Consider the following 138,927-nt stretch of genomic DNA (forward strand, 5'->3'; position numbering starts at 1 on the left):
GAAAATGTTATCAATTTTACAGAATTTCTTTACCTCCTTGATACATAAGCTTTCATGAATTGTCATAACAATCTCTTTGCTTCCGTGCATCATGAACATTGTAGGAAAATAACAACCAAGTAACCTATGAAATAATGTTTCTTATTGCCTTTGAGCAAACTATAAAACTGATTTTGCTATCTCCTTTATTTGTCTTTTCCAAGGAGAATATATGAGCCATTTTCCCATTTAGCTGCAATTTCCTTGTCTTCTGGTTTCCCTTATTGAAAGACGATTACTATTGATGTGGTTTAGTTCTTATAATAATTCATCAGTTTGTTAGTCATTGAATAAAGATCACACATTTGGAGTACAACCTGTTAAATTAATGTTTCTAGATGGTCTAAAAATTGTGATTTTAGCACCCTTTGATCTTCTTTCTACTATTCCACCACTTTCACTATGGAGGTAGAAATAAAGTTATATAGAAAAAAGGACCATTTTTTAAAATTCATTTTTGTTTCAGGGATGCTTTACCAAAGAATCCATCATCTAGGGATAACAACTTATCTGGGATGAATCTGTCCACACTAGTTAAATTAATTCTCAGACAACTTTAGTCTATCACTGAGACCATATTCATAAGACCATCAGATGTAATCAGTGTGTCAGCTAGTTTTACTTTACCATTGTCTTTGTTATAGGGAAAGCCTCAGTGTTTAGACTGCCTTATCTATAAAATGAGGATATTGGATCAAGTAATCCTGGAGGTTTCTTCTAGCTTTAATAGTCTTATATAACTCTTCAGAAGCTCTGAAGTTGAAGTATCTCAACTTCCACTTTTCCAGCCTGCAATCTAATCCTTAAAGTTCTCTAGTATCTCTCTGAACAAGTGTGATTGTCTTCCTCTAATCTATCAGCTTGATACCTCCCCCATTAAAGTGTATTCTCCCCAATTTCAATTATTAGTGATTTGTCTCATACACTCTACATTATTTAACCAATTGACATCCATCAGTTGCTTAAAATAAAAAAGGATATTTGCGAAGAATATCGCAAGACTAGAAACAATGCATTTCCTGAAAATGGGGCACACTGTGCCATTTACCATTTTGGTCCTTGGAGAAAGCAAGCAATCTCTACAAAGTATTTGGCCCACCAAGTTCATTTCCAAAAGCCACTTAGCCAATGAATGAGCAGCTATTGCTCCCTCTTGGCCATATTTGATCCACTTCTATATTGGATTAAGCTCCTTATGGGGCTTGGATGTACATAAAATCTGGCATGGTCCCCAACATCTGGATGTTCACTTTCCCAGCTTTCCAAAGCTCACGAGGTTACAGTCTACTTCAATATTTGTTCCATAAAAGAAGGAAGGAACAGATGGAAAGAAACAAGAGCACAGATGGGTCACATGTTTACAGCCCAGGTGGGCTGATAAAGGCCCAAGGCCTCTGTCTTCACTGAAACTTAGGCAGGGAAAGAAGACCAGATCATCTGGTGAGTTCCTTTCTAAGCATTTTCAATTCCAGCTTAGTAGCTTATCAAAAGGTTCCTCTTCTTCAGATGGTGAACAGAAGGGAAATAGTAACTGCTTCCTTGGCAGGTGATGTGGGAATGGCTTCACATATATGTTACATGTGCTTATGAGAACTGGATCCTCACTGACCAATCCCAGCCTCCCACTATCTATGGGACCTTTCTTTCCTTCTGAGTTCTTTCTTATTCAGGGACTCCAATGATTTCCAACTCCAGTATTCCAATACTCCAGTATTGCAACACAAAGGTCTTACCTCTTACAGGCAGTCAATCTGGAAGGGAAATTTGGGGTTCCCTTGTTTGTTCTTTCATGACTAGGATAAGAGTTTTATCTGCTGGATACTGGAATTGGTTGAAATCAGGAACACTGATTCAGATTCCACCCTGAAACACTTAGTAACTGTTGGATGAAACAATAAATGCTTGACTTGAATCAGGAAACCTTGATCGAATCCTGCCTTAGGGTCTTACTAGCTGTGTGATCTTGGATAAGTTATGGATGACATCAAAGGTCTCTTCCAATACTAAAGAATTTATGATCCCACGATCTTGGATCTATTTCTCTCATATTTTTTATATCTTCTCATCTTCCCTGAAACCTAGGTTTTTCTCACCAGCCTCGGTTTCCCCATCTGCAAAATGGACATAATAATAGTATCTATCCCACAGAATTATTATTAGGATCAAATGAGATAACACATATAAGATACTTTGTATAAAGTGCATATAAATGCTAGTTAGTTATTAATATTCATCTATTTTGATATTTGATCTAATTTGATTAGTCCATTCTAAGGATTAAGCCTGGAATCCAATAGAAGGACAATTAGGCCATACCATAGTTAGAGCGTGCAGCGTCTCAGATCATTGCCAGTTCTTCACCTCTAAAAAGCTTTCCTCCTTGCTACCTCAGGGACATATGCCTACTATCCTGTGGATGAGCTTCCTTCCCCATTCCTGCCATATAGTCAAATTCCAACCCTTCAACAAAGCTTGCTATGTATAAGGCACTATGTTGGGTGCTATTCAAAAGAAATGTTAGACATCTTGTATAATTTATCCCTGCTCTAGTGACATAGAGAAAGAAAGAAATAAGTATTTATTAAACACCTATTATGTGCCAGACCCTGTGCTAAATGTTTTACAAATATTGTCTTATTTGAGCATCACAACAACCCTTTTTTAAAAAAAAAAAATTTAATAGCCTTTTATTACAGGTTATATGTATGGGTAACTTTACAGCATTGACAATTGCCAAACCTCTTGTTCCAATTTTTCCCCTCCTTCCCCCCACCCCCCCAGATGGCAGGATGACCAGTAGATGTTAAATATATTAAAATACAAATTAGATACACAATAAGTATACATGACCAAACCATTATTTTGCTGTACAAAAAGAATCGGACTCTGAAATATTTTATAATTAGCCTGTGAAGGAAATCAAAAATGCAGGTGGGCAAAAATATAGGGATTGGGAATTCAATGTAATGGCACAACAACCCTTAAAGTGAGGTATTATTATTATCTGTTTTGTGGTCAAGGAAACTGAGGCAGAGTTTAAATGATTTGCCCAGGATCATGCAGCTAATAAGTGTTTGAGATCAGATGTGAATTCAGGTTATTCCTGACTCTGGGCTCAGTGCTCTATCCAGTGCAGCCTGACTGCCTATGAGCTATACATGGAAAATTAAGTGACATTAGGGGGTACATAAGCATGAGGGGAGGTTTTGTAGTTAGGTGACAGGGGAAGGCTTCGTGGGGCAGGTGAGACATGATGGGACTTGAGAGTTCTGCACAGATTTAGATAAAGGTGGAACCATATGTAGGGAAAACATGCCAGTCTGTAGGAGCAGGTGTGAATAAGAATGTGGGTTGGAGAATGCCCAGGATATGTTGGAGATGATGCTAAAGATGCCCATTAAGATGCTGCAGATCAAGCAGGGAGGAAGGTTCATCTATGTACACTGGGAAAGTGTGTATATAATGTTGTATCTTATCACTTAATTTTGGCAGAAAAATCAAGTAGAGGAAAGAAGGAAGAGCAGGAGGGTCTGTTGGAAATTAGTACAGGGAGAGAAAGAGAAAGAGCAAGGGAAACAACGTTTAAAAGGAGGAAGTGATATGTATCCAGGAAATGGCATGGAGGCCTGACTTTGAGATTGTAAACATGAAGATTCATTTGGAAACCTGAGCAGAGAAGTTAGAAATTCAGGGTTTACTGGTGGAGGAAGAATGATTCATATTTGAGGTCTTTCTTGTTTTTATGGGTTTTCTTTTCTTTTCTTTTTTCACTTTTCTTTTTTCACTTAATAATTGTGTGACCCTGGGCAAGTCACTTAACTCTTTTTGCCTCCATTTCCTCATCTGTAAAATGAGCTGGAGAAAGAAATTGCGAACTATCTAGTATCTTTGCCAAGAAAACCCCAAATAGGGGCATGGAGATTTGGACACAATTGAGTAATAACAGCAATTTGCTTCCTCAGCAGAGTTAGACCTGGATGGAGCCTTGGAATATAAAATGCCTAAGTGAAAAAGAGCTTGGGGGTCATTGATTCCAATTGGCTCATTTTACAGATGAGAAAGCTGAGGCCCAGGAAAAATAAATCTTCAGGATTTAAACCCAAGCACTCTGATATCAAATCCAATATTTTTTCTTTTAGAACCTGCTACCCTATTTTCCCTGAGTCCCCTGTGCGTGTCCCCCTATCATCTCTTTCACTGCCTCCCTCCTTTGTCGTGGGTCACCAGCATGATCTTAGATTTCCTGGAAGGTAACTTGAGATATCATTTAGTCCAACTCCATCCAAACCCCGTCGTGTTCTAAACACGATCTGCCCCCCATCCCACTACCCATTTCTCAACCTCTTCCACTTAATAAACTGCAGTGACCGTTTTTTGCTGTTAGGATCACATAGAAAAATTACACTGTTTGGTACTGAAAGCTTTCCCCCTGCTAGTTTCAATCTACTTTTCTAGTTGCCTTCTACATTACTCCTTTTCATGAATGCCATGATCCAGCCAGAATACTCTTCTTGTTGTTTCTCACAAAGTGGATTGTATCTCCCATACGGACTATCTCATATATCTCAAAGGCCCTCCCTCCTCCCTTCCACTTCTCTGAATTCCTAGTTTTCGTCAAAGCTTTGCTCAAATACCACCTCCCACGTGAAGCCGTTCCTAATTTCCCTCCAGTTACCATGGCCTCCGTTCTTCCTTACCCCCTCATTATCTTTTGCACACACACACACACACACACACACACACACACACACACACAGACTCCCCTAATATGTTTCTATGTATGTACGTTGTCTCCCCCTAGAAAATGTAAGGTCCTTGAGGAATTGTTTCTTTTTGCCTTTGTTGACCCTGGAAGCTCAGTGCCTAGAACAGAGAAGGTAATTAATAAATGCTTATTGATAGATTAAACTCAGTTATTTTGCATAGGGGGAAACTGAGGCCTGGAGAAAGGAAATGATTTGTCTAGAGCCAGACTCAGAACTGTAACACAGGTTTTCTGACTCCCAATTCAGGGTCCTTTCCATTATACCAGATGCTTTTCCTTTCCTTTAACTCAGACTCTTGGATGGATCTGCGCTCTCAGAGATGTGAGTGAGCATTCTGTCCAAAGAAGCAGTTCACAACTCTTTCATGCTTCTATGCTTTTCCCCAAATCCTCAATGGAGGATTCAGGCAGGAACGTGTGGTACAGTGGAAAGAACGGAATGTGGTACAGTGGGAAAATCTGATGTCACAGGCCATGGATCGAATCTTGGTTTTGTGACCTTACCCTGTGACCTTGGTTTAACAAGTTAGGATTTTTTTGCCCCTATTTTTCCTTATCTCTAAAATTAGGGGGTTAGATTAGGTGACCCCTAAGGTTCCTCCTAGCTCTAAATCTATGATCCTAGAATACCAGAAGGCTCTTCAACTTTTGTTAATATCACAAGGTCATCAGTGTCAAGTCAGAGACATCTGTCTCTTTACGTGATTGACTCCCATCCTTTTCTGGAACTACGCTTCTTTGATGAAGTCTTTTATACTATTTTCTGTAAATATGTCAATGTGGCTAACATGCTACAGTCCGAGTGTTCCCACTTGTCTTTCCTTTGACCTTTGGGTCACCTGCAATTTTGATTTTTCTTTCCTCCTTAATAAAAACCTCAATAATTTGAACTGGTGTTCCTCCAGGGAACAGGCTGAAGTTTGCCTTTGTGCTTATCTCTGAAAAAAGGGTTTGCTAAGCAAGTTAATAGTATGAACAAGATTTCAAGGGGAACGTTTCTAAGAACTAACTGTTTTCAGGCTTTTTAGCTGTACTATTTACACCCAAACAATGCAACTGCTGTGTAAGCAGGCCATCTTCCCCTTCTCCCCACTTCCCCCACCCCAGCTCCGCTCTGGCTGGGGCTTTGATATGCTAATTATAACAATTCTTATCTGTTCATTAAAGTAGGACCTCTGCTTTCCCCCTCTGCAGTCCCATTTCTGACTTATATGTAGTGTATGTAGTTCAAAATGCTAAAATGCCTGTCTATAAAGATACCCTACAATTCAGACTTTTGCTGATGCAAGAGCAGCTAATTAGGAAGGTGATGCTGTATCGAAAGATGGTCCTTAGGGTTCCATTGCCAGGTTGTGAATGTGCTTCGGAGTAGGAGGAAGAAGGAAACTGGCTCCCTTTCTGTCTTTGTCAGCACCTCTGGCACTGACACCGTTCAGGTAAGGCGATCCCACAGGTACACAGAGTGGTGGGTTTAAGCCTGCTTTCTCAGCTCTGCTATTCCACCTGGTTGTCTTGGGAGCAGAAACTACCTAGGTAGATAATAGCTACTAGCACACAGCAGAGCCTACAGAATGGAGCCTGCCCATTTACCTTGGGGCAGAGACAAACGAGCCAACAGATGGAGGTTGCCCCTCCTTCAGTCATGGCTGGTTATTGTTCCCCGGTGGATCTGGCCTCCTCAGCTTTCTGACAGTGTCTAGTGTCTTGACATTGAGCCTAGAATGTGATTGAAGTGGGATGTTTGGCAAGAACAATGACCCAAAGAGTATTGATCTTGCAGTTATAGGTTATTTCTCTCTCCCTTCCTTAATGGATGAGTTTCGTGTGCTCTGTCAGGGGATTTTATTTTATTTAAGAAACAAGGTCTCCCTATCTCACTTAGGCTAGAAATTTGGTGGCCACCAAATTCCACTGCTGATCGGTTCAGATGCTTTTTGAATGAACTGATTTGCCTCAGTCCAGGCAACCTGTTGGTGCCCTCCACCACCCATTCATTTCTGGAGGTTCACTACTGAGTGCCAAATTTAATATGGACAGCTAGTTATCTTTAGCCCTACTACAGCCCAAGGGATCCACCAGATGTACCAGAAATTACAGGCATAGGTCACCTGCCATAATAAAAAGGTCTTGGTCTCCACTGGTCTTCACAAACTGCTGACAGGAGTCCTACAGCACTGCTTGCCTGTGGTGTGCCTTGGTTTACTATTTCTATCTCTTTCACAAAGTAGACTTGTTACTTTGTTTCTATGGTCCAGAGTTTCTCCACTTATAAAATGGAGATGTTAAAATAGATCTCTCTATTAAAGAAGAGAAAGGGACCCACATGTGCAAAAATGTTCGTGGCTGCCCTCTTTGTAGTGGCCAGAAACTGGAAACTGAATGGATGCCCCTCACTTGGAGAATGGCTGAATAAATTGTGGTATATGAATGTTATGGAATATTATTGTTCTATAAGAAATGACCAGTAGGATGAATACAGAGAGGCATGAACTGATGCTGAGTGAAAAGAGCAGGACCAGGAAATCATTATATACTACAACAACAATACTATATGCGGATATATTCTGAGGAAGTGGCTCTCTTCAACAATGAGATGAACCAAATCAGTTCCAGTTGATCTGTAATGAACAGAACTAGCTACACCCAAAGAAAGAACACTGGGAAATGTGTATGGACCACTATAACATTTCCATCTTTCTTTTTGTTATTGTTTGTTTGCATTTTTGTTTTTTTCTTTTCAGGTTATTTTTACCTTCTTTCTAAATCCGATCTTTCCTGTGCAACAAGATAACTGTATAAATATGTATACACATATTATATTTAACATATACGTTAACATATTTAACGTGTGTGGGACTACCTGCCATCTAAGGGATAGGGAAGGAGGGGAAAATTTGGAACAGAAGTTTTTGCAAGGGTCAATGTTGAAAAATTACCCATGCATATGTTTTGTATATAAAAAGCTATACTAAAAAATAAAATTAAAATAATAGATCTCTCTCAGGGCCTCTACAGCTCTACAAGTCAACGATTCTTATCTGAGATAGTCTGAGAATCTGCCCTTTTCTTCTCCCCTATACTTTTACATAAGAATTTGGATTAGGGAAAAGATTGGGGAAATCAGCCATCCACTCCAGTCTCTTCTAGGATGCAGTGTAACTTCAGCATCATACAGTTTAAAGCAGGGGTCCTCAAACTTTTTAAATAGGGGGCCAGTTCCCTGTCCCTCAGACTGTTGGAGGACTGGACTATAGTAAAAACAAAAACTTTGTTTTGTGGACCTTTAAATAAAGAAACCTCATAGCACGTGAGGGGGATAAACGTCCTCAGCTGCTGCATCTGGCCCGCAGCCATAGTTTGAGGACCCCTGGGAATGGTTGTTCTGTTTGGATGGTTTGGGTTCAAATTCTGCCCCTGACATTTCCTCTCTGTGCAAGACTTTGAGAAAGCATACACTCTTTCTAAGCTTTAGTTTCTTCATTTATAAAATGAGGAGGTTAGACTCAATAATATCTAAAGTCCCTTCTAGGCCTAAGTTTATAAGCCCATTGATCCTTGTCCAGGCTGAGGAAAGCAGTCCTCATGGTGAAGTTAGGGGATGTTCTGACACTGATCAAAAGGCCAATCTGCCTGATGTCTCCCCAGGCCCAGCCCCTAGAGCAGCTGACCACCAAGCAGAGGTGCATAACTGAGCATGGGTACCATTATCAGCCCCCTTCAAGCCCACCATGCCATTTTTCTTTAAAACCAGTCAAATAGAAACTCCTGCTAAAGTGCATCAATGATATTTTATAGCTGCAATAAATCTAATCACTTTGTCCCTCCAAAAAGAAAAAAAAAAAGTCTTCTGCTCTCCAGATTGACTGAAACATGAGCTCTCATAATAGAGAGGGGAATTAAAATCTAGTTTTATTGCAGTTCCTGTAACTGGTATCTAAGCTATTAATAATCAATCCATTCTGGCTTAAAAGCTTGCATTTATCACCAAACTTCAGGAGGAGCTGAGTGGCACAAGACATGGGAGTTTTAGCATGAAGGGGGCCAGGAAATACAATTGCTTACTCTGACCAGTGCTCCACAGGGTGCTGACCACTCCGGGCTAGAGATGGGGTTGGGGGTGATACATGAAACCCCCTTCAGTTTTCTATAGATCACCCTCTTCATTGAGCAAATCACGAGGTGCATTTGTGCCCCACAGTAGTCCTGAATGCCCCAGGAACTAGATGGCTGCCTGGTGGTGCCCCATTGGTGGTTGGGAGATTACTTTATCTGGGACAAACAGAGGTCCCTTTAAATAGGGGACTGGCTAAAGAGATACCTTAGGAACCTTGCTGGGCCTGAGTTGACAAAGGTAAGTCAATGAGTTATTCCCATGAAAAGAAGTGATTTGCATACGACTACTCGCCTGGGTCAGCAGTTTGCTGTGTGCTTCCTTTTTGTTGGTGCTAAGAAAGGACCTTGGCTCAGTTCTTGAAGTCTGGTGAGTGCCAGTTCCATAGTCAGCATTAGAATGGGGACTTCTGTAAAGATGTCCATTTTTAGTATTAGTGGGGTCCTGAACAGTCCCTCTCCATGTTTACCTTTCCCCCTTCACCTGCCACAGTGGTAATTTGGAGAGTTATTAAGGTACCATCTGGTCTATAGGAAGGTGACACATCTATATCATTATTAGGGTATATGTTTATCTGTGCCTGCAGTTGTGGGGAGAGCCTGCACAGAGTTATGCACATGCCCTGTCCCCCTTTTGAGTAAGAACATGAATTGAATGCCAGACGTGTACAGGCGAGTCTGTGCTCTAGCTGAAGGACCCCAGACTGGGAAGTCAGCATGTGGCAGGTGACCTGTCCTGGAATCCACCCCTTGGAAAGTATTTGTTCTCTTAACTGAGGAGCAAGGGCTCTGGAAGAAGTTTTCTTTCTACTTTTTTATTCAAAGGAAAACAATTCCTTTCCCTCTCCACCCCGTATGCTCATGGGTCATTTCTGAATTTGCTATTTGAAACAGAAGGATGCAGAGAAGTCATAGAGTCAGGGCTATGAGTGGAGAAGAAAAAACTCACTTTAGTGAGAAAGTATGGGACTGGGTCAGAAAACTGAGCTTCTAGACTTCTCATCACTGTTGTGTCATCATGAGTCAGTCACTTCTTTCTCTGGATTTCATCATATAGTATCAAAGTGTTGGACTCGACTTTGGAGACAGACATTCAGAGACAAAGAGACACAGAAAGAAAGAGAAGGGAGTTGTGGAGAGAGGGAGGGGAAGAAGGTGGAAGGAAGAGAGAAAGAGAGAGACAGGGTGAGACAGAGAGACACACATACAGAGACACAGATACACAGAAAGAGAGGGAAACCGAAAGAGAGAGAGATGAAAGAGAGAGAGAGAGAGACAGAGAGAGACACACACACACAGAGACACAGATACAGAAAGATAGGAGAGAGAGAGAGAGAGAGAGAGAGAGAGAAAGAGAAAGAAAGAGAGTCAGAGAGACAGAGAGAGACACACACACAGAGACACAGAGACACAGAAAGATAGGGAGAGAGGGAGAGAGAGAGAGAGAGAGAGAGAGAGAGAGAGAGAGAGAGAGAGAGAGAGAGAGAGAAAGAAAGAGAGTCAGAGAGACAGAGAGACAGAGACAGGGAGAGAGAAAGAGAGAGACAGAAACAGAGACAGAGAGAGAAAGAGAGAGACAGACAACCAGACAGACAGAGAAATTGGTTCACTAAGAATGGAGGTCAGAAGAAGAAAAGGTGGAGAAATAAAATTAACCTAGATGGTGAAAACTGCCTCTTTTATAGTACCAGCCTGATGTGGAACTAAAGTTGACAGAACTGGTCTATGGAATGCTAATATTTTTCCTCTCCTGATTTTTTCCCCTCTCAGTTCCTAGTCTATGTTCTTTAGTCTAACAATAGCATCTTAAAGGTGGAAGGCAGTCTACTTCAACCTTCTCTGAAGTAAGAACACTTTCTGCAGCAATCTGGTCCTGGTTTAAAAATCTCCAATGAGATGGAATTCACTTATTACCAGTGCAGCCTCTTTTAATTTTTGTATAACTCTAGTTGATAATATTTTTTTCATTATTTTGAATCAAAACTTACACCCCTGTAATTTCTGTCACTGTTCCCTGCTTTGCTCTCTGGAGCCACACAGAACAAGCCTGCTATTTACTGTTATTCTAGTCACGCCTATTACAACTGAAAGAATGGTGGGTTCAAATCTCAGCTCTTTCATTTGGGACCTGAATGACCTTAGGCAAATCATTTATTCTCTCTGGGTCTTACTTTCCTTATCTGCAAAATGGGGGCAGGACCCTGTGGCTTTTAATGTAACTTCTAACTGTAAATCTATAATTCTTTGATCCTTAGTGGAGTCAAGTTAGCAGCCAACCAAGAACAAGGCTCTACTAAAATGGGATGCAGGAAAGGAGCTGAGGACCGGGAAAGGAAAAATGTTAGCATTCCACAGACTAGTTCTACCAACTGTAGTTTCTCACTTTAGTGTCACTCCCTCCCTCCCTCCTTCCATCCATCTCCCTTCTTCTCTGTCTTCCCCCTCCCCCATCTTTGTCTCTCTTTCTCTCTGTCTCTCCGTATGTTTGTGTCTCTGTCTCTCTTCTTTTTTCCTCTCTCCCTCTCTTCCATGAATCCAACTCTGGGCACTGCTCACTTGTTATGTTTTTAACCATGGAGATTTCAGCTGAAAAACTGTTGGCGCCAGTCTGTAAACATCCCCAGATCCCGCTCTGTCAGCGTTTCTTGCCAAAAGCAGCTCATACTTCCAACAGCTTTCTTTGCAGTTGGCTTGCACAAGCTGCTGGGACTGGACTGGCACCCACCATGCTTCCCTGGGAGCCTTGGGAGCTCACTGAAGCCAAGAATAGAGGCTCAGGGACTGGCCCCCCAAGAAGCCACCACAGATAGGAAGTGTGCAGGACCCTGATGGCAAAAGGAAGACCCATTGCCATTGATAAGAACCAACCAATCAATGTCCACCTCTCATCTGCTTCCTGTTGTGTCCTGCACATCCTAATTTGTATCAAATGTACTTTTGAATGTTATCATCTCAGAATTAGTTACCCCTCAAAATTATAGATTCTCAGAGTTAGCAAGGTGATTAGTCACCAGCTAGTCAACTTCCAAACTATGTAGAATCCCTTTTAGTGGACACTAAAGTGGCCATTTAATTTCTTCTTAAATGTTTGTAGCAATAAGCAGCTCACCTCCTCGAAAGGTAGCCATTGTTCAAATCAATACAACAAACATTTAGTGAATACTGTTGAATACCGTTAGACATGCTGGAACTTACAGACAGTCTAATAAGGTAAGAGCTCACATTGACATAGAATTTTATAGTTTATAAAGCCATTTTCTTACCACAGTCTATGAAATAGTCAGCCTAAGCACAATTATCTTCATTTTATTATTTGGATATTGCTTCAGAGCAGTGACTCTGGTAAAGTCACACAGCTAGTCAGAAAAAGAACCAGGACGAAGAATCAGAACTTTTGGCTGGAAATCTAATACTCTTTCAGTCAGCTAACATTGTTAAATAATTTCTTTGGAGGAGCATGGTTACAATATCCACATTCCCAGAGAGAATGGTCCGGTGTCAGAATTGCCGCTTTGGTGTGCTGGATGACCAAATTATCTCACCCTTCTTTCTTGAAGTTGCTGTCTGTGAAATGAACCCATTGGACTTATGATCTCTGAGGTGCTTTCCAGCTGTAACATGCTATATGTCTGAGACCTGAGTTCTAATAGGCAATTCTAATAGGCAACTCACTGTATGACCCTCGTCAGGTCATTTCCTCTCTCAAGGCCTTAGTATCTTCAATTGTAATATGGCTCCTTGCCTTAGCAATTCATAAGATTTTTTTTTTTTTTTTTTTTTTTTTTTTTTGGTGAAGATGACAGGAGAGAATAAATTGGAAAAAACTTTAAGTAGTATGAATCGAAGTACTCTACATATTCAAGGACTTAGAATGATTTCATTTTTGGTGCTGCCCTAGCATCTGAATCACTGTTGTTTCTTCTGAACTAATTCATTTAATCCCTGTAGTAGAAGAGAGCCAATGGTAGATTATCCATGAGAAATATTCTTTCAGCCTGGCTCAGAGAAACCTGGTGGCCTTCATCTCTCTATAAACCATGATCTAGGCTAGATACCATTGTTGCTCCAAGCCTAATTCCATGATGAAAAACTGGAGCTTGAGACACAATGGGTTGGTAGTGAGTTGTCGGTTTGTTTGTCTGCTGATGGAGGGTGATATTTATCAGCTTTATCCCCTAGACTTTTCATGTTGTTGTTGGCTAAACCTTATTTACCATTTTTGTAAAGGGTGTTGATCAAGAAAGTCCCTTGATGATCAATTTGATGAGTTTTCCAAATCAGCTAGATCTGAATGTTTTACCTACTTTCCCAGAAGTTAAACTTTTTCTATCCACACTTAGAAAAACCTTAGATACTGATTTTATGTTAAAGAAAATTATTTTGGAAGGGTCACCTAAGACTCTGAGTTGACACAGACTGGGTCTGATTTCTGGATCTAATCCTCTCCCAATAATTTATATCCTTTAGCTCATTGCTTTCACTGAAGTCACTTAAGAAAATCTCTAAAACAAAAAATTGGTTATAGCTCATGTCCAAATTTCTCCAAATATGAATAAAAGGCACCTCTAGTTTCTATAAAAACAAAACGAAAAAAATCTCATAGTACAAATGCATGTTGGGTATGGAACAATTTCTGTTTCATCCAACACACAAAAAGTAAAACATGCAGAAGATTCACAGGAGCCTATAATTCAAATATGGCCTCATATAGAGCATTCAAATGACCCATCAGTTTCCTTTGGAAGGTACTGAACCTGTGGTTGCTATCAGAGAAATTTTTTGACATTCTAGTGAGCTCCTCCTTCCCATAGAATATTACACAACTCTCCCCAAGACTCATAGTATCATCCTGAGACTTAGACTTTTTTCCAGAGGTAGACATATTTTAAAGACATCGGGGCAAGTAATCCCCTTTCTATTAAATTTATATTATTTTGTAACTTATAGTAATGTCAAGAAGTTGTTTCGTCATTTCAGTCACATTCAAGTCTTCTTGATCCCATTTGGGATTTTCTTAGCAAAAAATATCAGAATGGTTTGACATTTCCTCTCTAGCTCATTTTACAGATGAAGAAATTGAGGCAAATAGGATTAGGAGACTTGCTCAGAGTCACAAAGCTAGTAAGTGTGATTTGATCATTTGATTTCATGAAGACAAGTCTTCCTGATTCCAGGCCTAGGGCTCTGTCCACTGTGTCACCTAACTGCCCTTATGAAGAGGTGGTTAAATCCAGATATTGTAATGCATACTACTCTATGTTATGGTTTCAATCTTTCAGCTCCAGGGACCACATTAGTGATTCCTTCCTTGCTCATTAAATTGTAATCTTTTTTTCCCCCTAAACTTAATACTATTTTTTCCAATTATATGTAAAGATAATTTTCAATATTCATCTTTGTAAGATTTTTGAGCATCAAATTTTTCTCCCTTTCTCCCTTCCCACCTCCCTCCCCATAACAGTTAAGAAATCTGATATAAGGGGCAGCTAAGTGGTGCAGTGGATGGACACCAGCCTGAAGTCAGGAGGACCTGAGTTCAAATGTGATCTCAGACACTAAATACATTCTAGCTGTGTGACCTTGGGCAAGTCATTGAACCCCAATTGCTTCAGGAAAAAAAAAAAAGAAAAAAAAGAAATCTGATATAGGATATACATGTACAATCATGTTAACATATATACATGTACAATCATGTTAAACATATTTCCACATTAGTCATATTGTAAAAGAAGACTCAGAATAAAAGGGAAAAACCATGATAAAGAAAAAAACCCATAAAAATATTATGCTTCAATATGCATTCAGATTCCATAGTTCTTTCTTTGGGGGTCAGCATTTTCCATCATGGGTCCCTTGGAATTGCTGAAAAGAGTTAAGTCTATCAAGGTTGATAGAGTGTAGCCTTCTTGAGAACAGGAATTGTCTTTTACCTCTTTTTATACCTGTAGTGCTTAGTACAGTGCCTGGCACATAGTAGGCATTTAATAAATGTTTATTATTTAATGAATTGGTCCAAGGTACACACTATTGAGGAAATCTCTAGTGTCCTTCTATTGCCTTTAAGATGAATTATAAATGACTCTGTTTAGCTTTTAAAGCCACATACAACTTGGACTCAGCCTATGTTTCTAGCCTCAGTGGACATTATTGCCTTTCTCTCTGTGATCCAGTCAAACTGGCTTTATCTTTATTCACATGAGTGAGGAACATCTCCCAGTCTGTTCCTTTGCAACAGCTCTCACAATCTATCTTGACTGGAATACATTCTCGCCTTACTTTGGAGAGTTCCTCGTTTCCTTTAAGGTGCAGCTGAGGCACTGCTTTTCTGATTCCATTCCCTTCTCCCCCTCACTTCCACTGCCCCACAACTACTACAATCCTCTCAAACTATTTTGTGTATATTTGTATTTATTCACTTTATGCTATATACTTTTTGTATAAGTTTGTATTATGTATTATGTTTATTTATTTTATACTTATGCTGTATGTATTTTATATTGTTGTCTTCTACATTAGAATGGAAGCTTTCTATAAGTAAAAATTGTTTCATTCTTTGTACTTGTATCCTCAGTGCCTGGTAGGGGGTTCGCAAAGCTTAATAAATATGAATAGACACTTGATAAATAAAATATTCTTAGACTGAGTTATCTTTTCCCTCTGGAAGGTCAATGCTTTTGATTGTGGTAAATTTCCAAGTTGGGAAACTAAAATTTAGGATTCAAAATTCTCATTTGAAAGTCAAGACTGTAGCAAACTTTCACTCCTCTGGAGTTTTGGGGTTCATGTAATTGTCTACAACTGTACTCTCAGGCCACTTGCTGGCAGATATTTATGTTTTCCATATGTTTCTACTGCAAATTGCCATCTTCTGGTGGAATCAAAATTTACATGGATAGGGGGGTCTTGCTTTGATCCTATCTCCACCCCCACCTTCACTGGGTACAGATTCACTGGGCTGGGCTTTGTTTTCTCAAATTCCAAGGGAAAGCAACAGTATGAGTGGTTCTGTCAAATCATTTTATAGCCCATGGAGAAGGTATGGTTCTTCTAATAAAACTCAATTTTCCTGAGTCTCAGACAGCTAAATATCTTGGACATAGCCTTCTGCTCTGAAATTAATATTAGTTAGGCAGTAGTAATATCCACACCCTACCTCTAACAAGCTTTCTAGACTTCTCCACTACTAATTCAGTCCTGGAATTCACATCTTAGCCTTTGTCCCTAAGGTTTTTCCCTCTCCTTGGATGGCCTCGTTTGCTCATTTCCTATCAAGCCATACTCCCCAGTGCTGGGTTTCTTCTCTTCCTCCAACCCCCCTTTCAGTTTCTTTTTATGGTCTGTCAAGCTCCTTGCAAGCAAAGGCTGTTTTTCTTTTGGCTTGTATTTGTACTCCCAGCACTTAGCACAGTGCCAGTGTTAGTGTTGATTGACTGACTGACTCTGTGGGAAGTACCTTTTAGATACCTCAAACTCTACTCTAGTATACTTCTATTCTAATCCAGGGCTTCTTAAACTTTTTCTACTTCCAGCCCTTTTATAGGTATGTAAAATAAGTATGCAAATCAAACATTTACTAACAATAACAATTTTGCACCCCCCACATTCAGTTATGAGATCCCATGTGGGGTGGTGAATCAGTTTAAGAAGCTTCAGATTTATTGGGGAAGTTAATCAAATTAATCAAGACAGCTAGGTGGCACAGTGGATAGAGTGTCTGGCTCTGAAGTCGGAGGACCTGAGTTCAAACCTGGTCTCAGACACTTATGACTTTGTACAAGTCACTTAACTCTGCCCCAGTTTCCTCACCTATAAAATGAGCTGAAGAAGGAAATGGCAAAGCATTCCAGTGTCTTTGCCAAGAAAACACCAAATGAAGTCAGACATGACTGGAAAATGACTAAAATCAAATTAATCAGCAATTTTTCTGATCTAGTCCCGTTATATATTCAAATACCTGGCCTATGATTTTTCTGGTAGATTCTGAATAACAAGTCACCTGAGGTCACCCATTCAAGAAAAGGAGATTGTAGATGATAGGGTAACAGTGATTGACCTTGGAATGTAAGTACTGAAGAAGGTGATGGGGGAGGAGTAGAAACAAAGTTCATCACTCTCATAACTAATCCTGAGTTTACACCTTCATTCAGAGCAGGACAGAGGCAAATGAATGTTTATTCAGACCAGTTTTAGGCAGGAGAAATAGGAAGCCCCATCTTGGGGAGAAAGAAGTGTTTTGAGGCTCAGAGTGCTGATTTGGTGACAGCACCTACTCTGTATCAAGCACAAGAGTGAAAATGATAGAATCTGAGAGTTGAAATAAAAAGAGCTCCAGATTTGGAGTATTGGGGTTCATATTTCCAGCTCTACTTTTCAACCCTTGTATGATTTGGAATAAGCAAATTATTTAACTTTTCTAGGCTTCAATTTCCTCATCTGTGAAATGAAGAGCAGAACTAGATTATCTCTAAGGGCCTTTCCAGCTCTAAATCCTGAGATTATCTCCAGGGAAAGGCCCTTAGAGATAATCTAGTTCTGATCTTCCTTTCACAGATCTGTAATTTTAAAATTTTTCAAGGGACAGGGAACTCATTACCCACTGGAGCAAATCCAATACTTTAGATTTTTTTCAGTACTAAAACCCAGGTCTCCTTAATTTAATGACCTCATTTTAAGGGATTTGACAAGACTGAGAATTGGTAACAAGAGGCACCTTATCCTCACTCCAAATCCAGAGGGGTTAGGGTTGAATCTTTCTAGGGATGCATTTGGATTTCATTTGGAAAAAACAAGCAGTTTCGTTTGATTTATTCCTGCTGATGAAGAATCTTCCCATTGATCTAGAGAAGTAGACTCTGATACTGCGATAACTCTCCAGGCTCAAACCTTCAGAATTGGTTTTCGCAATTTAAAATTAATAATTGTTCTGTCTTGTGGCCACATAATTAAGTGTCTGTTCATCCCCATTATTGTCAGCTGCATGATTTGTTGTGCTTTGGGCAATAAAAATCAACCTGGTTAAATAATGGGGCCCGAAATCTGATCAGATGAAGCTGCTGTGGGAAGAAGCTTGGGAAATATTATTCTCAGAGTTTTATCTGGATCAGGGAAAGAGAACATCTCTGAAGCTGGTACTGTGGAGAGGCTTAGGGAGGCTACTTAGGAGCAGAGCCACTGGAGTTCAGGGAAGGAAGGAAGAAAAGAAAGAGACACTTATTAACTGTCTACTAGGTGCCTTACAAATATTTACTCATCTGATCCTCACTATAACCCTGGGAGGTAGATACTGTTTTTATTATCATTACAATTGAAAAAATTGAGGCAGAGTGAAGGGTCACACAGCTAGTAAGTGTTTGAGTCTGGATTTGAACTCGTCACATGCTCCTAGATGCCTTAAGTCAGAAAAAACTCTAAAATATCTCCTTTGGGGCCTTTTTTGTAGTAGTTCAGTATGTGGCTGAAGTTAGACTCCCTCTATACCCAGTGGTTAGTTCTAAGTCTTTGACCACAGGGTCAAGGCTCACTCAGTGGCAAGAGCAGTGATTTAGCCCACTGTCAGGCAAGGTTGTTAGGGCTCAGTTTGTGGCTTTAGTTAGGGTTCAGGACTGAATCTGTAGAGTTAAAAGTTTAATAAGTGCCCAGCATTAGGGGCTCATTCCTTTTAAAATTATTATTATTATTATTGGTGAGATAATCAGGGTTAAGTGTCTTGCCCAGGGTCACACAGCTGGTAAGTGTCAATTTGAACTCATGTTCTCCTGCCTCGAAGGCCAGTGCTCTATCTACTGCACCACCCAGCTGCCCATTGGAGTTCATTCCTTGGCCAAGGTCAGGACTCAGACTGACTAAGGATCATCTCCTAGGCATCGGGCCCATGGCTTTGGTATCATTAACCCCGTGTTTCAAGTGCAAAACTACCCAACTATAAATTGCTTGTGAAATACATCTTGATAATACATGAGGCTTGGATGTCATTTGGGTTGTTCCCACAATGCCCATTAGAGACCTAGAAAGAGTTATTAAGAATACTAGGTGTTTCAGCATTTGTCAGTAGCTAATTTTAAAAACTTAGAGGAAAAAATGTAGAAGTGATTTGCAAGAGGAAGGAGAAAATGTGAAATAATGAGCCAACAAAAGGAATTTGGTCAAACAATCTTCTATTAAGAATTGACTTTAAAATTATGGTTATTAGCCATATTTCTTTACAGGAGCAGTTAAAGAAGCTTTAGAAGGTGATACAATTAATTTTAAAGTTTATATTACACATTATAACACAGTGGGCCATTAACAAGGTGGGGATATTAAATTTAATGTACTTGGCAAATCAAGCTTTGGTCTCTGCCCCCTAAATGGGGGGCTGGAGAGGTATGATACCTGTTGACACAGTGATGTCACTGAGGAGTCCTGGATGCTTTGAAGATAAGAGAGGCTTTCCTTGGGGTAGAAAGCATCCTTCATCTTAAAGTACCCAATAGGAATGCCAACAACTTTAACAATTTCCGGAAAGAATTCTCAAGCCAGTGGGAATGGGAGTGTGATTGATGTTTCAAATGTGTTCAGAATGATTCTGAGGCTGTTGAGGGAAATGGAAGACCAGTTCCAAAGGCGGGGAAGGGTGGATGAATCACCTGAAAGTGTCCAGAGGAAAATATAGACTGCTCTTGTTCATTCATCACGAATACAGCATGAGCTCTCCTGCAGTAGGGATGGGTATGGACACTGACAAAATGATCCTCTTATGAACAGACATCTGAGATTGTTGGTAGGTCTGTGTAGAGGTTCAGGGTTCAACCTTTGGTTAGGTTCAAGGCTTAGCCTGTAGTCAGGTTCAGGGCTCAATCTGTGACCCCAGTGAGGGGTTCAAGTCGTAGCAAGGAATAAGTGAACTTTACTAGTAAATTCCTCATGGGAATGATCCTTACATAATAGGTTGAATCAAGTATTTGACAGACAATACTATTTTTTTTTTTAAACCAACAACATTTGGCAATGGTTTAAACTGTGTACTTGCAAATCCACACTCTAATCACTGTACTAATATGCTGTAAAACCACAATACCAATAACTTTTGAATTTGGACATATAGAAAAATATTTCTCAGAGAAGTTTGGTTTTATTAGCCAATATCTGGAGCCATATACAATTTAACACTTCTTCCTTAACAACTCTTTATTCACTCAAATGAAAGCAGCTTTTCATTTTTCAGGGAAATCTCCAGGTCTGTCTCTTTTTCTAAGTCACTGTTTCCACATGTGGGTACCACTGGTAATGAGGTAAACAGCATGTATCCTTGGCTAGGATTTGCATTTTAAAGGAAGATTACTGGTACAGTGGGTAGAGAGTTGTTCTCAAAATCAGGAACCTGCCTCTACTACTGGCCCTGTAACCTTGGACAAGAAACCTCTCAGGGCCTCTAAGATTATAAATTGTAGAACGTTTGCCTCTCTGCATTAGTGGAGGAAGCTTTCTCTTAGGAAGCTAGGGAAATCCTAGATCTGGACTAAAGAGGGATGTTTAACTCAGAGAAATGAATTTCTCATTGCAGAATTTCAGGCCCAGAGGCAGCTATCTATGTTTTTGGGTTAAGAGGATCCTATTTGGGGATAAGGAGATTCTCCAAATCCCTTCCAATATTACCATGTATTCAACTACCTCCAGGCTGGCTCCCTGGATGTTAACCAGAAAGTATCTTCAAAGAGGGACCCTTTACTTGGGAAGGTGATGCAGCAGAGAGCTCTTCAGGGCTTCCTAGGGCAGGGCAGCAGAATCATTCACTAAGTCATCAGACTCCCTAGTGGCAGGCCGGGATCATCTCACAGCAGCTGCCACAGAATCCACAGAGGCGGAAGATAACCAGGTAGTTCGGAGTGGAACGTTAGTGTAATTCGGGGCATCCTTACGGGAGAGGAAAGAAGCACACAGATCAGAAAACTGGTAATGAAGTAACAGCGTGTGTCCTTCCTTCACGTGGGTGATGGAACACGACTTAGAGAAAGGTGATAGCGTCCTGCAGAGATCCAGAGAGTATGGCTGATTGCTGCAGAGCCTGAAATATCATGACTATCATTAGGACATCTGAGAGGGGAAATGAAAGGGACGGGGGATGCTGCCTCAAACAGAGTCAGGGCAAGCACCTGGAACAGGGTAAGGGTGGGAGAGGGTAGGGGGAGCCCCTCTCCAGAGCAAACGAAAATCAAGTCCAGCTCTCCATCCCAATTATTCTTTGTTTTTCCTCCTGTGCCTGGGGTTCAGGAACTCTGCTAGTGGTAGTTTGGACTAATCAGCTTTATTGAGTTCTTGTGTAACAAAAACAATACCTTTCATTTATAGAAAGTTTTCAGCCTTTAAAGAGGTACTGTGCCAGGCTTCACAGGGGAACTAGGAGAAATAGAAGGCATGACCCTATGCTATCATTTTTGAAACTACATGTCCAGGTCTATGCTGGGCTTTCCTAGAAATACAATATGAATATAACCACTGCTCCCGCCTTGAAGGAGCCCACAGTTTTGTTGGAGAGAGAATGGTACTAACCAATAGGTAATGTTACTTCAATTACTTTGATAGAAATTGTTCTGAATTCTATCTTTCAAGGGGGAGGGGGATTCAGACCTGAGATTTAATTAGCATAAAGAATTATCTACACTTGTTTCAGAGTTACCCAGGGCTCTGAGGGATGGATGACTTGCCCAGGTGTCACACAAGTAGAGTGTGTCAGAATTGAGGATTAAACACAGGCCTTCTGGATTCCAAGATTTTCCCCATTAGTTGGTGTTGCTTCTACATATCGGACTCTTTCTACAATTTAACCTTTTTTTGATGATCCAGGATCACATACAGGTTATCTTTTACTATCCAGTACCATGAAACAGTGCTTGCTGCAACACTGAGTCATAATAATACTGGGTCTGGATTCAGGAAGAGTCATCTTCCTAAGTTCAAATTTGGCTTCAGACACGTAATAGTTGTGTGACCCTGGACAAGTCACTTACTTCAATTTGACTCAGTTTCCTCATCCGTAAAATGAACTAAAAAAAGAAAATGACAAACCACTCTAGTATCTCTACCAAGAAAATTCCAAATAAGGTCATGAAGCATTGGACATGTCTGGAAAAGACTGAAGAAATCTTAATAATAGTTTCCAAGTAATTATATAATATCTAGCACTGATATAACACTTTAAAGTTTGCAAAGCACTTTACATGTATTATCTCATTTAATCTTCCCAGTAAATCTTTGACATTGCTGCTTTTATTATTACTCCCATTTTACAGATGAGGAAATTGAGACTGAAAATTGTTAAATGACTTGCCAAGGATCACACAGCTTGTAAGTGTCTGAGAATTTTAACTCTGGTTTTCTTGACTTCAACATGCTATCCTTAGCACCAATATTTGTAAATTATTTTACTCACATCGAACCTTTGAGATAGGAAGTACAAGTATCATTATCTTCATTTAATGGATGAGGAAACCAGAGACAAGATGGGATTGGTCTGAGCCCACACAACTTAGTCAAGAGCTGGGACTCTCCCCATTGATGTTATTTTATGATTCTTCTATCTCCTCTCTTTGTAGTCAGCTATCACATCTCATTGCTGCTTATATATCCTGTGCTTCTAATATTCCCTTAGTTCAATTCACTTTATATGAGGGTCCATTCATTTCTGAAAACTTTTTAAAAATAATTTTTATTATTCAGAGCTTAAACATAAACTTTTAATAGAAAAAACTGCTATATATGAAACCAGAAATTTATTATATGCAAATAATTTTATTTTTAAAATATACAATAAATTGAACACATTAGTTTCAAAGCTGTCTTTCCTTGTATTTCCTTCTGAACTTCTTTTTGCATTCTTCTGTGCATTTTTAAAATGCTTCAATGATCCTCTTTTTCTTTCTTTTCTTTTTTGGTATCACCATCACTAGCTTTTTTGTTCTCCCCCTTACAAGCTTCTGTCACCTTTTTTTTCTTAAAGATCTTCCCTAACAATTAGCAAAAATCAAGCAAAACAAATCTACACATATTAACCATATTTCAAAATTTTTCTCTCATTTTGCATTTTTAGTCCATTAAGAGGAAACTAGCATATTTCATCATTGGAGTTATATCAAGACATATTTATTAAGAATTTGCTATGTAAAAAAAAAAAAAAGAATTTGCTATGTGCACAGAATGATTTAAGGCCCTAAATATAGTACAAAGTTTAGATAAGACTGAACCTACTCTCACAGAACTTTTAATCTGGTAAGGTGACCCAACCTTCTCTTATACGACTCATTATCTTTCCCCCTACACTCTCCCTGACTCCTAGCCTCCCTCTTTCCCTTTCCTCATGCTCCTTAATTACTGACTGGTCACTGCTTCAGCCAAACTGAGACCTGGCAAAGACCTGAGCTTAAAAAAGCCTAAGTCTCCCACTGCATCTGAGGCCATTGCCAGTTGTCTTGGCCTATGTCTTGCCACTGGATTCCAATGACTTTGCACATCTCTGCTTCACTTAAATTTAATTCACTTGCAAGAGAATATATCACTCTGCTGATATCATTGGTCCTCTTCAAGAAAGAAAAATGAACAATAACAAGCTTACAACCCAGGAGCTATCCTGGATTCCTCATTGTCTCTCACCTCCTATATCCAAGCTATTGCCAAGCCTATTGATTTAACTTTGCAACATCTCTCAGCTATGTTCCCTGCTCTTTTCTCTTCCTCCCTCCCTCTCTCTTTCTCTCCCTCTCTTTCCCTCCTTCACTCTTTCACTCTCTCTCCCAACCTCCTCCCTCTGTTTCTTTGTCTGTCTGTCTCTCAATATACTCCAATGGTTTCCCATTGCCTGCTAGAGTAAATATAGAATTCTCTGTTTAGCATTTAAAGCTCTTTTCAACCTAGCTTTCACCTACCTTCCCAGACTTCTTATGCTTTACTCTAGGACCATATACTTTTCATTCCAGTGATGGGGCCTCCGAGCTGTTCCATAAACAAATGCTCCATGTCTCAGCTCCCTGGTATTTTTTCTGGCTTTCCCCCAATCCTGGAATGTTCTCCCTCCACTACTCTGACTGCTGACCTTTCTGGCTTCCTTTAAGTCCCAACTAAAGTCCCATCTTCCACAGGCAGCCTTCTCCAATCCTTCTTAATTCAGTTTCCCTATCTCCTATTTATACTGTATAGAGCTTGCTTTGTATATACTTGTTTGCTTGCTGTTTTCCTCATTAATACACGACCTCCCTAAAGGGAGGGATTTTTTTTGCCTCTTTTGGTACCCCAATATTTAGTCCAATTAGGCACTTTATAAATGTTTATTGAATTGAATTGAGTGAATGCTTGAATTGCTTTCTATCTTTCTTACTAAGCAAAGTCCCTGAGCTTACCAGAGCTCTTGCTATTCCAAAGTCCTTCATTTACTTCTAGGTTTAGAGTATGTTTTAGATAAATTAGTATAGCCTGGTCTTTTCTGTGTCCAAAGCACTTTACCTAAGGCTAGAAATATATAGTACACACTCTAAAAATGTTATTGTTCAGCCAAGTCCAATTTTTAATAATTCCATTTGGGGTTTTCTTGACTGAGTTCCAGCTCATTTTACAAATGAGGAAACTGAGGCAAATAGGATTATGTGACTTGGCTAGTAAGTATTTGAACTCAGAAAGATGAGTCTTCTTGACTTAAAACCCAGCACTCTATCCACTGCTCTCTCTAAGTAGTAAAGGCTTATTACTTTGAATTGAAATGACTGCCACTTTTTTCCTAGTCTTCCCTTTGAAAACTGGGTAGTAGTACAAGTGACCATGCAGTCATGCTAACTTTAACTCTAGAAAGAATAGTTCTAAGGTCCCACCTCTGGGAGAAGGAGGTATGAGAGAAAGACAACTCCTGAATCTCCTGCATCTCTTGTTTGAGCTTCCACCAACGAGACTCAGATGAATCTAAGGAGAGGCTGGGAAGTCTCATACCTATAACTTTAAATTAAAAAAGCAATGTACTGTTTATTGGTTCTCGAAAGCTTCTGTGGAGCGGCAGGCTCATAAAGATCACATTATAGTACAAGCCATTATGCAAAGAGTTTACTATATATACATTTCTAAATGGTTCAGCAAACAGCAGCCTACTTATGGGCAGAGAAGGATAACTGGTTCATTTGGGGTAACAAATGATCCTTGATTTGATTTTAAATGCAATGACAGCCAAATTTATTTCTTATTTAATCACTTCCCTGAGCTGTTGAGGACAGGATGATATTAAACTACACAATGCAGAATATGACTACTGAATCTGTTGAAATAGGCAAAAGAATATATTATGTTTATAGGAGAGAGAAAGATTGTATGGAGATGCATATAACCAGAATGGGTATTTTTGTCATTTATACAGTAGCTTATATCATTATTTTTTCCCAGTTCCAATTTTTCAGTAATAAAAATACAGGAGATGTGATTTGCTTTGCATTACAGATAAACCATCTTGATTCTTTATTAAATATTTTTATTAATCTGAAGTACTACAAAGCGTTTTAGCAGATAAATCAGACTCTGAGCAGTCGTTTTCCCTCTGCTATAGCTCCATAAAGTGGATTCATTTATGAGTGTGCAATACCAGAAAAGAAGGTTTCCATATTCATTAATATGCTCCCTTATGTCCCTGTTTTTATGGCCATGTGTACTCGGCAGAAGTGGTGCTAACGGGATATTTGTTCTCCAGAATAAAATAGGTTTGGGTAATCTGCTCTGTAATCCCCTGTTTTGTGTTCTATTTAATTAGGAATTACAATACAGATACCACTCAAATAGCTATGGTTTGGAAAATGAGTCTTCTCTGGCCTGGATAGTAGGAAGGGGAAGAAGGGGGCCATCTTCCCTTTCCTTCCCAGTATTACCCACACCTACTGAATGTTTGGAAGAATAAGGAAGAAAAATTGAATTCCAAATGCCTCTTGCCAAAGAGTGCCAGTATTTTTTTTAATGGTTTCCCCACCTAAACTAGGTAGTAACCCATAAATTATCTCAGAAAAAGGGGCATGACTTCCTTAAGTTCACACTGAGAATTAAAAACAGAGATAAGATTAGGCTGGCATTCCCCAAATTTAACAATATCTAGAGTTTCTACTACAGGTGATTCTGACTTTCATTTCTTTAGTCCAGTGGCTTTCAGAGGCTCAGGGTATAAGAGATCCAGGGACAGGAGACATAGGACATATAAAAAAGAAGAAATCCAATCTTGAAATTTAAGCCATCTTGTACAACCCATACTTGAAAAATCATTTCCTCTATAATATACTGGCCAAGGGGTCATCCAGTTTTTGCTTCCAATGGAGAGGACTCAGAATATCTCAAAGTAACCCATTCCATCCTTACATAGTTCTAATTGTTTATACGTAAGAGAAAATCTCAAATCTTTCTTTTCAGCTTCTACCCATCATTTCTAGTTTGGGAGCCAAGCAGAAAAAGTTCTCCACACAACAGCCCATCAATAGCCCAACAATTCATATGCCATATATGCTAAACATGACCAGTTTTTTCCAACTAATCCATATATTGTATGATCTTAATATTCTCCATCATTCTACATGCTCTTCTATAGTCGATCTCTAGTTTATCTTTGTACTTCCTAAAATTCGGTACCTATAACTGAACAGGATCTTGCAGATGAGGTCTGAACAGGACAGAAGATGGCAGGACTTTCACCTAGTCCTGGATACTAGGAACCTCTAAGTGCTGCCCTCGACTTCATTGGTTTCGGATAGGTGAGCTATCATATCATTAATTCACAGAGCCTTGTAGATTGCCAAAACCCCCAGATCTTTTCAAACATATTACTATAAAGTAAAGTTCTAAATAAACTACCATCTGCCTCTAGGAAGAGGACTCAGGAGTTTGTTGTGGTTAAAAATTTATAGGGTTTCAAGAAGTAAGAATTTGGTACAGGAGATAAAAGTGCTAGATTTTGAGTCAGAAATAACTGATTTCAAATACCATTCAGACATTTACTTGCTGTGTGACACTGGACAAGTCACCACTGAGGCAGACAGAAGTAAACACTTCTATAAACTGCAAATTCGTGATCCGTAAACTGAGGATAAAAGTACCTATCTCATAGGGTTGCTGTGAGCATTGAATATTAACATAAGTAAATACTGCAATCTTTAAAATGCTTTGTAAATTCTAGCTATTATTGTAATAAAAGTTTTACACAAAGGCAAAATTTTGTCACAGGAAATTCAAGAACTTATTGGAAAACTCTGAGCTAAAGGCTTCATCCTCCAGCTAACAAGGAATTGATTTCTTTAGTGTCAAACAGTGAGTGATAAGGCATTTATCTCCTTTCTTTCCTCCCTCTCAAAAATATACTCTAAAGAAAATAGAATCAGGAACTTGCATTACTTCTCTGGGACTGGCCATCAACTAGTTCCCTCTGTGTAGGTGTACAAAGGTGTAATTATCTTTTGTGTTTTAAGATGCTTCTTTTTGTATCCTAGCCCACAGCTTCACCAGCATGGTTGAGTCAGAGAGGGCCATGGGATATTTGTAGGTTCAAAAATCACTCTGAGAAGTCAATGCATGGGAATATCTAATACTGAAACAAAAGGGCCAAGCCTCAAGGAGCCTAAATGTGTTAGACCTCTCACCTCCAGGCCCTTTGACCTCTGTCTAAACTTTCCTGCTTCCAAATCCTGCTTGACCCTCAGCATCCTACATCCTTCCCAGTTCCTTGAATTTGGCATCCATGAGAAACTCTGATTTTTAATCTGACCTGAACCCTGATTCACACTGGTACCTTTTACCCTTCTTTTTCTAGGAGGATGTTTTCCTTCAGGCTTCATGAGTGCCCTAATTGCCATATAGTAGTCCTGTTGGGCAATCTGATCCTTCCATGAAATAAGTTATAAGATAGCCAGATAAAATAGGAAGATAGTTGGATGCAATAGTCTGTCAAAGGAAATAGAGGATATTATGGTTTTCAAGGCAGGGAAGACTTTACAATTTTTTATTGATCCCAAGAGAAATTAAGTCCCTTGTTAGAGATATCTCTATACAACTACATGGTGTCGAAGTCAGGATTAGAACCCAGAACTTCTAACTCTCAGACTATTAAACTTTAAATTACACTACATTGCCTTCCAATTTATATATCCTGCTCCATCGTTTCATAAAATATTCTTCAGCTATTTCAGGGTAGACACAGGGCTGACCTAAGTAGTGCTCGGGGAAGACTATAGGCGACAGGATTGTGTTTGATGGGCATTTCAAAACCCAAAATACTTTTTCTCTGACCTACCGTGGTACTGTATGCCAAGAATTCAGTCTTAAAGGTTAGACAACAAAGGTACATTATCTAAGGGAGGTCCCAGTGAAAAGGCACCAGTTTTATTTTAGATCTGGTCTTGTAGCCTTAGACCATTATTATAGTAGAATATTAGGAGGTTAGTAAGCTTTCACCATAGGACCAGCCTAGATGCAGTACAGAATGGAAGGCTTCACTGAGAGGAACCTGACAGGGGTAAAACCTTAGGTGCTAGAAATAGGAGAGGTCAAGGAGACTCGGAATTATTCAAGAGTTTCAGGCAGTGTACTTGAGGAGAATATGAAGTGCCCCTTTCTAATGATCGGGAAATTGTAGTTAAATTATTAATGTCAGAGAATGATTTCATATTTAATCTAAAGACTATTAATTACACTGCAGAAGAGCCATGGGTCCTCCACAGAGCCCTCCTCGACAACTGAATTATTTAGTGTTGCCCAATATTTTAACTCTGTGTCAGCAAAGACAAGGCCACGCCCCTTCATGCATACCCCAGGTAAAGGAGGGGAGTAGGATAGAAAGAAAAGAGATGAATTTCTGTACAATTTTTTTTCAACTATTTACAAAAACAAATCAGCCAATAAATTTCCTCTTCCCCTCCTTTAACTCCATTCCTAATCTGGTGAAATTTCAGAAATCCAATTATTTCTAAAAATTTGTACCCATCAGAAAATTTAACCATTATTTTCTAAACACCTTAAAACTATGCCTGGAATTTTGTTGGATTTTGGTAGTAGAAAGATAGGACAAGATTTAGTCCCTAACCTTAAGAGACTCTCAGTCTACTCGGGGAGATAGGACTTCTATAAATGAAGCAACTTTACAATGATCTGGAGCCAAAGATGATTGATTGACTCAGTGTGTCAAAATAACTGTGTGCCTAGGAAGGCCACTGTGGGCAAGAGATAGCTGAGGAAGGATTCCTCAAGGGACTGAAACTTGAGCTGAGCCTTGAAGGATGAATAGGATTTGATGAGATAGAAGGGAATTTTCAATGATCACTGCTTATTCCAGATGCTCTTGGGATTCATGCCCAGTTATAGGTTAGCCAGAGCAGGGGTCCTCAAACTTTTTAAATAGGGGGCCAGTTCACTGTCCCTCAGACTGTTGAAGGGCCGGACTACAGTAAAAACAAAAACTTTGTTTTGTGGGCCTTTAAATAAAGAAATTTCATAGTCCTTGGTGAGGGGGATAAACGTCCTCAGCTGCCCCATCTGGCCCGCAGACTGTAGTTTGAGGACCCCTGGACAGTGCTTCTTAAACTTTTCCCACTCGTGACTTTTCCTCCAAGAAATTTTTACATATCCTCAGTATAACAAATCAAATATTTGCTGATAATAAATCAAGAAATTTCAATCACCAATTCAGTTATAAGACTCCATATGGGATTGCAGACCACAATTTAAAAAGCTTTAGTCTTAGACTTAGGAAAGAATTTCGTTTATAAAGGAGATAAGAAACCAGTCCCTCAATGGCAAAGTTTGTGTGTATGAAATAAGGTATATGGACCTGTAAGATGATATCAAGGAGAACTATATCCACCCAGTGCTACTAGAAAAAAAAAGAACATCTTTTGGAGATTGGGGGGAAAGTTTGCATTTGATGCAGTAAGGAGTCATTGAGTCACAAACAATGTGAATGTCAGAAACTCAATATGTGCAGAATCTTCTACTTAGTTTTTTGGAATTAATTATATGCAATTAAGCATATACATGATCTTTATGCAGAGGCCTTGTTAATCTTTCCAATGTTACTTCAGTGGGTCTCTAAGATTTATGGAAGATGGCATGAAACTGAGTCACAGTCAGTATTCTAATATTACTATAAATGAATGATTAAATGAGCAAAGTTTATTATTTACAATGTGCAAAAGTTCTGAGGCTAAAAATAGAAAAATAAAATTGTCTTTGATTTGTGGAGCTTACTTTTTAATAAGGAGAGATACTCTATGTGGATTTCAGCTACAAGTCAAGATGGAAAGGCCTCCGTGGTCTTTAGGGTACGGTGGCAAAACAGATGGCAATGGATCTTTTAAAAATGTCATTTCCATTGATAAAAAACAACAAACCCCAAACACCTCTGTTTTAGAAGTCGAATCACCTACAGGCTTTTTCAGAGCTGTGGCTGCTGAGGAGCAGCTGCCAGGTCCCAGGCCCACAGTGGCTGCTTCCCTGGTTTCCAGGACTAAGCTGGAAGTAGGACAGGGGCCAGAGGTGTTGCTATTCCTGGGGCTCATGAGTTCAGGGTCCTGATGCCTTCACCAGGGTCTGAGGTGAGGAAGTGGTTGAGGTAGCAGCAGTGGTTTGACTTACTCAGTAAATGCCTCCCCCTATCATACCCTTAGGGCTAGCAGTAGGAATAATATATAGTAATGGTATTATAATATATAGTCATAGGGAATAACATACAGTAATAGTACCATATAACAATAATATGTAGCAATGGCACTATGATATATAATATAATGGATAAGAAAAATGAATTATGGGAATAACATACAATAATAGTACTATATAACATAGTAACAGAACTATCTAAATAGTAATAACATACAGTAATAGTACTATAGTGGAAAGATTTTTGGGAGGCAGGAAACCTAGAGAATAAGCTCTACCATTTAGTCACTGTGGGTCTGATCGCTTTTGGGGGCCTTCAGCTTCCTCATATGTAAAATGGCAGCATTAGATTAGTTGATCTTTAAAGTCTAAATAAAAAAACCTCTAAAAATCATCCAACTCTAAGAAGTTCAATGCCAAGTTCATTTCTTCTTGGTGTGACAAGGGTTGGGGGTGAAGGGACATGGTACAGAGTAGTTACAAGGAGTTACATTGAAGAAAAAGAGGAAAAAAGAGAGAGCAGGTCACTATGTTGGCAGAGCACCAAGTGAACAGGGTGTTCCAGCCGATTGGAACTGTATTTATATGCAGCCAGCTGCCCCGTCTGAGATTGCACACAGGCCGAATAGATGCTGAGTTGATCATTGGGATGGGAGGGGAGCCTGGAGCCCTGGGAGCTTAGTTCAGCTCTCATCTGTCCTGTGGAAGCAGTGGGATAAAGGCCAAAATAGGCTGGGCATCCGCCATGGTTGGATATAATGATCCCTTGCACATCACAGAGGAAGTCCTGTCTTCCCTTCCCCTCAGAATCCATCCTCAGTCTTGGACTTTCTCATCCTGGAAGTTCTACCTGCTTTGCTTGACATGGTCAGAATTTACAGAGGTTACTTGCCTAAGCTGCTCTTGTAGATTTATGGGCTTGGGGGGATGGGTTGATTTATTCTAGTGATGTGGGGATCATCAGGAAAGAAAGGCATTTGGGCACTAACTGCAGAGCAGTGGATTAGAATAAACACAGAACTGGAATTTAGTATGTGATGAGCTCCCCCTGTGGAAGGTGAATGGAGGCTGGACACTGTCCCTAACACAGCTAGTAATTTACTGGATTACTTTGAATAATCCTTTTTTTTCTCTGAATCTCAGTTTCTCCTTCTATAAAATGAATTGCATTAAATAAGATGCCCTCTCTAAAGTCCTTTGAAGCTCTCGTAGTCCATAGGCTATGATTCTAAGTTTAATCAGGTTCACTGGAATCCACCTAGTACTGCTTCTACTTCTGTGATTCTCCTCTCCCTTATGTCATCCCAGAATCCTAAGGAATCTTCATCTAGCAGGCAAGAATTCCATTCTGCTTCTTCTTTCAGGCTTTCCCTCCTCCCTCCCTCACCATGTTTATTGGATCAACATCAATATTAAGATCCATGAGCACTCTCTCTGAGATTTTGAGGCTGATAATTAAAAAGCATAATGGGTGGTTTAATAATCCCGTGGCCGCAGTGCAGTTTGCTTCACATTATGAGACCATTTCACCATAAGCTCAATTAAGTTTTCCATGGCCTGGATGGGCTGTCCCAGTAGTTCAAACGATTAGGTAAAATCGGGCTCCTTGGGATGCCAGACAGAGCTGGAGTCTGGCACTGTGCTTGCAGCCTGTTTGGTTCCTGAAGCTAAATTAAAATCCTATTGTCCTGGGTGGTTAATATTTCATGCTCTTGTTTCCAGCAATTAAATTGTGTCATTGTGCCAGAATAGGAGAGAAAGAGGGACCCTCCTGGAGGTACTAAAGTCATAGATGCCCTTTCTAGGGGGAGAGGAACAAGAATTCTCTCAGGTTGGGGGCTGTAATTGCAAAGTGCACCAAATAGGAGGATGAAGGAATTGGGATGATTTTGCCCTCCCCTCCAAATTCTGATTCATTCTTCTCTGCTATAGCATCATTCTCAAAGTGATGGGATAAGGAAGAGAAATAGATAAGCATCCCTTAGGTGCTTTCTCTGGGCTTTCTCTCCTGAATATAATGCATGCTCAGGAGACTAGTTCTACTCCCAGCTCTTCCTTAGTCATGTAACAACTTTTTTGAACCTCGTTTTCCTTAAGTATAAAATGGAGATATAATAACAATAATAATTCATTGTAGTATCTCCTTCAAAGGGATTTTGTGAGGAAAACACTTTATAAACTATAAGAAAGCATATAAATATGAGCTATTTTATACACACACACAGATGTGGTACTTTTAAGATTAAAGATTTACAAGGTACTTTCCTTTCTTCAATCTTATGAGGTAGTTAGAGCAAGTATTTTTATCCCTTATCTTACAAATGAGAAAGCTCAGGTTCAGAAAACTCAGAATGCTCAGAGGGGCTTAGTTATGTGCCCAAGGTCATATAGCTACTTAGTGTAGATCCTGGGATTTAAGTCTGGCTGACATGTCACTCAGCTGCTCCCCATTACTGACTGGAGAAAGTTAAAAATCCTAGCATTTGAGGGTCAGCACAGACTGCCCCGACCCTATGCCTCCATTCTTATATCAAATGATACCCAGCATGAACTCAGGATTGTCTTGTAGTGTCTCAGTGACCCTAGCTCTGTGCCTTTATTCATTCTATTTCCTGTCCCTGAAATATTCTCCCCCTTCTACTTATCTAAATCTTCCTCATTCTTGGTGGCTCAGCCCAAGTCCCATCTCCTTCCCACACCTCAGTTACCTTTTAATCCAAATCTCTTGTAGTATTTACTGTTGTCATTGCTTTTTGGGCATTGCAACCCAGTACCATTAGTTGCTTCCTCACCTGAACATATCCTAAGTGCATTTTGAGCTCCCATTAGTCATGTGGCATTTCAGAACCACATAGGAAGGATAGCAACCTATTATAAGAAATCTATCTATACTTTCAGTAAATAATTTCCCAACCAGCATATCACAATCCCAGCATCCTCACTTTTCCTGGTTTGCTAGGTCTGGTATCAGGTATATATCATATGGAAGGGACTTCACATCTAGAACCAGAAAGTAAGAAAGAATCATGTTTACAAACCTGAAATAACTACCTTAGAAACAGATCTTTATCTGTTTAATCTCTGTAAGGTAAGGAAGGTTATGTGCAAGCAATAATGATGATAATAATAACTACCATCTATATAGTTTATATATTATGTATGTATATGTTTATATAGATATATATGTATAGATATACACACATACATAGCTATTTATCTTCTTTTCTGTGTTATCCTCCCATTAGATTGTAAACTCCTTGAGGGCAAGAACTATCTTTTTAAAAATTATGTTCCCAGCAATTAGCATGTTACCTGGAACACAGTAGGTACTTAATAAATGTTTATTGGCTAGATGGATATAGTGCTTTAAAGTTTGCAAAGTACTTTAAAAATAGTACCTCTTTAAATTCTCACAATAACCCTGTGATATAAGTGCTATTATTTCTAATTTACTGATGGAGAAACTGAGGCAGATTAAGGTTAATTGACTTGCCCAGGGTCACAGTTAGTAACTGTTTGAGCCTGGGTTTGAAGTCTGGTCTTTTTAATTTACGTCTAGGACTCTATGTATTGTGCTATCCTATTGTCTCACTAACAGACTGAGCTGTAATCCCAGTCCTAGACTGGATCACCCAAACATTAAATAGATTCTGAGTCCCAAATTCCAAACCCAGACATAATCTCTAAGGCATTTTTCCAGCATTAAGACTCAATGATTCTGTGAATATGGAGAAAGAATAAAAAGCATAAAAACAATTGGATTAAAATGAAGGAAACCAGTAAATCATATATTTGAAGAAACACTGGACTGGGGGCTATGAGACTTGTTTCATTTCTGCCACTTTCTCTGCCTATCATTGAGGGTAAATAACTCTCTATTTATAAAATGTGGGAGAAAACGAACCTTGGAAGTCACAGAATCAGTGAATATTTGATCAGGAAGAGATTTAGACATTATCTAATCCAATCCCTTCATTGGATAGATAAAGAAAATGAAACCCAAAAAGATGAAGGGAACATCAGGTAGCTGGTAGCAATGATGTTGTAGCATGAGGATCAATTGCCAAGACTAGGTCTCGAGTTCAATGTTCCCTCATTCAAGCAAAGACTGATTTACAGGTGAAAATTTAAGCATTAAGCTAAATTAGGTTAAGTTCCCTTCCAATTCTAATGTTCTAATATCTTATGACATTATGAACACATTCCATGGGTGTTGTAGAACCATTCCCTGCCCATATAGGATAGGAGATTGATTAAGAGATAGATGATTTCTAAGACCTCTTCTAGTTCTGACATTCTAGGAATTTGATTGGGCTCAGCTAAGTGCATATTAAATATAAATGAAAAAGATGTGACAATGTTGTATTTGAGGAGAAAGACAAGGGAAATGGAGCCAGAATATGGTGGAGAAATAGTGTTAAACTAAACCATCTTCCCAAGTGACTTCTACCATTTGCATAAGCAGATTTTTCATTGTTTATTTCTTATTAATTCATATATTATTCATCATCACAGCCATCCTTCTGAATTAGTTTTCATTTTTTCCCCTTAAGTCTAATGAAAGCAACCAGATTGGCTCCAAAGACCTAAGTCTATTGCTTGGTTCTTCAAAACCTGATATCTCTGAGATGCCGTCTGTGTCTAACCTGGCCTCTCAGGCTGCTCATCAGTTTACCATATTTATTTATATGCTAAGTCCTGGTTTATTGCACAGTTGCTAATTTCATTTCCTTCTCTTAATTAAAGTTTTCCTCTAATCTGATTCTTGCCTTTGCCGGGGGGGGGGGGGGGGGGGGCTGGGGTTTACAGGCCCTTTTAGCAGTTTGGTGAATATTATGGGTCTCTTCTCAGAATTACATTTTTAAATGCATATACATTGGATTATAAAGGACATTTTTGACAATATAATCATTGAATTAGTTTTAAAAACAGATTCATAAAATACTCTAAGTCACTATTGATCAGAGAAATGCAAATTAAGACAAATCTGAGGTACCATTACACACCTCTCGGATTGGCTAAGGTGACAGGAAAAGATAATGATGAATGTTGGAGGGAATGTGGGAAAACTGGGACACTAATGCATTGCTGCTGGAGTTGTGAACTGATCCAATCATTCTGGAGAGCAATTTGGAACTATGCCCAAAGGCCTATCACACTATGCATACCCTTTGATCCAACAGTATCTATACTGGGCCAGTATCCCAAAGAGATCGTAAAAAGGGAAAAGGACCCACATGTGCAGCCCTTTTTGTAGTGGCAAGGAACTGGAAACTGAGTAGATGTTCATCAGTTGAGGAATGGCTGAATAAGGTATGGTAGATGAATGTTATGGATTATTATTGTTCTGTGAGAAACAACCAACAGGATGATTTCAGAAAGGCCTGGGGAGATTTACATGAACTGATGCTGAGTGAAGTGAGTAGAACCAGGAAATCATTGTGCATAGCAACTACAAGATCATCCGAAGATCAATTCTGATGAACAAGGCTCTTTTCAGCAATGAGGCGATTCAGACCAATTCCAGTAGATTTGTGACATCTGCAGCCAGAAAAAGGACTATGGAAACAAAATGTGGATCAAAATATGTTATTTTCACTTTTTTGATTGTTTGCTTGCTTTTTATCTTCTTTCTCATTTTTTACCCTTATTAATCTTACCAGGTACAACATGATAAATGTGGAAATATGTATAAAAGAATTGTACATATTTAACACTCTGGATTGCTAATTCTCTAGGGGAGGGAGAGTGGGAAAGGAAAGAGAAAAATTTGGAACGCAAGATTTTTCAAGGGTGAATGTTGTCTGCATATATTTTGATAACAAAAAATTATTATTTAAAATTTAAAAAATAAAGGCACCCAAAAAATTAAAATATGATTATGCCATAAAAAGGGAATAGATTTAAAGCTGAAAGTCACTGAGTTGAACCTTATCCTTTTACAGATGAGGAGACTGGGGCACAGAATGGTTACATGACTTGTTCAAGGTCACACAAGTCATAAGTAACAGAGGAATAATTTAAACCAAGGCCCTAATATTCTATTTAATTCTAACTACAATACTCTTTTCACTATATTCTCTGGATTATTAACTCTCTAAGGGCAGAGACCAGTAATATGCAGTTTCCTTTGGTTCTACCCACAGTGTTTAGAGCTTTGTACCTAGTTGGTACTCTGATGTCAATTGATCGATTGTCCTTCCAAATGATAGTTTTCAATAGCCCTAGCTCCTGAGAAAGAGTATTAAGGTACATTTGATGTTTAGGTGCATCTGATGATAATAATAATAGCAAGCATTTATATAGTACTTAGTATAAGCCTGGCACTGTGCTAACCACTCAACAAATATTATTTCATTTGATCCTTACAACAACCATGGGAGGTTGGTGTTCTTATTATACTTATTTAACAAAAGAAGAAACTAAAGCAATCTAAGGCCAAGCTAATTGTCAAAGTTCAAACAGCTAGTAAGTGTCTAAATCAGGATTTGAACTCAGATCTTCCTAATTTCAGGTCCAGTGCTACATCCACTGAAGACAATTAATCCTTATTAGTCATAACTTTTAAAAAGGAGTCAGGGTGAGCTTGAGAGGTGCAGCAGCATCTTTCTTGTTACAGTTTCTCCATCCAGTTAAAACCTATTCATCTTTTTTGCTCATATTAAAGGTGTATGACCATCTACCCTAAATTAAAATTCTAAAACTGGGTTGAAAGAGATCTCAGAGGACATTTGGTCCAATTCTGACATAGTCTGAGCTTGCAGATGGGCCTATCTCTGACAGATATGCTTTTATTGGGAAATTTGCAATCAACCTTAATTTCAAACTTCATTTTACAAGTGGTAAAACCGAGGCTCAGGGAGGAGAGCAGACTAAGCCCAATCTATGATGCTGCTAGATGCTTCTCTCCTATCTCTTCCCTTCCAGTTTAAATAACACAACAAGTCGTCCCCCAAGGGATGCAGTTTATGGTCATTCTTGGAGAGGAGTCCCCTATGGACTTTTTTTGGATCTGGAAGTAGACCTATTAAAAATTTACTTTGTTTATGACTGTCTCCATCACTTACTCAGGGTGCCTAGAATTAGCCCAATTCATGGAAAGATTGACTTGCCGCTTAATGAAAATGATGTTTTTTCTTCCTATAATAGGTGTACAATTTCAAAAGTATTTTTAAACTATTTCAAAACACTTTCTCATCTATTCATTTTCTGCGTTGTCATAGTAGCTGCATGTGGTAAGGAGGGCAAGTATAGTATTTATACCCATTCCACAGATGAGGAAATTTTACCAGAAGTGACTTGCTTAATATCACACTCTAAGTCAGTGGCAGAATCAGGCTGAGATTACAGTGATTCTTACTAGAATTGACCTTGAAGGGCCACTTGCATTTTGCTTTTGTTTCAGTTGGGCCCTCACCAGACAAGGCAGTGAGAGGGAACAAAGAGGGTATGTAAAAATATTTGTATACGTTTGTTAGTATTTGGCATACAATGAAGCAGAACTTAAAAAACAAAACCTTGTTTCTGCTCCTAACCACCCCCTTAAAAGCCTGTGCTTAGAAATTCCATGCATTTTAAAATAAAGACATCATGGAATGAGAACATTCCCTCCACCGCATCCCCCACCAACAGTCTAATGCCATCCCCGCTTTGGAATAGCTCTGCCAGAGGGTGGGGGCTTTGCTGATGGGGCAGTTAAAGAGGAGTTTAGCATCCTTTTTATGAAGGCTGGAAATCGAGGTAGAAGGGCCATCCATAAACAACCCCATTACAGCCATCAGAAGACAGCAAGAGAATTTCATGGAAATATCTGTAAGGGGGCTGTGGATATTTATAGCTGCTGGCAGGATGTTTAGAAGCACGATGGGAGGCCTTCATCTCAATACAGAATGTTAAATATGGGAGGAAAATGTATTTGCTTTGTGACAGAAGGACTTCTGGTAGTCAGCCCATCAGTGAGCACCATCTATTGAATTCCCGGGCTGGTCTCAGCATAAGCAGAGTAGGCCCAAGGGATATGATACAGGAATGCCTTAGGCAGCAACTTTGTCATTTTACAGATAGGGAAACCAAGGCCCAGGCAGGTTAAGGGATTTGGATTTCTTTTTGTCTTGCTTTAAATCATGTGCCAGCTTTTAAACTGTACACATGAGTGATTTGTAATTTTTAATGCATGGTTATTTTATTTATTGTGTTTGTTTGTTTTGCAGGGAAGCACTCAGGGTTAAGGGACTTGCTCAGCTCATACAGCAGTGTCTGAGGTCAAATTTCAGCTCAGGTGCTCCCAACTGCATGGCTGGTCCCCTCTCCATTATGCCATCTAGCTGCTCCTGAATGTCTATTTTAGTAAAGATTTCTATATTTGTCGAGGAAAAATGAGTGGAAAGGTACTCAGTAGTCCCTTGAATTAATTAATCATGCTTATGAGAAGGCCATGATAGTGTGGGGAGGGCTGGCAGCAGAGAAGAGCTTAGGTTCTAGTTCTGCCTCTGAAACACGGTAGCCGTGTGACCACCAGCCGGGAGTTTAACCTTCTAGCGTCCCAGGCAGCTAAGGCATTAAATTACCGATGACTTGCCAACCTGCACTGGTGTATAGAATTTCCATATTGGGATTTCTTACATCATTGAAATCACATGTCATTGGTTCATACATGCAGATAAAAGAGCCCTTAGAAGTCATCTAGTCTAGATTTCTCATTTTACACATGAGAGAAGTTGTGATTTTTGAACCCCAAAATAAGGCTTTTTTTTTTAACTTTTATCTCTATTCAAACTCATACTTTTAGATTAGATCCAACATTCTAGCTTGGCTGGAATAACAACAAAAGATGAAAAAAAATAGGAAGAATAATAGCTCTTTGTGACATGGGGCTTACCAAGATACTACCATCCCACTGGAGATAGAGAGCTTAAGCAAGTTGCAGACGTGGCATCTGGAGAAAATAGAATTAAAGAATGTTAGGGTTGGAAGTCATCTAAAAGTCATCATCTTGCTAACCGCTCCCCATTTTGCATATGGGAAAATGAAGCTGAGAGGGGAAGTGACTTTTATGGTGAATCCGTGACAGAAGAGGAAACCTTCAGGATGTTTGCATGGCAAAAATCAATCCTGTTAGGTAGAGTGCGGAAAAGCAAACACTAACAGAGTCCAGAGACACAAACACAAGTCCCTTCTTTTGCCAAGATAGCTACGTGACCACCTTCATTTTTCTGAGGATAATTTTTTTTTTTTTATTTGTAAACTGAAGGACTTGAAAATTTTCCATCTGTAATGAATCTATTGTGATGTGAATCTATTATGAAACTGAGTGGTGCCTTCCTGGCAAGGCTATATGAATTACCATATATTCCAATGTTTTATTGTCCTGGAAAGCCATGGTCTGAGAGATGCTGGAAAAGCCCCCACTCTAAAATATAATCTCCCATACCCTAAGCTAAGGTTTTTGTTTTTCTGCCATTAGAATTTTATTCTTTTGAATAAAGAACAAAGCATTGCTCTTTATAAGCACTTTTAAAGAATCTTTTCCCCTTTTAAAAGACATATCTTCCTGGGGGTAAGGGTACCAAGACACTAACATGATAATGATAAGCAATTAGTTTAGCTGTGGGGAGGATGCAGGGGTGGGAGGGATTCTATGAATTGCAGTTCAGAGATGTGGACAGGTGTAAAGAAGAGAGGAAGAAATATTTGATATGATGGGTTAAGATCTTGGCACCTGCTTGGGAATGCTAGAGGGCAGGTCCTTGTTTTTAATTTTGAAGGATTCTGGATTACAGTCCAATTTTCTATAGCCAGCACGTGACTTTGTGTGCTAACAGGAAAAATGCTCTAAGAAGCTTATAGATGGAAGCTGACAAGGCTTCTCAGACATTAACTGGTGCTTATTCAGTCATTTTAGCTTAATTGAATCAGAAACATATAGATCAGATTGCATTGCAAATGGATCAGGTTTTTTGAATTAAAAAAAGAATAGTTTCAGGAGAGCACAAGAGTTGTTCGGGTCTCATTAAATCTCATGTAGCTGGAGGATAGTAATGGGAGTTCTATTATGCCCCTTCATACGTCTGGGTTACCCACCTGTGCTAATCTTTCCCATCTTTCCCAACCTCCAGGGAACTCAAACGATAACAATATATTTATATAGTGCTTAACAAAACACTTTTAAGTGTAGTAAGTAGTATTATCTCTACTTTATGGATGAGGAATTAGGTCAGGTAGAAAAGGAAGAGTCTATGTACTGAGCTGCTGCTTTGGGTCCTGGATTCATTGTGGGACATGTGATTCCTAAATTAATCAAATTTCTTATCTTCTACCTATAAGTTGTGGGTGGTCATTCTCTTCTCAGCAGAGAACTCAGGATGATACAGGCTGAGAGGTTTGGGTCCTTCCCCACCCCACCGGTGTTTCTAGTAGGACAGTTTTTGGCTGAGACAAAACAAGGGAACATTGAGTATCTCAGTGCATGGCAAAGGGGGAAAGGGAGTTAGGGAGGGAGCAGGGAAGACAGAGTGGGGATACAAGATCAGAGTGAGTGAGTCTAGTCTGATAGGAGGTGGGGATTTTGAGACACTGTGTTGTGGTAGAAACACTACTGAACTAGGATTCAAGGCTTATATTCTTTTTTTTTTTTTTAAATAACTTTTTATTGACAGTCACGGCTTATATTCTTCTAATCCTGGCTCTGCTACCAAATATGCTATGTGAACTTGGCTGAGCCATTTTCACTTCTTGAGCCTCAGTTTACTCATCTGTAAAATGAAACTATGTAGAGAAGCTCAAAGGTTCGTTCCGATTCTGAAACTCTGTTTTCTAAGGAATTTCTGATAATTATTACTGTGCTCTTTGCTACATCACCAAGATGATCCCCTAAGTTAACACATCATCTTTTAAAATGCAGTTAAGTGAGGCAAATGGGTGGCACAGTGGCTAACACCTTGGACCTAGAGTCAAGAAAACCTGAGTGCAAATATGGCTTCAGACTTTAGGCAAGTCCCTTAGCTTCTATTTGACCCAGTTTTCACAACTGTAAAGTGGGGATAATAATAGCACTTACCTTCCAGGGTTGTTGTAAAGATCAAATAGGTTATATTTTGCAAAGTATTTAGTACTAAGCACATAATAGGGACCGTATATGTGCTAGTTATTATTATTGTTGTTATGTAGATGCCCCTGGAAGGATGATGGTGTTAAATGAGCATTTAATATGGTCATTCTCTCCAGCATGTGCTTGACTGCCAGATCTCTTCCCTATCTGATAGTAAGTAATCTGAGATCTGGGTGCAGTGGGAATTTGTGGGAATGTGAGAGAAGGGAGAGATCCTTAAATTATTTACTTGATCTGTTTAAACCTTGTTTTCCCAAATTATACAAAATCCCAGTTCAGCCTGGGTTATTTAATCCAAAACTCAAAATTTGTGACATTTGCATAACTGGGATTTGTTCCCTGTCTATACTTAATAAGGAAGTTTGTAATAGTTGTAGTTTGTAATAGAAGAGTCCAAAATATTCAAAGTGATGACTGTTCCTCAAAAAAGTGCATATGGTGATGTGTTAATTATAGAGATGGAGATTGGACTAGTGATGGTAGTAATATATGAAGTCCAAGAGCACTGAATGAAATACAGTCTTCTAATTCCCTTGTGCTATTGCCATGGGGGCCTGGTTAACTGGACATTCTCCAAAGTTCTTCTGTGTTATCATGTCATTTCTGTGATCTCACTAATTCATCACAAAGGCAACTGAACTCTCTGATGTTCCCTCCCCTTACCCCAGGTGATTCTGTCTCTATTCCTCAGTGACTTCTAAATTAAATTGTCAAAACATGTTATAGAGAGAAATATCTCCAGAGAGGGAAACACTTCATCCTTTCATCCCATCTTGGCAGCAAGGCCAGTTTGATCTGAGAAAATACTTGCCCAGTCTATTATCTGGCTCTTCGCCTTTCATATGCCTACTTTTCATGACCCATCACAATGAAATCCACCCTGGTGAGTGCTGAGGACTAACAAATGTTTTCAGGGTGATTGGAAAGATCTGGAGCTATGGCTATTTGGGACCTGATAGAATATTTGTGAATTGGGAACAAATGTTTTTACTCTAGAGTTACCAGCAAGCAACTTGCCATTAATGTTCAGTTTGGTGCAAGCTGTATTATTATTGGGACCTCAGTTTCTCCCTCTATAAAATGAGTGTGTTGGACTAAAGTCCTTTCCTGTTTTGCCATCATTGTATGACTCCATGAATAGCTCACAAGCATAGTGTTAATTTAGTTTTACTGCTTTAAAATGCTATGAAAATATACAATAGTCATTTCTTTGTTACTGAGTATTTCTAGAATCACCACATTTTAACCTATCAGAACTTGTACTGTTTTGTTATTAAAAACACCAAGAAAGGCATTAATGTCCATCATGAAATATTCAACAAGGAAATTGCATAAATGCCTTGGGTTCCCAGAAATGGTGCCAAACATTCCCTGCATTAAGAGCTTCCAAATACAGGCTATTTTATAAATCTTCAGAGGCTATTATCATGTGACTGGACAACTCAATACCATTTCAGCATTTATATCATTGTTTATGGGAGAGGGAGAGGGAAATGAGCATAGGGGGACAGAAACAAAAAGAATCCCAGAAAAATAGAGATTTTGTTATTCTCTTTCCATGTTTTTGTAACAATAATCATGTTGGGGATGGAACATTTAGTATTTCACATAGGTAATGCCTGTGTTTTGAACTCTTTTTTCATACTCTCAGCAAGCTGTGAGCTCTGATCATTGTCCCTCCCCAGTAGTGGGGAGGAATTGTGTTGAATTACTTAAATTCCTTCATCTTATCTCCTCTTTTGTCCAACGGCCCCTAAACAGTGTGGAGCTATAGTTACAGGGATCCCAGTGACCAGAGATGCGGATCAAATCCTATGGCCAGTCTATGACAGGTTTAGAGGCTCAATCTGTGGAGAGAACTTTCAAAGTTAGGACTAAGCTTAATTCTGTAGTTATGTTAAGAATCTACTAAGATAGAGCTCTGTGTCCAAAATGGTGAATCAATTGATCTATGATTTTCAGGGTAAAATATTTAGTTTATAGTCATAATTTGGAGAAAATTTATCATCAGAATTAAAGCTCAGTCTCTGACAAGATTTAGAGTTTAGTCTTTTTCTAGTATAAGGGATGCTGTGGTCTTCTTGGAGCTTCTCATATCCCATTATGAAAGCGGTTGCTTATTTTTCCTTTATATTAAGGTATGGTTATAATTAAATCTAAAAGGTTCTCATAGAGGTAAAAAGAAATGAGGGAAGGCAGAGTAAGAGCAAGACCTCTTTAACCTTGCTTACAAAGTTCTTCTGAAGTTTCCATGGACCACCCACTATAACACTGTTTTAAATTTGACTTAATTTGTTGACTCTTATCTTTGTTTATGCACAGATTTCTCTCTTTTATTTTCCTCTAGGAGAGACTGTGTGACCTTGATTAAGTAGCTCTTCCTCACTCTCAGCTCTAGTTTCTAAGATCTCTTGAACTTCAAGATTCTATAACATTCTATAATTCTACAATATTCTTATTTTTAGTAGTAAAGAAAAGATGCTAAAAATAAAGATGTTTCTGTTCTTTGGAGAAGGATATGAGAGAAAGGCACGATATAGGGAGGCTAAATCACTTCAACAAACATTTATTAGTGTCCTGCTATTTACAGAGAAATGTACCAGGTAATGAGGAAGGGAAGTTTAGGTGTGACATAAGTCCTTGCCATCACAGGGTTTACAGTCTGTGAGGGGATGAGACATCAAAAAGAAACCATATCGGAAGGTGTACATTAGACTTGCAAAACAGTGCTACATTAGGATAGGTGGGGAGAATTTTACTGATTGGGGTATCAGGGAAGGATTCATGGATGAACTAGTTTTGATTGGTCTTTGAAGCATGGAATAGGAATTTAGCAGGCAAAGTAGGTTGGGAAGAAGGGCATTCTAGTCATAAAGAACAGTTTAACAAGAGGCTGAATATGGTAGATTGATGCCACATTGTGGAGGATCTTGAATACAAAGTAAATGAACTTTACTTATTTGGTGGATGGTACAGAAACACCATAAGATTTTTGAAAGGAGAAGTTTGACTTAAACCAAAATCTCCTTCAGGAAACTAACGCAGGTGAATTTGGTATGAAAAAGTAGATAACAATGGAGGGCTTCTTGAACTTTTCCTGTTCATGATTCTCTTTCTTCCAAGAAATTTTTACATGACCCCAGATATATAGGTATATAAAATAAATATGCAAATCAAACATTTACTGATAATAAATCATAATTTTGTGATCCCCACATTCAGTTATGAGACCCCCCATGGGGTTGTTAACCACAGTTTAAGAAGCTAGATGCTAGAGTATAAGTCCAAAGCTCATTTGTTCTATCCTTATAGCTATTTTATTGTTTATCCAGTAGGGTTAACGCCTAATGAGATGATTAAGAATTGAGTATACTTCAGAGCTGAGGTGTTAGCTAAATTATATGTGGTTAAATAAGGAAAATGTCACTCTACCACATTGTCCTCACTTGGGCTTAAACATTTGAAACAACTGATTTCTAACAATTGGTTAGAAAAGTGAGGATAATTTAGAAAAACTGAGCACTCTACTGAGACTTTAGTTCCAGATCTACCACTAATTATATGTCATTTTAAACAAGTAAATCATTTCCCTTCTCTGAGTCTTACTTTCCTTATCTGAATAAAGAGGGTTGGAATAGGAAAGAATTAATTTTAATTTAATTAAAAAGCATTTATTACATGTTTATACGTACTAAGTACTGTACTAAGCATGGAGGATAAAAATGCAAAAGCAAAGACAAGCTGTCCTCAAGGACCTTACATTCGAATAGGGAGATATGATACACATAGAGGAGTGGTGGCAGAGAGGATTTTGGGCCAGAAAATTACTGAGCTAGTCAGTAGAATCAAAGGAGAGGAGACTGAAATTATATATTCATTATAGGAACAAAGACAGAATTACTTTGATCAAGATACCAGAAGTAGAGTAGGAAAAGAGGAAGAAATGTTAGAAAGGATACAGGCATGGTGGTGAGGCCATTGGTAAGGCTTTTTAAGGAAAATAGCTGGGGAGTTGGGAAGAAAATGAAGCATGACTGGAACCTTTCTGAAGTAGTGGGTCAAGAGAGGTAGACACCAATCCATAGAGCAGTGGCCCAGGGCAGAAGTTCCAGAGATAAAAGGATTAAAACCTCTGAATCATCATGGTTTCTGGTGTGGGCAGCATGATATGGTGGGCTAATGTTAAGGAAAAAAAGTTAATGTTGGATTCAGAAATGTTGAAGTCATTTGTACAGAGATAATACTTGACCCAATTTATGAAATTGCCTTGGGAAAGGGAAGAAGACTCAAAATTAGAGTCCTAGGAAACATCCTTGCTAAGTGGGATTAGGAGATGGCTGATGGTCTGATAAAAGAGAGACAAAGTAGTCAGATGGGTAGGAAAAGAACCAGAAGCTGTTCAGCAATTACAAGCTACAGAGAAGTCAGGGAGTGAAGGTCATTTTAAGCAGCTGAGATCTTGGAGAGAGAAGTTTCATTCAAGTCCTGAAGTTGGAAGTCAGATTGTAAGAAGCTGAGTGGCAAATGGGTAGCATGGAAGCAGAAATGGCAATGACTTTCTAGGATTTTGAAAGTGACAGAGTGGCTGCACATATTACAATCGTGAGAGACTGGCAGGTTTTAAAGGATGGGTTTTCTCGGATAGAGCCCGAACTGTTATGCCAAAGTTCCCTTTTAATGGGGTGACCAGTTCCTCCAATTGTCCTATTTCATAATTCTGCCTTAGGTTATAACCGTCCCCTCTTAATGTTTGAGATAAAGGTTTTATAGACATTTCTTAATGGTTGACAAGATAAAGGTTTATCCATTTCAGATGTCATTAGAATATCAGTAATGTCATTGTTCTTGTTATTCCATAAAAAAGCTTGCTGCCCCGATACTCTGGGCTAGACTCTTTGAGATAATAGTCTCGTCTAGCCCTGGGATCAACATGGATGCATTGGTCCCAGTATTTCTCTCCATTTAATAAATTATTGAATTGGTCTCTAATCTCTGTCTTGCTCATTTTCTTCGGCATTACAGAACTAAAACTTTGGATCAGGGCTATGCAATGGGCAGTATTCTGGGGATGAGGGAATGGAGAGATGTCTCCTGCTTACTCTGACCTCTATGCCTCTTTGTAGTGACTAACTTCTGAAGCCCTATGTGTGGCCCAGCTGGGGGACCCTTGTAGGAGTGGGATGCTTGAACTGGAGTGGAGAGCAGTGTAATGGACTGACATATTCCACCAGTCATTCATCCTGAGCTCTTAGTCATTTGTAAAGATATACTTAATATTTGCACTTCAAAGGGTGGTTTGAAAGAAAGTGCTTTGCTAAATTTGCACTCTAAATGTGAACTTAATGTGCCATTTCCTCAGTTAGGACTTGGTAACAATATAAGGGTTATTAGCGAAGTTTTATAAGTACGAGTAATGTCTTCATGATTTCCAGATGGACCTCAGGCAATATATCTAACTCTTTTCTTTGAGAGATGAAGAATTTGAGAGGTTGGTGACTTGATTTCTCCAATATCACAAGCTAATTGAGGAACAGAACTTAAGACTTGGGACACATTAGCTTTTAATGATCTTAAGCCCAAATTTATGTCCTTGTGAAGTATTTAACAGAAGCTATCCTTGTCCTTTGGTTGTTTTTGTGCCTGTCATCACCTTTCTAAATTAATTATAAGTAGGAGCAAGATTTTGCATATAATAGATGCTCAATAAACACTTGTTTGATGATCAAATACTGTGCAAATATAATTATTTCTTATAATGTCTGTAGAATCTGAAATAAAGGAAGGAAACAAGCATTTATTAAGCATGCACTCTATGCCAGGCCCTATGCTAAGCACTTCACAGATGTTAACTTATTTGATGCCTCAAACTTTAGGAAAGTACTTTCATTATCTCCATTTTACAATTGAGGAAATTTAAACAATTATGGATTAAGGGATTTGTTCAGGATTATATTCTAGGCAGTATCTGAGATTAGATTTGAACTCAAGTTTTCCTGACTTCAGGCCCAGTAGTCCATCCATTGTGCTGTTTCACAAAGAATCTCATCTTTTCTCAAAAAATTAAAGTTATCAGCAGAGATTAATGTGATAGAGTATAGAATGGAAATTGTGATTCTTTTCTGTGTCTCTTATGCAAATTCTGCGTGGCCTTTTTCATTATTTCCACATCCTCACAGTTGGGCTCATTACCAAGACACTGGGGCTTAGGTACAGAAAATTGTTCTTGAATAATGATGTACAGTGGAGTAGGGGAAAGAATGCAAAGGATCTGGTTAGATCTACTGCTAACTATGACCTTGAACAAGTCTTTTCACCACTCCTCACATCAGTCCCTCACATATGAAATGAGGCCCTGGGACTAGATGAATTATAAGATGACTCCTAGTTCTAAATCTATACCCACATGTCCTTTTAGGAATAGGGACAGGACCTGTAATTTTATTGGTGTAGGAATCTTCCAGTGAGAAGCTGCTTCTGTCAATTCTCTCCAAATTATGTAGTCTTAAAGGGTTGTCCATGGTATTGAGAAATTAAATCATTTATTCAGATAAACTGGTAGCATGTGTCAGAGAAAAGACAGGAACCCCCATCTTCAAGGCCAGTTCTCTACCCACAATTCCATGCCACCAAATGTGCCGTTAAAGGAATGTTTATTTTAATCTATTCAATCTAATCTTCAAATCTATTATTTCATTGTTGAGAGTAGTCAAATCAAATCAAAAAGCATCTATTAATTGCTTATTATGTTCTAGGTACTGTGCTGAGCCCTGGAAATAGAAAAGCAAGCAGAAAGAAAAATGGTCCTTGTCCTCATGAAACTTATATCTAATGGAGGAAGACAACCCATAAAAGGAAGTTGGGAGGGAGAGTGGAGGTGGAGGAAAGGTATCATGTCTAGGTGGCATAATGGACTGCAGACTAGTGAGAAATGATGAGATGGCTGGTCTGGGCATAGTCTTTTTTTTTTTCCTGAGGCAATTGGGGTTAAGTGACTTGTCCAGGCTCACACAACCAGGAAGTGTTAAATGTCTGAAGTCAGATTTGAACTCAGGTCGTCCTGACGTCAGGGTTGGTGCTATATCCACTGGGACACCTAGCTGGGTATAGTCTTTAAATATATATACCTTGTTAGATCATATTTGAGGGTTACTGTGGCCAAATAAAAGCATTTGTAGAACCAACCTGTCAATGAACCTCTCTCCAAGTAATACCAGTTTATACTTAGTAATACTGGTTTATGAACAACAGATACACAGCCCATCACTGGACTGCTACAGTAAAGTACCAAGATCACAGGATCTTCTATTTAGATATGACATTGATCCCAGAAGCCATACGATTCAACCCCTTCATTTTACAGATGAGGAAACTACTCTTATTAGGAAATGGCCCTCAGGAGAGCTTTGCCACCAATGGATGAGCTTTATCAAACACTACCAAACTGGAACTGTTTCAAGTAGGGACCTACTAATGATTAGAAGGAATATTTGATTAAAACTTCCAGACTCTCTAGGATGGATTGGATCCCTAGGATTCATTCAGTCTATCTTCCTAAATCAAAGGAGCATTCAGTTTATACATCCTCTTTCAGAAAAGAGCCAGGATCTTAACTTTAAAGATGTCAAGAGAAGGAGATTGCACATTTTCCTTCCACAGCATTCCCAATGCTATATAACCATCTACAATTCAATGCAGTAGGGGATGCCATTGTATGAGGGGTAGAAAGTAGTGGAGCAATTTTGTTTTTATGTTGACACAGGAACAGGTAAGACTGAGGGAAGAAGGAAAGTATAGTAGTCAGAAAAGAAGGCTGCAAAAAGATTAAACTTTTTCCTCCATGCTCTCCAGGGTCTCTTCCTTCTAAGTTGAGGGGAGATGAGATTTTTAGATTTCTAAGTAAGTCTCCCTCCTCATCAATACAGTAATAGTTACAGACTTTATCTCCACCAAACACCAAATTATTCCTCTCTTTCAAAAGACCCTGCCTTCCCAGTTCCTCAACATCCTCAGCTACCATGACATCTTTTTAAAGTCTGGGATGACCATGAATAGGGATTTTTGTACCTCACCCTTCCCCATTATCCACCCTCTATTTAACTGAATTTTGTTACAAGTACCAAAATTACTAGTTATACTTCTGAGACCTAAATGTCTTTTTAGGTGCAGAGAAAGCAGACTGAAAATGAATGAGAAAGAAGAAATGATCCATGGGACAAACTCCCATATGATTCAGGAAAATTAGTAGCAGAGATAGCACTAGAAGGATTGGCCTCAGTAAAAAAGACCACTTTATTTTTTTTTTTTTATCAGAGTTTGGAGTAAAGAAGGACAGAGTAGAATAAGTAGACAATGCTGAAGCATCTATTAGAGACCATTAATGAATTCACACAGAAGCCTCCCCAGTTTTGTAGTGAAGGTGGAGGTGACATCATTTGCTGAGAGAAAGCCAGTTGGGAGAGCATACTGAGGAGAGGAGAAGGTTTAGAAGAGGTTTGAGGGGATATGGGTTAACAATTCTATTAGGGCAGAAGATAAGATTGCAAGTAGTTAAAATAAATTTGTAGTGACTCCAAGTTTCTTCATCTATGAAATGGGAATAATAGAACTTTCTTTTTTTATTATTATAGCTTTTTATTTACAAGATATATGAATCGGTAATTTTTCAGCATTGACAATTGCAAAACTTTTTATTCCAATTTTTCCCCTCCTTTCCTCCACCCCTTCCCCCAGATGGCAGGTTGACCAATACATGTTAAATATGTTAAAGTATAAGTTAAATACAATATATGTATACATGTCCATACAGTTATTTTGCTGTACAAAAAGAATTGGACTTTGAAATAGTGTACAATTAACCTGTGAAGGAAATAAAAAATGAAGGCGGACAAAAATAGAGGGATTGGAATAATAGAACTTTCACTGACTCCCTCATAAAATTGCTACTAAGATCATGTAGAATGTAGCTAGTATTTCCTCAGTGAAGGACTGACCTTTATGAAACTCCATTCTCTATCCCTTTTGCCACAGAGATGTTTACTGCACATGCACAGGGAGAAAGCCAAAGTTTCTCCCATCAGAACGATTTCATAATGAAGGCTTCTGCTGGAGTTCTGGGCCCCAAGGAGAAGGAGACAAACTGAGCTATCAACATGCAGTCACTCATGAGCGAGAGCGAGAAGACATGGCACCTGAGATAAGGTGAGCCAAGAGTTGCATCAGAGGCTGGGAGTGATCTAGACCCAGTTGGCTTGCACACTAGGATGGAGTGAGATACCTGAGGGAAGCTCACTGATGTCTTTAACTCTAGGAGACATCTAGGAGTAAATTCCACTCATGACAAGAGACCAAATCCATCCCTTCCTTTGTTAAGGCCACAAGTCTTAGAATTTCTCATGAGATTTATTCATGGGCCTGGGTACTGTAGTCATTTGAGAATGGCAGATGTTGTTTTCTGTTGCTTTATTATTTGGTTAAATGTTTTACTTTTCAGGGCTCCTCTTTGGATGGGTCTGTTAACCTGCATGGTGAGCACTAAGTACCTAAGCCTGAAATAATTTCAGAAGTTGCCAATTTTTAACTGCATGGGAGCAAACAAGGGAAAATTGGTAAATATCCATTAAAAATTCCCACAAAATTTATCCAAGTCTATCAGGGTTCAAAGGTGATAACTTTTGAGGGTTAGAGAGAGAACATTTAGGGTTAGGTTAATTATCGTAATTATTGCAAGCAGCTTCCCTTAATGGATATACAGTCAGCCTTGGAGTCAGGAAAATCTAATTTTAAATCCTGTCTCTAAAATGGTAGCTCCATGACCACGTTTAAGTGCCTTACCTTCTTAGGGTCCTCTGTGACTCTGTGACTATAAACTGTACAATAATTGACAGTTCTACAATAGGAGAAGCAGTTTCAGTAGGAATTCCTTATGCCAGTTAATTGACATGTCTGCTTTAAATTTTTTTTTTTAATATTATCTTCAAAATAGAGACTCAGCCTCTTTTGTGTCATGGTCCCCTTTGGCAATCTGATAAATTCTATGGACCTCTTTTCAGATTAAGATTTTTAAATGTATAAAATAAAATACATACAGAGGATCACAAAAGAAAATGATTATGTTGAAATAAAGCTGGGATTTTTTTTCCCATACAAGTTCATAGATCTCCTGGAATCTATCCAAAACCCCCCTGAGGTTTCTGAATTCCAGTTTAAGAATCCCTTATTTAATTTCTTTTTCAATTTTAATTAATGTTTTTTATTTTGAGCAATAATGGAACACCTCATAGTAGAAATGGCTTCTTTCTTTTCTCTTGGATTTCTTAGAGTCAAGACCCCTTCATAGTAATGATCTTTAGATTAGGCTGCTAATTGTTTATTCCTTGATACTACTCCCAAGCATGCTTTAGAGTGACTTAATACGATAACTGTTTCTACAACCCAGTTAATTTAGATTCACTACAAGATGTGACAGAGTTAGCAGCAGAATGGGACATATATTTTTGTATGTTATTGTATATTAACTGGCATAAGGAATTCCTATTGAAACTGCTTCTCTTATTGTAGAACTGGCAATTATTGTACAGTTTATAGTCACAGAGTCACAGAGGACCCTAAGAAGGTAAGGCACTTAAACGTGGTCATGGAGCTACCATTTTAGAGACAGGATTTAAAATTAGATTTTCCTGACTCCAAGTATATTGAAGGAATTCATTTTGTATATATTTGTTCCAAGAAATTTGTTTTCTTTTTTCCTCTAATGAAATGGGGAGGGAGAGAAAATAAATTTTTGTTAACTAATATAGAGAGGTAAGGGAAGTATTACAGATGTGAGTTGTGGCATGCGTTTTCAGATGAGGTCACTATGTTAATAGTTTTACTTAACTTTTACTTTGTTTCAAGAAACCTCTTAAAGTGTGAGCAATCTATAAATGTTTGAAATGTAAAAACAAATTGCATCATTATGAATTTAAAAAGGATTCAGAGTGAAAACACATTTACAAAGCTAAAATTCCTTTTATGCATCCATTCTGTTTACAAAAGGTCTAACTGGGATTAAAACGTTATTAGTTCAGATTTCATAAATTTGGAATTTCTATCAACTCATATTTATCAAATACCTCTGTGTGAAAGACATTGCCAATCAATCCATCAACATTGGTTGAACGCTTACCATGTATAACATTGATAATTCAAACTTTTAAATTTAATTTAACTAAATAACTTTTTAATCTTTTTAAAATATATAATTATACTCAAACAACTGCTGTATTGATTGTAAATTATTCTTATTTATTCATTTAAGCAATTCCCTAATTCTTTGTCAATCACAAAGGTTGTGAGTTTACATCTTATTTTCTTCTTAAAGGCACATTTAACAAATTGTTATAGTTCTTTAGACACTTGGAATTGCCCATAACTGCACTGAGTAAGAAATTTGGATGATATGAAGCTCCCAATACCAAGATAGGACAGACTGGATAGCTCCTTGTGCTGTCATCTAGTTCTAAGATAGAATGATTTTCATGATAACCATTCAGTAGATATAAAAACCTTCAAGCTGGCAATTAGCTTTTACTACTTCTTTCAGACAAACATTTCAGTGTTTGCAATGGGAAAATGAATAAATGGTACAGACCAGCAGTTTTATTTCTGTGCAAGAATTTAAATTCACCCGAAGACCCCAGCTTTGGGGATAAGAACTCACTATTTGAGAAAAATTGCTGGGAAAATGAGAAACTAGGTATTGATCTACATCTAATATCATACACCAAGATGAGGTTGAAATGGGTTCAAGATTTAGACATAGTGATATTATAAGCAAATTAGAACACAGGATAGTTTACCTCTCAGATCTATGGAGAAAGAAGGAAAGAAGACCAAAGAAGAACTGGCACTCATTATTGAACATCAAATAGATAATTTTGATTATATTACATTAAAAAGTTTTTGTATGAACAAAACTAATGTAATCAAGATTAGAAGGGAAGCAATAAATTGGGAAAACATTTTTACATTGAAGGGTTCTAATAAAGGTCTCATTTCTAAAATACATAGAGAATTGACTCAAATTTATATGAATTTAAACCATTCTCTAATTGATAAATGGTCAAAGGATATGAACAGACAATTTTCAGATGAATAAATTAAGCCATTTCTAATCATATGAAAAGATGTTCTAAATCATTATTGATCAGAGAGATGGAAATTGAGACAGCTCTGAGGTACCACTACATACCTCTCAGATTGGCTAAGATGACAGGAAAAGATAATAACGAATGTTGGAGGGGATGTGGGAAAACTGGGACACTGATACATTGTTGGTGGAATTGTGAACAGACCCAGCCATTTTGGAGAGTAGTTTGGAACTATGCTCAAAGGGTTATCAAACTGTGCATACCCTTTGATCAGGTAGTGTTTTTATTGGGCTCGTATCCCAAAGAGATTTTAAAAGAGGCAAAGGGACCCCATGTGCAAAAGTGTTTGTAGTGGCCCTTTTTGTAGTGGCAAGAAACTGAAAACTAAATGGATACCCATAAATTGGAGAATGGCTGAGAAGTTATGGAATATGAATGTTAGGGAATATTGTTGTTCTATAAAAAATGACCAGCTGGATGATTTCAGAGAGGCCTGGAGAGACTTACATGAACTGATGCTAAGTGAAATGAGCAGAACCAGGAGATCATTGTACATGGCAACAGCAAGATTATATGATGATCAATTCTGATGGACGTGGCCCTCTTCAATAATGAGATGATTTAGGCCAGTTCCAATGATCTTGTAATGAAGAGAGCCATCTAGACCTAGAGAGAGGGCTGTGGGAACTGAGTGTGGATTACAACATAGCATTCTCACTTCTTTTTTTTGTTGTTTGCTTGAATTTTATTTTCTTTCTCATTTTTTCCTTTTTGATCTGACTTTTCTTGTGCAGTACGACAATTGTATAAATATGTAGGCCTATATTGGATTTATATGTATTTTTACTATGTTTAACATATATTGGATTACTTGCCATTTAGGGGAGGGAGTGGAGGGAAAAGGGGAAAATTGGAACACAAGGTTTGTAGGGTCAATGTTGAAAAATTATCCTTGCATCTGTTTTGAAAATAAAAAGCTTCAATTAAAAAAAATAAAATCAAAAAAAGAAATAAGAAAAAAATTTAAATTCAATTTAAAAAATCAATCCAAATTTATTATATGAATTCTTATATGCAAAGCCCTGTGATGGGCAATTAAGATAAAAAATTTAGAAAAGACCCTATCTGTCTTCAAGGAGTTTTCAAGTTCCTAATGGAAGGGATATGGCAAAGATGTAGAAGGGACATCTAATCCAAGGTGTACAAATGGTGTACAAGATAGAAGTGATCATGAAAAAGGAGAAATCCAAAGTAATATAAGGAAATCCAAGAAGAGATAGATCATTTTCATCTAGGGAAAGGTAAAAGGCCCTGAATTGAGAATAAAAGTTTGAATTCTGGCTCTGCAGTAGTATCAGAGTGACTTTCTACAAATCTCTTCTTTTCTCTGGGCCTGAAGTGTCTATCTTCTTTGGGACTGCTCTACTTCTAACTCTTTTGCAACTATGATCCTTTGAAATTTAAAAATTTTATTTAGATCCAATGTAGAAAGGTACAACATTCTCCTGCTCCATCATTTATTCATTCATTCAACACTTATTAAACTATATACCATTATATCATGCAGGGTTTGAATTATATCTCTTTTCAGAGATCATGAATGTTCTTTCTTATTCTCATTCATGTAATAGCATTTTTTCAGAGCAAGACAATTTTTAAAAGTGCAAAGGAAGGTGGCCTAATCATACCAGATCTAAAAAATATAATTTAAGGTGGCAATCATCAAAACCATTTGGCACTGGCTAAGAAATTGAATGGTAAATTCATAGTGGTCAAATTAACCCAGATTCCATCTTCTGGGATAAGATTTGACTTATTTTTGACACTATTTGACAAAAATTTCTGGAAAAATTGAAAGATAGTATGGCAGAAACTAGACATAGACCAACATCTCACACTCTTCATGTTTTAGACCTAAAGGGTGATATTATAAGTAAAGATACTATAAGAAATCAAGGATAGTCCACTTCTCAGATCTGTAAAGAAGTAGAAATTTATGAATGAAATGAAATACAAAATGGATCATTTTGATAACATTAATTTTTTTTTCACAAGCAAAACCAATGTAGCCAAGATTAGAAGGGAAGCAGAAAGCTGGGAAAAAATTCTACAGCCAGTGTTTCTGATAAAGCTCTCATTTCTAAAACATATAGGGAGTTAAGTCAAATATATAAGAATACAAGTTACTCCCCAGTTAATAAATTGTCAAAGAATATAAACAATTTTCAGATGAATAAATTAAAACCATCTATAGTCATATGAAAAAATAGTCTAAATCACTATTGCTTAGAGAAATTTAAATTAAAGAAATTCTGAGGTACCAGATTGGTTATCAGATTGGCCAAGATAATAAGAAAAGATAATGATAAATATTGGAGGAGATATGAGGAAAGTTGGAGACTGGTGCATTGTTGGTAGAGTGGTAAACTGATCCAGTCATTCTGAAGAACAATTTGGAATTATACCCAAGGAGCTATAAAACACTGCATACCCTTTGATTCAGTAGTGTTACTACTGGATCTCTATCCCAAAGTGATCATAAAAGAGGGAAAAGGACCCACATTTACAAAAATGTATGTAGCAACTCTTTGTGGTAGCAAGAAATTGGAAATTGACAGTGGACGCCCAATTGGGGAATGGCTAAATAAGTCATGATATATGAATGTAATGGAATATTTTTGTTGTTGAAGAAATGATGATTTCAGAAAAGCCTGGAAAGACTTACATAAACTAATGCTGAGTAAAGTGAGAAGAACAAGGAGAACATTGTGCAGTAACAGCAAGATTATGTGATGGTCAGCTATGATAGATTTAAGTCTTAACAACAATGTGGTGATCCAAAACAATTTCAATAGACTTGGGATAGAAAAATGGTATTTGGATCCAGAGAGACAGCTGAGATTAAATGTGGATCAAAGCATACTATTATCACCTCTTTTTGTTTGTTTTTTGTTTTTCATGATTTTTCACTTTTGTTCTGATTTTTCTCTCTGTCACAGCATGACTAATATAGAAACATGTTTAAAATGGTTGTACATGTATAACCTATATATGATTGCTTGTTCTTTTGGAGAGAGGGAAGGTAAAGAGGGAGGGAGAAAGAAATTTGGAACTCAAAATCTTACAAAAATAAGTGCTAGAAACTATCTTTACATGTAATTAAATTTCAGGAATTTAAAAAAGGAGTAAGACATTATTGAAAATCATTCTTGTATAACTGTAGGTTCAGTGGGATCAAACACTATAGTATCTCCTCTATCATTTGTTATTATTGACATTCTAACTTGGACACCTGTTGGAATCTTTACAAACTGTTAAGCCATTAGAGTTGATAGAGACAATAATTATCTAATTTGGCATGGTTCAGTGATTGATTTGATCTTGGAAGGAGATGTTTTGGACCAGAACTGGAAACAAGGTACTAAGTCCAACTGATAGACAATAATGCTTGTGTTCACACCTCCCTTGAAGTTCTTAGGGCCAGAGAGCACTCTGGGAGATAACCCAGAATCCCATTCTTTCCAGAAAGCGGAGTTAACCTTTGGGAGATCATATATATAGAGAAAGTTCTTAGAGCTTGAGAGAGTTACTTGGGAACATTCCCAGGGGTCGGAGAGGAGCACTCTGGGAGGAAGCCCACAAGCCCTATCTTCAAGGCAGGAGAGATTTATTGCATCTTCCAACTTGGTGCTGGCTGGAGGCTGAAGAAAGCAGAGGCAGAAGCCAAGGACAAAGCTGCAAGAGGTCTTAGAACCAAGCAGAGAGATAAGCCTGAGCTAACCGGGCTATATTGAAGAACACAATAAAAGATCTGAACTTTTAGCACCTGGCTGCATTTGAGGTGATTATTACTTTCAACTGAAACTGAGGCTGCCTCCAGAAAACCTCCCCAAGAAACCCTCTCCCGGAGAGAACCATTATTATTTTAAAGAAGAGAAAAACACCAACAGATACCCAGAAAGTAATTGGAAAAAAATGCTTATTGTATTGAATTGAAAGATTCAATTGATTCCTCTTGGTATATAAGATAGAAATGGAGTCAAGTGGCAGGTATTTCAGAATGTCATATTTCAATTCTACATAAGGAAGTTATGTCTAATAATCACAGCTTTCCAGCAATGAAACAGATTGACTCTTGAGGAAGTGAAGTTTCTGTCAAGTCTGGAAAGAACAATTATCTCTCAGGGATATCATCATGGGGAGTCTTGCACTAGGTGGGAGGTAGACTATATCACTCCACATTCCTAGTATTCTATACCGTCTGATTTCATGAGCTGCCAAATCATCCCTGTACTTGTTCATTGTAATTTAGTAAGTCCCTACCTTTTAAGCCTTCTCTCTTTTTTACACAAACAAGTCTTAGATGAGTTTCAAAGTCAGGTCAAATCTTTCCTTCCTTGACTGCTCCAACCCACATTGGTCTCTTCTTCCTTACCTCCTACAGCATTTGCTGTTTGTATCATTTTTGTACACAAAGGTATAGCATTTTCCCCTTCTAACATTGAAAGCACGGTATATATTTTATTCTTTGTAATTATGACAAAGCAAAATAATTTTGAAAGAAAGAGGGAACTAGAATCACTGTGAAGGGCCTTAAATATCAAGGACTTTGTATCCTATAAATAATGAGTCAACTGAAGTTAGTTGAGCAGAGCAATGACAGACGTACATTATGGGAATAATTTTACAGCTATGTAGAGCATGTTAGAGAGGTAAAAAATGTAGCCAGGAAAACCAGTTAGAAGAGTAGTACAATTGTCCAAGGGCCTGAATGTGTGTGTGTGTGTGTGTGTGTGTGTGTGTGTGTGTGTGTAAGGAGAAATAAATATTGAAAATTTGAATCTAGGTAACTGAAAAAATGATAGTGCACTCAACAACAAAAGTTAAGTTTGGAGTAGGAGCAGATTTTGAGATGGAAGATGATGTTTTTGACATGTTTCATTTGAGATATTGGCAGAATATCCAAGTGCATATGTTTAGCAAACAGGTGAAGGTGTGAGACTTGAGTATGCAAGGGATAAATGAAAATCAGAGATACAATATAGGACTCCTCTGTCAAGAGGCGATATTTAAAAAAATAGAAATTATTGAGATCACTAAGGTGGATTAATATAGAGAGAAGTTTTCAAAGGATGGAGACTGAGGGATGTTCCCACTTGGAGAAAGGAAGAGAAAAATCAATCACTGAAAGAGTACAAAGATATATAGGAAGATAATTTGGGAAGAGTAGCATTAATTAGAATTCAAGGGAGAAGAGACTCAGAAGAATCATAGATTTAGAGTTGGAAGAGATCTTAGGAGCCACTGAGGAACCACTGAATCCAAGTTCCTCATTTTAAATGGAAGAAACCAAAACATAATGCAGTTAAATAATTACCTAGGATCACATAGCTATTAAGTATGTCTGATTGAATTCTGATTTTCTTGATTTCAAATGCAATACTCCTATCAACTATGTCATTTATCTGCTTGATATTGACTATGAGTGATAGTCAATAATGTAAAATACTTTAGAAAGGTTAAGGTCAATGAGACCTGAGTAAAGTCACCAGGTTTGAGTATTTCAATATTATTATAGGGACAGAAACTATAATAAAGAAGATGTGTAGAGAATGGGTGGTAACAAAGTGGAGGCTGCAAGTGTTAGCAGTTAAAGGGAGGAGAGATAAAAGATGTTTTGAAACGGGGTAAAAAGATAAGTGAAAGAGTTTTTTTGCTTGTTTGCATAGGATTATCTGAACATTCTATGGGCTAAGAGGAAGGAACCAGAAGAAATGATGAGATGGAAGATAAAGGGTAGAAGGTTGGAGATAGTGGTAGGTAGTATTGTTGCTGAGCCCATGATTGAAGGGAGAAGTCCTTCTCCAAGTTATTCCAGGTTCTTTTCCCTGTCTTTAATTCTTGTCTATAATAATAATAATGTTATATTTATATCATGCTTTGAGGTTTGCAGTATCCTTTCATTGCACCCTATAAGATAGGAAGTCCCAGTATTATTCTGAGGCATTTCTATAATTTTAAAATATAGTTGATCCTTTCTTCCTCAACTGTATATTGAGGAGCAACTCTGGGGAAAATTACTGTGGCCAAAAAAAAACCTATTATGCAAGGACTAGCTTGATGAAGAACCTCTCCAAAACAACACAAATCCAGTCCATTACTAAAACTATAGCCATGGCATTTCCAACTAATCTTTCATCATGTTGCCTAATCCTTTGAGAATCCCAGATTATCTCCATGCTATGATGTAGCATTGGAGCAATGTTATGCTGGTAAATGTTTAACAACCGACTCCCTGAAAAGGGATGCAGCACCTTTAAGTCTAATCTGTATATTAACATTTTCTGCCATCCTGTTCTTAAGTCTAGACAATAGCACTTTTCTTGCATATTTTCTTTGTTCTTCACAATTGTCCTGGGAGGTTAATATAACTACTAGTCACATTTTACAGAAGAGAAAACTGAGACTTAGAGAAGGTAAATGATTTACCCATGGTAACACTACTGTATCAGAGGTGAATTGTGAATACAAATCTTCCAGACTCTAATAAGGGCTTTTCCCACTGTGCCATGCTCCATCCAAGAAATGTGGTATTGTAATGCAAATTTTATCCCCACTTGTTCAGATTTGACTCATAGGTAACCTCACCTCTTGTGGCAAGATCTCATTCTGTATGTGAGGATAAGTTTGCCCTTATGCCCCATGAGCCCTGAATGTTTGACAGCTTGCACACTGTGTTATTGCTGCCCTGGCTCTTTCATTAACTAAGGTGGGAACATTAATATTCGCCACAGCAAATTTAAAAAACAAAATAATGTCTGTCCTTTGAAAAAACAAATTCAGTCTGAGAATACTCATGAGTCACATGTGACCCCACAGAAAAATGGTAGAGGCACAATGATTATTAGTCCATTTAAATAAACAACAGGAAGAATTTAGGGAAATATGCTTGTCATTCTGGGAAAATGTATGAATTTTGTTAAAAGCACTATGTAATTTCCCAAATGCACTCCAGCCCTTTCTCCTCCTCCTATTCAATTCTGGGTCCAGCTCATTATCCATCTGCAGAGCCAGTCCAAGATATCTATCCTGACAGACTAACTCAATGGGCTGCCCATCCAACAACATGTTGTCATCTGAGCAATATGCATTCATTAATCATTTAGTTTCTCTTGTGCAGAATACTAGACTAAACTCTTTCAAATGGTCATGTGAATAGAATGTTGGACTTGAAGTCAAGAAAAATTTTGGTTCAAATCCACACTTTGACTCTATAAGCCTCACTTTTCATTTGTATTCTTTATAGGACCTGTAATACTTACTTGATTGGATTGTGGTGAAACTCAAATGAAAATCTTGCAAATCTTAAAGTCCCTTATAAATATCAGTTATCAATCTCAGTATTCCTGAGCTTAATGAAATCAAACAGGAGTATTTGGACCACCCCAATCTAGACAGCTCTTGGTAATTTGCTAACAGGGAACAAATGATTCTGCAGGGCTGAAATTTGAAGCAAACTAGAGTAATAAGGATTTATAATCTTCAATCATATAGAAGCATAGAACAAAGGCCTTGTCCCCGATGAGTAAGAAGGGAAAGGTTAAAAGACTTTATACTTATAGCTATTATTTAGTTGATTGTCTATTCTGTTTCAAAAAAATATGGTTTCTGGCTGTGACTTCTCCATCAGGAGAAAAACAAAGATGATGACAGCCAAAATTCAGAGAACTTTCATGGTAGGAGAAAAGCTATTTCCCTGTTCTTATACAGGATGCATGAAGGACCTGCTTCCCTTAAAGAAAAAAAGCTTAAGTCTCTGAGCTTTAAGCTAAAAGAGATCAGATGACAGACCCTACTTTTCCTCTCATGGGAAAGAGAGACACACTTGCCATGACTCTGGCAGATGCAGAGAGAAGATCTGTAATTTTGTGCCTAACAAACTCTGGCAGTGACCAATGGTAACCAAGAGACCAGTCCAGCAGCAGTCACATGAGACCCGAGTACAGCAAATTTCAGCATATAAAACCCTTCAACACGTACACATACACACCCTGAAGAGCTCACAACACCATCAGAGATGACATGACATGTGAGACCAACAGGAAGCCAGCCCAGCAGAAGCAGATAATACTACCACCAGCTGTCAGCATATTTATAAAGTATCAAAGATGTGAGCCACACTCCACAAATGTTCTCCATATTTATGCTCCTCAATGTGCGTTTTCTAAGTGTGTCAACTTTTCTTACCAATTGTGTGTATTTGTGGGAGAATGTACCCAAATAGGAAATGTTCTTTTGCTATTTTTCTTATCATCATATTACACATATTGTTATGCAACACTTGTTTTAATGAGTCTTATCTTTTATTTTGAATTGTCCACTATTTTCTCACTTGGATAGCATGAGGTAGGGGTAGAAAATTCAGGGAGTAGGGAGTAAATTGCCAAATTGTTGCATTTAGCAGGAGACTGAAGAACTTTACTAGAATAACTTTCAGTTACCACATTGGAAAATCTTGTCAGAAAGGCATGCTACAGAGAGACTTATGACTAGTGAATTTGTTGTATTGTGAATGGGAGTCACATCTTTCAGCAGATAGATGGTATCTCACCCCCTCCCTCTGTCTTATATGCCAAAAACACCAAGAAATATTTTTTGTGCCTAGCTAGAGAAATAAGCAAAGTACTGTGGCACAGTACCGAGCAGAAATTCTTGGGGAGGTGCAGTTTGAGGGGGACAATTTGTGATCTATATTTCATAGGTAAGGACCAAGAAAACTCCTGACCCTGAACCTTCTGAACCAAAGTAAATACTTCTCCCTTTTCACTCACTGACTTTGAACAAGGATCTTGGGAATGGATTTTCCTAAAAGACTACTTCTGGCACAGTAAGAATATGCAGTTGAAGACAAGAAAGGAATAGAAGCAGAATTTTTTATTTCAGATAACTACCAGACTGATGGAGCCACCAGGAGTTTCAATACTGTATCTTTTTAATTCCAATATCATGCTGTAAATGTACTCTAATCTATAATTCAAGTGTTTTCCTGTGGATCTCAAAAAATTGGGAAGAAGATAAGAGGCTTGATGGGATGGGAGCAAATATAAACCCATTGAGATAAATTATGAAATATGGCATGATGATGATTTTTATATTTTAAACCTAAAATTGAGCCAAGAAGAAATCCAAGCAGGAACTGAGAGTTAGGGAGTGCCATCTGGCACATGCACAGAGATGCAAGCTGTAAGTTTACATCTGCACATGTATTAGAAAGCATCCATGCTTGGAGCACCATCTGGTGGTTCTTGCTAAAATTGCATTCTAAATAGCTGTGCCAGCCTGTGCTTCTGGCAGGTATATTAGTTGTTTAGCCAACTATCTTTGCTCCTTCTACGCTCAGAAACAAACTGTACTAGTAAAATGGAAAATTGCTTTCATTTTCACCAACACATCCTTATCCTAATGCATTTTGAACTAATTATATCTTCTATCTGCCTCGTAAAAAGTGAAAAAAAATTAGTTTGTGAACTAGTTTTTGAGTGAATATGAACCTATAGAATAATGTGAACTTGGTGTAGCTTTTCTGGGTGATATAAAAGAAGGGAAATGCTCCAGGTGCTATATATCCAGTAAAGAATCGCATATGATCTTAACATTTTAACTTTGTTAGTCAGAAGCTTTAAAGATTATATTTAATCCTACTAAGTAAAATGCTTTATTGTACTTACCAAATTAAAAAACACAATTGAATCCATATTCTCTTTAACTTTTAACCAATTATGTGACTGTGAGGACATGATTTGAAAAGCATTCTGAAAGTTTTTCTTTTTTTCATATATTTCTTATCAGAAACTGGTGCTGAATATTGATTCTGTCAAGCCCTTAGGGAACTATACACTAATCTAGATCCCTGGCTTTTCAGCTGGAATTTGAGAAGGATAATATCACAGAACTTCAAAGTTATCCTTGACTCTGCACTCTTTCTTACCCTTGTATCTAGTCAGTTTCTGAGTTTTGTCATTCTGCTTCCTGCAACATCTATCCATTTATCATCTATCCACTCACAAGACTACCACTCAAGTTATGCCCTTCATCACCTTTCAACTCAATTATTTTAATAGCTTCCTAGATTTTTGGCATCCAGTGTTTCTTCTCTCCAGCCCATCGTCCCCATAGCTGCCTCCATAGTCTTCCTGAAACACCAGTCTGACCATATCATTTCCCTTCTCAATAATTTTCAGTAGTTTACTAGTACCAAACTCTTCAGTTTGTCATTTAAAACTTTTCACAATGTCACTGTAACCTCATTTCCAAACTTATTTTCCTCCATACCTTTTACTATTCAACCAAATTGACCAATTAGATGTTCCCAAAGCTCAAAATTCCATCTGTCCTTTCTCATGTCTTTGTCTAGTTTTCCTTATGTATGAAATATACTCTATACTCTCCTTAGTGCCATAGAATCTTTAGCTTCCTTCAGGGAAGGAGTTATTTCCTATTGAAAGACTTTTGAGATTTCCTCTAGTTATTTCACTTTTTCACTTCAAATTATCTTGTATTTATTTCCCAATGCATAGGCCATATTCCCTAGTAGAATATAAGTTCCCAGAGGGCAGGGACCTCTTTTTTTTTTTTGGTGGTGGTGGTGGGGGAGTTCAGTGCTTAATCCTCTGCCACAAATTTAGTAGATGCTTAAAAAATACTTAATGAATTTAATTGAATTGGATGCATGTATTGACTATCTTTATAATGTTTTATAGTCATTAAAAATAGGAATATGGGTTGATGGTTACTGATAACTCCTTGTTAGCTTTTTGAAGGATAATATCTTAGGATATCCATTCAGGCAGCTAAGTATTATAATAGGTAGAACACTGAACCTGGAGTTAGGAAGACTTGAATTCAGATTCAGCCTCAGATACTTTCTAGTTGTATGATCCTAGGCAAATCACCTACTTTCTAGTTGTAAGATCCTAGGCAAATCACTTAACATCTGTTTCAGTTTCAAATGGGTTTAATAACGCACTTACTTCACAGGCTTGCTGTGAGGATCAAATAATTTCATGTTTATAAAGTTCTAAGCACAGAACCTGGCACATATTAAGTGGTTAATAAATGTTTGTCACCTCCTTCCTCCCTTCCTTCTCTCCTACTTTGTGTCATGTAACCACACTATAATTTGATTCAGATCTTTGAAAGAAATGTTAAATAGCAAAAAGCCAGGAACAGATCATTAGAATATTACACTGGATGCTTCCTTCAAAGGTAATATCGAATCAAAAGGTAGTCACTTTTTTAATCTGGACTAATCTTCAATTAATTCTAAATCAATATAATTAGTATTACTGTCACCCACAGCGTATTTTCTAAGAATAGCATGAGTTACTTTTTGAAACTCTTCATTAAAATAAAAGATAAAAAAGAAAAGGTTAGTCTCGCATAACCAATTCTTGAAGAAGTGATTTGTTGGTTGAGGTAATTTGGGGGCTCTGTTGGTTTGTGCAGGTTCTGCCAATTAATTTGCAACAATTATTTTTTTCCCACAAAATGGTGGTGTTCATTGCCTGTTTTTCAGTCAGGAACTTGTTTAGATAGGTCAAGTTGGAACTGTTATAATAACATGCACTGACATCTCATGTTTATCCTTTCTTCTATTTTGGCGTTAATTTTTTAAATTTTTTTTCCAACCAATGAATGATCTAATTATACACAGATAAGCTAATACCGAAATGACTCCATAGTAGTAAACAGTCATCTCCTATCTCTTAAAATTCATTCTATTTCATTTCATGTATGATTCTCAGTATTCTCATATCCAATACTTCCTTATTATCTTTGTGAGGAAAATGTTCATGAAATCACCCATATGCATTGGGCTTTTTCTTAATTCTAAAATCCATTTTTCAACATATTTTTCACCATCCTGACTTGTACACCTTTTTCCTGAAATCACCAAGTATTAAAGGATTTCTTTACTTGATTTGGAAGATCTTGTTGAGTTATTTGAATGATCCCTCTACTTTTTCATTATTTACAACAGATGTTGGCACACAGGTTTAATTATTATGGAAATCTCCTCGATGATCCCAATTTTCAAATTATATGGTACCTCATATTATAAAGATTGAAAGTTCAGTAGACCAAATGTATCATGAAGTGATCTTTCCTGTTAGTTAGATCATAATGAAAGAACTCTGCCAAGTCTTTTGTTTGTCTCTCTGATGAGAATCTATGAGTCATTATTTGATTTCATTGCAATTCTTTTTATCTTCAGATTTTTTTTTTATGGCAAGAATACCACTATGTCTGTACTTAGTTCTTCTGGGAGTATGGTAATTTATTGGTTATTTACAAGGATCTCACATTTAGAATGGTGAACATGTAAAAAATGTTTGTTAAAAATATTTTTAAAACCTCATATGGTTCTTAGTAATCAATCAAATTTTTATTAAGTGCATATTATATGGCATGTGTTGTGTTGAGTCTAGAGGACACAAAGAAAAAATGAAAATAGCCCTACTCTAAAGTAGCTTTCAATTTAATGGAGGAGAAAATATATACAGGCATATCTAAGAGATAATGAGGGCAAGGTTCCAGACCACTACACTTATTATTCATAATTTTTGATAATCTTTTTGGTAGAATTTGGTAGTGTCAAGTCAGGTCTGTGGATGTAAACTTGAGGTACTCCTTCCTCTTTAAAACACAGCAACCAGGAAAACAGCTTGAACCTAAAGAAAAAAATAAATTCATTAGACCAGCAATATTTAAGAGGAGTAGAGAAATATAATCTGGTTTTGTACCCCTCTCAGAGAGCAGTTAAATTAAAATTTATGCTTTCAAATGTCTTAATGAGACATTTTTCCTGATTCCATTCAGAGAGGAATCACAGTCTGGTTTGGCAAGTGGTAGGCAAGATTCCAGAGGTATCCATTCATGCCTTTCAATGAGCCCCATTTAGATGAGTCAGGTGCATGTATACATACCTCCATATGCAACATACATAGACCCACCATAAAGGAAGACATAGAATCCAAGAGAGAGATGAACAAGAAGAGCATTCTAGACATGAACTCTTTACCCTATTGTTTCCTCATTTTTCATTATCTCTGAGAAGCAGAAAGGAGCTGCACAGGACTGAGAATAATTTTGTCTTTTTGTTTTTGTTTCATGAATTGTTGTGACCAGCCTTCTAGTGATGATCCTTTATTAGCTAGGCTAGTTCTTGAACAGCAGATGCAATCTGTCAATAGGATAATAGTCAAAGCCTTTCCAGCTTGTTAGAACTTCCCAGAGTTTGTACTTCACTGGAATAACCTTCAAGAATTCAGAATCAACTCTGTGCCACAATGAAGTGTCAGGGTAGGGTGGTGGTTGTTATTGTTTTGTAGAGGCATAATAATGATGATATTAATAATAACTACTTCTTTTTGTAAAAAGTTTTATGCTTTCAAATCCCTGTAATATCCATTATCTCATTCATCCTGAGAGAAAGAGAGCCCAGGGGACTATTACTATTCCCACTAGTCAAATAAAGAAACTAAGACCTATAAAGTTAATGCCCAGTATCACACAATGGATTAATTGTGGAGAAAGAATCTAAGTATCTTGGAGTCCATATCCAGTATTCACTAACAATATGAAAATAAAATTCTTGGCTCTTACTCCTACTGGGGATGAATCCTGATTAAGCAATTATCTGCAAAACTGACCTTTTGTGTTTTCTTGCTATCTTCTAAATTTAGTATATTTTAGTATAGTGGCTATTTTCTTCACTTGCTAAGAAGGGTCTCCTGAATTGCTGCCTCAAGGGCATTCACTAGGCCTTCTACTTGGGAGGAAAAAGAAGGAACAATGGAAGAAGAAGGAATGGATAGAAAAATCAAGAAATTAAAATTTTGAATGTGAATTAATTTTATCTCCAACTAGACTATAAAAATTTTGAAGACAGAAGCTTTCTTTCCTGTTTTTCCTTCTTTAAGATAATGATAGAATTGGGATTTTCTGAGGGAGAACAGGGCCTTAGACATCATCAGTTCTAATTCTTTTATTTGACAAAGAAGGGAACATTGCAATTGTGTCTTCTGTCATATGTTACTATGTTTCATAGATGAGTCTTGTCTTTCTGATCCAATTATAAGCTCTTCAAAGCCATAGAAAACATTTCTCCCCCTTTTTTCTATTTAGTGATTAGCTAAGGACTGGACTAGATACATATGAGGTGATCATTCTTGAATGAATGGCTAGTGCTAGGTTTAAGATTCTACAAATATAACATTCTGACCCTTTCCCTCCTTTAGGCATTTTTTTCTTTCTTTTGACTTCCCCTCCCCTTTTCCTCCTCTTTCTCTGAGAATTTCTACTTCTTCTATTCATAATAATTAGTAATTATTTGATGATTTGAATTTAGCAATCTATTGATTTATAGCTAATCTACATTATTGCTTTCTTTTTTTCTCTGGAAAGAGAGCCAATTATTAAATTTTCAATGAGCATTTATACATCTTAGGAGTCAGCAAATGTAACAATTCAGGCTTAATTTATTGTTTTGTTTCTTAAGAAAGTGATGGAGAAAATGTTAATAATGTGATTAAACTTGAAAGCATATCTTGTGTCCACTTTCCCTTGGAGAGTCAGTTGTTAGAACATTTACCAACACATTTTATTATTTAAAATATTTTCCAGTTCCAAAGGACTTATTATGAAAAATGCTATCCATCTTCAGAGAAAGAAGAGATGGAGTCTGAATACAGATCAAAGCATAATTAAAATTTTAAAAATGTTTCTTGCTTGACTAATATGGAAATATGTTTTGCATGACTGCACATGTGTATCCTATATCAAATTGCTTGCCTTTTCAATGTGATAGGAGAAGGGGAGAAAAGAGGGGGAGAGAATTTGAAATTTTAAAATTTAAAAAATTTTAAAAAACAAATATTAAAAAACATTTTTACATATAAGTGGGAAAATAAAATATTAAATAAAAACAATTTGCCAGAACATCCTAATTATAATGCTTTGATTCCCATTTTATAGATGAGTGAATTAAAAAGCATTTTAAAACATTTGCCATGTTAGGCATTGTGCTTAGCACTAGGGATAAATATCCAAGAGCAAAAATAGTCCCTACCTTCAAGAAGTTTAGACCCTAATAAGGAAGACAATATTCATAAGGAAGTAGTGACTAGAGGGACATTTTTCTCCAGAAGATTACAATGATGATGAGTGGGATAGGAGGGGAGAGGATTTACATTTCTTTCCAGGAACCAAGTTGGAGTTGATTTTATAATAATTAAAGAAGTTGAAGGGTGTGAAAAATCAATGTTTCCACTGAAACTGAAATGGCAAGCTTATTGAGAAAACAGTTTTGAAGTGAAGCATCACAGTTTTTCCTGAAATTATGAGAAATGATAGAAGGGCCCCTAGGAGACAGTTCCAGAAGTGAAAGAGTTAAATTTTTCAGAATTTGTCTTCTTGTATGGTTATCAAAAGCACCTGGTAAAACTGTTAGACTGGCTGGGGAATAGATAGTGATGAGGAAACTGAGTCCTAGAAAGTTTAAATGACTTGCTTAGATGGTCATATAACTACCAAGGAGCAGAATCAGAACTTGATCCCAGATCTCCTGATTTCAAGTCCCATGATCAGGAAGTGAGAAAGACTTTGGAGATCATCAAGTACAATCCCTCTTGTAGTGATGGAATCTCCTTTTTTCAGTATCCTAGCAAGTGGCTATCCAAGATCCCTAGTATTGCTTGTTTGTTTGTTTATTTTTTACTTAAAGCTTTTTATTTTCAAAACCCAGTACCACTTATTAACAAAGTAAATAGCATTTGATTTCCAAATACCTAAGAATGTAGACAGACACAACTGTTCTGGCTCATCAGAGACCCAGGAAGTTAAATGAACTTGGCCATACTGGTCGTCAGTGATAGTTTTTGGCAAAATTGTGGCATAGGCAAATTTGTCAGCACCTTTCTCATTCTATGCCTTCTTTCCCTTTCCTTAGCATCAACTCCTTCATCCACTTATTCTCCTTGTGGTCCTTTTCCTTCTAAACCTGCTCTGAAGAAAGGTTATAGGTAGGTACTCCGACTCCCAAGGTATAGAAAGTGGTATAGCAGAAGAAATACTAACTTAGAATTAGGACAACTGGATTCACATCTCAAAGCTTGGATTTATGAATTGTATGAGTGATCATGGAAAAACTTAATTGTTCTCCTTCAGACTGCTAATCATTGTTCCTGATATTCCTTTTGGTGGCAAACAGAATAAGTGTAGTCTCTCTTCTCCATAACAGACCTTCAAAGATAGCTCTCTTGTGTTCTGACCTTTTTTTTCCCAAGGCTAAAAGGAAAAAAAAATCCCTTAACTCCTTCAACTGTTCCTCATTTGACAAATGAGCTGTAATTATTATAATTATTATATAAGATGTCATTGTATTTAGTAATTGTTACAAAAAAGCATTATACTTCTTAGAGCAAAACACCATTTTATAGGCTCTATTACAAAAAGGTTACCTGTCTGCATATCAAGATCATTTATTATAACTCAAAAGCTTTAATAACAGAAATAAGTCTTCCTTGTGACTATTTGATAACAATCATCAAATGAAGCATAAAACTGGAAGAGAAGTATGATAGCTAAGAATTATTTGTCACCTGATGGAGAAGATCTAATATGGTGTCCTGGTTGAAGTGAGACCCCCAGTGGATGGTGATGTTTTCTGTTTGTAGGTAGCATTATGCTGATTGCATCAGTCCCCCAAACACTACAGAGGCTCCCAAAAGAGATCTGCAGTCATTAAAAGGAGTTTGGCCTGTCCAACCACACAGAAAAGACCAAATGAGTGAAGAATTAGCTATTGCCCATATTCTAATATGCAACAACTTGTATTTATATTTGGGACAGACAATGCAGATGGATAGTGAGATGAGCCCAGAGTTGAAAGTGAGGAGTAAAGACAGAGGAGAGCTTTGGGGAAACCGAAAAAAAATTTTAACCACCCCCAAGCTTTCCATAAACACAAAGTTCTATCTTTTTCAACTCAAACACTTTACCAATACTACTACATGGTAGTATATGCTCTGGGGTTCAGTTTCCCAACATCACTTAGAATAGCAGGTCAGATACCCAGAGCTGAGTTACCATTTCTCCCTTTCAGAGTCTCTGGGCAATTCTCTGTGATTATGAGTTCTCATACTATTATTCATGAGCTCCCATCTATTTCCTAGCACGAGTTAACATATTAGCATCTCCCCAATATCAATTAACTAATTACTATCAGTTAGCTTTTACAAAGCTAAGAAGGTCTACAAAGACTGAAGTACAATATAATGACATCCATCAATCCTGAGGTTCATTCATTCTTTTCTACACACTCTTCTCTGGTTCCTGGAAAGAACAGATTCAAATCAAAAGGGTTGATACAAAACATATCTATCCCCAATCTGGGAGGAGGATGGTACTTCCTGGTCCTGGTAACATTAAGTATATCCACTCAGTTTCAGGTCAGCAGCCAATTAAAAGGATTTTTATCACCAGTACAATTCATTTTCTGAAAGCAGGCAGAGGATACCTGGACCTGCTCTAAAATGGGGGAAAGAGTGGTGGCTGTAAGCAGGCCACAATGTATAGAACTCCAAAGAACAAGAATAAGGAATGTCATCAAAAGATTGGATTGTATGACAGAATAAAAAAGATGGACTGGTCATAGGACAAGAGTGAACATGACAAGAGCATTTTACTTGTATATTCTGATATCAGGAGAAAGCAAGGAAATCTTTCAATACATTGGGTGGACCACCTGTAGTGAACTTTTGGAAGGACATAAAGTTGCACAGAATGGGCAGGCATAGAGGGGTTTCCATCTGTTATCATTGGAGAGAATAAATGAGATAAGGCATCCATTTGAGCATTAACTTTTTGCTCATCTCCTCCTGCTCCTCCTCTTCCTCCTCCTCTTCCTCCTCCTCCTCTTCCTCCTCCTCCTTCTTCTTCTTCTTCTCCTTCTTCTCTCTCTCTCTCTCTCTCTCTCTCTCTCTCTCTCTCTCTCTCTCTCTCTCTCTCTCTCTCTCACTTTTCTCCCTTCTCCTCATCTTGCTCCCTCTCTTCTCCTTAACTTCTATCTCTTCTTTTCTGTCTTGCTTTCTCTCCCTCTCTCTTCTTCTCAATATTCAGCTCACCATCCCCCTCTAGTGGTCAATTTGACCAATTTCCACAACTTTCCACAGCTCTGGGAACTTTACCAACTTGCCTGTTTGCCAATCTGCCCTGTTTCCCCAGGAGACAGTAGGGAAAAGAGAGGTCCAACCTTAGCACCAGAACTTTTAAAAATACCTTTCCTGCACTTTCATCTTCAAAGTGCTAGGCTACCATTAATTAATCAGTGGCACTTAGGGCTTGAGTTCTGAAGCTCTGCTGAGCCATCTGTCCTCTTCATCTCTATCTTCTCTACTTCCCTGGAATGGTGACAAGAGAGAGCTTCTGCATCCTTTGGGGACGTGAAAAGAGGCTCTGAAGTCCAGCTTTCCAACATGTCATCTGAAGTCCCCAGTCTATTCTGTTCAGAGTTCCAGTTCCTCCCCTCCCTCCCCCAAGATTAAAGCTCTTTGGTACCTTTGAGAATTCCAAATGGGCCTTGCTTCTGGGAGATTTTGTAAAGTCAAAGTCTCCCTCAAGATTCATTTTTGCTAGCAACTGAGGACTTAAAGGAGCAGTTGCATCTTCCTCAATGATGGATTTCTACTGCATGTCAAACCAGGTTTAAAGAAATTAGGTAATTGGTTTATAATCTCTGGGGTAGTTTAAAAACCTTGGAGAGTGAGATCCTACTTCCAACTGTGCTGATAACTATGTGACTCTGGAAGCTGCAAAAGCAGATTTGATTAAGCTCCATGAAAGAATAAACTTCCTAATAATAAAAAGTGTCTAAGATTAGAATAGATGGTCACATGGGCAATTAGTTCCCATGATTGGAGGTCTATAAGGTTGGATGTCACAGACTGGCTTCCCCTAAGCTGACTTTTGAGTCCCTTCCACTTTTGAGAGTCTGTGACCTTGAGAAAGGCACTTCTCAGTGTATTAATTTTCTTATTCATAAATTGAAGGTATTGGATAGCAGGATCTTTATGAAACATTACAATTCTAAGATTCCATTATTTGAATTTCTCTTCCCTAGATGCGGTGTATATATCTGAGAATCAGCAGGCAATCATCTGGGACACTGACATTAAATAAAACCCCAGTTTACCCTAAGTCAGGATGAAAAACTTCTGAATTAGTGGGATAGACTCAGAGACTTGTATCCTTTCTCCCACTAACTGTCTTAGGTTTCACAGAATGAAAGATAGGGAGCAAAGCTCATAACCTCATGTGGTCTCCTCCACAGAAAATGCCAAGGACAGATTCCTTTTCTTTCAAGGGAACTCTTGGTGCTGGGGCACAAAGCCAGACTGCTGTCCTGGAAACTGAAACCTGTCTTTAGCCACTGTAGCTTGTTCAGCATAGAAGCTAGAACCAAAAGCCACCTCCAGTCTTTCTGTCCCATTTCTCTCCCTTTCTTCTGTACCAAGCTAGTTGAAGTTCAGATCAAGTTCCAGAAAAGAGGAGGGACAGGAGGGACAGGGAGAACAGGGACAGAGATATCCAAAGAAATGATCTTCTGTTGTCAGTTCTTTTCCTCTTTCCCTTGATAGAACTGTCAAATGTCAGAGCTAAGGATTTTAGAGCACAGAATGGCAGAGCTGGAAGGGCCTTAGAACATAGAATATTAGAGCTGGGAAGGACTTTAGGATATAGAATGTCAGAGTTGAAAAAAAAGCAGCTTTTCTACAGTGGATTCTTTTTTCTTTCTAAAACTTTTCTAAAAGCAGGTCTGGCTATGTCATTCCCCCACTCAAAAATCCTCTTACTTCTTGTTGCTTTTATTATAAAACACAAATTCCTCACCTTTACATTTAATACCCCCTTCCCCTAAATCTGGCTTTCACCTATCTTTCCAGTTTTACTTCATATTTTTCTTCTTCATATACTCTATGTTTCTACCAAACTGGAACTACCAAACCTATTTTCTAAACTTTTAAAATACATTTAAAAACAATTTTTAACATTCATTTTTTAAAAATTTTGAGTTCTAAATTCTCTCCCTCCTTCTGTTCCCCAAACTTTCTCTCAGTCTTTGTCTACACTATTTCCTATGCCTGAAATGTACTTCTCCTTACAACCCTACTTGTTTCAAGCCTCATTTAAGGTACAGCTTTCTTTTTGAAGCTTTTTCAGATCTCCCCATATATCACTTTTTTTACCATCTTCAAACTACATTGTATTTACATATCCTAATATATATTTTCTTAGTAGAATATTCTTTGAGGATAGGATCCATTTGTCTTTTCTTTTTTTTCTTTTGTATTCCCAATGATAAGTAGGCCTTTGGTAGAGAAAGAAATGCAAAGGCCAGAAGTGATTTTTTTTTTTTTTGCAAATCTTACTTAATGTTCTTTTTTTTTAATTTTTAATTTTTTTATTTAATAGCCTTTTATTTACAGGTTATATGTATGAGTAACTTTACAGCATTAACAATTGCCAAACCTCTTGTTCCAATTTTTCACCTCTTACCCCCCACCCCCTCCCCCAGATGACAGGATGACCAGTAGATGTTAAATATATTAACATATAAATTAGATACACAATAAGTATACATGACCAAAACGTTATTTTGTTGTACAAAAAGAATCAGACTCTGAAATATTGTACAATTAGCTTGTGAAGGAAATAAAAAATGCAGGTGGGCAAAAATATAGGGATTGGGAATTCAATGTAATGGTTTTTAGTCATTTCCCAGAGTTCTTTCTCTGGGCGTAGCTGGTTCAGTTCATTACTGCTCCATTGGAAATGATTTGGTTGATCTCCTTGCTGAGGATGGCCAGGTCCATCAGAACTGGTCATTATATAGTATTGTTGTTGAAGTATATAATGATCTCCTGGTCCTGCTCATTTCACTCAGCATCAGTTCGTGTGGCCAGAAGTGATCTTATGAAAGTTCCAGCAAAAAGAGATGGGTTATTGATACCTCAAATCTATGGCTTCACTTTATGTATTGTCTTCCCTCTTTAAAATGTAAGCTCTTTAAGGGTAGAGACTATCCCTTAATCACTCAAAGCAAAACATGGTTGTACTTTTATCTTATTGAGGAATTACTCTGCCCAGTGACCATGAAATGCTCCTGGAGAATAGTCCATCCTACTTTGGGCTGTTTGACTGAAGGTCTATAAATCAAGGGGCAAAGCTAGGGGATAAAATACGATGTTTATTCCGGTTGTTAATTTATCAAAATGGAACAGAAGATAGTGGAGGCCTCCATCCAGATAGAATTAGTGGCTTGTCCTGTTTAATAAAACACAGAATAAAGGTTTGTATTTGCAACTTCTGTCGTTCTCTTTCTTTGACTTTTAAAACTTTTTTTTTCTGGAGAGATGTTTTCCCCTAACCCTCACCACACGGGTTCTACCCATCTCCAACAACAGCATCCTTATCCCCAGTATTTACTGTAGTGCCGGGAATATAAGTGCTCCGCAGGTTCTACCTGTTAATCAACACTTGGTTCCCACATAGTTCACCACGCATTTCCATGTTTGCATAAATGGCCCTCCCATATCTGGAACGTGTCCTTCCTTGCCTCTCCGCCTCTTCAGATCCCCTCGCTCCCTTCAAAGAGCAGATCAGGTGCTGCTTCTCAAAAGCCGTCCCTAAAAATCTCCTTATTGGCGCTCCTTCCCCGAGTTGTCTGGCTGCTATTTCACACCTGCGCGTTGTGCGTGGTGCTTCCCAGCAGAAGGTAAGCTCCTTGAGTCTAAAGACTACTTGCAGTCGTTGTTGTGCCTTTGCACCCCCGGGGTCTAGCACAGGGCTTGCTCGCCAGAACAAATAAAGCCGGCTGACTGCTTTGGAAGAGCCTCCCCCAAGTCACCCCTCTGCAACTACCGTCGCCTTGTGAATGTTTGCTTTCAGAACTGGACAGCGCCAGGGGAGGCAGAGGCGAGGCCGGCGTCCTTGTGCAACTGAATTAGAGCTGTGAACTTGGGCAAGTCCCTTTCCCGCTCTTTCTCAGGCTTTTCCATCTGCAAAACGAAAGCATTCACTTCCAAGTTCCCTTGCAGCCCTCGCGTTTTACGTGTCATGTTCTGAGGTCTCCGTGTCCTGATATTCTTTCTTTATTCCTAGGTCCCTTCCCGTTCTACAATCTTATCCTGCGAACTCTTCCCGCTTAGGGTCAGCGGGATCTCTCGAAGGCTGGGCTTAGCGGGGACTACAACTCCCAGCATGCCCCGAGGCGCACCTCCTCCCGCACTTCCGGCGTGTGGCGGCAGCGGCGGGTAGCGAGCCAGGGCGACGGCTGCGGGCCGAGGGCGACGAGTGACAGGTCGCTACGGGGCCGGAGCCTGGTTCGGGACCGGGACCGGGGTGTCTGGGGACTGGCTTCTCCGCTTCTCTCGCTTGTCCCACCGAGGTGACCTTCATGGGCCGCGGGCCCCAAGCCCCGGGGCGGCTGAGGCGGGGCGCGTGAGGCGGCAGCGGCGGCGGGTGGCTGAGGCCGAGGGAGACTGAGGCGAGCGAGGCCCGGGCCCTGCCGGGCGCTGAGGGGGGGCAGCGATGTTCGTGCAGGAGGAGAAGATCTTCGCCAGGAAGGTCCTGAGGCTTCACATCTGCACCATGGAAGGCACCGAGTGGCTGGAGGAGGTCACCGAGGATACCACGGTGGAGAAGCTCAAGGAGCGCTGCCTCAAACACGTAAGGAGCCGCCGTGGCCCCAGCGGGCCCTGCCTCCCGTGCCCCTCGCCCGGCTGTCCCTCCAGCCCTTCACCCCGCCCCAACCCCAGGCCCCCGTCCCCTTCCCCGCGGGGGCGCGCAGCCGGGACCCGACCTGCTCTCTCCTGCCTCCGCTTAGCCCTCTCCTCCTTACTCTTTTTTCACTCCCTTATTCCATCACGCCTCCTTCCTCTCCTTCTCCCATTTAGAATTTTGTCTCCTTCCTTATCGTCCTTCCCCAAAGTTTCTTTCTCTTGCTTGCTCTGCTTTCTTCTTTTTCCTTTTGGCCCTTTTCCCATTTCTGTTTTTTTTTTTTTCTCTCACACTTTAACCTCTTTCTCCCGCTTCCATTTCTTCCTTTTCTCAGTTTATAGCTTATTCCCCCAAACAATTGTTAAGTATTAAGTACTTTTTATTTTATTTTATGTTATATTATGGGGATAAAACACAAACGATTCCTACTCTTAAAGAGTTTACTTTCTGAAAGAGGAGTAAGCTAGTAAGTCATTCGTATCTGTACTGACGTAACTATAATAAGCAAGGACATGCCTCAGGATCGGTCCTGGCATAGATGTAGAGTATGCATGGGAGGGCATTCGAAGTTGAGAAGTTGTCCCACCCCATCCTCTAATCTTTTCACATTTTTCCTGTTTTCTCCTCACATTCTCCTCCCCAGTTATAGTATCTGTATCTTTTCCCTCTTTCATTCTTTTCTTCATTCGTTCATTCCTAATTTCTGTCTCCAATTTAAACCCATTTAACTCATTTTTCCATTTCTTTTTGCCCATCTGTATTTTCATTCCTTTAGGTAATCCTTTTTTCACTTATTTTCTTCCCCTCTTATATTTCCATTTCTTGTTATTCTTTCTTCTATCTTTTTCCTTTTTTTCTCCTCTACTTTTCTTCCCTTTTCCTCCCTTCCTCTTTTAACTTATACTTTTTCCCCTCATCTCCCATCTCCCTTGACTTCAATCACATATTCTTAGTCTGTGAACTCCTTTTCACCTACCTCCATTCTATTTCCTTTGGTTTCTCTTTCCCTCCCTACCTCCCTCCCTCCTTCCCTCCCTCCCTATGTCTCTCTCTCTCTCTCTCTCTCTCTCTCTCTCTCTCTCTCCCTCCCTCCCTCCTCTCCCTTTCTCTCTCTCTCTTAGTACACTGAGTCCTAGTCCTGACTTTGCTACAAGTTTGTAACTTTAGTAAGGGATAGCATCTCTAGACCTTCGTTTTTCCATTTGCAAAATAAGTGGTTGAATAAGATGATCTTTAAAGGTTTCTAGTTCTAGCATTCCATTATTTTCTTCCTTTTTTTTTTTTTTTCTCCAGAGGAACCATGGAATTGTAGAGGGAGACAGGTAGGATATTAGATACTTGCTTTTATATAATCTGTTTCAACTCCTTTGAGTCAAGGAAATTTTGAAAAGGATCTTTATATTCCTTTGTCATTTCAATAATGTATAGTAAAGATAAAGATAAAGAGTCAACCTGACTCATTGGATAGAGCCAAAACTTAAATTCAAACTGTCTGTGACATATACTAACTATGTGACCCTGATCAAGTTTTTTAACCTCTCAGTGCTGTAGGCAGAGAAGATGCTAACTTTCATTGGGACAAGAAATTTCCTAATCTGAATTTCCTGTATTTATGAAATCCCAGGTCCCTGTCTTTCTGTTGAAGTTTTAATTTTTTTTTCTCAGTCAATCAATCCACTACAAACTCATAATTAGTGTTTTAAGGTATACTTAAATGAAGCCTTAGTGACCTTAAAATTGTCCCTATAAAACCTGGCATTTTGTACTTTTCTTATTAGCTATTATTTTTGTTGCTTCTGCCAAAGCAAGTTTATTTTTTTCCTTACCTGAAACCCCTAAATGTGTTCCTCTTTGGTTTGAACTTAGCACCTTTAAGAAAAAACTGATTCCTGATTTCTGATTTTTTGAGATGACTGCTTTTAAGTTTATTGCACACAAATGAAATAATGTGATGTTGTCTATGTATTTGTGTGTGTGTGTGTGTGTGTGATATAACTAATGGCCGAAATGAATTTTTGGAGACTTATATTTATTTCTGTAAATTTTAACTTTATAACACAGTTCATAGACCAAATTTATAAATGCCTAATTAAATAAGATACTTGTCACATTGATAACATAAAATATTGTTCCTGAAGTTATTGTCTCACCATAATTGGGAGAAAAGCAGTGAACTGTGTTACCACAATATCCCTTACATGAAGTGTTTATGTAATATTTATGTTTAAAATATTCATGTTATATGTGACTATGTAATGTACATATTGTAATCTTTATGTTATAATATCAGTTATCCTTGAATGTTAAAATATAGATAAATTTTGTCCCAGAGATTCTTTGATGTGTTATGATAACCACCTAAACTGTTTATAATTATTTTCAGAGATTAATGAAAACTATTTTGTAGAGTAGCTGTTGTTACAGAGTTACCCACTTAAGTATGGAATGTAGCCTGCAATTGTTTACTTAGTAGGTATAGAGTTATGGAGAAAAGAACAGAACTTATTTCATTTTAAATTCTGAGAAAGCATTTGTATGTATGTATATAGAGATTTTGAGAAAAGAAGCCTTAGTTTAAATCCTGGCCTTTTCACTTTCCACTGTTACTGAGCTAGCTTGTTTCTTCTCTGAGCTTTAGTTTCTCTATTCATAAGATGGTGATGATAATATACTGTTTGCCTTGTAAGGTGGTTTCATAGAAACGACTTTATAAACTGTAAAGTATTATATACATGTGAGTTAAATATAACATGCACAGATCAAATAGTGATACTTAACGACCTGGTGATACATTTAAGATAGCTTACTTTTTTTTCCCTTGAAGATTCAATATGGTTTTTAGATTTCTGGAAAACTATCAGTGCACCCTTTAACAAGGAAAATTAGGATACAACCTGCTTTTCTTACCTTTTAGTCTATTTGTAAAATAACTGTCAGACTTTACTGTTGTTTCTTATACAGCTTTACTATGATAGTAGGTGATCTTGAAACATGTTTCTACTTTTGTAAAAAAAAAAAAAAAAATTCAAACTGAATTAACCTGCTTACAAAGTTCATACTTCAAGTGGTTAGTAGGTAGTAACTTACTTGTCAGTGACATATAGCTTAGCAAAGCTTTTTAACTAATAGTATAGATTTACATTACCATTATGGTGATATTTTATGAAGAGGGAACAGGAAATGAAAAATTCTTCACTGATCACAAGTATATGTTAATGAATTTCTGGAATACCTTGGGATAAATTAGGTAGCCAATTTAGATAGGATGAGAATTAGTATATTCTTGAAATTTATCATTCAAATAAGTAATGGAATGCATAGATGTTGTTTTTTTAATTAAATTCTTTAATTTGAGGTTTTTCTTCTCTATGTAGCCTCCCCAGGTATATGGGACAGGCCACCAAGGGTATTTCACATTGAATGAGGGAGACATAAATTACTGTGTAATGATAGCTAAGCAGTCAGAAATATTTTCATCCTCACATCCCTTACCCTTCTACCGGATTTGAGCTATCCCTTAGCTGCAGTCAGAATTCATTAGTCAGGGAAGTGATAATTTTGAAATTTTATATGTGAATGTCACCCTGGAAACCAGTTCCTGAATGTCACATACTGCTGCAGAGCTGTAATACCAGAGTATATATTTCAGTTTATATTATATCTTCTCATTTTTTCTCTCATGTGTGCTTAGTCTATCAATGATTTTCTTCCCTTTTGCCATCTTTGAGAAAAGGAATGAATGTTTTTTTTTTTTTACATCTAGAAATTTAATGTTATTATTTAAAGATGATGATAATACTAATGAAAGAACTGTCTTTACCATACTGTCTTTTTGCAAACTAGGATCACCATTGTATTCCAAATCTTACACTTTTTAAAGATTAAAAAATTTACCCTCTCGAACTATGGGTTTAGTTATTTAAAAGAAAAAGCCAAAACTCTGATATTTTTGAGTTATATGCTAGGATCTCAACTAATTGTCTAAACTTAAAAATGTGGTTTCTAACACAATATTTAGATCATATTATTAATATGAAGGCAAATCAACTTTTTTAGAAAATTTAGTTTAGTCAGTAACAATAACTGTGTTAATGTATACTTTGACCAACTATGCTGCAGCTAAGCTCAGTAGGATTTGTGTTGAGTCATTAGTTGAATTGGTGACCTAAATGTCAATATCTTATATTCAACCACACCTTAATCTGTTCTAAAACAGCTTAGTATGTAATAGAGATTACTCATTCTTACCTTCCATTTCTTAGATCTTGTTCAGACTCACCAGACCAGTATGAGGTTTGTATTTAGAAAATTATATTTCATAAGATAGGTTCTGAACTTGATAATCCACATATCCAATTATTTTTTAAAATATTATTTCTGGGAACAGCTATTTCATAGTTCAGAGAGGAAAAAAGTTTATTTCTGTCATAAAAATGTATATTTAAGTGGAAAATGACTCTTAACACTGTTTTACTTAAATGTTCTTCTCATCCTAAAGTCTTAAAGATCATTCTCTTCTCTTTTACTGGTTTTCATCTAAGGATAACAAAAGAAAAATGATACAAAACTGCCATCTCTAAGAAATCTCTTAAGAAATATCACAGTTTTAAAAAATGTTTTTGAGAGCTTATAGAATACTGTACCTTCACTGTATCTCACCTCTGTAGCTTTAAGACATAAAAGATAAGTACTCAGGAAGGCATGTCAGGTATTATGGATAAGGTTTATATAACTGAGCTATTTGGAAAATACAGTTGTTTAATAGAAGATTAAAAATTCTGATTATGATCATGTGGTAGTCTACTTATAGTCAGGTAAATAGCAGTCTCCATATCTTTTATTTTCCGATCTTTGAGAGGGTTTATCTGGTGAAGATATTGTCAATTAGGTAATTACTTGTAATGCATTGAACAAACTATTTAACTTAATATTATTACCTACCCCATATTTAAGCCTAATTAATTAATATTAGTAATTATCCTGAGTATAAAAATAGCAACTTTACCATTTCAAGTTTTAAAGTGTTTTTGTTTAGCTTTAAAATTGAGAAGCATACTAATTTTTGCTTCACTTTTAATTCAATGTCATTTTCGTAGCTTTTTTATTATTGATTCATGTATATATTTTCATATTACAAATAATATTTTTTATATGCCTTTCATTTTATATTTGTTGAAAAATTGTTCTTTCTGGAAGAGCTTTAATTCCTGAACATGTTTCAACATACTTAGTATCAATTGATAAGACTTTAGTAAGTGCCTACTCAATGCCCCAGGCATTATGCTAGATTTTGGAAAAGCAAAAAAAAAAAGCCAAACAGTCCTTGCCCTCAAGAAGCTTACATTCTAATAGGGAAGACTACATTTGTTAAGTACCTGCATTGTGTTTACAAAAATGAAACCAATTATACCTATGCTTAGTGGAATTCTTCTAAATAAATCTAGATTACAATTCCTAACCTTCCTCCGGAAGCATAGTATTCTTTTTTTTTTTTTTTTTAAATAATCACCTTTTATTTTAAAAGTATATGCAAAGATAATTTTTAGCATTCACCCTTGCAAAACTTTGTATAGCAAATTTTTTCTCCTTTCCTTCTCTCACCCCTTCCCTGCATAGCAAGTAATTCAATATATGTTAAACATGTGCAATTCTTCTATATTTATTTCCACAATTATCAGCATAAATTTTCTTGATAAAAGTCACATATGCTTTAGGAGTCTGACAGATTATAAACTTGATAGTACAGCCAAGTGGATAAGCAGTACCAATCAGAAGTCTATAGGACTACATTTTAGAATTAATTGGTTTATGGAAGGAAAAACTTTTAAAAGAAAAATTAAGGATTATGTCCCTAATTTAATGATATCGCAAACTATTATGGGTAACTAGATGGTACAATGGGTAGAGCTTCTGGCCTGGAGCAAGGAAGATTGTAAATTCAAATGTGGTTTCAGACACTTAGCAGCTATGTGACTCTGAGTAAGTCACTGAACTCTTTGCTTCAGTTTCCTCATCTGTAAAATGAGCTGGAGAAGGAAGCAGCAGACCACTCCAGCATCTTTTCCAAGAAAACCTCAAATGGAGTCATGAAGAATTGAATGTGACTGAAACTATTCAATGATAACAGTGAGCTATTATGTCCCCTGAGATATATGAGTGCTATTTTAATGGGTTTTATAGCTAGGTTTTTATTTACACTGCAATTTGGTGCTTTTATGAAGAAATAAGAGTTTAGTTTTAGTTCCAGCTTTAAAGTAAGAAAAGAGATTGTATATTTATTTCAGAAATATAATTAAATGACCTTTGATTATTCATGGCAAGTTTTTTCAGCCTTGGCTATTTTTGGTTATTCTTAGTTAAAATGCAAATGAAAGGATTTGCCAAGAAATCCTTTATTTTTTAGAATGTTGATTCTTATAAAAGTTTTCATTTTGTTTTATGTCCTTGATCCAGTCTAGTGAATGGATTTATCTTTACCTTCATTGACTCTACTTTTGCTTATATAAAATTTGAACCATTATGTATTGAATGGATACAAGTAGATATACTGTTATGTAATATTCTTGAAAGTTATCACTGTAGGTCAATGAACATTATTGTGTAAAGATGAGTCAATGCATTCCATCTTATATATTTTATCATGTGTCACAATACAGTGCTAAAATAGACAAGTTAGGTGAAATCGTGAACTACTATGTGACCTAAGCAAAAATGCTATTGCACATGAAGATTATTATACATACAAGACATGTGCTTATCAAAATGGAACAGTCATGCTGTCACTCTCATTTCAAACTAAATGTTGGATGGATTACAAAAGTTTTGTCTTATTTCTAATGAAATAGAGAATTGAGACCCTGTATAATTGAGACAAATAACTATTTCTAAACTCCATTGTATATGATTTGTCTAGAATTATGCATAGCTGGAAATTAATGTAGGAACAAATTGTATTGTATTTTAATTATTTTAAAATTATTGTGAAAGGTCAGAAGAAAACATTTTTCTGTGAGAATAAGGGAATGACAGAACTTTGGAGAGAATCTAATCATATGTGGCTAAAGAGGAAGGACAGGGCATTATTGTTGTGTGTATCTATCTATCTATCTATCTATATGTATATGGTAGATGGGGTTATGATATTGCTTAGGGAAGAGAATTAGAAGAAAGAATTTGTGTATGAATAGAAATCTTGACTCTAAAATTTGCTATGTGATGATCTTTGAGCACATAACATAAATCCTCCATTCAGGCTTTGTTTACAAAAAACTGATAATTGCTGAATGTGCCAGAACTGAGACTAGTAGTATTAAATATTCTTTTTCCTCTCTGCATTATGATTGAGTGGTTAAGAAGTATAGTTGTCTTTTTTAATGAATATTTTAACTTAATGATATAATTATTTTATTTATGACATCTTTGACCCAAAGGATGTCTCTTTCCCATCCGTTTATTTCTGGCAGGAAAAAAAAAAGCAGAAAACATTGATTTTTAAAAAATATTTATATTTGGTGATTTTAAAACCATTTATTTCATTTCATCTAATGATATCTATGTTTTGAAAACTACAGATTTTCTTTCTACTGATCTAAAATAGATATTTAATATAAATTACAAAATGATATAAAATGGGGTATTTAATAATATAAATAGGATATTTAATATAAATTGTAAAACTGCTTGACTGACTGCTCTTTATGTTTATTTGCAGAGAAAAGCTGGACTTTTAAAATTATACTGGATCCTCTTGTCACATTTAGCTGATTTTATCTTCCTTGGCTTAGGAAACTGTTCCTAGGTTATACTAATTATCAACATAGTATCATACATCAAAGACAGACAAAGTAGCCTATTGATAGAAGTCTGGCCTTAGGGTCAATAAGACTTTGTTTCAATTCTGCTTCTGGCACATGTTGGTGATGTGACCATGAGTAAATTATTTAATGTCTTTGTCCCAGATAATCTCTGGGACAACCAAGTTGCTGAACTGCATTGGTAGAAAGAGTTTCCATACTGAGAGTCTTACACTAATGAAATCCCTCTCCTCTCAGATTTTCTATTATGCAGCAGTTTTCCTAATCTCACAGTCTGTTGTCTTCTGCCATCATCCTTCAATCTATACTCTCATTCACCTTACATATCAAAACTGTTGTTAGATCTTGCCTTTTTTAACCTTTACAACAAGTCTCATGTACATCCTCTTCCTTCCACTCATTAGCCATCACATGTACAAACTCTCATCACCTGAACTATTACAGTAGCCTTCTAATTGCTCTTCCTACCCCATCTTCCTCCCCATTCCAATCCATCCTCCACTTGGTTACCAAAGTGATCTTCCCAAAGTACAAGGCTATGTCATTCTTCTACTTAATAAGCTATAACCTCTTATCTCAGGGATCCAGTATGAAATCCTTGGAATTTAAAGCCCCTTATAGCCTTGTCTTTTTCTACCTTTAGCTTCTTACTCTTTAATCCTCTCAATGTACTTTACAACCCAGGTACATTGACTATTTGTTGTTCTTCACACATGTTATACTATCTTCTGACTCTGCGGTTGGGCTGGCTGTAAGTTTCTTTGATAAGTATCATTTTAAGATATATAGAGAATTGAGTCAAATCTACAAAAATAAGAGCCATTCCCCATTTGATAAATGATCCAAGGATGGAAACAGGCAGTTTTCAGAGGAATCCAGTAACCATCTCACACTTATCACATTGGCTAACATGACAGAAAGAAAAATGACAAATGCTGGAGGCGATTGTGAGAAAATAAGTACACATTTGCACTAGCTGTTATTCATGCCTGGAATATTCTTCTTCATCTTTGACTTCTAGCTTTCTATGGTTCCTTCAAAACTCAGCTTAACATCTTCCACAGAATGCCTTTTCTGGATCCTTTGCTACTAGTACCTTCCCTCTAAGATCACGAGGGAAAAACAATTTCATTTATATTGTATATGTTATTATTTGCTTTCTGTCTCTATCAGAATATGAGCTTCTTAAGAGCAGGCATTAGATTTTTGCTCTTATTTTTCTGTCCAATGTTTAACATTGCCTGGCACATGGTAAATGTTTAATAAGTGTTTGTTGATTGAGTGGATGATTGAATGAATGAAATCACAAATTTATAGTATCTTCCCCACTCCTTATCCCCAACCCCTGAAAAAAAAATCATATGTAAAAATTTATATGTATTTCAGTATTTGAGTGAGTCAGTAGACATTGCTGAAAACTATTAAGTTGAAAGCTGATGAGAATCATGGGATTTTTAGGACATAGAGATGGAAGGGGACTTTAAAGATAATTTAGTCCACTCTCCTATTTTTTACAAAAGAGGAAACTGGCCTTAGAAAGATGTTATTACTTCCTCCCTTGTACGTGGATAGTAAGTAACAAGAGTAAAAATGTGAACCCAATTCTTCTGATTCCAAATCTAGTGATCTTTCTAGTATACCACACCACTTCTCATGGCTATCATTATCCCCTTAGATCTTCTTTTCTTTAAGCTAATCATTCCTAATTTCTTCAATTGATTCATATTTGGTATGTTTTTGAGTACCTTACATTATTATTACAATATTATATTATTACATATTATTTTATTACAATCAAGAAGACATTATAGTTGAGTGAATGAGCTAGGAAGCAGTAGCTGCTGCCACAAGCTCTTTCAGTCATGTCAGCCTCTTTCTCCATCTGTAAGCACCTTATAAAAGTAAACATTGTCCTAGATTGCTAAAATGGTCCTTATCATATTGAGCTGAATATGTTGATAGGAGGGGCAACAAAAAAGCTAGGTGAGACCTCATAGCAGAGCATCTACTGGAAGTCATTACCTAGGTAGTTTTGCCTTGTCAGCACTGGAACCAAGCCTAAATGCTTTTTCTTAGTCAATACTTATTAAGCCTAAACTATCATCAGTAAGCTAGAAAGGACAACTGATAAATGCTAGCATAGTTAGAGCATGTCTAGGATTATATTTTATTACTACAATAATTAGTATAGTAATTTGGTTATTTCTGATTCTCTTGGTATATGTTTTATTATTTTTTCTAGTGTGTACCTGGGAACTTAGAAGACCCCAAAAATGTAACACATCATAAATTAATACATGCTGCTTCAGAGAGGGTCCTGACAGATACCAAAACTATCTTAGAAGAAAATATTCAAGATAAAGGTAAGATAGATTCATGATTAAGCTGCATTATAGCAGTACTATTATGAAAACAGAAATTTGATTTTTTTTTATTAATTTGTGTGTTAATTTTCTGTACTGAGAATTACTATGAAAAAAGAAGCAAAAAATACTGTTGATTTTATTTTAAAAGTATTTTTTATTTGCTTTCTGAAGTATTTTTGCAAAATGATAGAACTGCAAATAGACATTTAACACTTAAGTTTTAGGAGAAATTTAATTATTTTTCAAAACAAAATATAAGCCACAGAAAGAGCTTGTGCAAGTTTGGTCAACTTGACAATTTTAACTGGAAGAGGAGTCATTTTTATAATATAAACTATCTTTTAATTTATAAATGGCAGTAATTTTGTCATAAATTATATGAGACTGGAATTCTAAAGTTCCTTATAGCCCTAACATTTATATGGCTCGTATGTTAAAATTAAATGTCTATAAAAGTACATATACTTTATTATGCTGTGTGTGTGAATGAGAGAGAAGATGTGAGTGTGTGTGTGTCTTATAGTACTAATATTACATGTCTTGCATGTTAAAATTAAATGTCTATAAAATTATATATACTTTATTATACTGTGTGTGAGTGAGAAAGAGTAAGTCTGTGTGTGTGTGTGAGTGTGAGTGTGTATGTGTGTGTGAGAGAGAGAAAGAGAGAGATCTTTTCAAAATTCAAGATAATCTGTGCTTTCACTGTGTGTACTTCCTCCGGAGAGAGAGAGAGAAATCTTTTCCTAATTCAAGATAATCTGTGCTTTCTCTGTGTGTACTTCCTCCATCGAAACAGATTATTAACTTGGTATATGGTTTTCTTGAATTGCTGGGCCTGAAAAATTCTGTTACCTAGTAACTTAGTCACTCTAAACAAGTTGGTACTTGAATATTGCTGGGTTCATACCAAAAGCCTTTTCAGTTTACTAAAGCCTGATAGGGCTTACACTCTGTAGTCTTTTAGAACTCATCATCATTTCCATGTCCTTCACTACATATAGCTATAATTATATGTCTGTGTTTGACAGATTATTCTAATAAACTCTTAATAAGCAACTGTTATATGTAAGTTCTCTTTGAAATTTAGATGATATATACCACACATACCTGTATACATGCATCCATCCATCCATACATACGTATATACGCTAATCTTAGGGAGGTAGCATGATAGAGCCAGAATATCACACATTTGCTCTACTACTCATTATATATAAAATTCTGAACAAGTTACTTAAACTCTCTGGACTTCAGTTTCCTAATCTGGAAAATGAAATAATTGTACTAAATTATTTTTAAGGCCTTTCACACATAAAAATGGTGATGGTCAACCTATGGAACACTGGTCCTGGAATCAAGAAGACCTGGCTTTGTTTACTGGCAGTGTGACTTTGGGCAAGTCATTTAACCTCTGTGCCTCAGTTTCCTCATCTGTTAAACCCCACCTCTTGGGTTGTTGTGCAGATGAAATATTTGTAAAGCAATTTTCACACCTTAATGTGCTTTTTATGTGCTAACTATGACAATGTGTTTTACTTCTTTAATCAAAATTCTAAAATATCTCTAACTCTGACCTATCATTACATTTCTCGCTATGTCTCCTCACTCTTCTTAATCCTTATCTTTGCCTTCATTGAAATCTTTTATCCTTCATCCTTCAATAATTTTTCAAGCTATTACCCCTACTAACTTTACTTTCCTCTCTTTTTAAATTTTATAGTTGACCAATTCATTTCTATACTTTACTCTCAAATCCCTTACTTCTTGTCCTATAGCTGCTCAAATCTTGCCAATTTCAGTTCTTGCATCACTCTCACCATCCACCCCCCCAAACAGAGCTGGAGGAATTCACACAACTATATTCACAGGATAGATTATAAATTCATGACCGGCTTCAACTGGCCCTCACTATATCACAATAATTCTTTTATTTCTTTCTAATTGGTTCCCTATCTTACTATCTTCAGGAGCAATTCCAAACCCCTCCTTTTGTCTCCCTCAGCTCTCTCTTTCCTGTTTTTTTTCTTTCTTTCAACTAAAGACCTTACTTCTTAAATTTGATGAGAAAATTGAGGCCATTTTATTTGAGCTCCATCTTTGCCCATTCTCCTCATTTCAAAACTTCATTGCCCATCTCTGACAATGAAGTAGCCCTTTTCTTTGTCAAGGCCAGCTCCTGTACCATCCAGTTTTCTCTTAACAGAGTGCAAATTCAATCATCCCCTCTATCACACAAATCTTCAATCTCTCCTTAACTATTGGTTTCTTAACTATCTTCAAACATGATCTGTAAAAACCCTTCATTTGAGCTTAACATTTCCTCAAACCATCACTCTACATCTCTTCTCTATTTCTTAGCCAAATTTCTAGAAAAAGATTTCTGTATTTACTGCCTCAACGTCCTGTCCTTTCCTCAATCTTCTACAATTTGACTTCCAACTTCATCATTCAACGAAAACTGCTCTCTCCAAAAATACTAATGATCTCCTAATTGCCAGATCTGATAGTCTTTTCTCACTTTGCATCCTCCTTAATCTCTCTGTTGTATTTGAAACAGTTGACCATCAGAGAAGAGTCTCCTGTATTCTCTCTTCTCTGGATTTTTGTGATACTACCTTGTTCTGGCTTTCCTCCTACCTGTCTTCCTAAGTAAGTGTTTCCAGAACTCTGTCCTAGATCCTCTTCTCTTTCTCTTTTAATGGCCTCCAAACCTGGAGATTAAACTATAATCTTTTCACAGATTTTTAAAAGATCTATACATTTAGCACAATCTCTTAACTTTCAACTCCATATCACAAATTACCAATTGGACATTTCAAACTGAATATTCCAGAGATCTCCCAAAGCCAACATGTCTTAGCAGAATTTATTAAAATGCACCCCTCTTGTAAATTTTCCAGTTTCTACTGAAATTCTTCCACTTTCCTGGGTTCTCAACAGCAGCAGTGTCTCCTTGATTCCTCACTCTCCTTCATTCCACACATCCAGTCAGTTGCTAGGTTTTGCCTTTTCTACCTTCATAGCTCATATTCTTCTCTCTTTTCACACAGGTGTCACTTTTAAGTTCAGACTGTCCTCATCTCACTCCTTGATTATTACAATGGCCTCCTAATTGGCTTCTCTGCTTCCAATCTCTCCCTATTCCAATCCATCCTATACATTGTTGCTAAAGTGATTTTCCCTAATTGTAAATTTGTCATTCCCTTATTCAGTAAATTTCAGTTGTTTCCTTTTGCTTCTAGCAAAAAAAGATAAACTCTTCTGTAAAAAGTTTTAAAACCTTTCACAACCTGTCCCCATCCTATCTTTCCAGTCTCATGTACATTACTGCCCCTTCTGAATTCTGTGATTCAGGCAAATTAGCTGTCACTCTATTCCTCATATATGACACTATTTCTCATGTCTTCCCTTATTTTACCTCCTGCCTGAAATGACTTTTCTCTCACTTTCATTTCACAAGAAAAATCACTTTCTTCTCTGAAGAGAACTCAAACATCACATGAAGCTTTTTCTTATTCCCCTTAACACTCCCAAATTACCATGTGTTTGACTTTTTTTATTTATTTAGTACATACTTATATTTGTTTCTGTGGAAAGGTAGGTGACACAGTGGGTAGGGTGCTGGGCTGAGATTCAGGAAGACCCTTCTTGAGTTGAAATGTGATGATCTCAGACATGTACTAGCTGTGTGATCTTGGGCAAGTCTCTTAACCCTGTTGGCTTCAGTTCCTTCATTTGTAAAACAAATTGCAATAGGAAATGGCAAACCACTCTTGAATCTTTGCCAAGAAAACTCTAAAATGGGGTCATAAAGAATTGTACATGACTGAAATGAATGAACAGCAAAATATTTATATCTGTTTCCCCTATTAAAATTTAAGCTCCTTATAAGTATATATTATTTCATTCTTTGTGTTTCTATACCAGGTACACAGCACAATGTTTGGCACAAAATAGGCCTTAATAAAATATACTCGTTGGTTAGTTCTAACAACCTTAGAGATTGTTTTCAGAATCAGTAGGCTTCCCCCCCCCCCAAAATTTTTTTGCCACTTTGTAAATCCTTACTAGTCTTTCTCAACTTTCATCAGTATCATGGAGATAATATATCTAATAGCTTGCAGTGAAACATTGCCTGAATCCTGTGTCATAATTTTTATTAAAACTTTTTTTTAACTACTGCCTTTACAACTTTTCACAATTTTTATGCAGTTGTATGTATGAACATAGTGCAATTGCTATTATGTAAATCAGGTATGTTTTCATAAGATTTCTTGGTTTAGAAGAGACCTAGAGATAACACCCAGGCCCTTTCACCCAGGCAATGCAGCATTTTAATAATCCCAAGTACATTATATATATACAATTTTTTCTAATTTTGTTGACAAATATAATTTTTTCCTAGATGTCTTACTATTGGTAAAAAAACGAGCTCCTCCTCCTCCTCCTAAGATGAGTGATGTCTCAGCTGAGGAAAAGGTTAGTTTCAGATAATAAATTCTTGCTGATTAGTTTGAAATCTTAGAATCTGGGGTTTGCAGGTTAAGATAAATTCTGTTGTTGTTGATACCAGTACAGATCAGTAATCTGATTGTTAAAACTATTTTCAGATCTCAGTAGGTTATCAATAAAGTGTTGTTGTATTGTTATGGCTGTATAACTCTTTTTGTATTTGATCTGGTCAACAAATTAATTTTTTCATCTTTGGACCCATAATGGCCATGCTCTGTGACCTAATTGTGCCTTGTGGATAAGGAGAGGTGATCTCTGCCATCACTGAGTTCTTCTCAATTGCTTTATGCTACTAGTAAGCTAAAATTATCCATTACTCCTCTCACTCTTTCATATCTCAGACCATCTGTATTAGCCCTGAAGGAAAAGCACAGATCATCTGCAAGAATTTACCTAGTGCTACCTGAATACTTCCTATATGTAGATTTTTAAAAAAACTAGCACAAAAAAGATCCTGAGTAAGAAAAGTGATGTTTCATGATATTGTCTCTTGTCTTCCTCTTTGTTAAGAATTCATCTTTTCACTAATTGATTATAAAGTTATCAGGTATTAGTCTTCTTTCATCTTAAGTTGCAGATACAGTTGGGGATTTTTTTTTTTTTTTACAGCTAAATTATTCTGTGACCAAAACTATGGAACTTAGTATAATAGATTTAGAGCTAGAAGGGAGCTTAAAGGTCATCTAATACTACCCCTTCATTTTACAAATGAGACCCAATAAGTGAAGTGATTTGATTCAGACAGAAGAAACAGGATTCAAATCCAGGTTCTCTGTCATAAAATTTAGTGTTCTTTTCACTGATACCTGTTATAAGACTAGAACCCCAATTTATTATTTCTGCAAATCCAGAGATTTTACGAACCTCCTCCTTTCCTTTCTGAAGCACCATAAAACAGCAAAGTAAACTACTTTGGATTTACTTTCTTTCTCTTTTTTTTCTATTCATCAAGCATGCTAGTAAGTGATGGAATGACTAAAAAGAAGGATCTGTGACTTCCCTAAAGCCATCCTGAGTGGCAGAGATGGTATTTGAATCTAAATCCTCTGAAAACACTCGTCTCTTTCTATTTTACCAGTGAGATTTGATCTGTAGTTCATATAATCCCTTATCTTGGTATCTAATGATAGACTTTTAGTGGGGAAAATAAAACAACAAAACTAAAGTAAATGCAAAAGAAAACATCCCCTCTCCAAACAAAGAAACTGCTAGCTTTCTAGCATTTTTTAGCAATAAAGCCTAAATTGCAAAATTTCAAAATATAATTTCATATTGCTCTTACACCAGAATCCAAGCATGTGAGCATTTAGGAAGAGCTGTTTTAGAAGGTAAAAATCTGGGTTCTTTATAGTATGTTTATGTATATTTATTTAACTCAGGTCTCTAAAAATTAAAAAAATAATAATAACTTATCTTTTGTGGCTTAAGGTTTGTAGAGAAAGCTTTGTGATGGATTAGAGAAAGTGATCATTCCCTAGAGAAGTGGAAAGCCAAACTATTTTAAGACAGAATTGAGAGGGCTATGCTCATGTACTCACTATTCTAAAAGAGTTATTTTAAGATATCAAGCTGCCCTACCATCTCCAGTTGGGCCAAATTGTAAGGGAGTGGCTTTGGGCCACTATGTGACCTCTTATCTTTAATTACACCTGGCCTCCAGCACACACATTGAATCAGCTAAACATCTCTACAACATATATAGACCTTTCTGCTCTCAATTGATGAGAATTGCTGAGGGGAAAAGTCAGTTTTCAGGTTACATTTTTGAACATTGGTCAAGCTATCATTCTTGTTACTATATCGACTTAAAAGCCCTGTATGTAATGCATACTAGGCAGATTTTTTTATCCTGTTAGTTTATTTTTCTGACTTCTGTTTTAGCTCTATACTGTTCAAGTTCCATTTGTTTTTAGTCTTCACCTTTAGGATATAGGCTTTAAGAAATCTTATTGAACTAGAATAAGAAGGAAAGTAGAATTAAATTAGCTAGCCTTTTCATTATGTCTTCATCCAGGTATTGTACATTAAAAAGCCGTAAATATTCTTAAGTTTTTTGTGTAATGATCCTCTGTGACAGTCTGGACCCATTTTAAGAATAATGTACTTAAAGGAATAAAATAAAATATATAGGAATACAAAGGCAACAATTTATATTAAAATCTGGATATCAATTAAAAAAAATTAGAGATCTCAGATTAAGAATCCCTGACCTAAACATTCATTATATATTCATTAGATATTTTGTGTATAACTTTTTGTAGAAACATGGATAGAAATTGCCCAAGATGTAGTATAGGTAAGTTGTGAGCTATGCATATGTAAGAAATATATGAGACCATAAATTCATTTAAGTATTTTTGACATTTTATGAAAGATATAAAATTCTGTGGCTCATCATAAAGTTGTATTTATTTGTAGAGAGGAAAAGAGTATAAATCTATAAGGTTAAGAAAGGCAGGGTAGTGGTAGAAAGAACACTGGAGTTGGGCTCAGAAACCTGGTTTCATTCCCCATTATACCACTCAGTAACTTTGTAACATTAGAAAGTGACATAGCCTCTCTGAACATCATTTTCTCACCTTGCATACTTGTACTATACTTCTTTTTTTTTTTTTTTTTTTTTTTATTTAATAGCCTTTAATTTACAGGATATATACATGGGTAACTTTACAGCATTAACAATTGCCAAACCTCTTGTTCCAATTTTTCACCTCTTACCCCCCCCCACCCCCTCCCCTAAATGGCAGGATGACCAGTAGATGTTAAATATATTAAAATATAACTTAGATACACAATAAATATACATGACCAAAACATTATTTTGCTATACAAAAAGAATCAGACTCTGAATTATTGTACTTGTACTATACTTCACAGGACTACTATGAGGTAATGTATGTAAAGCATTTTGTAACCTCTAAAGGGCTATATGAGGGCTATAAATATAAGGTAGTGTTATTATTTATAACTTTCCCTAAAATTAACTTATCCACATCCCCAGTTACAATTAGAGTTCCAAAAACTATGCCATCTTGTCAGACCTATGACTTTAAAAATTAATTTTTTATTTTCTCTCATTCCTCATTTTTAGTCACCCTAGTCAGTTTAAGATATCGTATTTAAGTATATCGTATTTAAGATATTGCATTGCAATGCAAAGAATTAATTTAAAAATTCTTTGGACCCATCTGTCTTAAAGAAAATTTATATTTGTTCATGTGCCAGGTAATTTCGTTTCTAAGCTTTATCAAATATTATTAAATTTATTTATTTTCCTTCTTTGATAACTCTGTTTTGTGCTACTAAGTTTCTTAATTCTGTTTAGAAAAAGCAAGAACAGAAAGCTCCAGATAAAGATGCTATTCTCAAAGCAACAGCAAATATTCCCTCCCACAGTGTGGACAGGACTGTAGCCCATCACAGCATGAGAGATGTGAGTATTTAAAGATGCAACCTCATTTGACACATTTCTAAAATTCATCTAGTGAAAAAATATTTAAAGTTCAAATGATTTTCAGTTAACAGCAGGTAAAAAAAGATTCTTTGAAAATTGGATTAGAGGGGCAGCTAGATAGCACAGGGGATAGAGCACCAGCCCTAAAGTCAGAAGGATTTGAGTTCAAATTCATCCTCAGATACTTAATATTTTCCTGGCTTTGTGACCCTAGGCAAGTCACATAATGCCTCACCAAAAAAAGAAAAGATACTGTATAAGTATACTAATGATTTCATAGAATATAAAATCTTAATTGTTGGAAAAGATCTTAGAGGGCATCTAGTATGATCTTTTCTTTACTTGCCCAAGTATGAATTTTAGTTCCATAACTTTGTTTTGTCTATGCTTCTTCCAATACTCTTCCAATAATGAGGAACTCACTTTTTACTTTTAAACAACTCTTAATTACTAGAATTATTTAATTCCTGACATTGCAGTAAAATTTGCTTTCCTTTAACTTTTTACTACTGATATGTATTCTACCACTGGGAACCACACAAAAGAAATTCCACTTTCATGTGATAGTCCTTCAGATAGCTGAAGACAATGATCATATTTTTTTCTTAAATCTTTTCTGCAGGATCAATATCCTTAGTTCCTCAAATATTCCTCATGTGAAATGATTTGTTTATCTTGTTTACTTCTGGTCATGCTCTAAATTTTTCAGTACTTAATTCAGTGCTTCAGAAATCAAGAGTTCATCAATATGAATAATCCTTTGAAACAGATTAGTATCTTAGTTTAGTGGAGCACCACAGCTTAGTAGAGTCTTCATGAGTTTCTGTGTCTGGACAGATGAATCATCTGATTGCCACCCTATAGTGACAAATCTCTATGGATTTCACTTATGTTGGTTCTCAGGTGGCATGTAGGTATCCATAGTCTGTCACTAGGCCATCCTGAATTTCTCTTAAAATAGGACATATATGAAATTGAATATAATACTGTAGATATGGTCTGATGAAGGTAGGGAGTATAGTGGCAACATTTTCTCCTTTTTTTTCTGGATGCTATACCTTTCCTTCATGCTTTTATATAGATTTTTCAAATAAAATTATTTTGAGTCATTTTAGGTAGAAGATTTTGGTTCTCATAGTTTCAGTTGATTTGAAGATGTTAGTTTCACATTCATTTGGATATAACCTAAAGAGACTGAGTTTTGTTTATATAGACCGAATAGCAACTACTTTGATTATGTTCTGTGTAGTTTGACTTAGATTGATAAAACACTCTGAATGTATGATGGTATGATCAGTTTTCCTCTTCAAAGACATTATAGAAAATACTTCTCTTTAGATTTGTTTAATTATTTCTTTGCTAATCAAGATACCATAATTGTTCTAAAGAGAGCAATGTATATGTTTTCTTATTTGATGTATTCTTGATGAGTTCTGTTCTGTGAACTTGATGATTCAAAATTGCCAAAATTCATATAGTACAATAGAACTCTTTTGTTATTTTATTGGAGGATAGAACTCATTTTATAGTCTATGTTGTTTTGGAGTTCTGTATGTAAGTCAATCAGATACTATTTAGTGCCTACCATATGCTGTGTGCTAGGGATATAGAGAAAGACAGTAGTTCTTGGTGGCAAGAGAAGAGGGTTATGGTAAAGGGTGTGACTTGAGGGGAGTAATATAATTTAGTCTCTAATATATCAATATCCCTATAATAACTCTATAATAATGGTTTTCCTACTGTATTTCCAGCAATTACTTCCTTATAATTTAGAAAACCCATTTGCCATAGCAGACTATATTCAGACATGTCATTATTTTAGTAAGATTGAAATTAGAAATCTGTGTATGTTTGTTGTCAAATAAAGGGAAGTCCATTTTCTTTTAAGTGAAGCAAAAGAGAAGATGTATAGAATACTTAGCAACCAGTTAGCATGGTGTTGTGTTTATTAAATGAAGCAAACCTAGGTTTGTTCAATATATTTTGTTAATCAGCAAGCCTCACTTTGTGCTTTTAGACATGTATTATTATTATCCAGAAAGATTCATGGTGTACTAGGGATTCTCACATTTATTAGGATTTGATTACATTTGAGTACTCAGCTAATTTAATATGTCATTTCCTTTTGATTATAAGAACATAGAGAAATAAATACCTTTCTTCCTTCAGTACCCCTGCCCTGATAGATTTTGTCCTGTTTGTTGTAAAATACCAACATAATTTTGAGGACTTGAATCAGATAGTTCAAATAAATTAAATAGCCTCTTTATATATGAAAGTTCTAGTATAAAATAATGGTACTATCAACCTACTTCAGTTTTTTGTAGACTTGCAGAAATCACATACTTTTTTTTTCTTTTATTGCAGTTCCAGACAGAACTCAGGAAGATCTTGGTGTCACTTATAGAGGTGGCACAGAAATTGTTAGCACTGAACCCAGATGCAGTTGAATTATTTAAAAAGGCAAATGGTATGTTCCCACCGCAGATTTATTTTATGATATTATAATCTAATAAAAATGGTATATAGTATTTGAGTGTATATGGCATATGAGTACTTGAATGTACATGTTGTTTCCTCATGCTATTTTTTAATCAGTTGATTGTGACCTATAGTTCTTATAGGAAAACTGCAGAAAGAAAACTGCTCTCTCTGCATTTGTCGCTGTCTCTCCCTAGATGTGTATTTATTCCTTGTTTTGTCATTTATTATATGCTGCATTAATTAATAATGTTGCATTAATCAATATCCTTGTGCCTTTCCGACATGTTCAAGTTACTTAGATGACAACTTGTCTAAATCTAAAATGTATTTAGGCAGTATGAATGCCATATATTCTAACATTTTGTTAACATAGATGAAAGTTCCTATTTTACTTATACTGTGTCACACTGTTTTTTCTGTTTTGCAATAGCAATGTTGGATGAAGATGATGATGACCGAGTTGATGAAGTGGCTTTAAGACAACTTACAGAAATGGGCTTTCCTGAGAACAGAGCTGTGAAAGCACTTCGTCTCAATCAGTATGTATTTTTATAAATGTCAAAGAATGAGTTTTTCTCTTTCCCTGATTCTCTTTCTTGTTCCACTGTTTTAAGGATTGATTTGAATGTGGATTTTTAACTGTTTTGTATTACAAAAACATTCAAGGAAGACCTCATATATTTCAATATTGTCAATTGTGACAAGGTTTTTGTGAAGAGAAAACCATATCAAAAGTTTAAGAAAGTTTTTTGTTTTTTTGGTTTTTTTGGTAAAGACAGTTGAATTTAAGTATAAAACAGTAGGAAAATTTTGTTATCTATTCTCTTTCCTCCATGTGAGAGTTTGTGTGGAATATATTTGTGTAATAGCAGCAACTCAAGATTATCTGTCTTTGGTATTATTCTCAAGTCTTAATGCTTTCAAGTAAATTACCTTTTCATGTGCACATTTAAAATAAAAGCAACTTGCAAACCAAAGAATAGCCTGTGAACTGTTTCTTCCTCTGTTGAACATAAAACTGTATTGCGTGCTCTTTCCTTTGATTACAGTGTTATAACCATTGCTTCAAAATGGTATTTTAAAAAAACTTTCTTTCATAATCTTCTCATTAAAAGAGATTTGTGCATTGTGGTAGCTAGACACTTCAGCAAATAGTGATGTATCTCTAAATTTATTTCTGAATTCTTTTAAAATTGTAAAAATAAGGATAATTCCAGTTAACATTATTAGAATTGTTAAAATAAAACAAAAAGTCTCTTCCAAGGATTTGAAAGAAAAAGTTAAGAAATTCACTGAAACTTCAGTAATTAACTCACTGGTATTTTAGAGAAACTTTTCTTATTTTACAGCATGTCAGTAACACAGGCCATGGAGTGGTTGATAGAACATGCAGAAGATCCAACTGTGGATACTCCTCTTCCAGGTCAAGCTTCCTTAGAAGCTGCAGGTGCTTCTGCCGCCTCCTCCTCCTCTCAAGCTTCTGGGGGATCTAAGACAGAGGGGGAGGAAGTCAAGGATGAGCTAACAGAAATCTTCAAGAAGATCCGTAGGAAAAGAGAATTTCGACCAGATCCACGAGTATGCATATATGCTATCAGCCTTTAAGTGAATGTTTTATTTTTTCTTGTTCTTCAGGATTTTGGTTATTTATATGCTTATGGAAGAATGTTTGGGACTTGATAGTTAACCTAGGTTAGTTTCTGCTTTGGGGGAAAAAAGGTAATGTCCTGTGAAGTGTTTTTAATGGCCTATGATCCAAATAGACCAGATTCATCTAAACTTAAATCCCTATGATTTCTTTTTAGGAAAATGTCCTTTTTAGGACATTTGAAAGCATAAAATAATATATTGATTCACAATTCTTATACAATAATAAAAATGTCATTTGGTCATATGTAACAATAGATTGAAGCAAAAAGGCTGCACTATGAGCTGTGTTTTCATAGAGCTATAGATCAGCTGATGATGTTTGTAGCTTTATGCTTAGTGGCATGTTATTTAATCAAGTAAAAGAACTGATTTATTAGAAAAGAAAGGAAATTATTAAAACTAATATTTTTGCTTGTGACAGTTGTAAAGGTTTTGATTTTTGAGATTTGGATTTACCCTTAATTATATTTTACTGAGCTAGCTTTATTTCACCTCTTTGCATCACTTTGGCCTTTCTAACTTAGTTGTTTTATTCTGAGGCAACAAAATGGCACATTGGATAGAGAACTGAGTCTGAAAATCTGAATTCAAATTTGACCTTACTGCTTCTAGCTATGTGACTTTGAGCAAGTTACTTAACTTATGTTTTCCTCAGTTTCCTCATCTGTGAAATGATGATAATAATAGTACCTACCTCCCAGGATTGTTGGAAAGATCAAATGTGATAATTAAGTGCTTAACATAGTTCCTGGCACATAGTAATCACTATATAAATGTTAGCTATCATCATTATTCTAATTATTATTACTATTCTCAAATTGCTTAATATTATCAATACATTTAATACTATAGAACCTAATGCTGCCTAAAAAAAACTTTTCCTCTACATCATTCTGATAGGTATTTGAAATGTGTTAAGTATTTTATTCTTGAATAATGATTTTTAAAATGTAAAATAGCTGAAAATTTTTTCCCTTTGATTAGTCTGTCACTTATAACAAATAATAGCCATATACATTCAGAATAGTGTAGCTATGTTAGCAAAAAATGTATTAGTCTGGGATTAGTCTAGATGTATTTGAAAAATGTGCTAGTCTAGGAGTTTGAAAACTATAGCTCCTCTAGTCCTAGCTCTTTCACTAACTAACTATGATTTGGGACAAGTTACTTTACCTTCATGATAGATAAAGTATTTATTTAATGCTTACTATGTTCAAGGCACTGTGCCTTACATTCCCCATTTTTTAAATGGAGGAATTGGAGTAGATGTTCTCTTAATGTTCCTCCATGCCTAATATTCTTTGAAGGCCCTCCCAGCTCTAAATCTTAGTTTTAAATGGTCCTATGTTTTTATTTAGCAAAGATCATTATAAAATACAGATTCTTTTTGATTTATAGAGAAATGGTTCTGGAAATACAGTGTGATCACAGATATGATTTCTGAAAAGTTTCTTCATCAATGTTCAATATATTGGTAGGAAAGGAGCTTTTCTTTCTAATCTTTTCCTAGATTATTGAGAGGAGACAGCATGGCATAGTGGCAGTAATACTGGACTATAACTCAGGAAACCTGAGTTCTAAAACTGGCTCTATGTGACTCATTTACCTTGGAAAATTTAATTCCCCTTTCAGGGCCCCCAACTACCTTATTTGTACCCCTACCTTTCTTTGTATTTTCACCTAGCACAGTGCCTAATACAGAAGTGTTTAATAAATGCTTGTTGAAGGGCAGCTAGGTGGCGCAGTGGATGTTCCGAATCCCTGAAGTCAGGAGGACCTGAGTTCAAATGTGGTCTCAGACACTTAACACTTCCAAGCTGTGTGATCCTGGGCAAGTCATTTAACCCCAATTGCCTCATCAAAAAAAAAAGAAGTAGAAGAAGAATAAATGCTTGTTGACTGTCTTTTCAACTACAAGGAATGGATTGAATTAGATGATGCCTGAAGTACTTTCTAGTTCTAACACTGAGCATTCTTTACTGATATTTCCTATCTTCATTTAGTAAGATCATTTTATATTATTCTTTGCATTAGTAATTATCAGATTGTTTAGATAGTCGGTACACTATTGTATTGCAATAAAGTTACAGAGTAAAATAATTATAGTAAATCTAGTGGTACTGAATTAAGAAGCACCTTTGCTGAAATACCATTAAATAAAAGTGGTTTGCAGCCTCAGACACTAGACATTTACTAGCTATGTGACTCTGAGTAAGCCACTTAACTCCAATTGCCTTAGTCTTCAAACCTTCCCCTTCCCAAATAAAAATGATTTAGTTTTATGTCAGATGACTTGTTTGTTGAATTTGCTGACTTGTTTTCAGTGAGCATGGTTATTTAATGAGCTGTGGAATTCTTGTTTAGGCTGTCATTGCTCTGATGGAGATGGGATTTGATGAAAAGGAAGTGGTGGATGCACTGAAAGTCAACAACAACCAGCAAAATGCAGCGGTGAGTACTGCATAGTTGAAAAATAGTCAATTGAAATGGAAATTTTTGTTCACTTCATATTCTAATCCTAATTTGAAGAGTATGGTTAATTTTTTTTCCCCTTGTTTAATAATATTTCCCTACATCTGCTATTCTATCCAAACTGTACTACTTCTGTTTTTCATTCTAATTCTGTCTTTTCATGATTCTATACATGTCATCCCTGTTACCTAGGATTTATTTTTCCCCATGATGACAATAGCATTTTATGAGAAGTCAGAAAGGATGAAGATTGGGAAAAAACTGTTAAATTTGTCAGTTAAGAGATCATTGGTAACTTTGGAGAGAACAGTTTCAGTTGAATGATGTGTTTAAAAATCTAATAACTATAGAAAATTAAGAGATTGTGGAAAGAAAGTGGAAGTATTGATTATGGACAACCTGTGTTCATAAGGAGTTTAACCACAAAGAAGTTGTGTTGGGTATGAATTCACATTGGGTATGAATGTGAGGATGAATGGCCATGGTTGTAGACAGTAGGGAAGTAAGCAGTAGACAAGGAGATGTAAGTGAGAAAGTAGAAATGTTAGAGAGGATGGTTTTCCATAGAAAACAGAGAAATATGGAATCATTACATGAGAAGGTAATGTGTTAGCAAAGAGGTATCCAACTCTTCATGTGAGACTGGGGTGAGGAGAACGTAGAAGTGGAAAGTATCTGAATGATGTAAGTTGAGGAACAGAAGAAGAGAGAGCTCTTGTCAAATAGCCTCATATAAAAATATTGGAAAAAGCCACTGTGTTGAGTGGGAATTAATTGATCATTTAGAGTAGTGTAAAAAAATTGTCCAATTGGGATTATATAACATTAATTTGTAGTGAATCCAATCAGTATGGTTTTCTGATTTTTTTTTCCCCTAGCTTTTTTCAGCAGCATACATATAGGAACAAAGACAGAGAATGATAGAAGTGATCTAAAGCTAAGATTTCATAGGACAAAATCATAAATACAAGAAAAACTTAAGGGACTTGGAAAGAGAACAAAGTAGGACTGAATTAGTTCATCCAGCAGTTAAGTTGGAGAAAGGAAGAGAGTGTAGCCAGTGCTGGGCTGAAGGCCTGAGAGAGACATGAAGGTCCAAGGTCTGGGAAGTCATAATGAAGACAAAACAGTGTTTAGGGTTTCTAAGGAGGAAGAAAAGATTGAATGACAGTCAATTATGATAAAGTAAGGGATTTTCACAATTCACGAATATGAAAGTAGCATAATGGCAGGTGATAGTAAGATCAAGGGTATGACCATTTTCATATTGGCTTAGGTGGGTTAAAGGAGTAGGTAATTGAAATGATAAACTGAGGAATTGTTAAATTAAGGTGTGTTAATATATATGCTAAAAGGGGCAGCTAGGTGGCACAGTGGATAGAGCACCAGACTGAAGTACGCGCACGCGTGCACTGAAGTCTCAGGAGTTGAAAAAGAAAGAATTCATGAGCTAGTCATTGAACTTATTGTGGGAGGAAAGAGGTCATCCTGGAGATCAGTAGACAGTAGCTACCAGAATTTTGATTGAGTGATAGACATGCATTGAGTGAACCTCAAAAGAAGAGAGACTACTGAGTGTTGGTGATAGAGGAAGAACCTGGAAGTGGCAATGGAGAGCAAAGAGTATTTATTCTCTCCCTTTGACCAGTGAATTTGGGGAGAAATGTAGCCAGTGCTGGAAAGGGAAGTCAGGTAGGTTGTGCCATCAGGAAGATCTAATTGAAAGTTAGAAGATAGAAGAAGTTGGAAAGAAGAAGATTTAAAATGTTAGCTTTGTTTATTACCCATGAAGCAGGTTTTGAAAGGGATTTAGAGCCAGATATTGGAAGTATTGGGTTGAAGGAATGAGAGATCAGAGGTTCAGAATCATTGAGATGAATTGGGTATGATCAGGTTTGATAACCATTGAGAAATGAGTTCTAGTAGACTTTCATTGGACTCAAATTGGAGTCCTTTCAGAGTCTTAGGCAATTTAGGTGAGGGGACAAATGCTGGGAGTAAAGAAATGGTGTTATTCCCCTTCCTTAACCACAGAAGACCAGGCAGGAAATGTGATAGAATTGTATTTCTCCTTTTCCCTTTAAGGGAGGAATCTCGTATTTGATGAAATAGTGTTTCTCTTTTTCTCATGTATAGCAAGCAGGGGAACTGGTGAGATGCAAAGTTATTTTCTCTCCTTATCTTAAAAGCAGAAGATTGTATTGTTGATGCAAAAGTTCTCCAAGAAAGTATGTAAAAAGAGAAGAGGAAGACTCAGGACTAAAACTTGTACAACAAAAATAGAGAGTGGAATATGGATGATAATCCAGCCAGGGACACTGAGCAGTAATAGTTAGACAGGAGGAGACTCAAAAGAGTAATACAGAGCAGGAGGTATTAATAGTGCCAAATGATTCAGAGAAGTCATAAAGTAAGAAAATTGAGAAAAGGCTTTTGAATTTGGCAATTAAAAGATCATTGATAACTGTGGAGAGAGCACTTTTAATTGAGTGGTAAGTTTGGAAGTAATTGCAAAAGCTTTAGAAGTGAGTAAGAGAAGAGGAAACGGAGTCAGCTTTTTCTAGGAGTTTGAGAAAGGGAAGAAAGTTATTAGATGATAGCTTTCAGAAGTAGAGTCAAGAAAAAGTTTTTTTAAGGATAAGAAAGTTTCTAGGCAATAGGAAAGAATAGGGAGAGATTGAAGATTGGAGCAAGTAGGAGGATGAATTTAGGATCATTCTGCTGAAAGAATTGGAAGGGGGTTGCATCTCTGATACATAAAGAAGCGTTAGCCTTGGTGAATATATGCATCTCTTTATCAGAGACTGGAATAAATAAAGGAAGAAAAAAAATGGAGTGGTAATGTCAAGGGGTTTTGAAATGCAGAGAAGAGAGAATTCACAGCAAAAGGCCTCTGTTTTCTTGCTAAAGTATGCGTTGTCAGCTTAGTTGTTTGAAGCTTAAGAAGAGAACATCTGGGTAGAGTTAGAATCAGTTAAGAAGTAAAAGGATTACCTTGCTGCATTTAGTGCCTGGTAAGAATTAGAGAACATAAATTTTTACTGAACACAATGGTGTGACTTCCTTCCTCAAGCCCCATTCTGCACTTGAATCAGCAGAGAAGCAGGTGGATATTGGGAATATCCTAAGACTGGAGTTTGACAACACATAAGATTAAAGATTAAAAAACAGTGTAGTATTGAATTAATAAACTATAGGGTTAATACTGTGAAGGGAGAAAAGTCAGTTCAAAACAGTGGTAATGGCTTGAGTGGTCACTGAGAAGGGAAGGCACTAGTAGTGATAATAAGAACAAAGAACAACTGTAGGAAAAGTGAAGTACAGGAAAATCCTGCTATTGCCTTTATTTTATAAGTGGAGAAACCAAGGTAGTTAAGCTGAATGACTATGGTAATCAGATTTATAATTCCTTTTCTTCTGGAGCCTATTCCTCATTGTACATCACTTCCAACCTAGACTTAGTTTAATTTTAATTTTTACTTTCTATTAGTAAACCTTGAGAATTTTTCAAGAACTAAGAAAATATTTCTTTATTGGGAACATAAAGTAATTATATATGTGGTCGATTCCTTATTTTTTACAAAAATTATATTTGTTGGGGAATTCTAATAACAACTGTTCCTGAATTTTTCAGTGTGAATGGCTGCTGGGAGACAGAAAACCCTCACCAGAAGATTTAGATAAGGGAATTGATCCTGATAGTCCTCTCTTTCAAGCCATCCTTGACAACCCAGTTGTGCAGTTAGGACTAACTAATCCTAAAACCTTGTTAGGTAAGTATTGCAGTGTTTTGCACACAGATAGAATCTTGGCTATTCCAAATAAAAAAATTGAGAATAGGTTTATGCTTGAAGTAGCTCTCATCTGGTATCCTCCAGCTTTAATATTTGTATCATGATTGGTGTGATGCTTAACTTTTTTAAGTCTCAATTTTCTCATAAATAAAATGGGTCTAATGATATATACATTATCCTTTAATATAAGAGCTTGTTAGTTTTGGGGTGAGAAGGATGTTGCTGCTGGCTTTATTTCACTTCCTCCCTTTGGCTTGGAATCCAGAACTGAAAAACTACCCTTTCCTAAGTGCCAGAAGCCAGCAGCTTCCCTACCCCACCGCTTCAGTGTTTACTGAGTGTGTGTGTTTGTTCCTTCTTTCCCAGGGCCATGTCTCAGTAGCTCAGTTGGGTCTGGTGTTCCTTATCAGAAGAGGTTTCCCTCAATCTTCCCAGACTTCCCAGACTCAGACCCTCAGCTACCTGCACTGTCCAGGAAGTGAAATTCATGTGATTGGACCTCAGGCTACTTCTGAATTTAGCTAAGCCCCAGGACTTTCAGCTTGCTGTTTCAGTGGAGTTAGTCTAGACTTCACACTAGTCAAACCTTCATCCTGAGTCAGACTTCAATCCTGGATCATGATAATCACCAACCTGGAGTCTTTCTTCTGGGCTTCTTTGGTTGTCCCAGAAGGACCACTGTTTTGTCCCAATTCTTATTTTTTCTTTCTGGTCTATGTTCTTCTTGAGGCACAGTTTTGTTTGGGTTGTGGGAGGATAGCTGGAGAACTTGGAATTTTCTGACTTACTCCATCATCTTCCCAGAATTTTCCTTTATTTTATAACATTTAAGGTACTATAATATGAGGAGTTATAATTTCTTGGACAAGCCAAGATCATGTGATCCACAATATGACTTAAATGAGAAGTTAGAAATTTAGATCTGCTGGAGAATTACATATTATATAGGACAAAAACAACAATAATAACAAAAAAAAACTAGCCTGAATTTAAGGCTTAAAATGTCTTGTGGGTGAATTAATTAATTATGTTTGTGGGAATATAACATAGTTTTAATAATTTTAGGCACAAAAGTTGAATTAAATTAAAAGATTAGGACCTATATACGGTTTGTTTCATAATCTTGGAAAAAAAAAAAACTACAATACAGAAAGAATGTACATAGAATTGAATGGCATTTGCAACTTTTAGCATAGATTTTTATGTTAGCTCTGTCAAGGCTGAAATAATAATTATGAACACATGGTTTTAATCTGCTTGGAGCTTTGCCTTGTGGTGCAACTGTATTTTTCACAGTCAAAAAGAAAGTTCCTTTCCTGGAGAAAATCTAATGGAATAAAATGTATATGTAGAGGCTAGATGAATCTACATGTACCAATCTCATGTTAGTCATCAAGTTAATAATTTCCATGATGATATCACTTGGAATAATTATTTTGGTACTAGTCCTTAAATTTTCCAAATGGGTTTTTCAAAATAAAATTGTATCAATGTATTTTATTTCTGTATCACTTAAATTTTCCAGTATAGGTATCCTTTTTTCTCTTCCCAAAGAGCCATCCCCTATTATCATAGAAGAAAAAAATTTTGGGAGACCACTGGACACATTGAAAAAGTGTGAAATTATATGAAAAGAATCACGGCCATAGTTCTCACCTTACAAAGAAGTAGAGAGAGAGTATTTTTCAAGTTCTGTCTTTGAAGCCAAACTTAGTCATCATTGTATAGTATTGTTTTATTGTTCTTTCCTTCTACATTGTTATAGTCCTGTATAGTTTTCTTGCTTCTGCCTACTTCATTTTTTAGCAGTTTATATCTTCCTCTTATTATATGTATTATATTAATTGCTTTTCACAGAACAGTAATACTCCATTACATTCATGTTTCACAACAAGTCAAACTGAATCTCAGAATAGTTTAAAGAAACTGCTATGTTTTTAAAGATACAAAAACTCTCGTTGATGACAACTTAGTATGAAATGAAATTTTATTGGTCAAAAGAACTTTCTAGTACTTGAAAATTTTAAAGTATAGAAATTTGGTTTGGTAATATCTTTAGCACCATGTGTTGGATCAAGGGATCAGTAGTTTTCCATTTCAAATAATGCCAAGTGTTTTAATAATAAACACTCTTAAGAAACTTTATAAATTGGTTAATTGTTACAAGGTTTCTTATCAGGAGTTTAATAAAATTTTCACTGACTCTGCTAGGACTGGTTGTGCTGCAGGCTTTCCCACTGTGCTAGGTGATCCTGGTCAAGTCCCTTTTTGATATGCTGGGTTCAGTGGCTCACAATTTGCCTTCTGTAGTTGTGTTGGTGGTCTCACAGCTGGTCTGCTCATACACTAGCCTTTTGGGTTTTTTTTTTTTATTATAGCTTTTTATTTATAAGATATATGCATAGGTAGTTTTTCAGCATTGACAGTTGCAAATCCTTTTGTTCCAACTTTTTCCCTCCTTCCTCCCACCCTTTCCCCCACATGGCAGGTTGACCAATACATGTTAAATATGTTAAAGTATAAGTTAAATACAATATATGTATACATGTCCAAACAGTTATTTTGCTGTATAAAAAGATTTGGACTTTGAAATAGTTGTACTCGCCTTTTGAATCAGGACAGAATAGGCAACGTAGCTGAGCTTTGGCTAAGAGTTTCCTGCTAGATTCCCCACACTGGGTCTCCTTGCACTGTGCTGGGTCTCTGCACCACTCGTATGCTGGGCCCTATCCCCCCTGCCCAAGTCCTTCTAAGATATCTTAAGCTGGAAAATTATTATACTCTGAATATTTGTGGGTTCTGTCAATCCAAAATCCATTTAGAGTCTTTGATCTAGTGTTGGTTTTGAGGGAAGTTGGAAAGAGCTCAAGCAGTGTCCTGTCCTCTACTATCTTGGCTCCGCCTCAGCTTATGATAAAATGTAAACTCCTTTGTTTATAATTTAAAGTCCTTGACTTCAACCAGGTTTTGCAGATTTAAACATATTTTTCCTTTATGTCCTAACTAAACTAATCTTAGTACTATTCAGCATATGATGTTTTATCTCCCTATTCTTGCATAGGCTGTTCTCTCATGCTTAGAATGCACTCTCATCACCCAAGGAAATTAGAATCTCTAGTTTCTTTCAAAACTCAGTTTAAAGTTATGAACCATTCCTGATTCTACAACCTAATAATAACTCTCCTTCCTCCAACCCCCAAAATTACCTTGTGCAAAAGGTTTTTTATATCAACTTTATATCAGTTATCATGGCATATTGGAGGAAGTCAAGGAGACCTGATTTCAAGTCTCACCTCTCCCACATACACTTGGGTGCATCTGGACAATTCACTTAACTTCCATTAGACTGTGAACTTTTTGAGAACAAGGATTGTCTTTTAACTTTTTTTGTCTTCCCATCATTTAGCACAATGCCTAGTACATAGTAGATGCTTAATGAATGCTTACTGACTGACAACTTCTCAGTGCTCTAGGGAACTTTTTAGGAATATAATAATGCATAGAATACATTGATAAAGGAAGTTTCCTCATTGGAAAATTTCCCTGCACCAATGAAATCAGAGATTTGATTCCCCATTCCTATCTCTTATATGTACTGAAAACATCATGAGGTGGATAATTACTCTTTCTCTTTCCACAGCATTTGAAGATATGCTTGAAAACCCATTAAATAGCACCCAGTGGATGAATGACCCTGAGACAGGACCTGTCATGCTACAGATCTCCAGGATCTTTCAGACACTGAACCGCACCTAGGGTGATGGATACCCCTCCACTCTGCTGCTCCCGCTGCCCACAGCTTCAGGTTCCTCAAGAGAAGAAGGAGCCGAGGATTTGGGGGGAGGAGAAGAAAAATAGCTTTTGGTATTTGGCTAGAGGCCCTCTTAGTTATACTTCTCAAACAAGAAAGAGTGTAGCTTATGGCCAGCTGGAAATGTAGTTGCCTTATGGATTTATTGGTAGTGGAAGAACGGTTTGCCTTCAGTTAGATTGAGTAAAAAATCCATATCTCGAAAAATACTCATGCAAACAGCTTACATGGGATTGTTTGAGACAATAATGACTGTTCTGGTTTTATACCTTATTGCTTTAAAAAAAAAAAAAAAGAATCTGTGAGGGTAGTTTACAAGTCAGTATTTTTAGCATCTGACCGATGTTTACAAAAAGTGACTGACCACTTCAGTGAGGAATTAAATGATATACTCATCTCTTAAGAGTATTAAGTTATGATTATTAAAATGAAATGCTATTTGAATTGACCCTTAGAGTTTGATTTTAAAATCTAGATGTTTTTGAGAGAGCATGTTTCAATCCAAACTGTTAACATCAGACATACTAATTTAAGTAGATTAATTCATAGGTTAAATTTCTTTAATAAATAGTTTTCCTTTTTCCTATTTTCTGTGTTAGTGTTGTTCTAGTACCCAAAGAAAAAAATGTTACATTTCTTTAAGCAATTTACATCTCACTATATTAAAGATGCAGTATTTTTTCTCTGACTATTCATTTTGCCACACCAATATTTTTATATCTACAGGGGTAGATTCTATTAATGTGTAGACATATTTTGATGGTAAAAAGACTGTTTTCTTTTAATTTAATGAGCTTAAAAATCAATAGAACACAATTTCCTCACATTCCCCTATAGTATGTATTTTAAGATAAAGCGGGCTCTGTTTAAGGCATTAAACTGATAACTTTTCTGCCTCTTTGCCCTCTTTTTAAATTAAAAAAAAATTCTTTGTTCATTGCAATTGCCACAAGTAGTTGTCTTCTGAGGATGTTTTTGGTGACTAACATTCTCTTGAAGGCAGCCAAATAACATCGCCTTAATGCACTAACATAGTTGCCTTGATTATTGGCACCTAAATATTATCTGGCATTACTTGGCTTACACATTGTGGAACTATCATTCTTCCGTGACCATCCAATAAGTAAAGAAGTCTTGTAGCTGAGATCTTAGCTATATGACAGTCCTAATTAACCAGCCTGTACAACAGCATTTTTATCTGACCAGGTATTTTCATGGTATTAGATTTAAAACTTTAGGTCAGAAATATAAAAAATGATTTTTTGCAGCTCTTTTAGGCATTTTCTGTTTCTCATATTTGTTTGGAAAAAAATAATCTATGTAAGACACTCCTGAACATATGTGTGAAGTATTGCAATGTATCTGTTCTTTAATAGTTTGTTCTTAAACATGACCAGTTGGGAGTCTGGGCTTTTTTTTTTTTTAACTCAGAAAATCCTTAATTCATTTATTTTTAACTTGAAAATCTGTGGAATAAATGATTTTCATTTTTTCCCTCTTCCTTGATAGAGAGTGATATTCCTCCTGGTACTTCTCCCACTCAAAAGAGTAAGTTTACACGTCAGTATTTTTAGCATCTGACTAGTATGCAGAGTGACTGACCACATAAGGGAGGAATTTAATGATATATTCATTTCTGAAGAAGAATCATTTTCCTTTCCCCCTTAAAGGGAAAAAAAAAAAAAACCTAGGGGATGATGCTGGGTGGGAAATGCTATACTTCTAAAATGATTAGTGATTCATTAATTTATAAAGTACTAACATATTACTTATTTGACTCTATATAATATGAAAGAGCAAAATATCTTAGATATACAAAATCCATGTTACAATGTAAAGTTTGGCATTTAGTACAATAGGAATTTTTCTTTTGTACTACAGAATGATTTTTACTTTGTATAAAATTTATCCAAATAGTACACAATAACCCTTATTAAAGTACCTCTTCTCCCAGGTTGTGAAAATTTCCTGAGTTCATTATTCCTTCTGTATGCAGATTTTCAAGAGCCCTATGTAAGAAAATTGACTTGATTCATAAGCCTAAACTAGATTCTAATTTGCTTGTATACACTGGAATTGCTATGAAAACAAAACTGTTTTATATAGCCAAAGAAGTACTGCATCTTTAAAATATTGCAAAACTGAGCAAACATTTCTGGGTGTGTGTATGTATTTTTTCCTTGAACTTAATTCAAGTTATTTAGAATGTTAATCTTTTAAATATTGAGAGGGAAAAACTAAAAGGTAGTTGATTGAATATGTCTCTTCAAAAGGGTAAATTACTATTTGGGCTATATGGCTTCTGAAGAGTATTACTTGCCTTGGTAGAGCCATCAGTTGCTGGGCAATTAACAATGTTCTAAGGATATATAGTCTTTTGCAGCAAGATTCAGTGTGAATAATGACTTCATGTAGATTCAAACTAATTATCAGAGAATGCCGCATAAGAAGGTAGTGAAATCAAACCATTAGTTTACATGTCTGTTTAGTATGCAGTTAGGACCAAGGATATGTCTGTCAAGTGGCCAATTCAGCAGATTTTAGAAAAGAGACATGGAAATCACCATCTAAACATTGGTTATATTTTATACTCTTTCCACTGTGTTTGGAATATTGATAATTCCAAATGTTACTGATATAAAACTTTTAAAATTCTTATACCAAATTTTGGGTTGGGATTTGATATATATAGGAAGAGGTTTCCAGTGGGAGAGGCAGGGAGAATATAGTTAAGTGCACTGTCAAAATTGATGTTCTCTATCCATGGCAAAGGATGTAATAATTATGTTTACAACTTCAGATTTCAGTCTAGTATACATCACAATATTATTGTGCAGCTTACTGAATGAAAAACTAAAGCCACTGCAACTGCATGTCTGTGCGTCATTCAAGCCAGATAGGTAGGAATATATACCATTTGATCTTAAAGAGAGGAGAAGATACAGTAAAAGAAAGGAAGACTAAGAAGATAGCTAATGAATCTTCAATAGCATTGATTCTTTATGAATTGTTTTCATACTTGTTCTTCACCATCCCATTGGTTGACAAAGACAATCATTACCTTTTGATACTTAAACATGTGATTATGGAAAGGTATTTATTTATTTATTTAATATACATATATATGTATATAATTTATAATTTTGTCAGATCACAAAGCTTTGATATTTTTAATAGAAATGTTCTATATGAAAGTTTGTTCTCAGGGCTTCATATTTATATTAACTTTGTAGAAGATGCAATACAATTTGAAAAGCCAGTAATCATTTTACTACTGAAACATTGATTACTTGGTATTAATTTATGAGACAAGCTCAATAGAGGTAAATCCAGTGAGAGTTCCTTTCTTGTTGATTGGTATCTTCTGAGGAAAGGGTCCACAGAATTTGATGTAAAAACTATTAATGTGAGCAAAAATATGATAACTTATGACATGGGTCTAAATTTTAGAATTTATATGTACATTGAGAGAAATGTTTGTAGTCTTGATAAAGTCTGTACACTATTAGATGTGATCTTAGATGCCTGAGTTGGGGAGTACCTAGTAGTACAGTACACTGTATCCACCAAATTAAGGTACTAAAAACCACCGTAACAATGGATTATTCTCATGTCCCACCTCAAGAGACCACAGCAAGAAGTGTGTTTAAAGGTGTTTTTTTTTTTTTTTTTTTTTTCAGTTATGTTCTCAGACAATTCTAGTTGTGATGTCTTGAAATTATTACTGGAGCAGTTAGAGGAGGACATGGAGAACATGGCACCACCCCAGTCCCCTGCCCATGTCTAGTGCCCCTTGCTTTGTAGTAGTTAGTCTTTTGGATTAAAATTTCTTCTCACTGACTTCCAAAGTTAAATGTGAAAAGATAATTCTTTATCTTCTAAAGAACTGATTCAGTTGCCTGAAAGAGCTTGCGCCATTTTAATTCTATTTTAAAAAATAGACCTTTGGAAGATTATTGAGGGGATTAAAGACCCCAGATGTCCTCTCTAACTGAACCATAGGGTTCTCCTAATAGTGAATTTTACTGGAATAGCTATCCTGCTCCAGTGACTCTTGGTTCTAGTATTCTTGAGTGCTTACAAGATTGTTAAAACTCTTAGCAGTCTGAAATTTTACTTCCTTCTCCCACCCCCAATTTTTTTTTTTAATATAATCAAGCGTGTGCTTGCTACACAAAATGGTAATAGAGTTGCTATTTATGAGGATTTTTCATCAGAGACTACTAATTTACTTTGAAAATGCAGATTATACAGTGTGCGTTTCCTTTGCCAAAACTTGTTCTACTAATATCCCAGTCTTAACTAATAACAAAAAGTTATAGGTAATATTACATTTACCTCTTTAATAGTTACCTAACTCCAAAGTCTAAGCACTTACAAACCAATGCCTGGCTGAACCTGAAGGAAGAACTTCTGATAAATGTAAATGCATTAAATTCCCCTTGAATTTGGTTATTGTTTTTGTACCATTGTGGTGTTCGGAAGTTTGGGGGAGAACAATGTTTAAATATCTACCAAATGAAATGTTAACAGCTGCTGGTGATGCCTGTATATTTTTTTTTAAATGACTGAATATTTTGCTGGTTTAATAAAATATATCAGAATGTGATTTGCAGTGACTACAAGGTAGCTTTAGTGCTGCATTTTCATTTCACCTATTGCATAGGTTTGGTGCCTCATATTTCTTATATGAAAGTGATACTGTGGCATGCACACTTGTTTTAAGTTTAATGTTACTCTGGAATAGCTTAAGTTGGTGGGCATAGCAAAAACTTAAGAATTCAGAGTTCATTCTACTAATAGGGTGATAAGAGCATGATTTAATTATACAATCAGTATATCAGTAATAATGCTAAATATTTGAAATGATTTTTGGTGTGTGTAGCATTTTTTTAAAAATCCCAATGGCCCTCAGAAGGGAAATATAATAATCCACTGAGCTGGATTTTAATGAAAGCAGATTTTAGGTATTTAAGGAAAATTTCTAGGTAGCACAAGTTCATATGACAGATTGTTTCCACTTTGATGGTAATCATCAACTATGTTAACATAGTTTGCTTGGGGACTAGAATGATTACTGAATCTTAATTCCTCTATCTCCCTCTCCTCCCCAACCCCACCATACACACACTGATTGACATTGTGCTGATAGGTGTACTGTAAATTTATAACATTAAAATAAAAGGTGTTTTTTTTTTTATTATATAAGCTGCTAGTATTTTCTTTTTGCAAAAGACATTACTTTTAAAGTCCCATATTTTAATAATCTTTGATCTCTCTTGACCTAAAACATAGTATTTAGCTGTATAAATTAGATGCATTAAGTCAACATTTTCTGTTTGTGCACATTGTGCTATTAAGGAGATGTAGAATAGGATGTGGTCTGAGAATACTAAATCTTTTATAAACACTTAGCAAATGGAATGAAGAATCAAAAATTAATCTTTTTTTTTTTTTTTTACCAGATAGTTCTCTCTTTCATGATACAACCTATTTTTATGGTAGGTGAGTATTCCTTTTAAAACAAAAACTTCACCAGAGAATTATTACAGCCATTTTGAAGAATATCATAAAACATTTAGTGAAAAGTGACAAGGAGACACTGTACTTTATCATGTAATATACAAGTAAAACTAAGGCCTTAAATAGCTAGGAGGTATAATACTGTTAAATACAAACTGATAGAAGATTACACAAAGTAACTTAGTAAATTATATAAAAAGTTTGATTGCATTGAGATAGTACTGGATGATAGGTGCAACTGGGTTAATCAAAAAAACCTGCTGGGAAGCAGGATTTTGGGATCCTTTTTTGTATTGTTTTGTTTTTGATGAATCATGGAGAAGTGATGAAAAGAGGGTTAATCCAGGTATAAGGGAATCATGAAGGGTAAGTCTTAAGTGTGGTTTTGTTTATGCAGTATAAAGAGAACAAGATGAAAGCTGTAATGGAACCTGGTACTCACAAATACTAAATTTTAGCCCTATTAGTGGGGCAATAGGGAGTCATAGGAGTTATTTGACATGGATACTTGAGGTATGGCTATTGCACATGGATTAAATGAAATGAGTGAATCTGGAAGTAGTGAGGTTACAGCCTGGAAATGGTTCTGGTATACACCCTTACTTGTCTTATCTTGCTTTTTAGAAGTTCTCTCTTTCAGGGTGAGGCTTCCATGTTTAGTGATGAGTAAACTGGGATTGCTAAAGGCGAAGTTGTAAAGCAGGCCAAGTTAGTTTTTGTCCCCTAATGCTGACCCAAGCCTGCATTCCTGGAAAAATGCCCAGAGTTTCAATTTTCATCTACCCTTTTGAAAGTGGGGCTACTAGTTGCCTTGACAATTTTTCTGAGTGTTTTTAATTCAGTGATAATGACAGATAAAGCATATCCCTGGGGAAAATGCCTTAACCCAAAGAAAGAACATTCTAATGATAGAATTTCCAGAATAGGTGCAGGAAGATTTTGGGGCAAGGTTACTTGCCAATGCAGGCTGCTTCCTCTATCCCAATATAAAACCAGCCCTAGGGATGAATGAACCTCAACCTAAAACTAGCCCTAGGGATGAGTCTCAACTTGTGTATGTGACTACTGACCAGGTTCTGTTGAAACGTGATTGTGATTGAAAGTACTGAGGGGGTGTAGTCAGCCTAGCCAAAAAATTCCTAATGTGGTGGTGTGCTGTGCTGCACTAGGCAGAGCAATGTATTAGCCTGAATGAAAGGCTTCCTATACCCCATAGTCTACTTTGAAAGTCCTGGTATAATCAGAAGAAGGGGCTGGATGTTCATTGTATAATAATGAGATTGAGTTTTTTTTCAGCCACAGTTTATTCTGAGATAATTCCCATCCTTTTGTCTCCTGTCTAGTTGTCTCTAGAAGTGGGTTCTAGAGAGGTGGATTAGATTTTTCACAGAACTGACATCACAGGAGATGAGACTTGGAAACAATTTAGTTACTTAGTCTTGTTTCTTCAGTGACAGAAGAGATGTTGAGTGGTGCTAACATAAATGAATGAAGTTTGAAATTTTATGAATATCATCTTTGGGTAGTGGTTTGCAGTGTTGACTAAGTCTTTCTTCAATCCATGTAGGCTTTTTAGGAATGGAAATTGTTCTTCAGGCTCTGTATAAGTTGCCACTTAGAAGGGTTCATTCTACAAACATTAAAAGCCTGTAGTAATGTAAAATGCCATACTTAGCCTTAGGGAGATAGAATCCTTATACTTTTAGGATTTACAGTTTAATAGAATAAAACACAGGACAGGTGTATCAAAAACTTACACTATAACGTGATGAGAAATTCAAGAAGGAAATCATTACTTTTTTTGTATTTTTAAAATTTAATGTTTTCAATTAATAAAAATGTATTTTCTCTTCCTACCTCCTCCTTTCCCACTGAAAAATAAAAACAAAATTCCTATAACAAATAATATACAGTCAAGCAAAACAAATTCCCATATTGGTCATATCTAAAAATATGTAAGAGAGAATTCTATTACCTGAGCCTATCACTTCTCTTTCAGGAAGTCAGTAGGATACCTCATCATTTCTTCTCTTCATCATATACACTTTTAAGACTTGAGTTTTGAATATACTTAACCTCTCTATGAGATCTCATTTGTGAAAGAATTTAAGCATTGTACAATGGAGAACTGGGGTTTGAATCAACAGTGATCTCTCTGGGGCTGTTTCATCTGTAAAAATGGGCTAAATTTTAGACCATTGCAGTCCAACATGTCAGCTCTTTCAGTTCTCTCTTTCCTGTGAATGAAGGGCTGGAGGGCCCTAATCATTTCTCTTATTCCCCTATTTGATTCTGTTGAAAGTCATTGATAATACAAATTCATCAGAGATTCTTAACTCTAGGGCATAATGATGAGAAACAATATGAGGGAAAAAGGGAGATTGATTGGCATAATGACAAAATCAAAGGGAGCAGTCCCCTTTAAAAAGTAGATATTACAGATAAAAGACACAAAGGGGAAAAGTAAACAGTAAAAAAAAAAAATAATAATTGTCCATTTCATAGAAATCACATCTCATACAGCCATCTGGTTGTCTGGAAACATCTGATGTAGTCAATTTCTTTCAATTTTCCCTCAGAGAAGTTTAGGTGTGATCTGAGTAGTTTTCAACTGACTGACTTCTTTGGTTCAGGTCACTTGTAGGAATTCTTTTTGCTAAAAATCAACAAAATTGATCTTAACACAATTTTAAGTTTACTTTGCCAAAAATTAGATCAAATAGTGAAAGTTAGTTCAAATCTTAATTTTCTTTCTACTGGTAGGAAATCAAATTTGGAACCTTTTAGAGAGAATTTACATTTTTAGGTTAGGGTTGATTGATTCAAGAAATGCAGATACAAAGCAAAAAATCAGAAAACTCTGAATCAAATTCTTTTCAATGTTTCAACATTTTTTTTCCCCCAGTTACATGTAAAACAATTTTTTTACATTTGTTTTTAAACTTGGAGTTATAGCTTTTCTCCCTTCTCACCACACCCATTCCTCATTGAGAAGGCACATGTGAAGAAATCATGTTGCAAAACAAAACATAGATCTCTCCTTTCCTCCCCAAAATCCTCAAGGAAAAAAATGTAAAAAAAAAAAGCTTCAGTCTGTATCTAGGCACAATCAGTTCTTTCTCTGGGTATGGGTAACATTTTTCAGAAAAAGCCCTTTAGAATAGTCTTGGATCATTGCATTGCTGAGAATACCAAAGTCATTCACAACTAATTACTCGATAACTTTGCTATAGCTATGTACATGATAAATTTCACTTTGAGTTCATGGAGGACTTTCTAGTTTTTTCTGATAGCACCCTGCTCATTATTTCTTATAGATCAATAATATTCCATCATTATCACATACCACAATTTATTCAGTCATTCCCCAGTTAATGGACATCCTTTCAATTTCCAATTCTTTGCCCTGAGAATAGGACTATTATAAATATTTATATATATTATATAAAATGAACCCAATTTTTATATTTGGCATTGTCAAACACATTCCTGTTAAACACAATTAAGAATCCCTCTGCTTTATTTAACTAATATATCTCCATGTTGTCCAGAAGAATAGCATGAGTTATTAAATGCTTTGCTGAAATCTAGGTAATCTAGGTAAACTTTGTAGAGATACTTCTTTGACCTATCAGTACATGATTTTATCAAAAAGGAAAATGAGGTTAGTCTGTCAAGATTTAAATTAGTCCATCTTAATAAGTCCATCAGAGTTATTTATGTCTTCCCTTACTAGAACTAAACCAAACCTTTGATAATATATACTTGACTTTTGCCAGATATAAAACCGTTTCCCCTAATTCAATGCTTGAAAACCCATTAAATAGCATCCAGTGGATGAATGACCCTAAGATAGAACCTGTCATGCTACAGATCTCCAGGATCTTGCAGACATTGTAGATGCCAATCTTACCTTTTTTTGAAAATCAGGCTATTTGCCCATCTCCAGCTTTTAATGACACCATTTTTTTCTCCATAATTTTTCAAAGATCAAGTGGCAATAATTCAATAATCAGACCTCATTTATGTCTTGATAGGGAAATTGTCACTCTATTTTTTTAATAAATATTTTTCTTGATGCCCAGCCAAGCAGTAAGATGCAATATAAAACATTCTGGATTAAAAATCATGAAACTTTGTCTTACTCTTCACTTTGTCACTAGTTTTGTGGTGCTGGACCTCGATTTTCTCACCTATAAATTGACAGTATTAGATTAGATAATCTGAGGTACCTTCTATCATTGACTCTAGGACTCAAAAATCTAACTTTATGGAGCATAAAGCTCATGAAGCATGTTTAAAACCCAGGCTTTGTACATTCTCCAAATGATAATTACCAAATTGTAAAAAGTTTGATCATTAGCTATGAAAATGGATCAGCTGGTCAATCAACAAGCATTAAGTATTTATAGGGGTCAGGCACCTATAATTAACACTGAGGATACAAAGAAGAGCAAAAACAATCCCAGCTCTCAAAAAGCTCATTTTAATGATAGAGACAAACATCATAATAGGCTACAGACCACACACTTATATGTGTGTATATACTTGCATTCCCAGACAGGAGAGATAAAAAGTTATCTGAGAGTGAAAGACACCAGCAGGTAGGAGGGATGGGTAACTATTAGGAAAGCTCTCCTGTAGAAGATGAAATCTGAACCAAGTTTTGAAAGAAGCCAAGGAAACAGAGTTAGGCAACAAGGAGGGAGAAAATTTAACCAGCACAGAGCTGGGATATGGGAGTGCCAAGTGTGATGAATAGCAAGTAAACCAGTGTGGCTATTGCTGAATTGAGTACATGAAAGAAAACAAAATGTAAGAAGACTGGAAATAATAGGACAGATATAGAACCATAGCTCACATAAGATAAAATGAAGTTTTTTTGAGAATGGAGGCAGAAGGGGGAATGGATATGTTTTTAGGCAGTAGGGAAGGATTAAAGGAAGAGCAGAAATGATATTTGGGACAATTTGTTGGAGAAGGAAGGAGGCAGGATTAAGGGTGCCTGTATAAGGAATCTGTCTTCAGAATAGACTCTCTTTTCTGTCAAGTATTTGGTGAGGTTCTTAACAGGAAGAGTGGAAGCTATGCTAGGTGACTAGACAAGAAACAAAGTTTGGTATAGCCTATGAAGAGTGAGATAGCTAGTCAATTAGGTTGGAGTAAAATGTTTGACTTGCTGAAGTGAAGGTCCAGTTGAGATTAGATAATTTAGATTTGTAGTGAACCCAACCAGCTTTGTTCAACAGAACATGAATGAGAGCAAAGGAGGTGAATGATCAAAGAATGGGAGTTTAGCCATACATGATCAGCAGTAGGGACAAGGGTACAAGGGATTTGAGAATAGAAGTTAGTATAATGAACTGGCTCTACAAGAATTAGGAAATTAGGAAAAATTAGAGTATATCCAGTTCAAATGTGATGATGTAGGAAAGAATTAAGGAGTGCAAGGAATGAAAGTCCTGGTGTATACAAAGAAAAAGCATTAAGGATCTTTAGGCAAAGTGACAGGTACAGTGGGTAGAATGCTGGGTCTGGAGTCAGAAAAACTTTTCTTCCTGAATTCAAATCTGGCCTCAGATGCTTAATGTGTGTGATCCTGGGCAAATTAACCCTAAAAGGAAATGACAAACCACTTCAGTATCTTTGCCTAGAAAATCCCAAAGGGAATCACAAAAAGTTAGACATAACTGAAAAATTGCTGAACAGCAGATTATAAAAGATTTTGATCAGTCAAAAGAATTTTGAAAAATTTATGAAAATGAAAGTTAAATATTTTGGAATGATGACAAGATCAAGGGTATAATCATCATTGCCTATACTTAAGATGGAGGTCATGCAAATTTCCCCTCCATGTTTGACTTCTTTTATCAAAGTAGCCAAATAAAATTTTCAAATATTCAAATGACTGTAAATTGTCTTAAGAGGTGACTCAACATAATAAGCATTGGAGTGGAATTCTGTATCAATAGAGTGATAAACACCTACAACCAATGAGTCCATAAGATCTATAGATGTGTCAAAGTATTCAACTCAAAAGTACTTACAAATCTGACTAACTTTCCCTTATTGATTATCTTCAGTTTATCCTGTCCTATATCTTGATTGTATGTAGTTTGAAGTTTCTCTCCCATTAAATTGCAGTTTCCTTAGGAGCAGGGTCCCTTTGGGCATTTTTGGTATAACACTTAGCACAAGGCCTGGCACATAGTAGGTGCTTAATAATGCTAGTTGACTGATTGGCCCATGCCAGGATAGACAAAGTGGGACTGGGAAGAAGAAATATAGATTACATATGAGAAAAGGCCTCTGCACTCTGAAAAGTTAGTCTATTCTTAATTTTCAAAATTAATTTTGGTTCTAACTTTTTTTTTTTTAAACAATCATTTTTGCATATTTTGCTTTGAAAGACAATTTGGCTTAGTAACTATTGTTATCTTCAGGATCAGATATAAAATGCTTTGCTTGACATTTACAAGTTTTCTTAAACTGGCTCCTTCCTACCTTTCCAGTCTTTATTTCTTGTTATAATCCAGATAAACTGGCCTATTCATGGTTCCTCAAGTCAGTTTTTCCTTTGGCACCCAGTACCTTCCCTTCTTGGAATCATCTGGCCCTTCATTTTTGCCTCTTGGTTTCCCAGGCTTTCTAAGAATTAGAGCAAATTGAGGACTCTCAGCTCTGATAAAAGTATAAAAAAGTATTCTTTGACTCAGTTTGCCTGGCCTTAATCACTGAATGGATGTGGCTTCAGTCAAATTGAGACCTGATGAAGACCTTAACTTAAAAAAGGCTAAAGTCTCTCACTGCATCCAGAGCCATTTTCAGTCATCCTGATCCATATTTGGTCACTAGACTTAGACAGTTGTGGAGGGAAAAGTGAGGCAGGTGACCTTACACAGTCCTCTCTCATTTAAATCCAGTTTACTTTCATGTCGGTTCCTTGATGTCATGGAACTATTCAAGAATGAAGGACAAAACAACAATAGGACTGGTCAGAGAAATATTATAAGGGTTCCTTTATTGGCACAGTTCAGAATGAGGAGAAACACTACCACAGTAGAAGTGGTGACAACAGGGAAGCAGAATCTCTGGTCACAGTTTTAAGGTGGAAAAGGGGGCAAATGATTGATCACAGACCAGAGCATAGATAGGGCAGGACATCAGTGACCACACCTCTCCTTAGATCATACCACTTTGGGAGCACCAAAAACTTACACACTGCCAAGAACTAGTTCTGAAAACTACAGCATGAAAAATCTGAAATTCAGTACAATGTCCCCAGGAACAGGGTCCAAATTTAACATAAAAATTAAAAGTCATTAAATGAGCTGGGGAAAAAAAAATGAGCAGACAATAACTAAAAAACCATCCTGACCATAAAGTTGCTATGGTGAAAGGGCAAATCAAGATACAAACCCCGAAGAAGAAAATAAAAGTAAAGTGGAATGTAAAGCCTCAGAGAAAAATCTGAATTAGTCATCAGCACAAAAAGAATTCCTGGAAGAGCTCAAAAAATATTTTAAAATAAGAGAGGTAGAGGAAACGGTAAAAGAAATGAGAATGATACAAGAAATCGTGAAAAGAGAGTTAACAGCTTGGTAAAAGAGGCACAAAAATACATGGAAAAAAACTTAAAAAATAAAATTGACAAGATGGAAAAAGTGGTACACAAATTCACTGAAGAAAAGAATTCCTTAAAAAGTAAAATTAACCAAATGGAAAGGTAGGTATTGAAGAAAATAATTCCTTAAAAAGTAGAATTGACCAAATGGAAGTTAATGATTCTATGAGACATCAAGATATAAGACCAAAACAATGAAGAAAAAAATAGAAGAAATTGTAAAAGAATTCATTAGAAAAACAAGTGACCTAGAAAATGTGTTAATGTTTGGGCTAGCTTTCTGGAGGGTCTTGGGACCAGCCTTGGACTCAGCAAAATAATCATCACTAGAATAGTCAGGAATAAAGTCCAAAGTCTTTATTGTCCCCTTTACAGTCTGTGTCTGTCATAGTCTGACCCAGTCTCCTTTGCCAGTCTGCTGGTCCGTCAGTCTCCCTTCTGAGTCTGACTTTGTCCCCAGTTTAAATACCTTTACAAGTGCATCAGTTGTAGAACTATTACATCACGGTGCCAAGTACTAAGTATATGTAAACTAGAGAATAGAGAACCGTTATCTCATCAATTCCACTGAGTTTATACCTTGTTTCAAGTATACTTCTCCAAAGTTCCTCCCTCTACAAAAATGGACCAAGAACAATAATTTAAGATTTATTGGACTATCTGAAAGTTAAGATAAAGAAAAAATCATCAAAGTCGTATTTCAAGAAATTTTTGAAGGGAGACTGTTCTAAATGTTGTAGAACCAGAAGGTAAAATGGAAATTGGGGCGGGGGGGGGGGGGAATCCTCTTATTGCCTCCTGAGATTTCAAAATGAATTCTTTTCTTCAGTGAATTTTATGTGCCACTTTTTCCATTTTGCTATGTGAAGTGAGTGGAGCCAAGAGAACATTGTACACAGCAACAAGATTGTGTGATGATCAACTGTGATGAATGTGACTCTTTTCAACAGTGAGGTAATTTAGGCCAATTCCACTGGATTTGTGATGGAGAGAGCCATCTGCAGCCAGAGAGAAGACTAAGAGGACTGAATATGGAACACAACATAATATGTTAACTTTTGTTATTGTTGTTGTTTGCTTGTTTGAATCATCTCAATGGTGAAGAGAGCCATGTCCATCAGAATGGATCATTGTATAGTCCTGTTGTTGTCATGTATGAAAATCTCCTGGTTCTGCTCATTTCACTTAGCATCAGTTCATGTAGATCTCTCCAAGCATCTCTGAAATCATCCTGCTGGCCGTTTCTTGCAAAACAATAGTATTCCATAGCATTCATATACCATGATTTATTCAGACATTCTCCAATTGATGGGCATCCACTCAGTTTCCAGTTTCTTGCCACTACAAAAAGGATTGCCACAAACATTTTTGCACATGTGGGTCCCTTTCCCCCTTTTAAGATCTCTTTGGGATATAATCCCAGAAACATTGCTAGCTCAAAGGGTATGCACAGTTTGATAACTTTTTTTTTTTATTATAGCATTTTATTTACAAGATATATGCATGGCTAATTTTTCAGCATTGACAATTGCAAAACCTTTTGTTCCAACTTTTCCCCTTTTTCCCCCCACCTCTTCCCCCCAGATGGCAGGTTGACCAATATGTGTTAAATATGTTAAAGTATAAGTCAAATACAACATATGTATACATATCCAAACAGTTATTTTGCTGTACAAAAAGTATCAGACTTTGAAATAGTGTACAATTAGCCTGTGAAAGAAATCAAAAATGCACGCGGCAAAAATAGAGGGATTGGGAATTCTATGTAGTGGCTCAAAGTCATCTGCCCTTTCACTGGGTGTAGCTGATTCAGTTCATTACTGCTCTATTGGAACTGATTTGGTTCATCTCATGGTTGAAGAGGGCCATGTCCATCCGAATTGATCACATATAGTATTGTTGTTGAAGTATATAATGATCTCCTGGTCCTGTTCATTTCTCTCAGCATCAATTCATGTAAGTCTCTCCAGGCCTTTCTGAAATCATCCTGTTGGTCATTTCTTATAAAACAATAATATTCATATACCACAATTTATTCAGCCATTCTCAAATTGATGGGCATCTACTCAGTTTCCAGTTTCTGGTTTCAAAGAAGGCTGCCACGAACATTCTTGCACATACAGGTCCCTTTCCCTTCTTTAAAATCTCTTTGGGATATAAGCCCAGTAGTAACACTCCTAGGTCAAAGGTTATGCACAGTTTGATAACTTTTTGAGCATAGTTCTAAATTGCTTTTCAGAATGGCTGAATATATTCACAATTCCACCAACAATGTATCAGTGTTCCAGTTTTCCCACATCCCCTCCAGCATTCTGCATTATCTTTCCCTGTCATTCTAGCCAATCTGATAGGTGTGTAGTGGTATCTCAAAGTTGTCTTAATTTGCATTTCTCTGATTAATAATGACTTGGAGCACCTTTTTGTATGGCTAGAAATAGTTTCAATTTCTTTGAGAATTGTCTGTTCATATCCTTTGACTATTTATCAATTGGAGAATGGCTTGATTTCTTATAAATTAGAGTCAATTCTCTATATATTTTGGAAATGAGGCCTTTATCAGAACCTTTGACTGTAAAAATGTTTTCCCAGTTTATTGCTTCCCTTCTAATCTTGTCTGCATTAGTTTTGTTTGTACAAAAAACTTCAATTTGATATAATCAAAATTTTCTATTTTGTGATCAATAATGATCTCTAGTTCTTCTTTAGTCATAAATTGCTTCCTCTTCCACAGGTCTGAGAGGTAAACTATCCTATGTTCTTCTAATTTATTTATAATCTCATTCTTAGTGCCTAGGTCATGAACCCATTTTGACCTTATCTTGGTGTACGGTGTTAAGTGTGGGTCAGTGCCTAGTTTCTGCCATACTAATTTCCAATTTTCCCAGCAGTTTTTGTGAAACAGTGAGTTCTTATCCCAAAAGCTGGGGTCTTTGGGTTTGTCAAACCCTGGATTATTAAAGTTATTGACTGTTTTGTCCTTTGAACCTATTCTATTCCACTGATCAACTAGTCTATTTCTTAGCCAATACCAAATGATTTTGGTATCTGCTGCTTTATAATATAATTTTAGATCTGGTACAGCTAGGCCACCTTCATTTGATTTTTTTTCATTAATTCCCTTGAAATTCTTGACCTTTTGTTTTTCCATATGAACTTTGTTGCTATTTTTTCTAGGTCATTAAAATAGATTTTTGGGAATCTGATTGGTACAGCACTAAATAAATAGATTAGTTTATGTAGTATTGTCATCTTTATGATATTTGCTCACCCCATCCAAGAGCATTTAATATTTTTCAAATTGGTTAGATCTGACTTTATTTGTGTGGAAAATGTTTTGTAGTTTTGCTCATATAGTTTCTGATTTTCCCTTGGTAGATAGATTCCTAAATATTTTATACTATCGATAGTTACTTTAAATGGAATTTCTCTTTGTAACTCTAACTGTTGGATTTTGTTAGTGATATATAAGAATGCTGATGAATTATGTGAGTTTATTTTGTATCCTGCAACTTTGCTAAAGGTGTGGATTATTTCTAATAGCTTTTTAGTAGAATCTCTGGGGTTCTCTAAGTATCATCAGCAAAGAGTGATAATTTGGTTTCCTCACTACCTACTCTAATTCCTTTCATCTCTTTCTCTACTCTTATTGCCAAAGCTAGCATTTCTAATACAATATTGAATAGTAATGGTGATAGTGGGCATCCTTGTTTCACTCCTGATCTTATTGGGAATGGTTCCAGTTTATCCCCATTACATATGATGCTTACTGATGGTTTTAAATTGATGCTACTGATTATTTTAAGGAAAAATTCATTTATTCCTATACTCTCAAGTGTTTTTAATAGAAATGGATGTTGGATTTTATCAAATGGTTTTTCTGCATTTATTGAGATGATCATATAGTTTTTGTTAATTTGGTTATTAATATGGTCTATTATACTAATAGTTTTCCTAATATTGAACCAGCCCTGCATTCCCGGTATAAATCCTACTTGATCATGGTATATTATCCTGGGGATGATTTTCTGTAGTCTTTTTGCTAATATCTTATTTAAGATTTTAGCATCAATATTCATAGGGAGATTGGTCTATAATTTTCTTTTTCTGTTTTCATCCTACCTGGTTTAGGTATCAGTACCATGTCTGTGTCATAAAAGAAATTTGGTAGCATTCCTTCATTCCCTATTTTTTCAAATAGTTTATATAGCATTGGGGTTAATTGTTCCTTAAATGTTTGGTAGAATTCACATGTAAATCCATCTGGTCTTGGGGATTTTCTCTTAGGGAGTTGATTAATAGCTTGTTCTATTTCTTTTTCTGAAATGGGACTATTTAAGCAATTTACTTCCTCCTCTGTTAATTTGAGAAGCCTATATTTTTGGAGATAGTCATCCATTTCACTTAGGTTATCAAATTTATTGGCATAAAGTTGGGCAAAGTAACTCCTTATTATTGCTCTAATTTCCTCTTCATTGGTGGAAAGTTCTCCCTTTTCATTTTTAAGACTAACAATTTGATTTTCCTCTTTCTTTTTTCTAATCAGATTTACCAAAGGTTTATAAATTTTATTGTTTTTTTTCATAAAACCAACTCTTAGTTTTATTAATTCAATTTTTTTTTACTTTCAATATTATTAATTTCTCCTTTTAATTTTAGAATTTCAAGTTTAGTATTTGATTGGGGGTTTTTAATTTGGTCTTTTTCTAGCTTTTTAAGTTGCAAGCCCAATTCATTGATCTTCTCTTTCTCTATTTTAGTCAAGTGAGCCTCTAAAGATATAAAATTTCACCTTATTACTGCTTTGGCTGCATCCCACAAATTTTGGTATGTCTCATTGTTGTCATTATCTTGAGTGAAATTATTAATTGTTCTATAATTTGCTGTTTCACCTAATCATTCTTTAAGATGAGATTATTTAGTTTCCAATTACTTTTTGGTCTCTTTACCCCTAACTTTTTGTTGAATGTAGTTTTTATTGCATCATGATCTGAAAATAAAGCATTTACTATTTCTGCCTTCCTGCATTTGATTTTGAGGTCTTTATGTCCCTAATATATGGCCAATTTTTGTATAGGTTCCATGAACTGCTGAGAAGAAAGTATACTCCTTTCTGTCACCATTCAGTTTTCTCCAAAGATCTATCATACCTAATTTTTCTAATATTCTATTTACCTCTTTAATTTCTTTCTTAGTTGTTTTGTGGTTTTATTTATCTAATTCTGAGAGTGCAAGGTTGAGATCTCCCACTATTATAGCTTTGCTGCCTATTTCTTCTCGCAGTTCTCTTAACTTCTCCTTTAGGAAGTTAGATGCTATATCACCTGGTGCATATATGTTTAGATTTGATATTTCTTCATTGCCTATGCTACACTTTAGCAAGATATAGTTTCCTTCCTTATCTCTTTTAATTAGATCAATTTTTGCTTTTGCTTGATCTGAGATCAGGATGGCTATCTCTGCTTTTTTGACTTCACCTGAAGCATAATAAATTCTGCTCCAGCCTTTTACCTTTACTCTGTATGTATTTCCCTGCTTTAAATGTGTTTCCTGTAAACAACATATTGTAGGGTTCTGACTTTTGATCCAGTCTGCTGTCTGCCTCCACTTTATGGGAGAGCTCATCCCATTCACATTTATGGTTAAAAATACTAATTCTGTATTTCCTGCCATATTATTATCCCCAGATTATGCTTTTCTTTTTCTTGCCCCCTTTTATCCCCTTTTCCAGTATTAAACTTATAAGCCCCACTTGCATCATGCAGCTCTCCCTCTTTAGGATCCCTTCCTCTCCCCTTTGAATCCCTTCCCCTTTCTTGTACCCTTCCCTTATTATTCTTTTCCTTTTCCCTTTTCCTCTCCCACTTTTTAATGAGATGAGAGAAGATTCTCTGTAAAACAAATATGTCAATTATTTTGTCTTTGATCCAGCTCTGATGAGAGTAAGATTCACACAATGTTCCTCCCCGTCTCTAAATTCCCTCAGATATGATAGGTTTCCTTTGCCTCTTTGTGGGATGTAGTTTCCCAAAGCTCCCCTTTTCCCTTTTCCCTTTTTCTGACACTATCCCCTTTCCATTTCTACTTCCCCTTTTTTATGTTATATCAGTAAAATAAAATTATCATGTAATCTTTATATGTATATCCACAACACAAATACACTTCTCAAGAGTTCCTTTTACCTTTTTCTGCTTCTCTTGAGTCCTATGGTTGGAGATCAATTTTTTTGTTTAGATCTGTATTTTTCCTTAGAAACAAGTAGAATTCATCTGTTTCATTAATTGTCTATCTTCTTCCATGGAAGAAAATTCTCAGCTGGATAGTTTATCCTTGGCTGCATTCCAAGTTCTTTTGCCTTTCAGAATATCCAATTCCAGGCCCTTTGATTCTTTAATGTGGAGGTAGTCAGATCTTGAGTGATCCTTATTGTGGCACCTCTGTATTTGAATTGTTTTTTTTCTGGATGCTTGCAATATTTTTTCCTTAGTGTGATAGTTCTGAAATTTGGCCACAATATTCCTTGGAGTTTTTATTTTAGGGTCTTTTTCAGTAGGTGTTCAATGAATTCTTCCAATGCCTATTTTACCTTCTGATTCTATTATATCTGGGCAGTTCTCTTTGAGGATTTCCTGTAAAATAGTATCTAGGCTCTTTTTTTTTCATCATAATTTTCGGGAAGTCCAATAATCCTCAGATTATCTCTCCTAGATCTATTTTCCAGGTCTGTTGTTTTTCCAAGTAGATATTTAACATTTTTTTCTAATTTTTCACTTTTTTGGTTTTGCTTGACTGATTTTTGATGTCTCAATGAATCATTCATTTCTATTTGTTCAATTCTGATTTTTAATGAGTTATTTTCTTCATTAGCTTTTTAAAATTTTCTTTTTATATATGTGCAATTGAGTTTTTAAATGAGTTGTTTTGCTTAATGGAATTTTTTTCCATTTCACTAATTTTTTTTTTTTAAGTGAGTTATTTTCTTTTTCCAGTTCACAAATCCTACTTTCTTGGGAGTTCTTTACCTTTTCCAATTCACAAATTCTGTTTCCCTGCACTTCCTGGGAGTTCTTTATCTTTTCCAATTCACATTTCAGCAAGTTGTTACTCTTTTGCATAGTTTCTCTTTCCTTTCCCCATTTTTCTTCTAGCTCTCTTTTAAGATTTTTAATAATCTCTTCTGGGAGAGATTTGTGTGATGGGGGCCAGGTTACATCCCCCTTTGGGGTATTGTCTGGAGACTCTTTGCTATTAATCTCCTTGGGGTTGAAAACCTGCTCTCTTTCTGTATAGAAATTATCATTTGTCCTTTTGATTTTTTACTCATTTTTTAAAAAGACTTTAGAGTCTGCCTTCAGGGCAAGGAGGTTACCAGTTTCCTCTGCAGAGCAGGGATAGATATTTGGACAGTAGCTGTCCTTCAAACGGACTGCAAAGAGTGGGGAGGTATGGGAGTGTTCTGGGAAAAAGTTCCCCCATGGAAGTGATTCAACCCTGGGAGGGGCTGAGCTATGGAAGTCCCTCGTGAAGAATCCTGGGAGGATTAGGGACTGCCTGGGACTAGAGTGAAAGTGTCACTATTCCAAGCCAAAGCCCGCTGTGGGGCTGTGGGTATTAGCAGTTGACCAGCAAATAGCCCCAAACAGACCAGAAGTGTCTCTGCTCAGGGAAGCACAGTCGAGCTGCGGAAGTTCTATTGCCCCAGGCCAAGCCCCCCACTATGCAGATTAGAGGCTGCCCTAGGCTGAGCCCTCCTGCCGTGCAGATTTGTGACTGCCCCGCTATAGCCTTGTGCTGCAGAATGCCACTGCACAGCTGTGTTGTGGTCTGTGCTGAGTCACTTCCGGTTTTGGGTGAGTATAGCTAGATCTTGTTAGGTTCTGGTGTTTTTTAGAGTACCCTCTATCTTTGGCTTTAATTTCTCTGTTGGTCCACTGCTTTTCAATCAAGGTAAAGCAGTGAGCCTATGGCAGAGTCGTCTCTGTAAATTTTCTAACTACAGAGGCCACCCCTGCTGGGTCTGCTCAATATGCTAGTCTCTAGTTCTATCCCTGCCTGTGCTGGTCTGTTCCTGCTACTCAGGACAAATCTTTTCTGGCAATCTTCCAGATTATCTTTGGTTGGAAAGTTGTTGTGCTTCTAATCTTCATGAATTTTACCACTCAAGCGTTATTTTTGAGGCTGAATTTAATAATTGGTCGTAAGGATATGAGAGGAGCTTAGAAAGTCATGTGTGCCTTCTCTGTCATCTTGACTTCCAGTTTGATAACTTTTTGAGCATAGTTCCAAACTGCTCTCCAGAATAGTTGGATCCATTAACAGTTCCACAAACAATGTATCAGTGTCCCAGTTTTTCCACATCCCCTCTAACATTCATCATTATCTTCTCCTGTCATCTCAGTGAATCTGACAGGTGTGTAGTGGTTAGTTAGTCTATTTATTCCTATACTCTCTAGTGTTTTTATTAGGAATGGGTGTTGGATTTTATCAAATGCTTTTTCTGTATCTATTGAGATGATCATTTGGTTTTGTTAATTTGGTTATTGATATAGTCAATTATGCTAATATTTTTCCTAATATTGAACCAGCCCTGCATTCCTGATATAAATCCTACTTGATTGTGGCATATTATCCTGGGGATGATTTTCTGTAATCTCTTTGCTAATATATTATTTAAGATTTTTGCATCAGTATTCATTAGGGAGATTGGTCTATAATTTTCTTTGTTTTCATCCTACCTTGTTTAAGTACCAGTACCATGTCTGTGTCATAAAAGGAATTTGGTAGCATTCCTTCATTCCCTATTTTTTCAAATGGTTTATATAGTATTGGAGTTAATTGCTCTAAATGTTTGGTACAATTCACATGTAAATCTATCGGGTCCTGGGGATTTTTTCTTAGGAAGTTGATTAATAGCTTGTTCTATTTCTTTTTCTAAAATGAGACTATTTATGTAATTTATTTCCTCTTCTGTTAATCTAGGCAATCTATATTTTGGTAGGTATTCCTCCATTTCACTTAGGTTGTAAAATTTATTGGCATAAAGTTGGGCAAAGTATCTCCTAATAATTGCTCTAATTTCCTCTTCATTGGCGGATATTTTTCCCTTTTCATTTTTAAGACTAACAATTTGATTTTCCTCTTTCCTTTTTCTAATCAAATTAACTAAAGATTTATCTATTTTGTTGGTTTTTTCATAAAACCAATTCTTAGTTTTATTTATTAATTCCATAGTTTTTTTTTTGTTTCAATTTTATTGATCTCTCCTTTTATTTTTAGAATTTCAAGTATGGTATTTGATTGGGAGGTTTTAATTTGTTCTTTTTCTAGCTTTTTTACTTGCAAGCCCACTTCATTGGTCTTTTCTTTCTCTTATGCAAGTAAGTATCTAGAAATATAAAATTTCCCCTTATTACTGCTTTGGCTGCATCCCACAAATTTTGGTATGTTGTCTCATTATTGTCATTCTCTTAGATGAAATTATTGTTTGTGTCAATGATTTGTTGTTTCACCCATTCATTCTTTAGGATGAGATTATTTCGTTTCCAATTACTTTTTGGTCTATTTTCCCCTGGCCTTTTATTGAATGTCATTTTTATTGCAAAGTGATCTGAAAAAAATTCATTTATTATTTCTTCCTTTCTGCATTTGATTTTGCAGTCTTTATGTCCTAATATATGGTCAGTTTTTGAATAAGTTCCATGAACTGCCAAGAAGAAAATGTACTTCTTTCTCTGTCTTCATTCAGTTTTCTCCAAGATCTGTCATATCTAGCTTTTCTAGTATTCTATTTATCTCTTTAACTTCTTTCTTATTTATTTTGTGATTTGATTTATCTACTTCTGAGAGAGCAAGGTTGAGATCTCCCACTATAATAGTTTTGCTATTTATTTCTTCTTGCAACTCTCTTAACTTCTCCTTTAGGAAGTTAGATGATACACCACTTGGTGAAAATATGTTTAATATTGATATTGCCTCATTATTTATAGTACCCATTAGCAAGATATAGTTTCCTTCCTTATCTCTTTTAATTACATCAATTTTTGCTTTTGCTTGATCTGAGATCAGGATGACTACCCCTGCTTCTTTTACTTCACCTGAAGCATAATAGATTCTGCTCCAGCCTTTTACTTTTACTCTGTATGTATCATTCTGCTTTAAATGTGTTTCTTGTAAACAACATATTGTAGGATTCTGACTTTTAATCCAGTCTGCTATCCACTTATGTTTTATAGGAGAGTTTACCCCATTTCATATTTACAGTTAAAACTACTAATTTGGTATTTCCTGCCATCTTATCAACCCCAAATTATACTTTTCTCTTTTCTTTTCTCCTTTCCGTTCTCCCCAGTATTTTACTTATGAGCACTACTTGCCTCAAGCAGTCCTCCCCCTTTAGAGACCCTTCCCCTTTCTTATACCTTTCCCCTACTATTTCTGTTTCTATTTTCCCTTTTATTTAGCCTGCCCCTTCCCTTTTTGCCTTTCCCCTCTTACTTTTCTATAAGGTGAGAGAAGTTTCTCAGTGAAACCAAATATAGCTTATATTCTTTTTTTGAGCCAAATCTGATGAGAGTAAGATTCACACAATATTTGTCACCCTCCCTTCTTCCCTTCACTTATAGTAGGTTTTCTTTGCCTCTTCCTGAGATGTAATTTCCTCCATTTTACCTCCACTTTCCCCCTTTTTTCTGTTACCATCCCCTTTCCACCTCTAGTTTCTTTTTTGTATTATAACAGTAAAATCAGATTATACATGTATTCTTTATGTATACCCATAACAGAAATAGTTCTCAAGAGGCTTTTTTTCTTTTTACCTTTTTTATGCTTCTCTTGAGTTTTATATTTGGAGGTAAAATTTTTTGCTTTGCTCTGGTCTTTTCATCAAAAATAAATGGAATTCACCAGTTTTATTGAATGTCCATCTTTTTCCCTGAAAGAAAATGCTCAGTTTAGTAGGGTAACTTATTCTTGGCTGCATTCTAAGTTCCTTTGCCTTTCAGAATATCAGATTCCAGGTCCTTCTGTCCCTTTAAAGTGGAAGCTACTAGGTCCTGAGTAATCCTTATTGTGGTTCCTCAGTATTTGAATTGTTTCTTTCTGGCTGCTTGTAATATTTTTTCCTTGGTCCAATAGGGGTTTTAATTTTGGGGTCTCTTTGAGGAGTGTTCAGTGAATTCTTTCAATGATCATTTTACCTTCTGATTCTATGACATTCAGGCAGTTCTCTTTCATGCTTTCCTGAAAAATAATGTCTAAGCTTTTTTTCATCCTGAATTTCAGGGAGTCCAATAATCCTTAGATTGTCTTTCCTAGATCTATTTTCCAGATCAGTTGTTTTCCCAATTAAGTATTTTACATTTTTTCTATTTTTTTTTTTTTTTTTTTTTTTTTTGGTTTTTCTTGACTGATTCTTGTTGTTTCATTGAGACATTCATTTCCATTTGTTCAGTTCTGATTTTTTGTGAATTATTTTCTTCACTTACTTTTTTTTTTTTTTTTTTTTTTTTTTTTTTTTTTTTTTTTTTTTTTTCTTTTTTTTTTTTTTTTTTTTTTTTTTTTTTTTTTTTTTTTTTTTTTACTTCTTTTTGTATTTATCCAAATGAATTTTTAAATGAGTAGTTTTTTCCTATGGAATTTTTTTCCATTTCACAAATTCTATTTTTTAAGGAGTTATTTTCTGGGAGTTGTTTTCTTTTTCCATTTTATCAAATCTATCTTTTAATGAGTTATATGTCTTTTCCAAACCCTCTTGCAGTTTTCTTTTTTTTCCCCCATTTTTCTTCTAGCTCTCTTTTAAGATCCTTTTTAATTTCATCTAGAAGAGCCTTGTGTGATGGAGACCAGATTATATCACCTTTTGGGGCTTCTTCATCTGGAAACAATCTGCCATTAGTCTCCTCAGGGTTTGATATCTGTTCTTCTCTTTCACCATAAAAGCTGTCTATCATCAGAGTTCTTTTTACTTTTTTATTCATTAAAAAAAAATGTTAAGGGTCCTTTTAGAGCAGAGGAGGTTTTCCAAATTTCCTCTACAAGTGGTGGCTTTCTTTATAAGCTGTTGCAACTGCGCTGAGTCAGTGGTGACTCACTCCCAGTGCTGGGTGGGCCTGGCCAGGTCCTGTAAGATTCTGGCGTTTTCGGGTTCACTATTGACCTTTTGTATTTGTGTTGAATGTTTAAAACTTCTCTGCTGATCTACTGGCTTGAACCAGGGCAAAGTGGCCAACACTGCTGTAGATTCCTGTAGATTTCCTCCCCATAGATTCTCCGCCACCTGGAGTCTGCACTGCCCTGTGGAGTCCACACTGGCCTGCAAAATCCACACCATCCCGGGACTCTGTGCTGTCTGTGCTGGCATTTGTGCTCAACTGCTTGTGCTTGGTTGCCTCCCTCCCATTTCCAATTGAAATAGATCTTTTCTGGGGATCTTTGAAATTATCTTCTGCTAGTAATTTGTTGCACTCCCAATATTTGTGGGTTCTGCCAGTCCAAAGCTGATTCAGAGGCTAGATTTGCTAATTAGTCTGAGGATTATAGGAGAAGATCAGAAAGAAATGTATGTTTTCTCTGCCATCTTGGCTCCACCCCCAGCCATCTAGCATACTTAAAAAAAAACAACCTTATTTTTCTGGGATATTTTTTTGGTGAATGTTTTCTTTTACAACATAGCTTATGAAAATATGCCTTATGTGATTTTACATGTATAATCTATCTCTAATTATTTACCATCTCTGGGAAGGGAGAGGAGAAGTAAAAAGGGAGTAGGAGAAGCAGGAGGGAAGGAGAGAATTTAGAATTTAAATATTTCTAAAAATGATAGTTAAGAATTGCTTTCACATGTAATTTGAAAAAAGTATATAAAATTTTCACATAAAACAATTAGAGCAAATCTCACTCCCTGCAATAGCACCTTTCCTTGGTTAGTCAATCAATAAACATTAAGTGCCTTCTATATGTTAGGCACTATGCTAAGAAAGGCAAAAAATAGTTCTGATCTCAAGGAACTCATAATCAAAAGGGGGAGACAAGCAAGCAAATATGTACAAACAGACTGCATACAGTATAAAATTGAAATAATTAATATAAAAAGGAGGCTCTAGAATTAAAAAGGGATTAGGAAAATCTTTCCATAGAAAGTAGGATTTTACTGGGACTTGAAGAAAATCAGGGAAGTCAGGAGACAGAGATGTAGAGAGAGTACATTCCAAACATGGGGATCAGCCAGAGAAAATACCCAGATCCTCTGAGTGGAGTATCTTGTAGAACAGCAGGTTGGCCAGGGTCATTGGATGAATTTACCTTCCTGCTCTGTGTGTATCTTGTATTCCTAGTTATTTACATGTCATCTCTTCCTTTAGAATATGTAATCCTTGAAGGCAATGTCTGTTTTTGTCTTTCATTATACCCCCAGAACTTAGCACAGCACCTGTAATAATACGCACAGTGCCTGCTTAATAAACACTTGTCTATTTTGTAGTAGATTCAGAAAGGGTTGGACTCAAATTTAGCCTCTGACATTTAATAGTCATGTGACTAAGGGCAAGTTATTTTATCTCTTTGATCTCTGTAAACCCCAATGTCCTTATCTATAAAATGCAGGTGTAATTATTTCCTTATAGATTATAATCTATACTTTAGCATATACTTTATAGAAAATGCTTTATAGAAGCAAATACTTTATAGAAATGTTTTAAACTTTACTTTATTTAAATAATAGCTTTTTATTTTTTCAAATACATGCAAGATAATTTTCTTTTTTTTTAATTATTATAACTTTTTATTGACAGAACATATGCATAGGTAATTTTTTACAACATTATCCCTTGCACTCACTTCTGTTCCAGCTTTTCCCTTCCCTCTCTCCACCCCTTCTCCTAGATGGCAGGCACTCTTATACATGTTAAATATGTTATAGTATATCCTAGATACAATAAATGTGTGCAGAACCATACAGTTTTCTTGTTGCACAAGAAGAACTGGATTCAGAAGGTAAAAATAACCTGGGAAGAAAACAAAGATAATTTTCAACATTCACCTTTGCAAAACCTTGTGTCCCAAATTTTTCTCTCTTTCCTCCTGTTCCTTTAGATAGTAAACATCTGATACAGGTTAAACATATGCAATTCTCCTAAATATATTTCCATATTCATCATGTGGTGCAAGAAAAACCAGATCAAAAGGGGAAAAAAGCATGAGAAAGGGGAAAAAACAAACAAGCAAACAAACAACAACAAAGATGAAAATACTATGCTTTTATCTACATTCAGTCTCCTTAGCTCTCTCTGAATGTGACTGGCACTTTCCATCACAAGTCTATTGGAATTGCCTTGAAGCACCACATTGATGAAGACCCAAGTCCATCACAGTTGATCATCACATAATCTTTTTGTTGCTGTGTACAGTGTTCTTTTAGCTCTACTTAACTTCACTTAGCATCAGTTCATGTAAGTCTTCCCAGGCTTTTTTTTAAATCAACCTGCTCCTCATTTCTTATACCACAATAATATTCCATTATACTCATATACCATAGTTTATTCAACCATGCCTCAGCTGATAGTCATCCATTCAATTTTCAGTTTCTTGTGACTACAAAAAGGGTTATTACAAACATTTTTACACCTATGTGTCCTTTTCCCTTTTTTATGATTTCTTTGGGGTACAGATCCAATAGAAACGCTGCTGGATCAAAGAGTATAGCGCTTTATCCTTTAAAGTGCTATGTAAATGTCAGTTATTATTGAAGGGAGAAACCAGGTTATGTGAACTTTTAGTAATAAAACTAAAAAAATAAAAAAAGGTATTTGAGCAGGCAAGGAACTTTATGATCATTCAGGTTTATCCCCCTATTATATAGAGGGGAAATAGGCCCAGAGAAGTTATATGATATGGCAGAAGCCTCCTCATTAGTAGTTAGTAGTAAGGTTGGAACCAGTATTCTGGCCATTTTGCACAATTAAACTGAATTGAAGTTTGGCAAAACCAGATATAAGGGAATAAAAGTCATAGTTTCCTGGCTGAGGTTCTTCTCTTTGTAACAAGTAGAACTGAGCACTGGGCACATCACCTGATTTTTCTGTGTTCTGGTTTCCCTGTCTTTTTCAGTGAGTTGGCAAGTTGTTCCTCCTTTTGTTTGCAGAAAGCTGTCATTTACCAGCTCAGCTGATATTTAGAGAATTGGCTCCATGAAAATCACCCAATAAACAGCTCTTGTGCTCAATCCCTAATGTGGAGGGTGTCTGAGTATTTAAATACAGCACAGGTGGGAACTTGTGAAGAGTTTTTGGAGGTACTCACACAGCATCTGTCAAGTACAGAAAGAACTAAGAATAGTTAATGGTGGCACCTGAGCCTGGGAGTAATGGTGACACTGGGCTCCAGTGCCATATGAAGCAAAGTAGGAATCATTAAAAATGGAAGGGAAGAAATGAGTCAAGTGTTACAGTACAAGACAGATCTAAATAAAATTTCATCTATTTTTTTGGCTCCTATTTAGGGGCTAAGTGCTAACAATGATAATAAATAATACTTAGTAATTTATGACTCACAAATATGTTATGTTACAAATATATGTAATGTATATTTTCTCATTTGGAGTTCACAACAGCTTTGAAAAGGTAGGTAGGTAGGAAAGGTAGCACATTTGTTTATTTTTTATGAAAGCTTTTTATTTTTCAAAACATGTATGTGGACAATTCTTCAACATTAGCCCTTGCTAAACCTTGTGTTCCAAATTTCCCCCTCCTTCTATGCCCTCCCCTGATGGCAAGTAGTCCAATATATGTTAAACATTGTAGAAATATATGATAAATCCAATATATGCATATATATTTATACAATTATTGTGTCATACAAGAAAAATCAAATAAAACCAGTGTAAAAAAATTAAAATGCAGGCAAACAATTTATAAAAAGATGAAAATGCTATGTTGTGAACCACACTCTGTTCCCATGGTTCTCTTTCTGGGTGTAGATGACTCTTCATCACTGAACAATTGGAAGTTTGAATTATCTCATTGTTGAAGAGATCCCCATCCATCAGAATTGATTATTGTAGAATCTTATTGTTGCCATGTATAATGATCTCCTGGTTCTGCTCATTTCACTTAAAATCAGTTTATGTTAAGTCACTCCAGGACTCTGAAATAATTTTGTTGGTTGTTTCTTACACAACAATAATATTCCATAACATTCATATATCATAATTTATTCAGCCATTCTCCAATTGATGGGCATCCATTCAGTTTCCAGTTTCTAACCACTACAAAAAAGGCTGCCACAAACATTTTTGTATATGTGAGTCCCTTTCCCTCCTTTAAGATCTCTTCAGGATATAAAGCCAGTAGAAACATTTCTGGGTCCAAGGGTATGCACAGTTTGATAACTTTTTGAGTATAGTTCCAAATTGCTCTCCAGAATGATTGGATCCTTTCACAGTTCTACCAACAATGTATCAGTATCCCAGTTTTTCCACATTCTTTCCAACGTTCGTCATTATCTTTTCCTGTCATCTTAGCCAACCTGACAGGTGTGTAATAGTATCTCAGAGTTATCTTAATTTGTATTTCTCTGATCAATAGTGATTTAGAGCATCTTTTCATATGGATAGAAATACTTTCAACTTCTTTATCTGAAAATTGTCTGTTCATATCCTTTGACCATTTATCAATTGGAGAATGGCTTGAATTCTTATAAATTTGAGTCAATTCTCTATATATTTTAGAAATGAGACTTTTATCAGAACCTTTGAATGTAAAAATGTTTTCCTAGTTTATTGCTTCCCCTCTAATCTTGTCTGCAGTAGTTTTGTT

The 138,927-nt window shown here is 36.4% G+C and overlaps 1 protein-coding gene across 1 annotated transcript; it reads left to right on the forward strand.

Annotated features, from left to right (window-relative positions):
- The first annotated feature begins 42,320 nt into the window (after positions 1–42,320).
- On the forward strand, positions 42,321–112,898 carry UBAC1 (UBA domain containing 1). The gene is made up of 12 exons (XM_031954959.1): positions 42,321–42,531; positions 50,676–50,846; positions 75,998–76,564; positions 86,672–86,792; positions 91,204–91,277; positions 94,636–94,743; positions 97,132–97,234; positions 97,679–97,787; positions 98,598–98,826; positions 101,263–101,349; positions 105,005–105,143; positions 108,805–112,898. The coding sequence occupies exons 3-12, from the start codon at positions 76,427–76,429 to the stop codon at positions 108,918–108,920; spliced, it is 1,224 nt and encodes a 407-aa protein (XP_031810819.1). The 5' UTR covers positions 42,321–42,531; positions 50,676–50,846; positions 75,998–76,426; the 3' UTR covers positions 108,921–112,898.
- Positions 112,899–138,927: the final 26,029 nt, after the last annotated feature.

This window comes from Sarcophilus harrisii, chromosome 2, assembly GCF_902635505.1.
Source record: "Sarcophilus harrisii chromosome 2, mSarHar1.11, whole genome shotgun sequence".
Classification (NCBI taxonomy): Eukaryota; Metazoa; Chordata; class Mammalia; order Dasyuromorphia; family Dasyuridae; genus Sarcophilus; species Sarcophilus harrisii.

Coding starts and splice junctions, on each gene's coding strand:
- UBAC1 (XM_031954959.1), top strand. CDS start 76,427: ATGTTCGTGCAGGAGGAGAAGATCTTCGCCAGGAAGGTCCTGAGGCTT. Junction 97,235..97,678: donor ATTATTTAAAAAGGCAAATG/GTATGTTCCCAC, acceptor GTTTTGCAATAG/CAATGTTGGATGAAGATGAT. Junction 101,350..105,004: donor ACAACCAGCAAAATGCAGCG/GTGAGTACTGCA, acceptor TGAATTTTTCAG/TGTGAATGGCTGCTGGGAGA.